General features: G+C 42.2%; 12 protein-coding genes across 29 annotated transcripts; 5 read left to right on the plus strand and 7 right to left on the minus strand.

Moving 5' to 3' along the window:
- The first annotated feature begins 534 nt into the window (after positions 1–534).
- On the plus strand, positions 535–39,630 carry npas2 (neuronal PAS domain protein 2). 10 transcript variants are annotated; one of them, XM_035627008.2, is made up of 23 exons: positions 15,699–15,913; positions 16,166–16,628; positions 23,042–23,240; positions 24,641–24,697; positions 25,236–25,390; positions 25,580–25,671; positions 25,951–26,040; positions 26,358–26,478; positions 27,669–27,782; positions 27,932–28,050; positions 29,223–29,305; positions 29,416–29,522; positions 29,716–29,863; positions 30,179–30,263; positions 30,351–30,477; positions 31,859–31,956; positions 32,072–32,158; positions 32,551–32,751; positions 33,332–33,514; positions 34,009–34,202; positions 34,432–34,524; positions 34,721–34,931; positions 35,592–39,630. In XM_035627008.2, the coding sequence occupies exons 3-23, from the start codon at positions 23,185–23,187 to the stop codon at positions 35,811–35,813; spliced, it is 2,643 nt and encodes an 880-aa protein (XP_035482901.2). In that variant the 5' UTR covers positions 15,699–15,913; positions 16,166–16,628; positions 23,042–23,184; the 3' UTR covers positions 35,814–39,630. The 10 variants fall into 10 exon arrangements, with proteins under 10 accessions (XP_035482897.2, XP_035482901.2, XP_035482900.2 ...); XM_035627007.2 differs by having other exon boundaries at positions 31,862–31,956; positions 33,293–33,514; XM_047329418.1 differs by having other exon boundaries at positions 15,700–15,913; positions 33,293–33,514.
- Positions 39,631–39,873: 243 nt separating this feature from the next.
- radx (RPA1 related single stranded DNA binding protein) lies at positions 39,874–46,206 on the minus strand. 4 transcript variants are annotated; one of them, XM_035627012.2, is made up of 15 exons: positions 45,148–46,194; positions 44,282–44,424; positions 43,949–44,141; positions 43,510–43,618; positions 43,203–43,303; positions 42,962–43,081; positions 42,775–42,870; positions 42,505–42,672; positions 41,927–42,084; positions 41,702–41,835; positions 41,510–41,557; positions 41,320–41,435; positions 40,995–41,231; positions 40,454–40,636; positions 39,874–40,306 (listed from the first exon to the last, which is right to left on the minus strand). In XM_035627012.2, the coding sequence occupies exons 1-15, from the start codon at positions 45,740–45,742 to the stop codon at positions 40,170–40,172; spliced, it is 2,538 nt and encodes an 845-aa protein (XP_035482905.2). In that variant the 5' UTR covers positions 45,743–46,194; the 3' UTR covers positions 39,874–40,169. The 4 variants fall into 4 exon arrangements, with proteins under 4 accessions (XP_035482905.2, XP_035482904.2, XP_035482907.1 ...); XM_035627011.2 differs by having other exon boundaries at positions 41,320–41,438; positions 45,148–46,191; XM_035627014.2 differs by lacking the exon at positions 39,874–40,306 and having other exon boundaries at positions 40,494–40,636; positions 41,979–42,084; positions 45,148–46,206.
- Positions 46,207–47,299: 1,093 nt separating this feature from the next.
- LOC118301471 (tubulin alpha chain) lies at positions 47,300–50,653 on the minus strand. Its single transcript, XM_035627017.2, has 4 exons — positions 50,503–50,653; positions 49,268–49,490; positions 48,455–48,603; positions 47,300–48,352 (listed from the first exon to the last, which is right to left on the minus strand). Exons 1-4 carry the CDS (start codon positions 50,503–50,505, stop codon positions 47,375–47,377), a joined length of 1,353 nt encoding a protein of 450 aa, XP_035482910.1. The 5' UTR covers positions 50,506–50,653; the 3' UTR covers positions 47,300–47,374.
- A 639-nt stretch (positions 50,654–51,292) lies between these two features.
- On the minus strand, positions 51,293–55,110 carry LOC118301470 (tubulin alpha chain). The gene is made up of 4 exons (XM_035627016.2): positions 54,948–55,110; positions 53,384–53,606; positions 52,801–52,949; positions 51,293–52,699 (listed from the first exon to the last, which is right to left on the minus strand). Exons 1-4 carry the CDS (start codon positions 54,948–54,950, stop codon positions 51,722–51,724), a joined length of 1,353 nt encoding a protein of 450 aa, XP_035482909.1. The 5' UTR covers positions 54,951–55,110; the 3' UTR covers positions 51,293–51,721.
- Positions 55,044–58,392, plus strand: LOC118301472 (transcription initiation factor TFIID subunit 3-like). 3 transcript variants are annotated; one of them, XM_035627021.2, is made up of 4 exons: positions 55,044–55,182; positions 56,233–56,417; positions 57,375–57,986; positions 58,095–58,392. In XM_035627021.2, the coding sequence occupies exons 2-4, from the start codon at positions 56,388–56,390 to the stop codon at positions 58,281–58,283; spliced, it is 831 nt and encodes a 276-aa protein (XP_035482914.2). In that variant the 5' UTR covers positions 55,044–55,182; positions 56,233–56,387; the 3' UTR covers positions 58,284–58,392. The 3 variants fall into 3 exon arrangements, with proteins under 3 accessions (XP_035482914.2, XP_035482913.2, XP_035482912.2); XM_035627020.2 differs by having other exon boundaries at positions 55,073–55,182; positions 56,153–56,417; XM_035627019.2 differs by lacking the exon at positions 55,044–55,182 and adding an exon at positions 55,482–55,619.
- Positions 58,393–58,895: 503 nt separating this feature from the next.
- itpkca (inositol-trisphosphate 3-kinase Ca) lies at positions 58,896–61,542 on the plus strand. Of its 3 annotated transcripts, none has more exons than XM_035627022.2 (6): positions 58,896–59,480; positions 59,595–59,808; positions 60,205–60,433; positions 60,536–60,637; positions 60,716–60,787; positions 60,946–61,542. In XM_035627022.2, exons 1-6 carry the CDS (start codon positions 59,387–59,389, stop codon positions 61,150–61,152), a joined length of 918 nt encoding a protein of 305 aa, XP_035482915.1. In that variant the 5' UTR covers positions 58,896–59,386; the 3' UTR covers positions 61,153–61,542. The 3 variants fall into 3 exon arrangements, with proteins under 3 accessions (XP_035482915.1, XP_035482916.1, XP_035482917.1); XM_035627023.2 differs by having other exon boundaries at positions 60,205–60,409; XM_035627024.2 differs by having other exon boundaries at positions 60,932–61,148.
- A 2,614-nt stretch (positions 61,543–64,156) lies between these two features.
- On the plus strand, positions 64,157–66,645 carry kcnk12l (potassium channel, subfamily K, member 12 like). Its single transcript, XM_035626921.2, has 2 exons — positions 64,157–64,536; positions 64,675–66,645. Exons 1-2 carry the CDS (start codon positions 64,191–64,193, stop codon positions 65,682–65,684), a joined length of 1,356 nt encoding a protein of 451 aa, XP_035482814.1. The 5' UTR covers positions 64,157–64,190; the 3' UTR covers positions 65,685–66,645.
- Positions 66,646–66,779: 134 nt separating this feature from the next.
- On the minus strand, positions 66,780–71,695 carry ppm1nb (protein phosphatase, Mg2+/Mn2+ dependent, 1Nb (putative)). Its single transcript, XM_035626922.2, has 6 exons — positions 70,931–71,695; positions 70,103–70,674; positions 68,722–68,839; positions 68,334–68,448; positions 68,151–68,214; positions 66,780–68,037 (listed from the first exon to the last, which is right to left on the minus strand). The coding sequence occupies exons 1-6, from the start codon at positions 71,334–71,336 to the stop codon at positions 68,020–68,022; spliced, it is 1,293 nt and encodes a 430-aa protein (XP_035482815.1). The 5' UTR covers positions 71,337–71,695; the 3' UTR covers positions 66,780–68,019.
- A 2,010-nt stretch (positions 71,696–73,705) lies between these two features.
- Positions 73,706–78,784, plus strand: rtn2b (reticulon 2b). Its single transcript, XM_035626717.2, has 7 exons — positions 73,706–73,820; positions 74,941–75,148; positions 75,373–75,511; positions 75,769–75,838; positions 76,078–76,124; positions 76,296–76,354; positions 76,475–78,784. The coding sequence occupies exons 1-7, from the start codon at positions 73,808–73,810 to the stop codon at positions 76,575–76,577; spliced, it is 639 nt and encodes a 212-aa protein (XP_035482610.1). The 5' UTR covers positions 73,706–73,807; the 3' UTR covers positions 76,578–78,784.
- A 244-nt stretch (positions 78,785–79,028) lies between these two features.
- nectin3b (nectin cell adhesion molecule 3b) lies at positions 79,029–102,539 on the minus strand. 2 transcript variants are annotated; one of them, XM_035626715.2, is made up of 8 exons: positions 102,368–102,539; positions 95,774–96,121; positions 94,846–95,145; positions 93,546–93,663; positions 93,226–93,377; positions 83,663–83,807; positions 81,596–81,698; positions 79,029–81,188 (listed from the first exon to the last, which is right to left on the minus strand). In XM_035626715.2, the coding sequence occupies exons 1-8, from the start codon at positions 102,432–102,434 to the stop codon at positions 81,021–81,023; spliced, it is 1,401 nt and encodes a 466-aa protein (XP_035482608.1). In that variant the 5' UTR covers positions 102,435–102,539; the 3' UTR covers positions 79,029–81,020. The 2 variants fall into 2 exon arrangements, with proteins under 2 accessions (XP_035482608.1, XP_035482607.1); XM_035626714.2 differs by lacking the exons at positions 79,029–81,188; positions 81,596–81,698; positions 83,663–83,807 and adding an exon at positions 89,871–91,231.
- A 3,736-nt stretch (positions 102,540–106,275) lies between these two features.
- On the minus strand, positions 106,276–107,237 carry LOC118301102 (odorant receptor 131-2-like). The gene has a single exon (XM_035626221.2). It carries the CDS (start codon positions 107,214–107,216, stop codon positions 106,302–106,304), a length of 915 nt encoding a protein of 304 aa, XP_035482114.2. The 5' UTR covers positions 107,217–107,237; the 3' UTR covers positions 106,276–106,301.
- Positions 107,238–109,492: 2,255 nt separating this feature from the next.
- On the minus strand, positions 109,493–114,710 carry ppme1 (protein phosphatase methylesterase 1). The gene is made up of 14 exons (XM_035626879.2): positions 114,418–114,710; positions 113,495–113,588; positions 113,148–113,240; positions 112,959–113,016; positions 112,445–112,496; positions 112,146–112,300; positions 111,900–111,990; positions 111,046–111,111; positions 110,848–110,968; positions 110,608–110,737; positions 110,412–110,456; positions 110,232–110,296; positions 110,054–110,121; positions 109,493–109,879 (listed from the first exon to the last, which is right to left on the minus strand). The coding sequence occupies exons 1-14, from the start codon at positions 114,501–114,503 to the stop codon at positions 109,876–109,878; spliced, it is 1,128 nt and encodes a 375-aa protein (XP_035482772.1). The 5' UTR covers positions 114,504–114,710; the 3' UTR covers positions 109,493–109,875.
- Positions 114,711–119,079: the final 4,369 nt, after the last annotated feature.

Genomic DNA, 119,079 nt, shown 5'->3' on the forward strand with positions numbered 1-119,079 from the left:
AGAGCAGTACACGTTGTAGTATTGCAAACACTGTCAGCCACTGAATTGCACCAAGCGACCTGAGGGTGGCGCTGAAGCGCGTGTCTACTCGTTGGATTGCGTGAAACCTGGGGAGAACCGATGCATTTGCCATGACATTTTCAGATTTGTCTCTGATCAGCCCAAATCCATATATGCCAACATGCGATGAGTGGCCACGTCTTGGCCTCTGCAAGTATGACTCAGAGACCAAAAGGCATTGGCATGACTCACACACACACACACACACACACACACAATCCCAGCACATCCGTACATGTTAGGAACTCTGGAACTTTGGAGGATCAGGAAAATTGTGCGTTAGAATGTTCTTCATTTCCCATTCAAATAAAGGGCATTTCAGACGTTTTATTGAAACACGCGCACACGCGCACACGCTGAACTTCATGTAGGCGCGTGTCTGGTCCAGTGGGCGGGGCTCGCTGGCCGTGGACGCGGTGGCGGGCAGTCCTCACCCGGGACACGGTTCGATCACCGCTCGGTGGAGAGGAGATGAACTGTGGGGTGTGAGGTGTGAGGTGTGCGGGCTGGATCAGGATCTGCCCCTCGACAGGCAGCAGACACCGGCGGCGATCAGTCGCAGACTCGAGTCGGCGGCGCAGCTTCATCTGTGGGAAACTTTTTGGAATATATAAGATATATATATATATTTCCCCCTCACCGGTTAAAGCCCCCACCCCTCCCTCTCCACGTGCATCCGGCTGGATCCGTGGTATTCCGCAGAACCAGGTGAGTGTCCACCTCCGTGTGATGCGAGCTGACGGCTCCGTCCACCGCGGTCGACTCGTTACTTTTAACGACCCGGTGGTTGCGAACCGAGCGTGACGTCAGCCCACATCATCTGTTTAAAACAGGTAGAAACTACATCAGCGTATGTGCGAAAGACTTTGCTCGGCTCAATTTGCTTCAGTGAAAAAAAAAGAAGATAAAATCATATGTCTTCTCTCAGTGGATGATATTCAGGCTGACCAGCTGGTGCATGGAGGCTTTTATTCTTCTATCTTCTTCCATAGCTATATATTATCAACATGACATGTAAATGACTGTAAACTGTGGATACATAACATTTATGCCAGTGACCACTGTGTGTCCTTAAGTGTGTATTAGGAGGATGACACGTTCACATTGTGTGTGAGGCTGTGTGGTGTAAGTAATTGATACTGGATTCTATTAATGAAGTGGTGTTGGGGGGAAAAGTTGGGGAGTGTTGACATGTTGGCTGTATGGAAACCATCTGTTGGTTTGGTGTGCACTGTATGTACAAGCACAAAGGTTACATCCGAGGCATTAAAACATACTGAATGAACTTGAAGAGAGTTAAATATGTAACAGTGGCCTAAATGTGGTGGTGTAATCCACAAGGTGCTCCTGTGTGTGTGTGTGTGTGTGTGTGTGTGTGTGTGTGTGTGTGTGCAGAAATAGGTTACTTGGACTTTTTCCAAATTCGTGAGCGATGGTGGGATTATGTGATTGGGCATGACACCAAATTCTCAGGAGTGTGTCAAAGACCAAGACTCATTCCATTGTGTCCCAGTGTCCGGCTGACCGGTGCCAAGTCGATGGCCACTGTGCCACTTAGCTCGGGGACCTGATGCCATCGGGAAAGAGAGCCAGTGCTTGTAGTGCAAGTCATGTCAGTGTCCAAGTGGAAAAGCCTGCGTGCTCGGTACGTAAAGTTCTACTCACGTTGAGGCACGGAGTCGTTATGCTGAGGTTGGCACGGCAGACGTGAATAGCGACGAGGAGCATGCTGACAGCTAAGTGGGATATGGAGGGCTGTCCCATGACTGGCTGAACTGCGGTGTTCGCGGCGCCATATGCTCCCTTTTACATCATGCTGCTAAACATTGGGGCCAGCCTCATGACTCATGCTGTCTCCTCTTCCACTTCAGCCTGTTTATACAGTAAATTTGAACAATCTGCAGTTTTTTTATAATCGTGGCTTTGATAAGTTGGTGTATTCCATGTTGGTATAAAGTCTGCCCCTGTGAAGGTCAGAGGTCAATCATGGTCCTCATTCTTTCTGCACTGTGGCTGCCCCCTATTGGCAGCTATCTGACCCACTGTCTATTTCTGCCACTTGTTACTGCCCTCGCAGTGAACTAAATACATGGAACTTCATGACCATCTTTTTTAAACAACCCACATTTACTCACAGTCATTTTCAAGACACATAACCAACCGGAGACACATAACCAGCCATTCCACCAAATCAGCTAGCACACAGTCCAGTCCAGGAGTCCAGAGTCTCCCGAGCAGTCACACTAACAGTGTCTTTTGTTGCCACGTCATAATTATTAAATTAGTTTTTCTCGGAGGAGCCGCCGCCTGCGTCAGCGATGCACGGTCTATCCAGTTGCTGTGGGTGTTTTGTGTTTACCTAGCGATTTAGAACAATTGTTTTCTGGGTTTATCATGTTGTTGGCGTTTAACAGTTTATAATGTGGTTGATGTAATACAGGGAACGTGTTGGGATGGGGTGTGTGCCCACAGAACATGGGGGAACCCAAAGCATTGTCATTCAGCAATCCTTACAGTTGATGCAGATATAAAGGGTTTTGTCACGGATAGGATTTGATTCATTAATAATCTTAATAATTCTTCTTATGTTTATGACGTAAGAATTAGGACTACGTAATTACTACTCTATGACTTCGCATGTCGCTGTTATGAAAATATCTCTGTTGCAGGTATGATTTTTTTTCTCTCTCCCTTCTTTCATTGTTCTTTGTGACATTTTCCTTGTGTCATTATTTTTCATTTTGCCCTCCTCCTCTGCTGTCTCAAAAGCAAACAGTGTCACTTCACAGCATTCTATTTCACCTTTAAGAGTAAACCAAGCTGCAGGCATTGTGGAGAGACACAACAGTGATCAGTGGTATTCTTCTGTTTTTGCTTAATCAGTGCTGTGTCTGGATTCTCTGTGCCTCCTCACTGGAACTATGCTGCGGTGAAGGTTAGTTAACTGATGACACACAGCCTCGTCTCTGATGTTACAGAGCATGTTGTGGGGAAAGTAGGTTAGTGGGCCATGTCCTGCAAGCTTAAACTGAACGCTAGTCTGAATATTGCTAGAGCTGCTTAGTGTGACCGGGCATGCACAAATGGTGTAGGTCTGTGCAACTGCGAAAGGTATCGTCTCCCTCCGCTGTCTCTTTAAGAAAAAGAGTGGCGCTCCACATAGAATGAATGTTGGATGTCCAACCCATGTTGATTCATCACAGACACACATGAAACAAAGTGAAATCTGACAACCGGTTGACTAATGTCACAGGTTGCAAATTACTGAGGCATACTCACCTTAAACATCAATGGTCTCATCCCTTTGTATGTGAGCAGTGCCATTGTTGGCACTGTTGGCACCTTTTACATACATTCACATCAATGTTTCTTTTAGAAATATATCTTTGCATTTGTTTCTCTGTGAATAATTAGTCATTTACACTATATTGAAACTGTCACGTAACGTGCCTTTGTACTTATTCCCTGTAGGGTTCTACTGTATATCATATAGTCTTTATGGCTGCTGTGGTTTTTCACACTTGGCTGTAACAATAGTTACACTTGGAAATAACAAACTTGATCTAGTGGAGTATTCCCCCACGGTGGTTTAAAAAATGAACACTTAATACAGAAAACTGCAGGCATTAAAATTGCGAAAGTTTTTATTTAAACCCAGTTTAGTTCCAGAGACATCAGTGGTACAAGAAATACTTGACACAGACATCACATTCCTAGTTAGACAAAGCAATGCTGAAAACATACCTGCGACCTGTCCAGGGTGTGCCCCGCTTCTCGCCCAATGTCAGCTGGGATTAGCTCCAGCTCCCCTGCAACCCTTATAGGATAAGCAGCGCTATTGATAATGAATATATGGATGGATGAATCAGGAACACTGAAAAGATTTTATAGGAAGTAATCAAAATAGGAAAAGCTGTGAGAGATGGCAAACAGACACCCTGACTAAATTAAACAGGCATTTAAAGTATTTGTGATAATCATCAGGACCAGACTGGAGTCCCATGCACCTTAACAGCCTGTCACTATCGTTTGTGATATTTTAAGTGTGGTGTATTTCCTCTGACCTGGAATACTTTGTGCTGCTCGGGCAAAAGTGACAGCCTATGAGAGTTGTGATGAACAGTTTTAAATACACAAAAAAGACACCGGGTGTTGAGGAAAACAGTAGAAAAACATTATTCCCGAACACAGATAATCACAAATGTCATCATAACACCTACATTGATTCTATCTCCTATCTATCTATAACTATCTCTGGAGAGAGACTGAAATCTAACGTATTATACATTTTGACCTATAAGTACAATCTGTACAATTTGACAAGAAAAGACAATGAAATAATGATGAAGGTGTAAACATTTATATGAGCAATTGTTGAGGACATATGTATGCGTGGGTGGGTCCTCTCTGGGTTCTCCGGCTTCCTCCCACTGTGTGAATGTGAGAGTGAATGGTTGCTTGTCTCTGTATGTTGGCCCTGTGATAGGCGAACCCCGCCTATCGCCCATTGCAGCTGGGATTGGTTCCCATGATGATGGAATAATGGATGGTTGATTCAATTAATAATTTTCAATGTATTCCAAAGCTTTTCATGTAAACTGGAGGTTATGCAGCCTTGCAGGAACAAGCAGGGGTAGGGGTGCATATTGCAACGGCAACATCTTTAATATTTTAGAAAAAAATTCAACCAATCAATTTCACTGCAACACATTATCAACTGCCAGCAAGACGATTCCTAGACAAGAGTTGAAAAGTAATAAGAGGAATGCGGTCCACTGGATATCCTTGTAGAGCTGCTTGACTAATCACTTATTAGTTAACTAATTCATTTGTGCTACAACATTTTGGCTGTGGGCTCAAAATGACTTTATTACTTATTTATAATTCATAAGAACGTCAGACCATGGAATCAGGATCGTTATATGGCTCTTGACAAGGACGTATTTATTTACTCATTAGTTGTTTTGCTTTTGTTTTTATTACTTGTCACTATGTGATGACCAGGCTCTGCACTACATCTGCTACTGTCCAGGGTTTAAATGGACTCACTGACATACTTAGATGAGCTTTCTGCTGCGCTTCATGTGTGAAATCATATCGTTTTTGAATGGCTTAATATTAATAATTTTAATAAATGTACATTTTTTACGTCTGAATTTTTGTTTGTGTTTATAGATGCTCTGTTATACAATCGTAGCCTTATTAAATAGTTACGTTAGTTAGCTGCATAACAGATTTCTGTTACTTATTGTGTTCTACTTTTTAAAAAAATATTCATGTCTGTGGAAATACTGTGGTTGACACAACCACAGTATTTGCACCATAATCAGAAATGTTGATCAGCTTTCAGCAGTCAAACCTGTGCTATTTCCAAAGCCAGTAACATCTTACTTCAATGCAATATGTCAATCTCTAAAGAGATAACATGGATCTTTGTTTTTGCAGCTCCACACTATACTATTCTGATGCCCGTGTTGGTGAAGCGTGGAACTATGTTGCACATGATTCCAGAGACTATGACTGGTATTCATGTCACTCTCTTCAACCTCGTAACTATGACAGACAAAATGTTCAGCTCCAGTTATATAACTGCCTCTACAGACGTCATTGTCCTTGCTGCTGATCTCTTGCTCCGAAGCACACAGTTATTGTCCTCTGTAGCTTCAGGCTCAGAACCACTGGGGCATGATTAAGACATTTAGCCGATGAAAAAAAAGTTCCTTTCTTCCTTCTCTAAGACTTAGGACAGTACGTGAATTTGCTTCCTCTCTTTTCATTCATGGCCTTATCTCAGATGAACATTTGAACATTATGAAAAACCTTTTTCAGGGACACGGCTGTGCCAAATGCACGTAGATTTTCAGTTTGGCAGTTCATTTTTGCACCGAAATTGTCATGTAATGAAATACTATTACCAGATTAAAATCTAGCGATGCTCCATATTAAAAGCAGAATGACAAATGATTTCCTTCAGCTAAACCGTAACAAAACCAAAGTAATTATCTTTGGTCCATCTGACCAGAAGCCATCTTACTTTGATTCAAAGCTCTGTCCTAACTAAATTAGCTCTGCTGTTAAAAATCATCTTAGTTAAGAATTATTTCCAAACCCAGGCCAGTTCTGCCTTTGTGCTTAATGGAAAAATTAATTCACACCTTCAGTGTAGGCTCTAAATGGTCCGGCCCCATCTTACATCACAGACTGTATTCACTGGCACTCCGCTCACGGCTCTCTTAGATCTGACAACAAATCTCTCTTGTGTGGAACTGTTATTAATCAGATGTGCTCCCTCCATTTCTGTTTTTAAATGTAGGTTAAAGACCATTTTACCCACTAGCCTTTTTTTGGCGCACTAATCTGTTGTTATGTCAGTAATTCTTTATGAGTCCCCTGTTGTTAAATGTTGCCGTTGGTATATTTCTCCTTGTGTTTTCTACTTTTACTTTATATTCTATCCTTTGATCAGCATATTGTTCAGCTGTTTAAATGTGCTTTGGAAACAATTAGAAATACTTACCCGAAAGTGTCTACTGATTTGTGGGCATGCTACACTTTCTGAGGACCCTGTCTATTTCATAAGGCTGATTCACAGGACTTCAGCTTATGTCTTTCCTTCATGACAAAAGGTCACTGTCAAGAACCGGGTGTGGCTTCACTTTTGTGTTTCAGATGAAGAAAAAAATAAAAAGGTTTCACAATACGTGTGGGCCTGGCCACTGTGTGTGACCTAGATGTGATTCAGATATTTAGCTCGGGGTGTTGGCTGCATGTGCATTACAACTCGGTTTGCTTTTCGTTGCGTAAAATACACAACGCGGCTGAAGTCAGGTTTGATGCTGAAATGAAAAGACCACTCCCTGAACAGATCCCTTAGTCCTTGTGATGTTGAATAAGACATCTGCAGTCTGTGATATCAAGAGGCAAAGACCTGGTCATTATAGTGACACAGAAATGGGTGAGTTCACAAACCAATGTGACACTTGAGGTTTTCCTTTTTTTTTTTTTTTCTAAAGCTGGGCCCAGAGATAGCATCAAGAGAAACCTGAATTAGTTTCATTTAGCAAAGTCACACCGATACTATACAATCTGGATTCTGTGGCATGTACAGTGTGGTGGATTACTGTGATTTACATTCATCTATTGCAGCATTTTGAATATTTTGCTACTGTAATCATGAATCCCACTCCTCCATTCACAGTGAGGTCAGGGGACAGGGTGATTTAAACGTTTGCTTAAGGACATGCGGGGTGAAAGAATCATGAATCATTGTCAATGTGAAGCATGATTTCTGCATTCACTACGCCAATATGCCTCGCTGTTAGTATGAGCTGTTAGATTGAGTAATGCAGGCGCATAACTCACAGATCACAGATTGTGGTGTTTTGAAGCAACCAAATTAGCTGCATTTGACTGTCCTTCAATCAGGCAAGTGAATATGGAAACCAGTCAATGTGATCACTTTTGTTCCAGCCTTAAATCGCAGATGGTAATAATCCACTTTCTAGTTCACATGACATCTATTTTTAGTCTATGAGAAGGCTAAAGGCTGTCAGTAATATCTGTTTATATGACAGATGATCTTCCAATCTGGACATCCAAAATATCTACTGTCCTGTACTTTTGGTTTCTGGATTAAAATTTAGACATGGCTATTGGGTCATATAGTGAGATTCTATATTCGGCTGAGCTTTCCATTACAAGCTGCTTTCCTCTATTAGGAGAAACCGGAATCTAACTGTGGAGATTTGTGTGCTCTCAGTGGGAAATGTTAGAAATGTGAATGGCAGTGTTTCATAACGGGGAAAATGAAGTAGCAAATGATAGGAATTGAGACATAGGGTCACTTTTTCCATGGACTTCTTGCAAAAAGCTCTTTTAGTTCAGAGGCAGTTCAAAAGAGAGTGGCTGCTTGTGTTTCTGAAGCTCACTGATGAATTCATAATGATGATTATTATTCTGGCTATTAACTTGAAATGTTTCTTGGAAGGCATCGTGAAACAATCGATACACTTTCATAGCCAGGAATTTAATCAAAGATGTTACCTACAATCTGAGCTTGAGACAGCAGTACAGAGAAAGCGCTTTCCACCCATGCCCTAGAATTGTGACCCACATATTTGCCCACACACTGCCTTAGGTAATTGCATCTTTCCCCGAGTAGCAGCAGACAACAAAAGGCCTGGAATGATTTGAAATGATTCATTTAGAAATGTTGGAAGAATATAATTATGAGGAAATTTGAGAGTAGATCTACCTGGTGAAAGGATGTTTATTTTGCGGCTCTGCTTTGTCATGGAAATGATGCGGCCACCCACCATGGGACTGTGATGTGTGCTGTATTTTTTATTACAAGGCACTTTGGGAGGGGTATCACCCAAAATCATTGACAAATGTTGTTGAATAAGCATAAAAAGTACACATGGAGCGAGTGAAAGAAAATCAACATAAACTGTAGAGTTACACTGATCAGTAATGAGCCAAAATGATAAGTTTAATTAAAAAATCTTAATGGTGGTTGTTGAAGTAGGGTTGTGTTGTCTATTTTGTTCGTGTTGTGTACATTTGCCACATGTTTGTCTGTCTGGTTGTGTTGAGTGTATTTACAGTGCATGTTTTGTGGAATTGATGAAGATGTATGGTGGCACTGAACTCTCAGGGCCACCGAAGTTATAAGTCCAATGTGTACCAAGTGTATAAAATTTGTCAATTTTCAGAAGTAGTAGAAGAAGAAGCTTTCCTAATTTCTTCAAAATACCAAATCATCCAGTGTGTTAAGGTGAAATGCATAACATATTTTAGAGTTATGTCAGTGGTATTTTTGCTTTTTAATTTACTAAAACAATTCATTGATTTTTTTTAAAGCGTAATATTTTGATTGAGTAATTGATTGCCCATCACTGGGGTTGCTCACACTCATGTTGATATGGAGAGCTTGGGGAAAGGGCGTTTGGTCTTTTCCGTAGTGCACAGCAGGTGAGGACGAGTTGGACTATTGTGACAGGATTGTCCTGCACAGGAAGAGCTCAGTCAGTGCAAAGGTTCAGCTGTGGCTCGAGGGGAATTAGAGTGAAGCGGCTGTTTGGTCGAGATGGACGGTGCTTGTGGGAAAGAAAGCACAGCTCAAGAGGGGCACAACGATTTGTTTCTTTACTGACCCAGTGCGTTTTTCCTTTGGCTATTTAATGGAAGAAAATGCTTCTTTTTTTTTTATATAGCACCTGCCAGACACAAGACAAATTCAAAGTGCTTTACAAATGCATAGACATACATTAAGAAAACATTAAATAGATGACTTATTTCCAGTTTCCCTACTCTTTTGTTGGATAAGGTTGCGTAAAGCTCTAGTCACTGGTGCGCCATCTATATTGAATTACACATTACAAAATGTCCTTGACTTAAATATTGCGTAACTTCAAGCCAGCCAACCAGTGTGAATGGATGGAATAATGGTTATGTGAAAAAAGAAAAAAGAAAGAGCCATTTCCTGTGATAAGGTGCAGTTGCTGCAGGTGGAAAATCTACTCCTGGAGTGACGTTCTTCTCTTTCTGAGAGAAGACAAATCTCAGGAGTTTGATGCACTCACCACGGTCAATATTTCCATTTATTGGGAATTATATTTATTAATTGGCAATTATCTGAAATAAGGCTTTAGTTATCATGCCTCATCCACAGGGGGCTGATAAGAGTCTACGCTGAGCTCTAAGGAGGGAGTTATTAACTCAAGGCTGCAGCAGTGACATTTTTTTTATCATATCTTTGAGCCCAGTATTAAATGTTGTGTCACTGCTGTTACAATGTATTAAGACTGATTTTAGGTCGTTATAATGAGGAAAACATACAGCCAGAAAGGTTGTCTGCCACTTCATTAATATTCATCAGACTAACAAGTGGGTTTGTGTATGAAAAATATCCTAGACCCGAAGAAAATGGAAACCAGTTGCTGGACATAGGTGCCTTGGTTAATGGCGGAACATATACACCACACGTTGTTACCATGGGAACACAGAGTGAACAGCAGTGCCACAGTACTTAATGACAGCCAGTGCCTTGTCACTGTGGCCCTCTGCACAGGCCCGGATTAACATCCTAGGGTGCCCTAGGGTAACTACTTTATGGTGCCCCCCCCCCTCCCCTGACTTTACATGTAAAAAAGTTACATTTACTATGACATGAACACCATAGATTTACAAGAACATGTAGCTAAAGTACAGGCTTACCATACCTACTACAGAAAAAGTTAAGACCCAAACAAGACATGAAAAATGCCATACTGATGCTCGAATCTCAATGCAACACGTCATTCAAAAAAAAATAAAATATATATATATATATATATATATATATATATATATATATATATATAGCACCTAAATTGCAATAAAATGTACTTACTTTTTCTTTTTTTGTACTTGTTTGCATCTCTTCCAGTAAATTATATATATATATATTAGAAAATATGACAAGCTAAATTCTAAGGGCCCCTCCTACCTAGAGCTTGAGCTGGGGCTCCTTCCTTTAAAACGGTTTGCTCATTCTGTCAGTCCAAGAATGAATAGATCTACACAGAACAGAGTGAGGTATAAACAAACAATATGTATTGACGATCAAGCATCTTCTCTACTGACATATTTAAGTATAGCAACTTTTATGATAAATGTTATCAGCTCCAGGCCCTTTCAAACTGGCTCCCCCAGATTTCCTAAAATACAAAAATCGATTCTATATATGGGTAATCTGGACTTGAGTGACATCATCAATACCAGTGTCACAGATGTACAGTAGTTCGAGGCAATATGGCCGAGTGATAATGAAAAAAGGAATCCAGTTTTTCACTGACGTAAAGGCAAGCTGTCCGGACAGAGGATGTAAAGAACCCCTAACCCTGAGCGTATGCTATGTAAAAGTGAGGCCTGCTTATGAGCACTAAATGTCATCTCATTATCCAATAGCATGACCTACATAAAAGAGGAGAGATAATCTCTATGTGGGCGGATGGTGAATAATGCAGTCAAATGTGGGAGATCTTTATGAATCTTGGATGTCTCTCACTTGTTGGTTCGCAGGAGTAGCAACAATTTAGTTCAGAATGATCCTGTGTCATCACGAAAGCGTTGTTACCCTCATCAGCATTGTTTTTGTACCAACACCGTGTATGTATTGTGTATTGGCATTCAATCTTTTCACAGGTTACATGACAAGCGCCATTAATATATCATTATACCTTCTGAACTATTAAATAATATAGCGGTTTAGCGTGGACAGGTAATGTATCCTGAGAGGGAGATGAGTACTCAGTTCACTTCCATGCAGTCCATCCAGTTGTTGTTGTGACATTTCACTCAAAGCCAGAAAAATGCGAACATCATAGGAAAGGTCTGGGGATCACAAACGTCAGCTGGGAACCCTGAACGAATGTGGACCGAGCAGGTGGACTGTCCAACCAACCAACAGAGCAACACTGCCATCCTTACCCTAAGCCACCCTGCTAGTGTGGGTGAACTCCACCAGTCTAATGATTGCAAACCACAGTTGGTGTGGTGTGGCTGCAGTAGACAATACACAGTATCCCATCCTTTTTAAAAACACAGTCTTTAGACTTGCTCCTCAGGCTCAAAGGAAATTATTTGTTGAGTATTAGGTACACAGTAGAGAGCCTTTGTGCTGTATTTGTTCAGTTAAGAGCTTCAGATCATCATTTAAGGACATTAATGTCCCCTGTGGCTGGCTAAGCGTTGTGCATTCATTATCGAGAGAAATAATTGATTGCCAAAAACAAAACTATCAAGAGACAATGCAAATGTGCTACAATGACTTGGCTGGAACTATTGGGAATGATTCCCTCAAACGTAGCACTGTGCCATTCTCGTCCCTTCAGTATACTGTGCTGTAAACTGATCAGAGACTAGACAGGTTGGTAAATAAGAGTGTGCCGTGAGCAGTTTATTGACATCAGGATTTCTGTGTTGAAGGTCAGTTACCTCTCATCTCCCTATGGAGTCACCATTTCTTCCTGTGGTCTAATTATAAAGCTGATTCGGGAATCTTGAACTCTTGCACCACGTGTTCATTAGTTTTTCGTCTTGATTAGTTTTTCGCACCCACCTGTATTAAATGTTCTATATTAATCGCTAACAGTCAGTAAACCACAGTACGTTAATGTCCGCTCTTGGTTTTCAAGATCTGCAATATAAATCTCTTGTGATCTTGTTCTCTCACTTCTTACTTCAGGCTTCTTCATTTACTGTGGTAAAATGATGGCACAGTATTGACAAGAACTGCTTGTGGAGGTTGAACTGATTTTACTGGATGGAGGATGGAGTCAAAAGAGAAAAATTGAGTGTCCTCTTGCTGTTTTTATTCTTATTGTAGCACTTTGCTATTGGAGGTATGGGTTGTTCCAAATGAATGACGCAAATTACGGCTCCGTCGGTTGAGCCCCATGGTTTGCTGTTGGTGGTGGAAAAAGTATTAACAGTAATTTCATACTCTTCCATACAGTTCCAGGTGACTGAATGGAATCGTTTTTGTTTCCAGTCTTGGTTTGCTCTGGCAGACAGCATATTTTGTGTAGTGTCTTTGTCTGAGTTGAGTCACTTTTATAATAACCAAACCATTTCCACATCACTTTTGTTGTAGGATCCTTTTTATACCAGCAATTTGCTCATTTGGGAGGACACACTAACAATAATTCATCATTCCTGATGTATAATAAATGCTTTTTTTCTTTTTTGGTTTTACCAGTCTGTGGTTACCGAGTACTTACTCATGGTTGACTGCGATTTGCCAGCAATCCACAGTCTGATTGGCTTCACTCTACTGTATGTGTTGCAACCTGGTCTGTTTTCAACAAAACCCATAAGGTACCATAGTTACTGAAAAAAAAGAAGAAGCAATTTTGGCTTTGTCATCCACCTGTCTCTGTTGTCTTGTGGAAATGACAGAAACTGGAACACCAGTGAGAAATACAGTGGGAACTTCACACTGAAAGGGCCAGCATTAGGAATTTAATTTGGTTATAGGAGGGGGGTATATGGCCCCCTGTGTTTAGTCTAGCCTCACTGTAGCATGCTGGAAATTTTCAATCAATACAGAGATGTGGAACATTGATTTTCTCTCTTACACGATTTACTGTTCCAAGATAATGAATAGTTTTACCTCCCTGCAGGAAGCATATTTTGGTTGCTTGGTCAGAAGTTTGAAGCAGAAACCCTGCTTGATTAGCCATCACTTTCATGCCACGCCTGCAATCACAACAATTAAATGTTATCACCCCAATACAAGAGGTAGAATGGCAAAGATTCAAGAATCCATTAAGCACAAAGGTGTGGCCATTTAGTTTATGAGCTGTGAGTCAGTGGAGGACCAGAGAGACTGACTGTGCCTCTCTGACACAAACTGGTACGGACTGGAATCCCATCATAAGCCCAGTCAGTCATCAAACCCTGGTCTTCTGCAACAGCTGCAGTCAGATTCACCCGTGGGAAAGTGTGACTCATTCACGAGGACGGTCACTGAGACAAGTGGTCTGCAAGTCTAACATCGCCTCAACGGTGTGTCTCAAACTCATGGGCATCTCGAGAGAAACCCTCAGTGATAAAATGTCAAAGGGAGGACTGGCAGAGCCAGAGGCAGCATAGGGATTTGCTTTGACTTTGAAATCACATGACCACAAACTGCAATCGGTCTGGGTTGCAACACATTTTCTTTTGTTAGTTTAAGCTATCGTAATGATAAAATCTGCCTGTTTTAAAATAGTACATGAAAAAAAATTTGAACACAAGATGACGAATTTTTTGCAGGTCATATTATACAATAGCCCCATTATTTGTTATTTTCAACTTTGTCAACTTTATTGATTGAAAATGAATTTCTAAAAATGTTCAAAGAGACAGCTGTTACTCGCAGGGAACTGCTCACAATCTCCACTATGAGAAGCTCCATATATCAAGTAAGATGCACTTTAGTGTTTTCTGAGGACATGGCCTGACCTGTCCAAGCAGTTGAGTCTCATTTGCTCTGATGTCTGAACTCTTCACTCACATGACAAACGGCCTTTATCACAAGACCATCTACTATTATAAAGGAAATTCCTCTATGAATCCTGAACATTCGGGATTGAAGGGAGAGGAAGTGGGGAGATGATATGAGAGTAGAAAGTAGGAGCTACAAAACAAGAGTTGTAACTCTCAGCACTAAAGCTTTGTCCAATTATCACAATCTGTAAGTGAAGTAGTATTAGACTTAGAAGTATTTTGTCAAATACAAGAAAAGTCAATACAGGGCAGAGTGAAAGACCCTTTATCACGATTAACAAACAGCTTAGTAGCTGGTGTCCTGATGGATCAGAGTCACACCATGCACATTTATTCATATCCTTGGTTTTGATCTGACTCTGGACCATTATTGCGTGTCACGCTCCACCAATGCTTTTTAGCCATGCTTAGTGGTGTGGTTTTACGGATGGCACTCTCATTGTGTTGGTTGGTCCACCACTTTTTCCCAGCTTCATCAAGTGGCATCATTGCATCAATCTTTTCATTTGACCAGGTTTATGAACCTACAAAGTGAATGACATGATGATAACAATAACGTGCCCTTCAGAGGAACTATAATAGTGAACTAATAAATATTATACCTGCTAAATATCAGTATTGTAGCATTGTGTTTGTGTGCAGACATAGACATGTGCATACAAATGGATGGAGTCCCCGGGACAGAAAGTGAAGCCAATGCAGAAGTGCCTGAAGACTGTATTCTCTGGATTGACCAGCAGAGGGCGATACTACTGGTTGCAAAAACAAGACAGTTTCTATAGAAGTCTACGAGAAAGTTACTCTACTCCCCACTTGATTTATAACCTCAGCGAACATTTCCTGAGGAGTTTATGGTCTCGATCTTTAGTTTCAAGTCTTCTTCAATACAGCACAATGTCAAAACGATAAATACAAGGCTTCAAAACGTCAGTTCGCAGAACCAATGGGTGACGTCATGGCGTGCTGCCACTTGAGCGAATGTTGGTATTTAGCTCCGAGCACCACCGTGATGCTATACATGTAAAAGAGAGAGAGTTAGGTGAAGTTCTTTTATCTTTATTAATTATTATCAATCCTTTGAAGTTCAAAATTACACAGATTTAACATGGTCTGTCATCTGTTTTGTTAAGAAGCACATGAGACTGTTCAGTCTTCAGACTGTGAAAAGAATTCACAACTCACTTAAGATCACATTTGCTGCTGTTCAGATTTTGTCCTTTTCTCAGCAACAACACAGGCTTACATTCAGGTTTGTCATAAAAAAAGGAGCTATATAACAATGAACATCTACCAAAGTTGAGTTAGCATATTCCAGTGTGGGCTATGGTTTCTGGCTTCAGTCACTAAAAGCTGTGTTTATCATATTCAGCAATTGTCTTCGCCGAAGTGCTGTGCAGACTCCGCGGAGACTGCGAAAAATCGAATTAACTGTGGAATGATTACTGATATTTTAAATGTTTTTTTAGAGGTCTCAACACAAAAGGACATCCCTGCACCTTTAACCACTCCTGTTGTCGTTTGACAGAGGCGAAACACTTGAGGCCGGGCCCATTAAGAGCCCTTGAAATTAGTCATGCACACTGCTGACCCACATTTGGGACTTCAGCTGACGAAAAAGGCAACAAGGAAGTTGCCAAAAAAATAAAACATGGGAAGTGCATGTTGAAGTACTTAAGGGCAAAAAAAAAAGTCCTCAGGTTCTTGCCCTGCTTGTGATTTGGAGTTATTTTTTTCTTTTTTGATATCTTCTCTGTCTTGCTGGCAGCCGGGAGGAGCCTACTTTTGACTGACAGCTCCTGTAACCTGTGGCCCATAAAAGGTACATTTTTCAGTCCCAACTTTTTTTGTTTTTTGATTTTTCATAGTAAAGGCTTGTTGCCAGGCCTCCATGGCCAAGTGTGTTTGACTTTCATATCATTCACAATTTCACACACACACACACACACACACACAGGCAACTCTCCATTGCAGTCCTGCAAATGACATTTGGTGTGTATTAGTAGTATTAGTTCTGTATTAGGCACGTGTTGAAGATTACAATCCGCCTCCTCCTCTCGCTTGTGTTGCACAGCTCGACCGCTTATGTGCCGCTGCCGTGTATCGAGCTACCAGCTGACCTACTTTCCTCCGTGCTCCGCCACTCGGTCCTGTTTACGAGCCGCTGCCAGCGGAGGATGTGGACTGGAGCGCCCGGAAAACAGACGGACGCAGCCCGCAGAGACCACGGACGGGTTTAGAGCGGGTCGGGGGTGGCGGGCTGGATCCGATCGTGTGCTCTCGACACATTAGGAACCCGCCGAAGCTCAACGGCGATTGATAACACCACGTTATGAACTTGGGTGACGTCGTTATGCAATTGAACTGCTTCGACGCTCGCGCGCGGCCAGTCGGACGCTGGCGGCTGCGCTCGGCTGCTGCTGCTGCTGCCGCTGCTGTGTTGTAGTTTCAAAAAAAAGAAGAAGAAATTAAATATGACTGGATCGATCAAAGTTCAACGCGGACGTTTATTTCTGCCGGAGATCCATTTTTTAAAGGTACGTGATATTTTGATTAGAGCTTTTAGTTTTTTTTTTTCCTCTCAGTTTCTGGCGGAGGAGCGCAGAAGGTTGTCGTGTCGCTCCCACCCGTGTGTGTGTGTGTGTGTGTGTGTAACGTCAAAGTTCACGAGTGGCCCTCTTTCCAGATCCGACAAGTGAACCGACCCCATGATCAGCCCCCCCCCCCCCCCACTCCCACTCGTCGATGCCTAGTTAATCATTTTCTACGACTGAAGACAGCGCTACCACGGGAGTCTCCATAAACCCAGCGGCCCTGAACGCCGCTCGCTCGCTCAACAAGCGCCTGGTCACAACGGCTCGTTCTCTCTCCTCTCCTCCCCCGTTGTACCGCTGCCGATGACATCCGATGCAAAAAGCCCACTGGAGGTGTGTTCGGCTCCTCGAGGATGCGAGGTAGCAGAAGAGAGAAAAAAAAAAGTTGAAATGTCACGGAAAGAAAGAAATCCTTAAATAATTTCTCTTTAGGGGCTTTAGGGCTCAGGGCTGATGTTACCCAACCTGGCAGCTCTAAGTCCGCCGGAGGTCACGTCTCTCTGGCCGACCGGCTGCCTTCTTGTTTCTTGAGGCGTTTTTAGAGAGGCTTCTTCCTCTGTTCGACCCTGGAAAAGAGAAGTGTGACAGAATAACTTATTGACCTTGTACGCGGTGGGACGTTGAAGGGTCATGGAGTGCACTCATCGCCCCCCCAGTGTTTTTCATTTGTAGGTGTGTGTAACCAATCGAAGAGCCTCCGTTTCCTTTTCACTGTCCACCCATTGTGTTTTATAAATTCAGACATAGAACTGTTATTAGAAAACACATGAATTTTTTTTTTACATTAGTCTAATGTTTCCACTGTGCACATGTGTGTGTATATAGTTTATATGGACTAATGTGCTGATAACACTAACAGAAACATTAAGGTCAGGTTAATATTCAACCATAATAAACATCTTATGGGGAAATTAACAAAATGAATCAATTATAATTCTGTACAAATATGATTTCAGATTTGACATGGGTTTGTTTCTGTGGACATTGCATGGTTCAGCATAGTGGCTTTTTTAGAGAAGTGTTAAAAAACAACAACATTTCCAGATTGACTGAGACTAAGCCTGTGCAGGCCTCGCTGTTGTTTACCGTACAACTTGAACCAGATGCAGGTGGTCGGGCAGTGTAAACTTTTAGACAGGCAGACAGTAGCAAACCCCAGACCCCGGGGTTGGATAAGCAAGTAGTCCGAACTCATCCATCGGCACCGGAGACGTAACAACTCCGTGAGCGCTCTGGCTGGAATAACATGATACTTATAAAAGGCCACTGTTGGGTCCTTTCAGAAAGCTTTCACGTCACCTTAGTACCTGAATGATTTTCATTTTTATCACGCAGGAGAGAGAGAGAGAGAGAGAGAGAGAGAGAGAGAGAGAGAGAGAGACACGGTGAAACAATAGCATGACCACCATAAACCCAGTGGAAATGTCCTCTCTTGGTTACATTAGTGGTCATCAACATTTAATTGGTGGATTTATTATGGTATTGCCAGGAAGAGATTTGGTTTTTTACCATCACTTGATGGTAAAAAACAGAAGAAGCAAAGTTTACACGTTATATCTTATTGGTTTATGAATATTCTCTCTTCAGTTTGTCATCGAGGGACATGAGAGTGATCCTTTCAACAACAGTTGAGTGTTACAGTTAAGATGAACAATGTATTGGGAGCATTCAGTCGGAGGGCGTGAATAGATTCTTATTTTTGATCATGTTTGGTCGACATCTTAAATTTGTTGTTTTACAAAATGTGCAAGTTTTTGCTCAGCATTGCTCTGCTAAATAGTGTCTCGCCCATTAATTGAAGCCATTATTTACAGTAGAAACAGTTTAAAGTTTGCATCCTTTGTTTGCAGTACACATATTCCTCATGGAGTCTGCCTGTGGTCGACAGTGGTTTTGTGCATTAGTATGGGTCATATATTCTGCGGTTTGTACATGGCCTACAGCTCACATTTAAAGATTTCTGCAGCCAGCATCTGAGAGGCTGATATTGGCTGGGTCTTGACTTTTTTTCAGAAATTATAAAACAGTGTTATGAGTCACCTATACCGAGCATGTCTAGCCTCCCAGAATGTGTCTGGGTCCCAGGCTAGAGCATTTCTGCTTTGTTGATTATGAAGACGCAGTTGGAGTTTATATACTGATATATATTTTGATTAGGTTTCTGGAAAATCCATTGAGAAACTGTGTATGGATGGGCATTTTTTTAAAACACTAAACACTGATGCAAAAATGCGGTATTGCCATAAAGCAGCCGTGCTTCTGGATGTAGATTAATGCCCATAATGGCTAAACATGTCCAGAGGTCGCAACTTTGATGTAAATGGTCCTGTAAAATATCTGACGGCTGATACATTTATATAGTCTCACACTAAAAATCCTTAAGGAAGATGAAAATTCTGTTTGGATGATTTAGATAAGCGGGGTCTGTTTAGATGCAAGGTGGTTGTGCAAGTCCTAACTCTATGTTCAATGAATAATGGGCATTTAAACTACACAGTTCTTTTCCAGTACGATCAACAAAACGGAATTTCATGGGTTTACAGTAGATTTAAGATAAACTGCACTCCTTTATGAATTACCCGGAAAACAGCAGCTATTTAAAAAGTCTGGACTTAATTTTTATGCAGCGTACGAAGGAGAATAATTTGTATATATGTGTGACTTTACGCTGTGTCATCAATATGCAATCTTATTCCGTTGACACATAGCCGCACCCCAGGTACTGAAGGTATTTTGTCGTAGACAGTCACGGGGAAGTATCTCCTGTCAGCATCTTTGATCTGCGCCCAGCCATTGGTAGTATAAAGTTACTGACACTATCAGCTGTTTGCATGAGTAGTATAATCCACCACTAAATAAGAGCTATAGTCACAGGTTCTGATAATCTATAAAGGATCTGTCAGATCACATGACAGTGTTGTAGTATCTTGGATAGTTCAAATTCTTTTATTCACTAGATAACTCACACAGCTACCTGAGAGAGTGTGGCTGCGGTATTGTGAGCAACGCTTAATGTTCAAGGGCCATCACCAGTGTGCGTTTTTGAAAAATAGGGGAAACAATCACAAGGGAAGAGGGAACAAGCGGTTGGCAGGTTTTTTTCTTCTTCAGTGTATATCTTCAGTAGAAAATGACACGTCACACTTTTTTTTTTAATGACATTAAATCCATCAGGGGTTTTCAATAACTGCATAATGGTGATTGAAAATGAGAATGGTAGTAACTTCTGAAAATTAGCTGGATGTTTATTAATGCAACATTGGATGGAAACATTAAATATGCATGTGCTGTTTGCCTCGCGAAAGCCAGTAAATACATTTACTGGACTTTGAATTAAACTTAGAAATTGGCTGCATTATCCCATAAGAAGCTGCTGGGTAGGGAAGGAAGGGTGTGAGGGGGAAGTTTTGGCAGCAGGTGTTTTTCCTCCATTAAACTTTCAAATGAAACCTGTATACTCTCAAGGAAAACGCTGTTTTATTATTTCCTACATTGAGTTTGCTCTTTGGAAGGTTATGTACAATAAGAACTGAACAGCCTCCTGTTCTTTTACAGCCTGTTTACACAGGGAGTTTGGCCGTGAACTTGAACTTGAGCATGCCGACTTCTGCCACGAGTTCAGGTTTCCGGCTAAAGGCTTTAAATACCTGGGGGCACAAGTGTAACTAGACTCTGGTGTTTTCTAGCTGTTAACCTCGCAAGGTGTGGTCTAACCTACATACATTAAAAGAATGCAGGCCGAGATGTGTGAGGTTTCAAATTACATCACTCTGTTCAGTGAAGACGTTTGAGTTAAAGCTGCATAGGTCAGTCCACGATGCGCCCAGAATTGTGTATTTTTTTCTGTGTAAATTATCCATTTTATTTATTTTTTACAGTAGTTTAAACTTAAAAACCAAAAGGACCTCACACATGGTCGTTGTCCCCTCACATCTTAACACTTAAATCTCACAAAATGAACCTGAAGTTTGGCAGGAGTCTGGACAGCCCTGTGGAAAAACTGCCGAAGTTTTGTTTCTGATTCAACAATTATTGGGTCCCACATCGATAGTCTTGTTGTTTGGTGCTGAACATGAACAGATTTTCAAGGGTGTCGATGTGTGAAACATTTAAATCGCAATGGCGCAGTCGTATGTGTGCAGCAATTTAGAATTTCAGTATTTGGTTGTTGAACATCCTTGAGCGTCCTGTGCACTAATTGCACAATTTCCCCGCTGCTGCTTTTTCTGCTTCCTTCCTCCTTTGTCAGTGACCATGTGCACATGGGAGGGAAGGAGGCGACAGTGGTTTGTTTACATTCATTAAGGCTGTAATGGAAAGGTGTGTCTTTCGGTCGAGTTGTTTGTGTAGCCGGCCATTTACTCCGGACAACCGGGCGACCGCCCCTCCCTTCTTTGAACTCCCCGAGGGTGGGGCGATAGCATGTGAATCATAGAGCGCGGCTGTGTGATTATGGGGCAGCATGTAAAGCTCAGTCTTAATGTTTAAGGTAGCACAAATTACATTGGTTTGCCAGCCACCAAGAATGTCAACGTGGTCAAATATGAACAACAACATTGCTTTGTCAACTAAGGGTAAAGATAAGGGAAAGACCGCGGTGTCTTCAGAATAATTAAGGTGTGGTTAAGGGTAGTAATCGTAAAATACTTGAAGACTGTTCATGGTTCATTTACACTTCAAGTCAGACTCGTTGTAAACCCATTAAAAGGGTATGCCCTCCTGCTGGGGAACTGGGTGCAGTGAGTAAACCAGTTTTTTCCTATTCAGTTGTAAAAATCTGTTGAGGACATAGTTTAAGCAAGGTGTTATGATGCCCCGGTGGCTAATGTAAGTACATGCGGTCGAATTACAAAGTAATAAAGCAAATGAAGTAACAAACAGCAATGATGGATTGTGCCTCCTGAACATGATCTTGGGCTCTTGTGGACCTGGAAGGGTCTTTACCGTGAAGCACTTGGAGGAAGTGTGGAAAGCGAATCAGAAACCATCAATGCTGCTGTCTGTCGGATGAATATTAAGAACAAGAATATTTAACATGGCATCTCGGTGAACAACGGAGCTAATTATAATGTGCTGGGATCAAAGCGGAAGTGACACACTTACCTACACATATTAAAAAAAAATCAAAATGAAACATCAGTAGTTACATGGGGGAAATACCACAGGGGTAAGACAATGCAGTTTAGTCTTAGTAAATAGGACAAAATCTTATTTATCTATTGTAGTGCTGTTGAAAATGAATCTCGCATTAAGTGGCTGTCGCTGGATTGATTCTTTCTCCTCTCTTGTGTTTCAACCTTGAGAAATATCTTGAGCTGCTCTTTTCCCATGTCTGCACACATTTACAGCAATGTGGCTGAAGTAACTTGATTTACGTGATAATTAGTGCTTAAACAGCGACACACATTTGTGTTTCTACGTATATGTTATAGGATTAATTCCATTTTATTTTTGCAGTACAACATCACAACATGAAACCCAAGATTAAGAAAATTCCATTATTATAATGTTTAAATTTTCTAGTCTCCAGTTCAGAATAAAGAACTTGTTTTTGTTTGTTAGATTGATACTAATAATCTTTAAGTAGTCGATTATTCAGGATTGCACCACATCACTCTTACATTTCCATTTTTTCCCCTAGTATTTTTCCTCATGATAACGAGTCTCATTTGACTTGAAAATGATGGAAAGTGCAATGACTGGTGGTTTCCCCCCGAGGCCTCTTGTGTACATCACTCAGTGTGCAGCATGTGGAGTAGAGACAAACACTGACAACTGCCTGCAATTCTCATTACGCATCAACTGTATTTATAACCGGAATTAAATTTATATTTAAATGTCAAATATATCCAGTCCACAAAGCCCTGAATTATTTGAATCAAGGTTAATGGAACGTGTGTGTGTGTGTGTGTGTGTGTGTGTGTCTACCGGACGTGATGGTGACTTTACTGCTGTCCTTTTTACCATCATTAAATACAATCCCATGTAGCTTCATTGCACCTGAACAAGGCTTCAGTCTGTGAGTTGTTAGTTTGGAGGAGGTGGCTGTTATTACGCAGGGTTTATTGAAAAGTCTTCTGAAAGCATTTTTTCTAGGTCAAGGGAGCGCTTCCAGTGCGACAACAGTTCATCTGTGATGAAGTACTCTACTCAGGTAGAAGCTGAAGGTGGCTCATGTGCTTTACATTGTAATATAGCTATTCAGCAAAAACACCTCATATCCTTAAAAAAAAGATGGATTTACTTTATTACAGAGCTGATCCCAGGGAGAAAATTCCTGCTTACAAAATGTGAACATGAGTTCATGCTGCACAGTTTTCATCCTCTCCGTCTGTCTGTTTGTTTTGTGCTCACAGGATTTGGCGTTTCTTTGGTGCACAGGAGGCAGCAGTGGGCAGCTGGTCCGTGGTAGAGTTTTCTAAAAGTGTGTTCAGACAAGGTGGGCGCGGATGGGACTTATAAGACTTCAGAAAGGACCTGGTTGGGAAAGGGTGTGAGTATGGACAACCTTTCTGACTTTGGTGTCCCCTGTTCGTCTGCCTGCACAGAATGGGAGTGAGTATCAAATCAAGTTACCTTCAGTTTGAAAAAAAAAAAAGAATAATATTTTGTGGATGCTTTACTCTACTCTACTTCATATCTACACATTCTGTACTGTTCTTCAACATTTAAATGACTCATTATAAAGATGTTGCACTAGTACACATAGAGAGTAGTAGTCGTTCATTCCCCGGACGCCTTTAACTAAGTAAATTGGCTTTGAGATACAAAATTTAAGCCAATCTGCTTTTGAGGGTTGTCAGCCATACTCATGGGGAAATGGTCTACAATAGGTTAATTATTAAAAGAGCATCATTAAAAAAAAGGATACAAATTTAATTTATTGCTCAAAGAGCCACTGGCTTCTTTTTGCTAACTTATAACACGGCGAAATTGTTAATGCAATACAATTTTGGTACTTACACCCTTAGAACACACTCTTCCTTCATGCCCTGCTGATCAATAGTTCAATTCACTCCACAAATCTATTATTTTATTCTGGGAAATACAGTAAATAAAGATGATAGTATTTATATGTCAGTGTGGTAAAGGACACATATAAAGTCATTTAGTAAATATGGTTCTGAATAACTGAAGAGCCGAGTCTCCTGCAGAGTATTTAACCCTCAGTTTCTCATTTACACAAAAGAAAAAGAACATTACACACAGACGTGATCAACACTTTGATGAATCACCTTTTTGCTATACTAATATTGGATTTATGAGGAGAAATAATTTCACTTGCTCAAAATTTGCACAAACCAAGCACACCTCTTATTTCTGACTTGAACTTTCACTGCTTGTCCTTTGTGTTACCTGTATGTTATATTATGAACTGTTCATGTATGACCGTTTCGCTGCTTGTTGTATGCTCTGACACACATATATAAATACACACATATATATATGTCTGTCCATACACCCTAAGAAAAATCGTCCCCCAAAAGAAAATCTACCTGAGGGTAAAATAGAGTAACTAGTGACTCAGTAAGAATTCTGCACAGGGCTTAAACTAAGCCTGAATTTTTTTGATTTATTACATCCATTAATAACTTTTAGCTCACTAGGCTAATGCCACATGTTACACACTCGTTCTCTCTTCCCACTGTGGGCAGCATGTCTGTACTTACGAGGCACGACGTGCATCTATTTAGAAAAAATTGGCACCTTCAGAAAGAGAACCATCTGGCAGCGTTCCCGGACATTACAATAAGATTAACTACTTCCCATAGTCAGGTTAAAGGTCTTATTTGAGTGAGGCTGTTTATGTACACCCTGCTTATCACTACTGCCATTAATGAACATGTTACAGTACATACAAGTATAGCGCACTGTTACATGTGTTTATGTAAATATGTGTTTAAAACAAAAACTGCTGAAAACAACATTCTAACTTGAACCCCTTCTGTTTCTAGCACCAACAGCTGTGTGGACGATTTAATGGATGAAGATGAGAAGGACAGGGCAAAAAGGTACTCAGGCCTGTGTGTGTGTGTGTGTGTGTGTGTGTGTGTGTGCTTGCATGTCTGTCAGTTTGGAGGTAATGAATATGTGTGTGTGTTCAATACAGAGCGTTGAAATTTTAGCTCATTAAGTTACAGCTTTCACATGAATTTCTGTCTCTGCTCCTTAAGCCATGGGGATGAAAGACATAGTTTTTTGATGGTATTTTTAAAATTCTTTTAAAATCAGTTTAAGTCCTCAGTTTCACATTACAGGATAATCTCGAATTAAGTCTCTGGACGGCTACCTTAGTGTAACTTAAGTTGAAAATTGACATAATTTAGGTAAAAAAGCACACAAACGTGATTAGATCTTGCCACGTCTTCCTTTTAGCCATGTAATATCGCACACAATTTTTTCTCAAATTCTGTTTCCCCCCCTAATTTTAATACTATTAATGAGTTTAAAACTACTTCTTGATAGAGCAGCTCAAGTTTCTCGATCAGATGAGCTTTTCGCCTGTTAGTCGGCTCATGTGTAATTGTTTTCGCGTGTTGACATCTTCAGGGCATCCCGAAACAAATCGGAAAAGAAAAGAAGAGACCAATTCAATGTGCTCATCAAGGAGCTATGCACAATGCTGCAAGGCCAAGGCCATCCACGCAAGATGGACAAGTCCACCATTTTGCAGAGGACCATTGACTTCTTGCAGAAACAGAAAGGTAGGAAAAATGTATTATATACAGCCCGAGTTCTTCTATTTGAATCGCTTCTACTTTAAGAAACAACCTTTATACGTTTCTCCCTCAATTCAGTTATTAACCAATACAGTACACTACGAGAAATGTTTAGTCTCTATCACGTCGTTGACTTAATCATTGTGTTTTCACTCCGCCTCCCATCCTCTTCAGACATCACTGCACAGAATGACACCTGTGACGTGAGGCAGGACTGGAAGCCGTCATTCCTCAGCAACGAGGAGTTCACACAGCTAATGCTGGAGGTAAAGCTCAGGAGGGCGTGTTCGTGGAATAGATGAATAAGCTCTGACTAATATTGATAATAAGAAAAAAAAGACCCAGCGAGATTAAATACGACGAGAGTTAAATCCTCGGCTCATTAATATTTTCACCTTCGCCACGTCAACATGATGTTGTAATGCAATTATTCACAGACATACATGATCTGTGACGGTATAAGAGTGCAATTGTTCACGTACACAATTCTGTTCAACAAACTTGAAGCCTCATTGTCAAGTCCTAATTTCCCCCCCCTCTTACAGGCCCTAGATGGTTTCCTAATAGCATTAACCACAGATGGAAACATCATATACGTATCTGACAGTGTGTCTTCACTTACTGGCCACTTACCGGTAAGTGTAATCTTTTGCTCATGCTGCATTTTTCTGATGTTGTCTTATTTACGTTTGTGATTAATTTGATTTAATCCGGGACATTTTTTTGCTGTGTTTGTCTCGATTCATTTGTGTCCTCAAAACACATTTTGGAGCGAGAGTTTGAACAACACATTTTGGCTCCTAAGTGTATCTGAAATAACTGACAGAGCATCCGAGCCTCCCAGTGCTCAGAGATTATGTCACATCTAATCATATCTCTATAGCAAGACTGTTGCACATCGCATACTCACCCCAAAAAAACTGAATGTCATCCGTCTCTCCTTTTGCACCAGTCAGATATGGTGGACCAAAATATCTTGAATTTCCTCCCGGAGCGGGAACATGGGGAGGTGTATAAGCTGCTATCATCCCACATGCTGATGACTGACCCCATTGCTGCTGACTTCCTTGACAGTGAGTATCCTACTTTGGCGGCCTCTCCGCTGCCTTTGTCCTTGTCTTAACACCACACTGCGTCTGGGTCAGCCGCGTTTGAGCACGGCACGAGTTGAGAGGCTAAAGCCTGTAGCTCGTCTCCCTTCATGTCAGGAGGTCAAACGGTCAGTGTGTGAGTGTGTTTTGTGTTTGGGGTGGAAACACTGCGCAAAACAGTTTTCACTTGTAGCTCAGAATATCTGTGTAACAGGGTTTTGGGCTGAAATATTGTCACAACAATGGACTTTTGATATCGGTCTTGTTGAGTATTTTCCTGTTTCACAACATCTCTGCGGTTCGCTTTGACGCTGCAAATACCTCTTCAAGCTCTTTATATATAGAGTCAGTTGCTGAATCGGGGTCCGAACTTTATTGGATTGCCTATTAGTGTGTGTCTATGATTAGCCTTTTAGCTAATAATAGGAGATAGCTTAGTATCATTGTTAAGACTTTAAATCACTGTTATGTTAGCACACTAATCCAAAGCAATGTAGTATATGGGGCTCAAGACTCTGACCTTAATCCCGTGTCACTATTGGGCTTTTCTGAGGAAGAGAGAGATGGCGAGTCGCGAGTGTCTCGGTCCGTCTTTAGAAGCCTAAATAGAAAACTGTCCCAGAGCCAAGTCCGGAGCACACACCATCTCCTCGGCACATCACTCTCTGGGCCTTCTTGCATGAAAATGATTCTCAGGCTCTTACTGTGCAAGTTACGCCCAATCATGTTACATCAAACGCGGACTCAGATTCATCTGCTTGATTTTTAGCATTTATATGGCTGATTTCATGTTTTTTAAACATCCTCACGTGGTGCCCAAACTACCTTGGCCTGTATGTCCAAAACGTTACGACTCTTGAGCATGTGGAGAAGGATCACCCGTCTGCAGCTGGGAGCAAATCATGAACACTATAATATTTGTGTTGTTGAGGTGAAAGTACTGCATTAGTCCCAAAAGAGAGTAAGGAAAGTACCAATAACAATATTCAAAAAGTATTTGAGCATTATAATAGAACCCCTTTCTCTCTCTTCAGAATATTCTACAGTAAACATTATAACATGTTATATCTGTCAAACCAAACACGAACGGGATTAAGAAACATCTCGTCAAGAATTGTGACAGTTTGTCTTAAAAATGCACAAATATCATATAATGATTTTCTGGTTTTCAGATGAGGCACATATTGAATTTTGCTGCCATCTAGCCAGAGGCAACATTGACCCAAAAGAGCCATCTGTGTACGAGTACGTCAAGTTTGTTGGAGATTTCAAGTTTCATAACAATGGTAAGAATTTTTAAAAGGATTCAAAATTCTGTAAAAACGTCTTTGCAGTTAGTAAACAGTGTGGATTGTGAATGCTCTTCATTTAGCATTTATTTAACAAACTGATTTTACAAACAAGACATAAATATTCTCCATCCTCTTTGACACAGTGCCTAGATCCTCTTCTAACGGACTTGAGTTGACGTTACCAAGGAGCCTACAGTCAGCGCTGGAGGAGCAAGTCTGCCTCATTGCTACTGTACGATTGGTCACTCCGCAGTTTCTCAAGGTGAGACTGGCTGGGGATCTTTAAACCTCGTACCTTTGTGTTCTCGACTTCGTCTTGCACATTTGTGGCGTCATTTTCCCTCACGGGAATAAAACAGTGAGACTGAAACCAATAATGTTCGAAAACAGCAATGAGCTGTGGTTTCTGGGGAGACGAGCAGTCTCTAGATGTTTCTGGTAGAGTGTGGCACGCCGTGTACCTCCCAAATGATTTTATCATTAGGATACACATGATCCTAGGAGTGAGTTCAAATCTGGACAATTGCCAGGTTATGGAAGTCAATCAGAGTCACATTCACACACTTGCAACCCTTCCTGCGATCACCTCAGATTAGGGTTTAATCTGTTATCTAATGGAGGGGATAATAATCATAATAATAGTGGTACTTGGATGGACTGGATGTAATAATCTTATGAATAATAACAGGAGAAGTAATAGCAGCAGCGGTCAATAAAAGTAGATACCTACAGAGAGAGAGAAGGAGACGTGCTCAGTGCATGATGGGAGTTTGCCTAGCAGTCTAGGCCTGTAGCAGCATAAGTAAGATGGTTCAGCTCTTTACAATGGTAAGGTAATGAAAGGTAAGGTAATGTGTTTTGATAAATTAAACATGTCTTTGCAGTTTAATTTTTCCACCTTAAAATATGCTGGAAAGCACGGAGCAAATTTATTGAACAGGCTTCAGCTCCCCCCCACCACTTGTTCCAAAATATAAAAGACACTGATTACACTCATTTGCCAGATGGAAACGATTGGAACAATAACGTCTGGCCGATATGACATGGAATATTTTCCTTCCCCCCTTAGATTCTAGGACACAAGACAAATCCTTTGCTCATACTGGTTTTTGATCTGCGCATTTGAGCTCGACACAGTTTCTCCCACAGACATCATGAGCTTTTGTTCACAATATACTTGTAATAATGATGGATATTCAAGCTTCGGGGAAAAAAATAATGCTAGAGCAGCAGAGTTTGTACTGTACAAACAGTATACTTGTATTTCTATGTATGTAACAAGGTGACAATTTGTGGCTGCTTCCTGTTAGAGCCGTGCATCAAATCTCCCAACCGCCTTGTCAAAAAGAAAATATAATACGACTGCTGATTCATTTCTTTGTTGTGACACTTTAATAGTGACTTTACTCCCTCTGTGTCTGTGGCTCTGTTTAGGATTTGTGTAATGTGGAGGACCCTTGTGATGAATTCACTTCCAGACACAGCCTTGAATGGAAGTTCCTGTTTTTAGATCACAGGTAAACAATTTGTGTGTTTCCTCCTCTCAATCTACCATGTGAATTTCTTTTTTTAGGACAAATTTATCTTTTCATGTGCCGACCCTCTTCTTTTTTTTCTTTTCTTACAGAGCTTCACCAATCATAGGCTATTTACCCTTCGAGGTTCTGGGAACTTCTGGCTATGATTACTATCACGTAGATGACTTGGAGCTCATAGCTCAGTGTCACAAGCAGCGTAAGTTACTGTCTTTGGTCTGTTGCCTCTTTTCTCACCAACCTTCACCAACACACGCAGGAACCCACCTCTGACAAAGAGGTTATAGTCAACAAACATGAATCCTCTGTATTAGTGAGCAGAAGAAGCTCTGACCCGCGATGCCTGAACATGGTGCTGATGTTTGCCTTTCTCTTTTTTTCTCTCTCCTCAGTAATGCAGTTTGGAAAAGGTAAATCCTGTTACTATCGCTTCCTGACCAAAGGTCAGCAGTGGATTTGGTTGCAGACCCACTACTACATCACGTACCACCAGTGGAACTCCAAACCTGAGTTCATCGTCTGCACTCACACTATTGTCAGGTAAAAACTGATTGGTGTGTGTGTGTACACACCTTACTCAAAAGATTTTATTAGAACTTTTTTCCCCACGTGTTACTGTTTATGCATCGATAAATTATTAGCTTTTGCCCTGGATTTCATAGAAAAATGATATTGGCAATTGAGATGATAATAATTAGGATAATTCATAGACTCTGTGTTATCAGTGCTTACCCACTGAATTAAAACATCAAAAAAATGATCTAGTATAAATGATGTGGCATTTAAAATCCTAGTGGAATATCAATATTTTGAGTGTAGCAGTTAAACATACCGTTTCCATCTGCTGTCGTTCAGCTATGCCGAGGTGCGAGCTGAGAGGAGGAGAGCGTTTGGCCTTGAAGAGCTTTCTCCACCCGAGATCGCGCCATCCTCTGTGAAGGTAAATTGTCAATAGCCCCTCATCCCGTACAAGGTCGGCACCAAGACGCGACTTTTTTTTGCCTGAAACGTGGCTCTTGTGTTCCAGGCTCAGGAGCTATACTTGGACATCTGCTCCACGCTGGACCCGGCGCGGGACAGGAACAGCGGTGCACGTTCGGTATCCTCCCACAGCTCCCGGAAGTCGTCCCACACGGCGCTGTCGGACTCTGCATGTAAGTCATCCTCTTCTCCCGAATGTGCTAACTCGCTCGACAGCAGGTCATCGTGTGCAGAAGACCTGCTCCTACTGTATGTAGCTGCAGGAACTCCTGAAGAGAATAATATGAGAAAAAGAAGAAAAGTTGAGCCTTTGAATTTGAATCTGACCGGATCTTGTGATCAGAGGTTCTGTAACCAAGCAGACCAGGAGTCAATAAAACACCCACCTGTATAAACAGTATGTGGGTGACGATGCATCTATGATGAAATGTTTCCGAGGCTTACTTAAGCGCGCCCTGTTTATCTGCCTGATGCACTAAAACATGTCACGCCCATCTGCATATTTATGAACAATACACAGCGGCAGATTCATCACAGTCGCCATCCATAAAAAGTAAACCTACAGTTTAACCTACACAGATCGTCAAAAAGACATATTCATGAAACTACACCCGTCAGAAAACGAATGAGAGAAAAAAAAAGAACCGTCCACTGAATGAATCACAGTTTGTGGGTTTCAGTCAGAGGCAGAATGAGGTGGCAACCAAGGGCTCGTGAATCAGCAGCGCCGTTACGCAACCAAGGAAGAAATGAGATTCATAAGTTGTTCTGGCTGGATGTCAGAAAACGTCCGGGGTCACTCTGTGTTAAGGACAAGGTATTTTTAAAGAGGAGAGACCGTGGAGTTAAATATTAAAAGGCATCATGCAGTACAGTGTTTGTTTCCTGAGAATTATACAATATATATCCCATTTCATCCAGTTATCATGCCTCAGCTGTGGCCGGAAGCCTTGTTTCCGGGTTGCACATCCGTCCATCCCACTCTCATGAACTGAGGCATCTCAGGAACTACTTCAGGGAATTTCTCTAAACTTGGCACAAACATTCACTCGGACTGGAGGATGAAATAAAAAGAGATTTTGGTTGTCAAAGGACACTGTGGTCTCACAAAACACCAAGTTCATACGCTAATTACGAATTTTTTTAATACAAATGATGAAGTAACAACATTTTATGGCGGTCAACTTCGCATTGTAATGTTCTGTCAAAAATGATTTTCTTGCCATCATTTAACACCATGGCTCATGAACAGAACGGGAGATTGTGACCATTATTTCCTGCAACGTGTCTGTTTGGCAGAGGCAAAAAACCACGAGGATGTGATTACAGTTCTTATTTGAAGGAAAAGTTTGACTTTTACTCAGAGAACTGGTTCTTTCACTGACCAGAAAACAACTGACAGATAAAGGAGCGTATAATACAATTTAAGCCACTGATGAAATTAGTAGAGCTTGAATAGTGTTTGGCTTTGCTGTGGTTATCAGCTCGACGATTGTGATCTGACTGAACACATCCTCAGTCTCAGTGTAAAGAGGTGACCTGTCTCTTCTGTAGCAGCTAACTCCTACACAGAGGCCTGCACACCGTCGTGGCAGTCTGCTTCCATCGGGACAGAGAAGACGTCTGCCAGACTCCAGCCCAGCAGTTCAAAGGTCAGTCTGTTAGATGAAAGAAATACGTGAGACAAGCAACCACACCGAGTTGGCACAGTATCATATCAGAGGTTGTGCTGAATTGTAAAACGTTTCTCATTTCCCCCCCTTGTAGAATTTGGCACAAAGACAAAATTCCTTTGACCTCGTCCCCCAAATGAGCCTCCCCCTTTCTCCTACCTGCAGCAAGCACTCCGCAATGGTCAGTGTTTAGAATTCCTCTCCTGCCCGTTGCCTTCCTCTGTTCCATTTGTCTACAATGTCTCACTGTTGCACAGGTTCATCTGCTGCTCACGTACAGTGCCTCCATTGAGAAACGCAGTTTGAAAAAAAGAAAGAAGACATAATTACTAAGATTATTATTATAGCTTTCCACATGCTTGTATATGAATAACTCATCCAAATCATTTCAAGAGCAGTTTCACTGGACAAAGAGTAAAGCTTGGTGTGCTTTCACCATTACAAGAATAAGCCATTATTATATATGACTCATGCCAAATGACTCATACAGTAACTTTGTCTGGGGAAAATAAATTGAAAAGCAACACTGTGGTACACTGTTGATTTTTTTGGGGGGGGATCTTGTCTTTCCAGCAACAGCAAACTCAGCAGCAGCAGCAGCAGCAGCAGTCGTCGTCGTCGTCCATGTATGAGCTGCAGCAGCCGCAGCTCGGCGTCATGAATCAGCTGAAGGAGCAGCTGGAGGAGAGGACGCGGATTCTGCAGGCGGACATTAAGACGCAGCAGCAGGAGCTGCATGACATTAAGGAGAAGCTTCACCTGGCAAACATCCAGGTAACACACACAGAAAGAGAAGAGAGAACACTCCACGCAGGCTGAAGTAAATATAGAATGGTATTGGACTGAGTTTCATTAAAAAAAAAAATAGGTAGGGCACAGACTGTAATTTAAACATAAAGATTAGGAGGCATGTGCGTATCAGCTGTTGGGGAAAGTCAACATCTCATCTAGGCTCACATTACATGTACCTAACCCTGTAGTGGTGAAATGGCGTCACCAAGAGGCACCAACCAGCTCAGCTCCATGTATTCTAACCACCACATGACCTACATAGGCTGCACACAGAGGAGATTCCTCCGTCATGTCGTAATGTTTGTTTAGCAAAGACCAGTTGTCTCTTTGTTTGACGCGATCTCCTCCCGGCCGTGAAGGCGACGTGAGAGGAGCTGCGATTGGAAACACAAACACAGATTACTCATGCACAACACATGAACTGTTGCGTCACCTCAGTTGATTATGAATAGGCCAGAGGCAGTATAGACATGCTACTGTGATTCAAATCACTGTGGATCTTCTGTTTACGTGTACGTGTTAGATGCTGTTACAGCAGCCTGTCCACAATGACTTTGGCCAGGCCCAGCAGCAGCCTCAGCAGCAGCAGACTCAGCAGCAGCAGGGCCCGGGCAGGCCGGCCCAGCAGAGCCAGTCGGGGGTGATCAGGGAGCTATCGGGCCACCCGAAACCACCGTCCTGTGGGGCCCACAGCTCGTCCCCTCACTCGCTCCTGAGAGAGAACAGCTCACCAACCTCGACACAGGTGAACATGCAAATCTGAAACAACACAACTGTCACAACAAACTCTCCCACTAGGCTGCACAGTATTGAACCAAATTAACCTCAGTCATCGGCAAGTCGCCACTCATGACCTTCTTCCGTGCTCACGGCACAACGGGGGAAAAGGTTAGCAGTCTGTTATTGAAAGATACAGATGTCACTACAACAGCTGGTAGCTTCATATTCAGTTCACTTGCCAAGCTCTCGTCACAGTTTCAGCTCGTTTGAGTGGAAGCCAAAAAGACACGAGAGCATGAAAAACCTAAGTTATGATGGAAACGTCTTAGAAAAACAAAAATAAAAGATACACAACTGTTCTTGCTTCTGCTTATAAAACGGTACTTTCACATAGGAAGAGCCTATCAGATGTTCATTTCGTTTTAACTGGTGGATCCTGTTGTTTTTATACGCTGCCAACAAGTGTACAGGATCTCATATGAGCCTGGTGTGTGGTTGTTTACCTCGGTTCCATCGCAGGTCCAGCAGAGGATTGCGCGGGCCGGCCAGGCGCGGTCAGCGGTGAGTCTGCCTGTGCAGACGAACACAAGTGTGTCGATGCCCTTCTACAGCAACCCCATGATGTTCTCTCAGACCAACAGCAGGCCTCTGCAGGACACCAACGCAAACCAAAGACACGCGGACGGCGAGTTCAACCAAGATGGACAACTACGGTGAGTGAACAGTCAAAACCACACATGGTCATGACTGTATGGTGTAGTTCTAACCTCTTATTTGCAAATTCCTTAAAGATTCCCCCCCCCCCCAACTCACTATGAGCAATTGGATTCTTCTTTCAAAGATTTTAATTTGAGCGATTTCTGTCTTTGAGCTTTTGTTTCCTTGTTGTCTGTCCCACTGTACAGACTGAGTTCCTCTAGTAACAGATTGTATTTCTTGCAGCATGCTGCTCAACCAACCAATGCAGACGCTGGTTCCCTCTAGCACTGTCACCACGCAGCCTTCCCAGTGCAACATGGGCCTCTCCCAAACCATGTGAGAACCTGCACAGACACACACACACACACACACACACACACACACACACACACACACACACACACACACACACACACACACACACACACACACACACACACACACACACACACACACACGCGCACACACACACCTGTATGTGTGGGGTAACGTCACATTTGTGCCTGAGCTCTATGTCGTTCACTCCGTACAGATACACCCTGGAGCAGCAGATCATCGCGCCCTCATTCTCCATGCAACAGGTCAACTGCAACGCCGTGCTCGTGCCCTCGCCGGTCTTCACGTCCCCCATCATGTTCCCCCACAACGGTTTCCTCCCACAGCAGTCCCAGTCTGCCTACCACACTCAGCCTCAGGCCTCCCAGCACTCCCTGCAGCTACAGCAGCCCCAGCAGTTCTTTCAGGTACGACGACCACAGCCACCCGCCGTGTTTGCGACGTGGCAATATCCGTCACCGTGTGTGAAATATGTCTGACTTTAAATTTCATATTCAGTGAGGGGGTTGTTGCAAAAAAAAAGAAATGATGCTCAGGCTTTACATTTGCTGATTTATGATAATTAAATGCATTACGCTGCATCTGAATCCTTAGTTACCACAGCAACAAGCCAGAGTGCTTCTGTGTTATATTCAGTCCTCAGGGTTTTAACAAACCTCTGATGTCATCTCAAATTCTTCAGGTCTCGTCAATCTTGTCTCTGTTCTTGAGCGTTTTTGAGGAGTGAGTAATTATTTTTTGCTTTCCTCTGCTTTGTAACAGAACTAGGGTTAAAGTTAAGTATTATACAGAGTTAATCTGTAATGCAATACTTTTGCAGCATCCCACGTTCTTATATCCATAACTTTTGGCAGGGTTTTTTTTTTTTAAGGAGTCATAAGATTTAAGGTTTCGTAGCATCTGTTGAGGTTGTTAATATTCAGAGATAGCTCTCCTGTATACACCACGTCAGGTGTCTCAGTCGACGATCAGCTCGGCAACAGTTCAAGAAATACGTTACATATGAAACTTAGTGAAGCGGTTTCTGCCAGAACACACGTTCAAATTCTCTTTCTTTGTGTCCACAGATGGCTCAAGGACTTGTACACGGTGGGTCTACTCCAGCATTCTTACACGCCACTAATGTCCCACAGCAAAGCACTGTGGGATACATCCATCAGCAGCAGCAGCCGCAAACACAGCAACTACCGCAAGCGCAACAGCAGCAGCAGCAGCAACAAAGGCAGTACCAACATTCCCAAAACCAGACTGGCAGTGTTTCAGACTTCAGAAATCTGCTCACTCGGTAGCGCTGTGGACTCTGTCGTAGCGCCGAGACCGCCCTCCTCGTTGTCGCCGTGTAGGCGGAAGCGCACTTTGGCGTTTGGAGTTAAACTTGACGTCACGTTCTGCAGCAGAAATGCTCGAAGGTGAAAAAAATAAATAAAAAGAGACGCTTGTCGTGACCTTAACCGTTTGATGTGAAGCTGCCTGTTCGGAAGAAGGAGCGAAGCGAAAAAAAAACCCGGCAGGAGTCTGAGGACAGTCTGAGGTGCTGGGCCCGTTGTCCGCCGGCCCACATCACACTCAGCCGCCGGAACAAGTGGATTATTGAAAGCCCGCGAGAAGACACTTTTTTTTTTCATCTAACACAGAAAGTTTTCTTCTAAGTGTCTGTTTGCACTTTTCTACCACCCCCCTCCCTCCTCTTACCCCTCCCCCTCAAAGCTGAATATTCCTTTTATCAATATTCGATTTTCCTCACATAACGGTGAGATTAGATTTCAAACCTACAGCTCGACGCCGCCTTCCTCAGTGACCCTGGTCAGATTTTTAGCTCCAATGATGAAATCTTCTCCCTAAAGGAATGCATGAACATCACCGTGCGTTTCCGGGGACAGACGTGAGATGTTTGGTCCCCGTTTTGTCCCAAAAGCAACAATTTACTATGTTCATAAAAGTCGCTTTGTGAGGGGCTTTAATATTGTGGCACATGCAGGAGAGGGGGGGCGGGGGGTGTACCCTCAAATAACTAGAAAGTTCTATCTAGATTTTTAAAGCCTCAATCTGGGACTGAAGAAGGGCTGTTACTGAAGTCCAGGTTCTTCAGGTGACGAACAAGCTGCCAGGGGGGCTGAAACAAACGTGTGCCTTTAACTGCGGCGCATTCCGTGGTGCGGTTCGATGGTTTTCGTCTGATTACGGCTTTAAAAATCCAGCTCAGGTCCATTTGGAATACAAAGTTCTATTTTCGTAGGTCATAATTTATAATTTTCTGCATCAGATTGAAACAAAAAGACATCTAGATTTGTAATGGATATATCACATATATATAGATGCTTTTTGTAGCCTTTACATCCTTAAGTCCACACTAATAAGATTCATTTAACTATCTACTGAAACCATAATTGAATGATTTCATGTTTATTTATTACAGATATAGTTGAGACACGTATGAGATAAGAAGCTGGTTCTATATTGATTTTATATATACGTTAATTTTAGACATGAAATGGTCAACGCTGGTATTAATGTCTGACACCAGGATCTGCACAGTGTTGCCCTGATTATTCCAGTCTGGTCACTTGTTGAGCGGCTGGGCTCAATCACAAGTGAAATAAAACACAGCTTCTTATTATGAATGTGATCTCATTGAAGAAAAAAAAAAAGCAGATCATTTTTTACCTTGAAAACAGAGAAACCTCCATTGTGCGATTTTAGTGAAACGTAACACAGCCGCAGTGGCGTTAACAAAAAACTACATTCGTCATTATTTCTAATGATCAAACATTGTTCATTCACACGTCGGAAAGTGATTTGCACTTCCACGGCCCCCGTCGGCACTTCCAAGATGCTGCAAATCTTGTTCTCTACTCATTGTACTGCTTTCAACTTTTTGTGAGACAATCTTTTAGAGTCCAACGTTATTATTCTTTGAGATGGTTTTGTGGTAGTTTTCTGTCCCGACTGCTAATCAGCTCTCGTAACCGCACTCCTAATCTCCAACAGTCAATTGGAAGGCAACGGTTAAGATATGAGTTGCCGATGGTGAAGCCAGACGGGCACCTGAACGATGTCCAGGAAGAAATCGCTCACCTCTCTTTCGGTGATGATAATCACACACTACTTGTAACCGTAAACTGTTCAGGAACTGTCTGTCTAAAAAATAATTTGATTTCGACCATCGTCTATTATAAAATTTGTAGTAAGTAGTCGTTTGAAATAGTTTAGCAGGTAAAACACAGTTTTCTCTCAAGCATTTCCTGATTTTCTCACTGTGGAACTTATGCTACATTTTATTCATAATCCGCCCCCAGTCAACACTAAGACCCCCTTCCCCCCCGTTCAAGACCGACGCCGTTCATATTGGACGACAAGACTTGCGTGTCAGAACTCTTTCAAGCGCGTATGTTCAGTGCCGCTTTACACTTTTACCATGTGCAATGTCAATTTGAAAACAAACAAACAGAAAGAATGTTAATTTATACAGTTTGAAATGGTTCACTACAGATGTACGGTGTATATAGAGGTGTATAATAAGCCATTGTACCATGTACATTATATGGGAGTATTTTTTTAAATGAAATCATCCTTACATTCCTCCAGCCGTTGATATAATCAGTATCTTTTTTTGTTTTCCTTTTAAAAAAGTAAGCACGTGTCCACTGAAGATTGTGATAACAGTTATTACACTTTGGTCTGCATGGGAACGCGCCACAGGGAGTTAGCTTCTCCCAAACCTGACGACAAGATGCAGAAACACTGGAAGAAAGAGTCACACGATCGTCCATGATAATGGGAACAAATTTTCTTTTTATCAAGACACTAAAATCCTTGTTGCTGTCGAGCAGAAGAAAACACTTGAGTTCACATGATGAAAAAAACTTTTGGGTCTTTAAAAAAATATTTCTGATGTCATTTGTCTTTCTCTTTCAGTTTAATGGGTTTCAGTTTTTGTTTTGTTTGTTTTTTTTGAGAAAAGTGCAATTGTAAAGCATCGTGAAAATATTATTTTTAATGTGCGAGGGAAGTCTCAGTCTCTCTTTTTCCATCTCCACACTTCCACTTTTACACTATAGAAACAATAGAGTAACCACACATAGGACACCAGTTCAGCCAGCGACTCAGGGGCGCCATAGACGACTATTATTCTGTTTTCTTTCATGAATTCATCATTTCAACTTCAAATAATAATAATCCCAAAGCATTTGTCCAAGATTCAAAATCGGCCAGTGGTAGTTAAATTCCTCCTTGAGGTTCTTTCCCCATCTAAATACATCTTTCAGAATTCAGATGTTCTCACGTCAAACCGGCCTTGCTCAGGTGGGAGAGGACATTTTTTTTTCATTTAACATTGAGTATCGGGCTCCAGCCTATATTATTTTGCTTTGGACAAATCACCAGAATGTTTGGATGTGCTTTTCTTTCATTGAAATGTACTTTTTTTTGTTGTGTATTGCTTTACAGAAGTTATTGTAAATAATCCATCTGCTCAGTCAGTAAATCTTTTCTTTTTGGTGGAGTTATACCCCTCCTCACATTGAGTGTCCATGTTTTTGAAGGAATGAGATTTTCTTCATCACATTGGACTTTTCTGGTTTGCAAAGCAGCGACTGACGGCACCACGTGTGAGACGTGAGGTCAGATCAGTGCTTCTCTGCGGAGGACTTGCCAGGACATGAACAAAACACACCTGGTACACAGCCATTTCTGTCGTTTCACAGCAGAAACAAACTTTGAATATATTGTATAATAGAATGTAAAAAAAAAACTATAGACTATATGGTTGTTTATTTTATATGTCCAATAGATTACATATGTATGTTACATGATTTTAAAATTAAAGTAATTTTGTAACAGATAATGAAGTGTCTTATTAGAGGAGCTGATGCTTTTTTTTCTTTGGCGTTCAAGTTGGTGTTGCACAGTCACTTGTACGACTTGTTTTCTTTCTGTATTTACCATCAAGATAAGCTTTAAAAATATATATTGTTAATATTGTTTTAAAAGAAATTAACAAATGCAGTTTACATTCTAAAAATATCTTGATATTAATTATGCTATATTGAATTATTTATAAATCAACCTGGATATTGTGAAATATTGAAAATAAATATTTTAAACATATGCATTGTTTTCTGAGCAAACTGTTTACATAGAAAATGATTCATGAGTGCTTCTCAACCGTTGTGTGCTTGATGCAAAAATCCATATTTTCACTTCGGAAAAGCAGGTTAATATCAATCTATGAAAGACTTTTAACATTCTTCACACACACACACACACAACTATATATATATATATATATATATAGTTTCATTAGAGCATTTGTGATATTATTCAGATCTTGATGAAAGGCTACCAAGAAAATTTGTATTAAACTCACATTTTATTTGTGGTCTAAGCAACATCAGTCAGTCACAGTGAATATACAGTTAAATGCTGATGGTAAAAAAATATTAATATTTTATGTACTAAATGTACCTTTCACTATATTCAAAATCTAAGAGCACAATTTAATTGTGCGACACTGACTGTACGTGTTAAACGAGTGCAGGTCAGATTTTCTTTGCTCTCTCTTTGCAAAATAACGTTCAACTGACATGATTAATGTACGTTATGAATAACATTTAGAAGAGAAATTAACACTTGCTCTTCTGTAGCCATTAGCTGAGAGAAACCTCCGTCACTCTGTAGACCTTGTTGAGCAGGACCTCCACCTCGTCTCCACCCAGATGACAAAGGTCCAGGATGCACACGACGTGCGTCTCCTCCAGCTCGCCGGCAGTCGCCAAGATCTCCTCTGCAAGACGAAAATAATTCACACTGTAGCATCGCATCAACTGTAATAAAAAAAATATGATTCTAAATACGACAGCATGTGTTTGTTGATCGAAGATTTGACAGGTCTGCGTCTGAGCGAGTTGGTTTAGCTCCTGCCCTACAGTACCTGGCTTGGGAAGAGCAGAGTCACCGTGGCTGGTTGTGACGCTGAGGGGGCAGAGGAAGCCCGACGAGAGGCAGGACAGCATCGTGTTGCCGTGGGGATCCTGAGGAAGACCCACAGCCCTGGGCTCATCGGCACTCACAATGGGGAAAAATGCAGCATCGACGGCTATCTGCTTGTTTATGCCTGTCAGGAAGGGGAGAAAACGGAGTATGAGTTTGGAGAAGTGATTTTTTTTAATGGTCCTAGATTCAACAACCTTAAAACAAGGATCATTCTTTTAGATTTTGCAGTTTTCAACCCTGTCTTACAGCACACTGAAAAGGGCATCCTACCTGACAACATGTGCCAGCTGATTGTGATTTTAAAAGCTGCTTTTCGAAAACATGTTAAACTACACATTTTGTTGGAAGTAGACTAAAAGACAGAACAAATGTTTAACTTATACCAAGAACGAAATGACAGGAAGACCAAAGAGCCTGTTTTGTTTTGGTGAACTGTCTCGTGCATCATAGATCAGGAGTAATACGAACAAATGCTTTACCTAATATTGTCACTTGGTAATACCCTGGACAAGCCACGGGAGGGATGGTGTCAGCGTTCTGCTCTGGCGTCCAGTGTGTTGGCTGGAGGTTGCTCCGCTGCAGGAGGACGATCTTCGCATCGAACGTGAACCTCTGAGAGATGCTGTCCTGGAACAAGCCACCGTGACGCAAATGTTCAGACACTTCTCGTCTTTGCCTCGGCCAGCTGCTGCTTTCCCAAGATAAAACATCAGAGTCTGGTAGAAAACGGGCACAAACAAGAAAGAAAGAGTCAAACGTGACAATGTCAGTTCATATGAATACACTGCAGCTTCGGTGATTCACCTTGATTTGGATTTTGTAATTGCAGACTATGTTCCACATCCTGATCCTCCTCCGATTCAGAGTTGCTGTTATTTTCTTCCTGCTCTCGTCTGGGCCCTGGTTTTTCGAGTCCAGCTCTTCTGTTCGAGCAAGGACAAATGAGCTCAGAACGGTTTCCTGATGAATACAACCAGCTGAATCTTCACTTCACCTTTTAGATGCTGCCCCATCACAATCCGAGGAGGCCTGCGTGACTTTTCTGGAAAACACATCAACACGTCAACATGTCATGTATTGAATAAATGCAGGCTTTAATCTCTGCTGAATGAGCTGTGCTCCGTCCAGAACAATAATGATTCATAATCAAGTTCACAAATCTGTGAGTCGTGGGCTAAAATCATACCTCGTTTGTACTCTTCTCTTTCTTCCGCTCCCTGAGATTTTCTCAGCAGAGAGAGATGTTGGACATAACGTCTGCTCAGCTGCTGAGTGATGGTGTGTGTCTGGTAAACACACATCAGTGGAAACATCAGGAACCTGCAGGAAACCAGTTGACTTATTTCAGGTTGGAGTCACAATTCATAAAAATTCATAAACAACTCTTTGAAATAATGTTTTTTTTTTTAACCCCTGTCTCTTGTGTTCCTTGTGACGCTGTGGTCTTTGGGGTTCTCATGTACCGCACTGCCGTGATCTGTCCTTGAATTGCCAGTTGTTTATGTTCCCTGTACTGCAGCGTCTTCAACTCCTTCTTCAAGTCGGCCGCAGCGACCAGGGAAACGTGTGCTGAAGATGGAGGTTAAAGGTTTGGAGATGAAATCCCTTTTTATTGTGGGATGCAGAATTTTAAATACAGGATGTGCTGTACTCTAAAGACCAAACTGTTATCCTTCAATTTGTCTTCCCATCGCTGGCTTGAAAGAAAAGCTTTCAAATCAAACACAATGTATAAAGATTTCACTTCCTGCAACTACACATCAGGACAGAGACAGTACAGTACAAATGAGTTTTGTGGAAGAACTGCAGCAGAATGCTGTCCCAGATTTGATTTGATTTTCTGCCTCATAGGAGAACAGAGTGCATCTCATTAAGGATCAGCACTGAAGCAGGTCTCATCCTTTCACGCCTTGGCAGCTGGAAAGCATTCTGAAATTAATATGTTCTGAAAAAGTTTACGTGTCATGAAAAAACCCTTCCCCCCCTCACCTGAGGCATCTGTCGCTGACTGTGTAAAGATCTTTGGGGGGCGAGGGAAGCAATAATGGCCGCCGACAGCAGTCTTCTGGAGGACGACGTTGTCCTTCAGAGTTTTGGTCCACTGGATGAAGCTCTTCACCCTGGGGTCACTCACATATGGTTTACTTTTGTGGTAGCCTGTTGTGGACACAGACAATATACAGTTGAACTCAGACTCTAGTGACTTATACTGTCACCACATATATGTAGATTATCATCAGTTAGTGCTGATGTGCTAACCTGTAATGAACGTCTCTGTCTCACAGCTGCTTGTGAGGTAAGGCGAGGAACCCTCCACTTGACAAACCCTCATCTGAGTGCAAACCAGGTAGGTCACTGCAGAGAAGATTGATGTTTTAATCGAACTTGGTGAAAATGCTGAAAAGTGTGACAGCAGACTGCGTATGTGCTGACACAGCAGACTTACTTGGGCATATGCAATTGAAGATTTCTGGTTGAGAAGAAGAAAAAATCTCCAGGATGAAAGGATGATGGGACGTCCCGTCCATGGCGTGGACCCAGCGATACGTCCAGTACTTCTCTGGACCTAAATGGTGAACGTGGTCAAGCACCGATAACTGAATTATGATCGAGACGGAAATTCAGCAGCCTTCCTTCAGCCTTCACAAATAATTTACTTTGATAGATAAAATATGAACGTTTCTCACCCTTGTTCCCTTTACTCTTGACCCTTTCAACACGACCAACAAATGTTACCAAACCGATCACGTCACATGCTGAGTTGTTGACTAACTTTTCCAACTCTGATCTGGAAGAAACATGCAACATGAACAACAATCATAATAATGTTAACCAGCGAGCTCACACTGTAGAGACAGAATGCCTTTTGTATTAGTATAAACCAAAACATTAAGAAAAACAGAATAGCAAAATCAGCATATCTAGCACACACGTCACAAACACGTAGCAGATAAAGACAGACAACAGTAAGTATGTAGCGATAGTAAACATTACCTGGGGGTGAACAGGTAGGCGACCTCAGGTAACCCCCACTGAGGCAGAACGCTCTTTGGTGACACCACCGTGATGACCGACGCTGGGTTGCGAGGGTTGAGGCAGATCTCTTGGAAAAAGTACACATGTATTGACCTGTGTATCAAGTCCTTTCAGAAATCAGTGGAGGGGATGATAAAACTACACAGGGATTAATTTTCAGCGCATTGAAAATGTAACTTTCAGTTTTCATATGGTTCAAATCCCCATTTTAAAATCCTGCAGAATGACGGATAATGCCAGAGCAGGTGGCAGGACTGAAAAAAGGTGAAGATGGTCGTTTGATTTAAGATTTGAATACATGAGGGTTGTTTTGACAAGTCACTACGACAACTCAATGACAGTGTTACGCCACACATTGCAGCAGCTTTCAATCCACGACTGTGACCAGTGTACATACCTATAGAGTTAAAGGTCTTCAGTCTGTGATGGTCCATTTGTGGGCGCGAGCGGTTGGAGTAACTCTGCTTCAGGGTGTAATTTTGAAGGTACAACACTGTGCCTACGTTCAGTCTCTGGTAAAACTCTGGACAAAGTTCGTTCCAAAGCACAAGGGACATTGTGCCACTCTGGTCAGCAACTTCAAAGTATGCCTTAAATACGATAAGAGCACAGGAAGGAAAAACAAGTGGACGGCACTTTGTCACGACATAACAGTAAGAAAAACAATAATAGTAAGACAGTGAAATCATGTTCGCATCTCGTTACAGAGACTCGGCACGTTCAAACTCACCTGGTAAGGATAATCGATCTTGAGCCCAAACTTGCCGTAATATCTTAATCTGGATTTGTGTATGATCTTCACGAGGAGAGGAAGAGGTTTCCATGTGCTTCGAAAGCACGACTCCAGACTGGAAAGAAGAGTAATCTTGGACACTGTTGAAAAGACGACATCGCAAACAGCACGTCGTCAAGACCTTCACTGCAATTTGGCAGCCAAAGGAAAGTGAAATGACTTTTTTTGTAAATGGAAAAGGCATTAACTGCAATGGACAAAGAGACAGTTTTAGTAGATATAATGTAGTTGGCATTCCTACCGTGTTTCGATTGTAAATTATGCAACAACTTAAAGATGTAAGACTTCGTCTTTTCCAGGTTTTCCAAGTACTGTGATTTCTTGAGATACAAATTAAAATGTGTTTTTTTTCTAGGCCTAGAGGCCTTAATTAGTTACGGTTTATTTTCTAAAAAAAATACAAGACTGTTTCAGCTGAGTCAACTGTAAGTAACATGTTTAATCTGCTCGGACCTGATAAGTGTGCTGAAACAACGAGTCACGTAATCAGTCGAAAAAGAATGTACATAAAACATCCTCCCGATTTTAGTTTCTGCCTTTATTTGCTTTATAAAACATCGTAGTGTTTTTCGCTAACTGGGATGTTATCTATTCCCGGAGATATATCTAATAAAAACTGATACGTTGTGTGTTATCATATTCTGATTACACCAAATGATCACATGGTCTCAGGTAAGCTACAGGGTCAAACATGTTGTGATATTGAGTGCTGGAAGGCAGAGTGACAGCTTCCTCCTCAGAGATGTAAAATGCCATTTAACCATCAGTGTGTGACAGAGGGCCAAGACAGGGGATCGTCTCACCGTCCAGCACCGTGTCGGATGAGGACGAGCCCGAGGTCCAGACGTCTCCCTCTGGGTCGTCGTTGTTCCACAGAGACAGGTAGTGTTTGCGGCTCACCTGAAGGGGCACGTCGCTGTGCAGCAGCACGCTCCCCTCCATGCCGTGCTTGATCAGCATGGGCAGGGAACTGACGTCGTTCACGCGGGGCAGGACGACAGACGTCTCCGCGCCACACCTGAGCTTTTCAATGCAGATGTAACCGTGTCCCAGCCTCCTCTCGTTGTACACGAACGAGCACTGCGTAACGCTGACGTCGGCCCCGGTCCTCAGGGTGTTGGCCAGCACCAGGTGATTTAAACAGGGGTGAACGAAGCACTTGGCCCGCCAGGCTCCATCGGTGACCGTCACATCGTAGGTGTAGTTGTGGAGCTCCTGCTGCTGCTCGTCGCTGTGCTCGGATAAGTACCGCTGAAGTGCAATGACAGCTACGGGAGCCTCGTCCTCGGCGCTCAGCTTCAGACTCTGTGTAGAAGACAACCGCTCCAGCGTCCTCTGGAGGAAGGACACCTGAGAAACACCAGCCACCACTGGAGAACGAGACGAGTCTTCCTCCATTGTGGGGAGTTACTGTGACCCGTCGCCAGTCAGACAGACGCCGTTTGGCTCCTGTCACCATCGGATGTCATGTTAGCTTGTTAGCTAAATATTGGTTGGCTAAATAAACGTTTTCTTGCTGCTGTTGGCGACGCGTTTAAACTTAAACAGGCAAACTTGTCGTATCTGAATAAATGCTAGAGCAGACTTATCTCACAACAAGTCTTCCGTCATTTTAAGAAGACGCAGTATCGAAAACGAAGTTAACAACGGGCGAACGTTTCAAACGACGCGGGTGCTGTTTGATTGCGTCATTATGGTCTCGAGTCTAGAACAAAAAATAACAACAGAGACAGAAATTAATTTAATATATTTAGTTGTTTTTTTATGTCTTACGTTACCATACCAAATACTTTGTCTGGCCGAAACACTAGCCTGGGAATTTATACAGTAAAAACATAATTTTAAATTCCGCGCTTAGCTGCCGAGATTTGGATTGGCCTGACGTCATCAACGCGACGGTTGCTCTGAAACGGAAGTGTGTTTGTAGTTCGTTTTTTTTAATTGTTTGAATTTAGTTACAATAATAAGCATTAACAGGATAACTTTTCTACATCAACTACGAATCTATATAGTCGCACAGTTGCAGATATAAAAAATATTATTGTTATAATTATTTTCAATTTATGTGAACAAGGCTATCAGTTATTATGTACCAATGTCAATTCAAACAACATTTATACTATTAATGGCTTAAAGTATAGACGAAAAAAAAGATGTTGACTCACCTGATAATAAAAAGGCAAAAGGAGGCAGCAAAGATCAGGATGTAGAAACTGCTCTGTTCCAGAATTTGACAACACATCACAAAACATTGAGGATTTGACACACAGGACACACACACGAATATTTGAACATGTTCTTTTTAAAATGTCTGGATTTGGATTGGTCAGACAAAACATTTTAAGACATTACTTGGGAAGTTGTGATGTTCACCATTTATAAACTACATTAATTCATTGTGAACGCATTTGACACCTTTATTTACGTTAGTGTGACTTGCTTTACATAAAATTATTAACTGAAAGTTTCTGAAGGAAACCCTGACCAGTCACTGCCACATCCTTCATACTTTTTGTCTACATGTCATCATCTGTTTCATCAGTTGCTACAACCATTGAATTAATTGACAGTTAATGTAATGTCTGATTCCAGCTCCAAGTATTACCTTTCTTGGTTGTATGTTTTTTGCAAATCAAGATAATTTTGTGACATTTGAATTTAGGAGAATTTTTTATTATGAAGTTTTATTCGCTCCCTTGGTCTAGTATTACCTGCAACACTGCTCAAATGTGTTATGACTTTTCCATTGAAAGAAAAAGTTTTCGCTTTTCCAAGCTCAATTGTGTTTGTAATTTCTACTAAAACTACTAGAAATCGTGCATTTAGAAGAACGGTTTCCCCAATAGAAGAATATTTAGCAGCCTAAAAAGTCTCTATGCAATAACCTTAAAAGATGCTTGTAAAGATAACAGTACACACATGTCGACTGACTCAAGTAAACACAGAACAAAAAAATTACTTCATGAACTTTATTTCAATTTTATAGCAACATCAAGGCTCATGCCAACTCACTGGAAAGACATTTGTTAACTAGTATTCTTCGCCTTCCTCATCATCATCCCCAACGCTGTCTGTTCCCACCTCTTCATAATCCTTCTCCAGGGCAGCCATGTCTTCTCTGGCCTCTGAGAACTCTCCCTCCTCCATTCCCTCTCCAACATACCAGTGGACGAAGGCCCTCTTGGCGTACATCAGGTCAAATTTGTGGTCCAGTCGAGCCCAGGCCTCTGCGATGGCAGTGGTGTTGCTCAGCATGCACACGGCCCTCTGCACTTTGGCCAAGTCTCCTCCAGGAACCACAGTGGGGGGCTGGTAGTTGATGCCAACCTTGAAGCCAGTGGGACACCAGTCCACAAACTGGATGGTGCGCTTTGTCTTGATGGCGGCGATGGCAGAGTTGACATCTTTGGGCACCACATCGCCACGGTACAGGAGACAGCAGGCCATGTATTTGCCGTGGCGAGGGTCACATTTCACCATCTGATTAGCTGGCTCGAAGCAGGCATTGGTGATGTCAGCCACAGAGAGCTGCTCATGGTAGGCCTTCTCTGCTGAGATAACCGGGGCATAGGTGGCCAGGGGGAAATGGATACGAGGGTAGGGTACCAGGTTGGTCTGGAACTCTGTCAGGTCAACGTTCAGGGCGCCATCGAAGCGCAGGGAGGCGGTGATGGAGGAGACGATCTGTCCAATCAGCCTGTTGAGGTTGGTGTAGGTTGGGCGCTCGATGTCCAGGTTCCTGCGGCAGATGTCGTAGATGGCCTCGTTGTCCACCATGAAGGCGCAGTCGGAGTGCTCCAGGGTGGTGTGGGTGGTCAGGATGGAGTTGTAGGGTTCAACCACTGCTGTGGACACTTGAGGAGCAGGGTAAACAGCAAACTCCAGTTTGGACTTTTTGCCGTAGTCGACAGAGAGACGCTCCATCAGCAGAGAGGTGAAGCCTGAGCCAGTTCCTCCTCCAAACGAGTGGAAGATGAGGAAACCTTGGAGCCCTGTGCACTGGTCAGCCTGCCGGAAAACAAGGAATTATAAAATGTTGTTGTCACATAGATCAATTTGCTTTCTCCGTTGAAAATGCTGCAGATCTCACACATTAGAATTTGAGCTCACCAGTTTACGAGTCCTGTCTAGAACCAGGTCGATTATCTCCTTGCCAATAGTGTAGTGACCACGAGCATAGTTGTTTGCTGCATCCTCCTTGCCAGTGATCAGCTGCTCGGGGTGGAAGAGCTGGCGATAAGTTCCTGTTCGCACTTCATCTGAGGAGCAAGGAGGAAACTAGTTTAGTGATGCTCCACCCCGGTCGAACCAATGAAGACATCATTTTCTTCCATTTCTTTTGGGACTATAGTTACAATTATCGCAGTATTAAAGTATCAAACCTCACAAATTTTCTCCAATAATCGACCCAAGTGAAAATTCAAGCACTATCATTTGCATCAGATGGTGAGATTTGTGGTCTGAGAATATCATCTTTCTTTGATAAAGGGTTTGATTAAAAAAAAATTGTTTTGAATGAGTACCAAAACACATTTACATTTTTTTCACTCGTTACATTTGAAAAGCGAAATTCTAGATTCACCATTATCAACAACCTGCATCTGCTGTTCAATACATCAAGTTATTTTCAATATATTTTGTTTGATTTAACTCAAGTTACTCAATATAAATTGGGACCATCAGTTGATTGACAAAGGAAATTACTGCAACCATTTTATAATCTTCACATAATTCCCATGATTCACCCATTAATGTTTTTATTTTATGTGGAAAACCAGTGTAATTTCATCATTTGTTGATAATTGTAGACCAAACAATCATTCACAATATATATTGCTACAATGTGCTACTGATAAACGGCATTCATAAAAGTTCAAATTAAAATAAAAAAATCACAAGTTCTTTGTTGAGTAAAGTTTGTACCTATGACTGTGGGCTCCAAATCCACAAAAACAGCTCTGGGGACATGTTTGCCAGCTCCAGTCTCACTGAAGAAGGTGTTGAAGGAGTCGTCTCCACCGCCGACCGTCTTGTCACTGGGCATCTGACCATCTGGCTGGATGCCGTGCTCCAGACAGTAGAGCTCCCAGCATGCATTGCCCATCTGGGTGCCGGCCTGGCCAACATGCATAGAAATACACTCACGCTGTAGAAGGAAAAAAGGGAACAAAGGTCAGTTGCCAGCTTCTACTTAAGCCCTGCTCAACAACTGCTGATATACACACACAGATCTGAACCATGAACAATCGCACTGACCCAGATCACAGTTACTCATTTTTATATATATATATATATATATATATATATATACTAAAGTAGTCTATTTCGTCATCTATCAACATGTTTTCTCTTATCATATAATGTGATTTATTCATGGTTCTGACGATGTTGCCTAGCATTAACAACTCTTCCTAGTACAGGTTCTCAGGGCGGCCAGTGAAGCCAGATAATGAAAATAAATCCTGGGTATGTTGATCTTTGATTGTTTGGTAGGAATTGTGGAACTTGGTGTTTAATACATGGAGTCGACGCAGATGCGACATGGTTTTAGTCGTACGAGAGACTACCACTGCCCAGTCACGTCTGTGTCAGAGCTAGCTAGCTCGACGCTCTGAGGGAAAGGGCCGTTGTGTAGGAATTGTGGGATTTGGTGTTTCATGTATGGACTCTACGCTGACGTGGGTTTTACTCGCAAAATAGACTTATTTATAGTTTTGTCCACATCGGTTTAAGGTGATGGGTAATCTCTTCATGGTTGAAGGCGCTCGGTGTACGTCGCTTTGGACAACAGCGTCTGCTCCATGAATGTAATGTAACGATGCCACACCCTGGTCGAACCGCTGAACACCGACCTTGTTCTCTAAAGGCGAAGTGAAACAAAAGAAACATCTTCCTCTTCTCTTTTTTGCCATATGCCTGATCGCAATACTCTTCCGTATGATAGCGACAACCGATCACACGCCATTTTAATAAAAAATGACTTTTTTTTAAACATTAAAATCACGTATAATCTATGAACAGTCAACACTTCACGTGTAATGGTGCCAGTTGTGACGACAAAACATATTTTTTCCAACAGCAACAACAGCCCGTCTTAATATTATATTTTAAAAACCTATAAACACGTTTTCAAATATATTCTTGACTTAAACACTCACCATTTTTCTGACTGGATAGTCTTTCTCCTACCGACGTGAAGTACCGGTTGCAGAGAGTGTATGGTGAGGGAGGAAAGAGGCTGGCGTCAATTATACTTTTCCAAGGGGGCGGAGCCAAAGCCACCGTTTGAATTTCTATTCGGCGGGACGGACCGTTAGCTGATGCTGCGTTAAGGTGGTGCTGGGAAAAATTCCGAGTCTTGTAAAACAGCTGCATCATGTGAGGGATAGCTGAAAAACCGAGCCTAGAAGTGAACAAGGCTATTCTGTCTGAAAACCACCCGTAAAAGAGTCCTTTGGAATTTTAGGGCTGTTATTATGTCACTTATGTGTAATTTCAAACAACATTTATACTTTTAATGGCTTAAAGTAAAGAAAAAAGATGTTGATTCAACTGATTATAAAAGGGCAAAAGATGAATGTGTAATAAGAAGGCAGCAAAGATCAGGATGTAGTAACTGCTCTGGTCCAAAGATGACACGCTGGCTCCATCACAAGTTTCAAAATCATCACCCAGCTCTCATGTCCTAGAGATTAAAGCCTTATAAATGAATCCCAAAAGATTATGGGAATTCAATTTTAAGGATTTTACTGCAAAAGTCAAAATCAGAAGCTGCAGTTTTGTACAGTAACAGGTACAAGCGAAGACCATTTCTAATATATAAAAAATATTGAATATGTATGCTGGTTTTTAAAATTTCTGGATTTGGATTGGTCAGACAAAACATTTTAAGACATTACTTGGGGAGTTGTGATGGTCCCCATTCATAAACTACATTAATACAGTGCAAACTTTTGACATCTTTTATTCACATTAGTGGGACTTGCTTTACATCAAATTCTAAACTGAAACATCAGATTCTAAAGTAAAACCCTGACCAGTCAATGCCACATACTTCATACTTTTAGTCTACATGTCACCATCTGATTCATCATTGCTACAACCATTGACTCAATTGCCAGAAAGTTAATATTCACATTCTTACGAGTTTAAACTATACATTCAAAACTACTAGAAATTGGGCATTTAGAAGAACTCTGTTTACCCAATAGAAGAATATTTAGCAGCCTAAAAATCTCTATGCAATATCCTTAAAAGATGCTTCTAAAAATAACTGCACACGTCTGCTGACTCAAGTAAACACAGAACAAAATAATTACTTTAGGAACGTTTTATCAAGAACAAGGCTCAGGCAAACTCACTGAAACCATAAGTTAACTAGTACTCCTCTCCTTCCTCCCCTTCATCTCCAACGCTGTCTGTTCCCACCTCTTCGTAATCCTTCTCCAGGGCAGCCATGTCTTCTCTGGCCTCTGAGAACTCTCCCTCCTCCATTCCCTCTCCAACATACCAGTGGACGAAGGCCCTCTTGGCGTACATCAGGTCAAATTTGTGGTCCAGACGAGCCCAGGCCTCTGCAATGGCGGTGGTGTTGCTCAGCATGCACACGGCCCTCTGCACTTTGGCCAAGTCTCCTCCAGGAACCACAGTGGGGGGCTGGTAGTTGATGCCAACCTTGAAGCCAGTGGGACACCAGTCCACAAACTGGATGGTGCGCTTTGTCTTGATGGTGGCGATGGCAGAGTTGACATCTTTGGGCACCACGTCGCCACGGTACAGGAGACAGCAGGCCATGTACTTGCCATGGCGAGGGTCACATTTTACCATCTGATTAGCTGGCTCGAAGCAGGCATTGGTGATTTCAGCCACAGTGAGCTGCTCATGGTAGGCCTTCTCTGCTGAGATAACCGGGGCATAGGTGGCCAGAGGGAAATGGATACGAGGGTAGGGTACCAGGTTGGTCTGGAACTCTGTCAGGTCAACGTTCAGGGCGCCATCGAAGCGCAGGGATGCGGTGATGGAGGAGACGATCTGTCCAATCAGCCTGTTGAGGTTGGTGTAGGTTGGGCGCTCGATGTCCAGGTTCCTGCGGCAGATGTCATAGATGGCCTCGTTGTCCACCATGAAGGCGCAGTCGGAGTGCTCCAGGGTGGTGTGGGTGGTCAGGATGGAGTTGTAGGGTTCAACCACTGCTGTGGACACTTGAGGAGCAGGGTAAACAGCAAACTCCAGTTTGGACTTCTTGCCGTAGTCGACAGAGAGACGCTCCATCAGCAGAGAGGTGAAGCCTGAGCCAGTTCCTCCTCCAAACGAGTGGAAGATGAGGAAACCTTGGAGCCCTGTGCACTGGTCAGCCTGCAGGAAAACAAGGATTATAAAATATTGTTGTCACATGGATCAAGTTGGTTTATCCATTGAAAATGCTGCACATCTCACACATTAGAATTTGAGCTCACCAGTTTACGAGTCCTGTCCAGAACCAGGTCGATTATCTCCTTGCCAATTGTGTAGTGACCACGAGCATAGTTGTTTGCTGCATCCTCCTTTCCAGTGATCAGCTGCTCGGGGTGGAAGAGCTGGCGATAAGTTCCTGTTCGCACTTCATCTGAGGAGCAAGAAGTTTTGCATGAGTACCAAAACACATTTTCACATTTACATTTTTTCCTTGTTACATTGGAAAAGGGAAATTCTAGATCCACCATTATCAACAACCTGCATCTGCTGTTCAATAAATCAAGTTATTTTAAATCTATTTTGTTTAGCTTTGGTTTCATTTAAGTTACTCAATATAAATTGGGACCATCAGTTGATTGACAAGGGAAATTGCCGCAACCATTTCATAATTTAAATCAAAAAAATATCTTGCACGGTTCACCCATTTATGTTTTTATTTTATGTGGAAAACCAGTGTAATTTCATCATTTGTGGATAATTGTAAACCAAACAATCATTCACAATATATAGCGTTTCTGAAAAACGTTCATAAAAGTTCAAATTTTTAAAAAAAAGATCTCTTCTTTGTTGAGTAAAGTTGTGTACCTATGACTGTGGGCTCCAAATCCACAAAAACAGCTCTGGGGACATGTTTGCCAGCCCCAGTCTCACTGAAGAAGGTGTTGAAGGAGTCGTCTCCACCGCCGACCGTCTTGTCACTGGGCATCTGACCATCTGGCTGGATGCCGTGCTCCAGACAGTAGAGCTCCCAGCATGCATTGCCCATCTGGGTGCCAGCCTGGCCGACATGCATAGAAATACACTCACGCTGTAGAAGGAAAAAAGGGAACAAAGATCAGTTGCCAGCTTCTACATAAGCCCTGCTCAACAATTTATCCATTTTGAAGCAGTGGGATCCACCTGCCGTCTTCTGAATTATATTTAGTTACGGAATTGGTCTTCCATTATTTTTTATGTGAAGCTGGTGTTGGAATATTATTCTCCAAATATTGCAGTATATTCTCTTGCCTGTCGATTGTTGGCGTTATCTTTCACGTGAGCAGGCTACACGAGTATCATGTCACTAGCACATAAAGCAGACCATAGCGATCAACGGCTCTGTGATTGGTCAAGGTCAGACTCGGCTAGCCTTACTTCAACTTTCTTTTCCTATATTAGAACACAGAATTCTACTTGTCAACAGCAATGAACTTAATTCGGATTGTTTTTGGTTTTTTTACTAAGGGAGGCAAAGGCCCTTCGCACCTCCTTTGATCATGATAGATCCATGATGCCTTTGGTGGTTGCTTTGATCCCACACAGTAACGTGAGGCATGACAGGAGTCGAGACACAAGATGGACTAACCTGAACAAAACTGCACTTTATTCAGTTTATAGAATCAGAGTCTCAAACTGAGTGTTTTATTGTCATTAGGGCTGCAACTAACAATTATTTTCATCATCGATTGATCTGTTGATTACTTTCTCGATTAATCGATAAGTTCTTTGGTCCATAAAATGTCATAAAATGGTGAAAAATGTGGATCGTGTCCACACACCAAAGATATTTAGTTAACTGTCATAGAGGAGCAAAGAAAACAGAAAATATTCATATTTAAGAAGGTGAAATCAGAGAATTTAGACTTTCCCCCCCCATAAAACTACCTGAACCGAATAATCGATTATTAAAACAGTTGGCGATCCATTTAGTAGTCGATTACTAATCGTTTAACTGTTCCAGCTCTAATTGTAATCAAATATAACTTTGTTTCCCCTCAAATTTCTGAGGAGGCGCTGGCTCACCTGAGGAGCTGCCACTGATTCAAATCAACAGGATATAATTGAAATAATGTTGATGCTGATTCTCATATAACATCATTACCCCCTTGACAGAGGTTATAAAACGTAGGAGGTGATAAAGCTGCTAGTTTTCAAGATAATGATCAGTAGCTGCAACAATTTGTTGATTAGTCGATCAACGGGAAATCTACTAATATCTAAAATATGTTTTGCAGTCATGGAAAAAGGCCAAATATTTGTTGTCTCAGCTTTGTAAACGTTTTAGATTTGATGCTTCTCTTAGCATATAGCCTCTGTTACCATTAGCAACAGCCCGTCTTAACCTTGTATTTTAAAAACCTGTAAACACGGTTTGTAGGTAAACACTCACCATTTTTCTGACAGGATTGTCTTTCTCGTACCGACGTGAAGTTGCAGAGAGCAGTAGTGATGATGTTGCCCCGTGACACCAAAAGAAACGATATTCAGTGAAGCAGGGACAGGGCAGGTGAGGTGCGGGATAAGAGATCACAGCCAGTTACCAGTCCGACTACTGGCCAATCAGATCACTGGAAAAACCAGCCGCATCATTCTACAGGAGCCTGGCTAGGACAAAAGAGTTTAGAGTAAGGTCACAACTAATAAAGCACAGCAGATATTGAGCCCATCCGTGACCGCCCACTTTTCTAACGGCTCCGTTATAAAAAGAAAATGGGAAACGGAAAATAGGCAAAGGTACAAGACTGTCGTACAAGACTGTGTACATAATTATTTTATGAGTGAAGGAAGTACTCATCCCATAAGCCATAACGAATGCCTTTCCAACGACTTCCAACCAATCAGAGACGTCAATGTTACACTTTAGGATTGTGGGTAGTGTAGTACTTCTCAATGCTATTGTGTGTGTGTGTGTGTGTGTGTGTGTGTGTGTGTGTGTGTGTGTGTGTGTGTGTGTGTGATCTTGTAAGTTATTATGAGAAGTGTAAAAAAAAAGTGCTGGAACATTATGAAACAGGACAACTTACAACTTAGATTATGGCAGATCCTATTTTCAATTCCAAAAGTAAAGTACAAAGCCTTTTCGTTGAATCTACTACAAATTTTTGTTTTCTGAAATATGCTGTCAACACAAACCCAACACTTAAAGTATTGCTTTAAATTGAGAGCCCTCTTGAGTATGTCTTTCAACACACTTTTTGGTACTTTCTAACCCAACAACATAGTCAATTTCAGTTATTTTGGAGTTCAAAGAATATAACATATAACAACATGCTGTTGGCTAAATATCAGTAAACTGTTTCTTGACCTCGGGGGATTATAAAGGGCTTTTTATTGACTGTTTTATAATATATATGTTTTTTTATTTTATTTTTATATATATTTATTTATATATTATATATAGAGAGAATTTGTTTTTTCATATTTTATGGACCAGATAATTTATGAAATTATGTCTAGTATCAAGATCTGTGAGGAGGTGAGGATACTTGCAAAACTTAAGAGAAAAAAATGTTTGGATGAATGATATTCTATAGTTTAATATTGAAGTGCAATATGAGCCATGTTGGAGGACAGGTCGTTTTTTGTTCTGTATAGGATTATCCAGTAGAAATCAGACGTGGCAAAGCCACTCTGACGTCACGCTGTTTTGGCTTTGATCTTTGGAACGAGCTCAGATCAGACTGACCTCCGACCGACAAGCAGCATCTCTCCTGTCAACGGCGACAACAACTTCTTCATCATCATCATCATTAACAACAACAACAACAACAACAACAACAACAGATCTTCCTCTCAACTTCTTCACCGATGCATTCAGTTTCGATCTAACATGCTGAGGACGAGGAACCCAAGAGGCGAGGTAAGATTTTCTAAGCTGGAGACAGAAATATATATATATCTTGTTGCACTTTATCATCAATATATTGTACTTCTTCGTCGTGTGTCTAACGTTTGAAAAACACAATTGCAATACATAATTATCTAATTAATATGAGACTAACTTTCAGACTCAAGTGATATTTAGTGTCTGCATATGTTACAACCATTTGCAGTACCTGAATCTCTGTGGAAATTCTGCAGCTGCTGTTGAGGATATTACATCTATGTTTAGAGGCTGTTTTTAAGAGAATAGCGATTCTCTGGTTGATGAACATTGATTATTGACATTTGCATGAAAAGTTTTTGAGTTATGACCTTTTACAAGTCAGATTAACTCTTATGATGTACAATATATATCATGTGACATTCCTCATTTTAACACAGGCGACAGACTGATGTCGTGATATTCCTGACACGGAGCCGATTACGACTCTATTCGCATAATATCCCGACTTTTCCCTCCTAAAATAACGACTTTATATCCGCGTGACATTACGACTTCATTATCGTTAAATCGCGATCTCATTGTCGTAACATTGCGGCCTTTTTCCATCGTAAAATTATGACTTTATTCCCATAAATGTATGACAAATTTTCCTGGTGATATCACCACTTTATAATTGTTTAATTCCAACTTTATTCTTATGGTATTATGACATTTCTTTCTCTCCTTAAATTATATTATATATTATATAATTATATTTTACGACTTCATTCTTGTTAAATCACGACCTCAATCTCATAACATTATGGCCCTTTTCTCATAACTGTATAAATAAACACAACATTACAACTTTATTAGCGAAATCTCAGATTTATTCCCCCCTTTAAGTGGCCCTAATACTTCACTAAAGGTGAAAGAGTTCCAGTTTTTCTGTCTGTATCCAAAGAAAGAATTGAACTGTGTTTTTACCTGTTATTTCTATATGTCTTTCAGTCATTTGGGCAGATGCAGCCTGAAGCTGCTGTCCAGCAACAGAACTACCCTCGGTACATGATGCCAAGCCTGCACCGAACCCTCCAGGTCTCCAAGAAGGTGAACCAGCAGCTGACGGCAGCAAACGCTGCTCTGAGGGGGCAGATTGCCAGACTGACCAGCAGCTGGGAGAAGGAGAAGAATATGTTGGTGGAAGACAGTGATGTTTTAGTAGCAAGAAGAGAGTTGGACAAAATGGCAAAGACAATGGTACAGTCAATGGCCAGACAGAGAGCACTGGACACAGAGAATGAACACATGGCCCTGGACATTGAGGCAAAGAACCTGGACATTGTTAAACTAAGTGCACATCTCCGGAGGCAGGAGGCTGAGAATCAGGAGCTCGAAGCTCAGATCCTCCAGAGCGACGATACGTCGCAGGACAGAGTCACTGCTCTGCAGCAGACACTCGGGAATCAGCAGGAAACCAACTCCGAGAGAGAAGCGGAGCTGCAGCAGAAGATCAGAGACGGCACGGAGAGGTGGCTCACAATGCAGCAGGACTCCGAGAGAAGAGTGAGCAGGATGGAGGAGGACATATGTCTCCTCATTCTGCAAAACAAGGAGCTCCAGGTACAATACATCCGGTCATCCTGATTTGAATTATGACATGAAGTTTGATTCTGATTTAGACTTTGAAAGGGAAAATACGGCAAACCATGACGTCTCTGTCTTTTTTAGGAACTCGTGGTCATGTCCAACAAAGACAAGGCAAAGAGGAAGAAGGTGGAGAAAAAGGCAAAGAAGGAGGAAGAGAAAAGACAAAAGAGGGAGAGGAAAGAGAAGAAGGAGCAGGAGAAGGAACATATGAAAAGAGAGAACGAGAAGAGGGAAGAAAAACAATTAAACCCCCCTTTCCTTTACCCCTAACTCCACACTCCCACACCCTTAACCCTTTCTTACCTTTCCCAACCCCCCCTTTACCCACCCTTCCCTAATGAAATAATGATAATAAATATGTTTTTATTCATTTAAGAAATAATTCTCTCTCCTATCCTCCTTTTTCTGTCATTGTGATTACAGCAACAGTATGAAATCACCTGCTACAAGGTTTCAGATATTTACCTGATTTTTCATATCCATCTTCACACAATGTAAAGTGTTTCTGCAGTTTGTAGGTTTTACTGCAGCTGCTGCCTTCATACACCAGAGAAATACCTCCCTCCAGTGGTAAAGCTTTAGTACTGCAGCAGTTTGACTTTTCGAAAAGATCCAATGAAAATTATCTCTGGAAATGAAAACTCAAAGGTTCACAGATTTGCAGCTTCACGTCAATTTCATCCATGATACCACAGCAACGAATCGGTGCTCCTCCAGCAATGCCTGCCAATAATAACTACATTTGCTCCGTATTTTCCTCCTCTTCGTCTTCTTCAGTGTCTTAAAACATGGGCATGTAAGATCCATAGACTGTAAATAAAAATGAAATAGAAAGGGAAGCCAATGCAAAAGTGCTTGAAACATGTATTCTCTGGAATGACAAGCAGAGAATGACTCCACTATTTGTTTCTATAGAAGTCTATGAAAAAATGACTCTTACTTCTCACTTGATTTATAACGTCAGTAAACATTTTCCAGAGGAGTTTATGGTCTAAGTCTCTAGTTTCAAGTCTTCTTCAATACAACATGATGTTTTTGTAATTTATGGTCCGTTAAGGGTCAAATAGACAATAAAGCACTGTTAATGTTTGATAAACCTGTTGCATAACACCAGAGCTCTCTGCATGTCTTTACTTGGGCTTAGTGAAGGGCCGTTTCCATGGAAATGTTGCTCAGCCATAAAACAAAAAGTTGACTGAGTCTAAACCCTGAGGTCCTTGCTGTCTGCCTGTTAAGAAACACACACACGCGCGCACACACACACACACACACACACACACACACACACACACAGGAGTATGACCTGGAGTGTGTGTGTGTTTGCTGAAGAATGACTTACTTTTTTTTTTCCGTCTTCGCACGCAGAGTTCTGGATGGAAAAAAAACACAAAAGCTGCGGGACTTCGTCTCTCGTTCCTATGACTCCCAAGAAACCTCAGCAGTGGCTGCAAGTGGTTGGACATGCAGGTTTGCTCATTTGGACTTTGTGTTGCTTTTCAGCAAGTCGAATTCGAGTTTTTAAAAAATCCTGGAACAAATGACATGTCTTGTGTGACTTATTTTCGTTGCATGACTTCACAGGGAGCTTTCATGTAGGGGATTATGGAACACTGCTGAAGAGGTTTTGTAAGAGGGAGCAACAATGCTACTTGAGGCTGATGACGGACACTTTGAGGCCCTTTGTTCCAGCCTACCACGGTGTTGTGCAGCGGGACAAGCAGGATTACAACATGATGGATAACCTGCTGACCCACTTCAACACACCTGCCATCATGGACTGCAAGATGGGCAGCCGGTAACTTAAACGGGATTGTCTTTGACGTTTTTTATGTGTGCAAGGTCGATAGAGGAGACTGCAGCAAAAACATAATCATTTACGAATGAAATAAGTAGAAAATGAAATAACACTTCATACAAATTGCCAAAACACCTATTTACGAAAGCTCAGTTTGGTTTCAAACAACATTATAAAACAAATAAATTTTAATAGCAGCTTAATTTACTTGCAAATGAAAAAGATTTAGTTATTTCTAAATACTTCACAAATTAGAATATTTCATGTCTTAATCACACTGTTTAATCCCATTTGAAAGCAATTTGTTCCTCTGCTCTTATTCCAGTTATAATAAGTCTTAAATACAGTTATTATGCTCCAGTAACAAAAAAGACAACGAGGTACTGTCCTTCACAGCACATACCTTGAGGAGGAGCTGCACACGGCCCGAGAGCGGCCCCAGCCTCGTAACGACATGTATGAGAAGATGGTGGCCGTGGACCCCGAGGCCCCAACCGCCCAGGAACGAGCCCAGCAGGCAGTGCTGAAAACCAGGTACATGCAGTGGAGGGAGACGCTGAGCTCCACAACAACTCTGGGGTTCCGTGTCGAAGGATTCAGGGTGAGCTCATCGAAGCTTGTAGAGGCATGTCACTGATTCATCTCTCTCTTTAAAAGAAAAAAAATAAAATATATATATATATAGTTACATAGCTCCAATGCTATAATCTGTACATATCCTCTGCAGAAGGCAAATGAAGACTGTCACACAAACTTCAAACGGACGAAAAGCCGAGAGCAAGTGATGGAAGCACTTGGTGGTTTTGTTGAGTCCAGAACGCACATTGTGGTGAGTGTGAGCTTCCCATTCTGTCATGACCTCCGACTGCTGCCGACTCTTTTGTAATCCTCACACCTTTCCCTCCAGTGGGGTTACCTGAGACAGTTGAAACAGTTGCGGCAGGTCCTGGAGGCATCCGACTTCTTCAGAACACACGAGGTTAGCTGTCTGATAGTTCTGTTGAAGTTTGAGAATGTAAATGCAAACACATGTCATGTCCCAAAAGAGCGTACTTGGAAATGTAGGACGTGTGTAGGCAGGTTTAGGCTGATAATACGGCACGTTTGTCATTTTTCTTAACAGCTGTCTCCCTGCAGGTTGTGGGCAGCTCCTTACTGTTTGTGCATGACTGGACAGGCAGAACAGGCGTCTGGATGATTGACTTTGGAAAGACAGTGGCCTTGCCTCCGCCCCTCACTTTGGACCACCGCACTCCCTGGGTAGAGGGCAATCGAGAAGATGGCTACCTGTGGGGTCTGGACAATCTCATTGGTATACTAGAAAACATCTTGCCACTGAGCTGAACGCCGAATGTGTGGATATTCCCTCTCCAACTTAGTTCACATTAACAAATGAATAACTGCACATGGATTGGCTTCTGAAATGGATGTTGTTGTCAGAATTGTGGGAATATGAAAATACAGTAATGAACCAAACCATAAGGTTGTAGAAAATGATAGATGTGGTTAATAACAATAACTCACCCGCACTGGACCGGAGCAAAAACAAACAAACAAACAAACAAACACAGTCTTGGTTTCCAGCCTCAGCCGGATGTGTCAAACTCTGCAATGTCAAAGCTGACTTCCTCATTATTTCAGGAAACGCGAAGCACAAGCAATTAAAAGATAGAGATATCTGTGACTGGAGATGCTCAGTTTAAATGTCACACTATTAAAATGGTGCTAAAAGTATAATGCGATGTGGACTGTTATTTTCTGCATTTACACATTACATTTCACACACAAAAACTCTTTCACAAAGAATAAAATATTACATTTCATTGTTTGTTTATTGGTTCACGCGGAAAGCAGTATACAGAAAAAATGGGCTAAATAATAAAAAAACATGTTGTTTACGGTTTCCTCACTTCAGGGTTCAGATCCAGGTGTAAATGAGCGATAAAAGACGCTGAGAATCAGACAGACACAGAAACCAATGAAAGGACCTTTTCTCTGCAGATCTTTCTGCAAAAACTAAACATTGATAGTCTAGTTTTTTATTTAGTGTCACCATGCAGGTGCAAGTTGAGAGGTCAGCTCAGACAACGCAGGCAGCACTATAGCGTAATTGCAATGGTCCCTGCACCCATATTGCAGAGACCATATTGTCAGTAAAGATACTAATATGGACAGCAAAGAATGTGACATTCAACTTCATAGAGCTGAGCAATGTAAGTGTATTGTAAGTTTTCATTTAGGATGTAAAGATTGTATTAATATGATGACACCAGTAAAGCAATTTACAGCGTGTCACTACATCTTCATGTATTGTATTGTATGCTGTTGTATAACCTGCATTTTTGTATGGAGTATACATACATGCAGTGTATATACATATATTAGTTTTTTTCTGTAATATAATGATAATGTAAAGTTGGGGCAGGACCATATAAGCACTATGCCGAGCACTGCCTGCTGCTTCTTGAACACATACTTGTTTTGTGCTGTGATGGATTCTGAATGATTTATTTGTTTGTGTTTTCATCAGATTTTTTTGTTGTTGTTGATTGTTCGAGATTAATAAAAATCAAATCAAATCAAATCTTGTTGTTATTATCTTCTCATACAAACCCTCCATTCTGGAATCTCATGTATAATACTGAAGTCATGAATCCGTATCCCCTCTGCACCACTCCCACAGCAAAATACTTATTGAATTTGAATATTGTTTTCCAACAATATTCATAGAAAATAATTTAATGTGCCATAGCATATCTATACATTAGAGATCAAAACAGAGATTGAAACACAATCTCAAAATTACTTTTTTACGTGCTTGGACAAACCACCAAATCAAATTAAATACTAATTGAAATAAATTAATAAATAAAAGCCAACAAGGACTTAAATATGAGTTTACCATTATACTGAAATCAGCATACTGGCAAACTGATTTCATACATTTTTTTTAGAGAGATTAATCTATCATGTTGATAAGCAGTACCCTGAATCTGAACAGAGGAGAATATGAAGCAAACTCTAAAGTGCAGCACCTGATCCAGGGTTGACTGGTGAGATGAAGGCAGACGCACTTTGTCTTTCACACCTGCCCACTACTGTCGTTCAGCAATCAGACGGCAGGCGGAGGGAGCCCCTGCCCTTTGCCTGCAGCGTCAGACAAGATTAAAGGGATCAACGGACAGAAACTGAAAGTCAGGCTCAAAAAATCCCCCCACGCAGTCTGCAGCAACAACAAAAAGCCCTGTCAGAGGGGCTGGAGGCTGCACTGTACATGACACTCTGATATGATGGCTATTGCCTTGCTCAAGGGCAGACCAGTGGTGGTAAAGAGGGGAGGGCAGGGTCTGGTCTTGTGCGGCTCCCCAAGTTTATCCAACTGAGGGACTTCTGGTCACATGCTGCTTCTTCAGTGTTGGTGCCACTCTTAAACATTGATTTCATGTCATCCTCTGTTGTAATTGGGACTTGAGATCCCTCGGCCCCTGCTTGGTCGAGTGATTACAGGACCAAGTATTTGAAGGAAACCTTCTGTCAATTGTGGCTCTTGCGGGAGAATTTAATTTGAGGTGGGATGAAGGCTTGGAAAAAAAAAGAAAGAAAAGGATAATGCTTTTGAAATGAAGAGATGACCGCACCAATCAGGGTTTGCTTGAAGACGGAGGGTGTGGACAAGGCAATGATGACATCAGCGTCTGACAGATAAAACATCAGACAGCCTCCAGTGTGCAAGGAAAAAAACCAAAAACCTCAAGAGGCTTCCTCTCGCTGGTCAATCGTTCAGCAGATCCATTCAACGAGCACAGCAGACCTGCATCGCTCAGGCAACGGACGCTGCTGTCCGTGAGACCAGGTACCAAGTTCTTCTTTTTAACCATAAGCCATGATTATTTGATCTATGTTTGTTTTACATATCAAAAATTGACTGACTAAGATGTTGTCATGAAGTAAGTGTTTTCTTATCACCAATGTTGTAATGATATGCTGATTTAGCCAAAGCTAGACATATTTTCAGTGAGATTTTTATGGTTGAAATCATTATGTAATAAAGAGATAAAATTAATAATATACAGTTATGTAAAATCAAGTAACAATCAAGTATTGACATTTTAGTAAACATTCTCGTACTATGTCTTTTTTGTTTTTGATAAATGCTATTAACTTCAGATGCTTAATTTTTCTTCAAAATAATCAAAACAGCCCTCAGTAACATCCAAATGTGTGGCTGTGTATGAAAACCAATGGTTTTATGAACATAGAGTCAGTGCATGTATGTTGTGTGGCAGATGGGTGTAACACATACTGTGAGCGTGTGACTCGGCAGCACTGGCAGAGGTCGGTGCATCTGGTTGCAGCGGTGCGTCTGTGCTGCTGGCGAGCTCATGGCTCAGAGGAGGGCTGCCGGCGGCTGCTGCTGCCCGAGGGCGCCCATGAATGAAGACAACGCCCGTTTCTGCCTGCTGGCCGGACTCATCCTGCTCTACTTGCTGTGTGGGGCGGCCATCTTCTCAGCCCTGGAGCATCCCTTTGAGCTGCGTGCCCGCCGCCTCTGGAAGCAGCAGCTGGACAACTTCACCCGGCGGTACAGGGTCAACCTGGGCGCCCTTCACACTCTGCTGCGGCAGTACGAGGAGGCAAACGGAGCTGGGATCCGAGTGGACACACTGAGGCCCCGCTGGGACTTTTCTGGAGCTTTCTACTTTGTGGGCACTGTGGTCTCCACTATTGGTAAGCCTTCACTTTTACAAAGTTTTTATTTCATTCTTTTCAGATGCTCCTAAAGAGATCCTTACATTTTGCTGTTGAGATAATAACTCTAGAAAAGTACTGACTTTGACCCCTTTATTTTGTATTTGTCTTCTCAAGGCTTTGGCATGACCACACCAGCGACCATACCTGGAAAAATATTCCTGATCTTCTATGGTCTCATTGGCTGTGCTGCCACCATCCTCTTCTTTAACCTCTTCCTGGAGAGGATCATCACGATGTTAGCCTACATCATGCGCTGGTGTCACGAGCGTCGGCTGAGGTGTGGTGGGGTCCGGGTGATGTCAAGCAGGGAGGAGACATCCGGTGAGGAGGACAGCCTGGAAGGATGGAAACCGTCGGTGTACTACGTCATGCTGATCCTGGGAGTGGCATCAGTTGTGATTGCATGCAGCGCTTCCACGCTGTACTGCTCCATGGAGAACTGGAGCTACGTGGACTCCCTCTACTTCTGCTTCGTGGCCTTCAGCACCATCGGCTTCGGGGACCAGGTGAGCAGTCAGAGACAGCACTACGAGTCCCAGGAGGCCTACCGGCTCGGGAACTGCCTTTTCATCTTAATGGGAGTATGTTGTATCTACTCTCTTTTCAATGTCATTTCTATTATCATCAAGCAAACTCTCAACTGGATTCTGGGTAAGCTGGTCTGTTCCGGAAAGAATCAGCCTTGCTCTTGCTCCACACCTGTGTGCTGGGGCCTCTGCTGCCCCTGCCTCCAAAGCAAAAATCACAAGCAGAGGCGCCTGCCAGCACACCTTAGGCAAAAACACATGAAACGCAACACTGTGCAGCCCATCTCGTCCAACTGCCCTGCAGGTAGACACTGCTATACGGACGGCTCGGTGGAGACGGTGTGCGACAGTGAGACGGACGCAGGTGCAGTGGCTGATGGGGTGTACGTGGGCCGTCGTCTGTCCGGAGAGATGATCTCCGTCAACGAGTTCAGGGTGTCCAATAAGGTGTCTCTGGCTTTGCTCCAGAAGCAGCTGAGTGAAACAGCTCATCAGGGCCCACGGCAGAGCTACAGCCATCAAAATGGATTCTCGGGTGGTGTGGGAGCCTTGGCCATTATGAATAATCGCCTACAAGAAACCAGTGTCGATAGGTAGCACCACACTGTACAACACACTAGGATGTAATTCTTGTGTTTATTGCTGTACAGTCACTTTATCGGGAAACAAATCCAAACTATTTCCTTACTGAGTGATTTTCGAGAAAGGCAACACTATCCTCTCAAAACCAAATCCTGAGAGTAGAATCGTTTTGCCTTTAATCAGCATCTGCTCAGAGTCTCTCTGAGCGACTTCAGTGGAAGTCTATGCAGATGACAGCAGACCTCGAGCATGGATTGTGAACAGCAAATAATTGTTCACATTTTGTGCTGCGAGGAGAAAGATAGCAAAAAGACGAATTTAATTAAAAGAATTCAACATCCCTGTGAAGAGGGGGTCTGATGTCCTGAAGTGATTGGGTCATACAAAAGCAATCAGATGAAAGAAGCAGTGAAGGACCACTTAAAGGGGACTGCTGATTTAAGAGTGCTGCACAGTGCGCTGTGCTCCTCCAAAAACCAGGCCGTCTGTGTGCTTGTACGCACAGACATAAACACAACATCTACAATCTCCTCTTAGATAGCAGACAGGTGCACATATGAAACATTTCATTTTTGACAAGTTTTTCAACGAACCCTCTTAGACCTACAGCGGGAGCACAGAGGAAAAGACATTTTAATATGTTGATTGCGCACAAGTCGCCCATCTTGTTTCATCAGTCCACGTCATTGAAATTCATTGCAATCACTACAGAGTGCTGAGATCCAGAGTTTTTTCGCTGAAGCACATCTAATCAGATGTGACCCGTGGAGGACGTCCTCATGTCAATACGAGCAGCTCTGATAGTGGCAAGATCACATACACACAGCGCAGAGCAAGATTCAGGCTCTCCTTGGCTACCTGGAGGAGACCCTTTACTATGCAAATCAAACTTTTAATCCAATCTGTGTCACTCTGTATCATTTGTTTGGCAGATTTCCATCAGTGTTTTGGATGATGAGGGTGTGGAGAGTAATTTCCTCCATGCAGATGTTACAGGGAACAAAATGATTCTTTTTTCTCAAGTGGCCGGGCTTGATGAATTGACTCTACTGTTGATGATGAAAATAGTTTTTTTTTCTGTTATTGTGGGTAAAAAAAATACTGCAAGTAGTCAGTCAAATATTCTTTATTTAGGTTTAAAACAATCATGACTCGTAACATGTAATGTCCATACATAGAATTACTCACTGAAACAATATAATAGAGCAGAATGATGCAGATGACTCATCTTGAAACAATCCCTTTCTGATGCTGTTTCTTTGATCCACTATAGACTGTAACTGATGAATAAGGCAGCACAGTATACTTATCCAAATCATGGAAAAAAAATACATTTGATTTAGAAATATGATTAATCTATAGAAGGAATTGCACAAAATGTGTACATGTAGAACTTATTTGTATAACATATTTTTTTTTCGATTGGTCGGTAAATATACATCTTAGGGTATTTGGATAATCGTATTAAATGTTTTCGTCACAATCAAGCCACAAATATGCCATACAGCTCTTTCGTTAATAATCTAACTTTTATCTTAACAAGTAACTTATTTTCCAAACAACACCCGGCCAAATGGATTTTATTCAACATGTTTAAACAGAAAAACTACAGAAGAAACAGCTCTTCAAGAAGATTTTAGATTATCTGTGAAATGTATTTTTTTGTTGTGTGTGTTGAGACTTAATTAGCAGAATAAATTAATTAAACATTGATTATTTAGCTGTGACTTCCAACCATAACAAATAAAAACAAAAGATAAATTTGTGCCCTCCCATCTTTCGTCCAGCTGTTTAGCTTTTCCTGTTGTAACATAATGATATTGCATGTTAGCTGCACGCTAGCTTTTGGCTGGCACTGAAAATATTTCACATTTTTCTTTATTGGACATGAAAGGTAAAACTGAAGCTCTTTGAATTACTATTTAATCATATCTATTCATAAAACATCATATTTAAAGTGCAAACCAACATGTGCTTCTTATGTTGTCCAATAAAAATGGACAAGTTCACAGATGGTTATTACTATTTAGCTTGACAGGCCGTCATTTGAAACGATCATCTGTACTGTCTGTTCACTGAATATGAGGCAGAGGTTTGTTGCTGGGTCAGTTTTCTCTGAGTTTAGTTTTACAAAATGTCCTTCTTGTATAAATATAAATGTATCAGGCTCTAGATCTATTTTTGCATTGTATTTGTTATGACAAGATGCTACTTGTTAGCATGATGTAAACAAACACCCCTGTTCATCTCCCTTTTTGTCAAATTGCACACACGAAGAAAACAGTTTTTAATACCGACAATAGTTACAGTCCCTCCGTGGATCCCCGGAGACAGAATCCAGTGGGGCTCCTCAGGAGCCTCCCAGGCCCTGGACACACAGGTAATGTAATGATAATAATGGTGAATTTACATTTTGCAGATTACAGGAAATAGCATGTCCTCTAATGGTTATAATTGGACATATGTATAGTTTGTACTCACATGTGGTGCTGTGGGCTGGTGTGTCTCTCTTCGCTGATAGTAGGCAGAAATAATGCAGTTCCTTCTGTAACACACGGAAGTAACGTGGTGTCATTTCCCAATGCACTGCCCGCACACACACACACACACACACACACACACACACACACACACACACACACACACACACACTGTGTCTCTTACTTGCTCTGTATGCCTCCACCTGGTGGTAATCCAGGGATTACAGTGGATGCCAGGACTGTGAGGACCGACAGCAGGTCAGGTTCCTCCCCCCTGGCACACAGCTCGTCATAAATTTCTGTCAGGCATCAACAAATTAAACAAATAAATAAACAGGGATTCAAACGAATTAAATAGGGTTTCTCAAGGTTTCATGTTGTTGAGATATGATAATCTCTGACCTCACAACCTTCTCTGTGTCGTTTGTTTCAACACATTATTTATTTTCTAAATTATGTATTTTTGGGCACTATTCTAAATGTGGACCATTTGATGCAAACCATCAACCTCCAGAAAACATTAAAACAACGCCTCATATGTTTAATGCCTAATGTCATATATATGCACACACCTGCGACTTTGGACTCCAGCAGGTCCTCCAGCTCGGCCTCCTGGTGTAATGCCTCTGCCGACAGCTGGGGGGCTCCAGGGAAGCACAGCAGGATGATGCTGATGTTGTCCAGGCTGCCCTTTGGAGCGAAGAGACGGCATCAACAGAGATGAGTGACGATGGCTGACCTCACAAATGTCAACCTATAAGAGCACCAATTCATCCTGGGTGAACTGTCTTCGACATGGATCATTCTTTCCTCAAGGTTTGTACATGCCAGTGTCACGCAGATGCAGCGGAGCAGGACATTTTAAATGAAGTGTGGGGAGAAGCGACAGTGACATTTTGAGGTCACTGTGCAAATCCAAGCTGAAGACCGGTTACATAACGGAGTGACATGATGGCCAAGCAGAGCGTGCATGTGGCCCGTGACTCTAATGAGAGTACAACAGTATTAATTGCCGTGAGGTTCTGTGGACCCTGGTTTTGAGTTTAAAAAACAAACAAAAGAATAAACCAAACTCAGAAGAGCAGACACAATGTAAGTGAGTGAAAATACTGGGGAGCAATCGCAGAGAGGTGGATCTAAACTTCCTTATCTGACAGGGCACATGGACACAAATTATCTTTTTCACGACTTATGGAAACTGCATGTGGGAAAATAAAACTGTTTGGGTTGCACTGTGCAGTCCACTCGTGTCTTTTCTTCACCAGCAGTGTCCTTTCAGCAGCTTCCTTAGTAATATGTCATGACGCAGCTCTTTCTGCGGCTTGCAGGGTTTTTTATAGAGTCCTCCGTGTCAAACCAGACTCATTCTACAGACGACATATTGTACAAAAGAGTGTAGGAGATTTCCCCCACGTGACTTTGAATGAATCCTTAAACCACACATAACCTACCAGCAAGTAAGCTTTAAACCTTTCAACTTGATGAAGTCATTTGAATATGCAAATAAATTATCAGAGATTTTTATGTAAAAAAAACAAATAACGAGAGGATCCAGTGCATTACCCTGCGGAACTGCATAGTGTTCAACCGCATCCACAAAATGTGTCTTATCCTTCAAAATGGCAGCCCACTTATTAAGTACTGGGGTAAACAGAAAGGTTTTTATAATTGTTGTATCAAAGACTTTTGTAAATCCACCTATCTGGGTCAAAACTCAGATTAGAGTTTTTTTTGAAAGCCTTAGTGTGTCTGCTGAGGAGTCACAATTTAAGGGATTATGTTATTACATATAATCCACAGGACATTAAAATATGATGTAACTCAGTTTTTTGAGTTGTGTTTATAATCAGGATTTGCTATTTAAACTACTGAAATGCATAATATGCTTGATCACTTCATATTCAAAAGGGACTAAGATGATATGGGAACTGGTGCGAAGAGGCAGGTTCTGACCTTGTAGAGACAGAGGTCAATGACTTGAGTGCAGACGTCCCTCAGATCCGTGCAGACACGCAGCCGGTCATGGATGAAAGCGCACAGATCCTCGTTGCTGATGGTGTCCCACACCCCATCGCAGGCGAGCACCAGGAACTCATCTGCCGGCGAGCGCTCAACCACACACACCTCTGGCTCTGGAGATACCATCTGCTGGCTGGGCGTCCGGTTCTCCGCCCCCTTGTAGCTGAAGTCCCCAAGAGCGCGGGAGACGGCCAGGGAGCCGTTGATCCGCTGGAGGGACACTGAGCCGCCTGCGCTCTCGATGCGCTCCTTCTCCAGAGGGCTGTAGGGCTTGTGGTCCTCGGTGGAGAAGCAAACCTGGCCAGAGCGACACAGCATGGCCCTCGAGTCGCCGCAGTTGGTGAAGTAGATGTAATACGGTGAGATGAGCGCACCCACCACAGTGGTGCCTCCTCTCTCCCAGCCTTCTCGACGTGCCGCTGAGAGTAAGTGCTTGTCTGTTTGCATGAAGCCCTCGATGAGGGCACCTCTCACCCTCTCTGGGTCATCCTCTGGTCCGATTCCCCCTGTGTGCACAAAGAGGTTAACGTTAAAATATTTGACTGACTCAAGCGGATCATGACAACGCATAACCTCAAAGAGTGAAACTGACACTTGCAGAAGACAGGAGAAAAATGATCCTCCACATACATCTTATCTCAACACCTTTAACAGCTGAGCACCATTACATTAAATCAACAATTTGTATTCCTTTATAAAAGATAGCAACATTACATCTCTTCATATAATTTCATTAATGCATTTCAGGTTCATGTCTTTCACCTGTGGCGAGGATGTGACCCAGAAGGTGCTGGGAGCAGTGCTGTGCCACCGAGCTGCCTGCATGGCCATCGAACACGGCGAAGAAGCTCCAGTCGGCCAGCTCTCCGCCCAGCTGTGGCACACAGTTGTGGAAGTCCTCCATGTTGGCCCTCCAGCCCTGCATGCTTCCCAGGGCGTAGGTGAGGCCCCAGCGGGCACAGCCCTCCTCTGCCAGCTTGTCCAAGACAGGCCGGTCCAGGTAGGGGCTGGGGATGACCTCCTCCCTCTCCCCCTCCCCTGGCTGCTCTCCCTCTGCGGCTCCTCCGCGGCTCCCCTTGAAGAAAGAGCTGACCCTCTTCTCCGTCTCTTTCACCAACTGTCGCACAAACGCAGGCATCTCCACGCTGCCCTTCCTGGCTGTCCTCATGGCTCTTGTGCGCAGCTGATGGGCGGGGATTCGTCTCTTGTCCCTGCCCTGGTGTTCGTGGCTGAGGCGGGCCCGATCCTGGGCCTGTGCAGTGTCTGCGTAGCCCTGCTGCTCCAGGGCTCAGAGCATGGCTGCCTGAGCTGATGGATGTTCCCTGTGCTTGCTGCTCACCCTCCTCTCCCTGTTCATCTCCTTCCCCGCCTCTCCACTTTTCCTCTCCGGAGACCTCAGTGATCAGCCTTCTCTCCTCCACTCATCCTTCCTCTCCTCCTTGTTTTTGTCTTCCCTCTGTGCTGCTGTGATTTTTACCTTCTCCCTCGCTTTTTCATAGCTCTTCCCTCTTTCACCAGCTCTCCCCTTGCCTTGTTATTCTCCCTGCCCCTGCTGCGATTGGCTGGCTATTTGTGTGCACCAATCCCTGCTAGGCTTGCATCCCCACTGTCATGTTTTGAGCTCACCCTCTCTCAGCGTCCTCCTATCTGCAGCACTGCCCCTCCCACATCTCTGGTAATCTCAACCTTTGATCAGATGGGATTATGAGCTGCCTCTGCTGTGGATTACAGGACTGTCAGCCATTTAGCAAGTGTATGCCTGACAATAGTTAATTATACAGCATGTTTCATTATATTTACAATAATCACAGTGACAGTGCATGTACCTTACCTCTGCAGGGATTCATGACTGAACACCCAACACTGACTGACGACATAAACCTGAAATCATAGCTGCATTTTTACTCTTCATTTTCTGTCACGTTGGTGGAAACATGAAAACCTTTGACTGAACATCTGAGGCTAGCACTAAAGTAGCAGTAAAGCAAAAGTTGTTACATGCTGGTTGTGTTTAATAGGTAGCAAATAAATGTGTGTAAATAAAAACGGCTAAGAAAACTATGTTGTTAATGACAAATGTGTATGTTTTCTATCTGTATATAGACAAGGAATGTGGAAAATTGTAGCTAATTCAGTAGCGATAAAGGGGCAAAGATTGCAGCATGTTCTATTTTGAATGAGCACAAAAACAGGATGTTTGTTTCTGCATGAACATTCGTGTCACTGTTTGGCATCGTTCCCCGAAAAAACTGCCTAAATCTGTGGATTCACCCGGGACCACATCTCTGATCCCTGTAACTCTCAACATACTTTGATTTCAGAGCAGGGAACTCTATGTCATCACATTTCTTCATGGCAAAGAGATGCACACAATACAAATACTGCAAATGTATCATATATATATATATATATATATATATATATATATATATATATATATATATATATATATATATATATATATATATAATATGTTATTTACATATATTTACTTTTAGTCCTTTATGTTTTCCTCCCTACTCATCTCTGGGAGATGGATAAAATGACATGTTATGTTACATTATGTTATGTTGCATTATCTCATCTTATTATCATTTCATCTTATCTTAGCTTGAAACCAAATTAGAGGATTTATCAGTACGTGTATAACTTTGTGGTGTGAGTAAGTGAGATTATTGTCCTGGCAAGAGGAAATTTGACAACAAATGTACATTCATCCCCACAAACCACATCCCATGAAACAGAAAACAGAGGCTGGATGTCCCATGAAGTGCTGCTAGGGCTGCAGGTACTGGGCTTTTGCCGAAGCGGGACCTGATGCACCTCATGGACCGGTACCTTTGTCCTGAGGACATTATGGAGCAGTGGCAGTTGAGTGATGTCCTGTGCTACTGAGGTTGACCTTACAATAAATCCCAGAGAGGTTGAGTGCAGCAGTGTGAGTTATGCGTGTATTAGGTTTTGTTCGGTTTGTGACAGTTACAGTCACAGTGCTGCATTTTGAGACTGAAAGGTTTGTGTGCATGGTTTGTTTCGGTTTGATTCAGGTTTTGGTCTTACGTGTCAAAAGACACACTTGCATGGAGCTGAAATGAAAGGCTACTCAATTCTCAGATAGCATTTGTCTAACTGAAATGACTATAATTTCACAATTATACTGTGTGTTTCTGGTTATGATTGAAGCTTTCTTATGAATGTATTAGGTTGTGATAATAGTGTACAGCTGGAGGAAGATAGTGGTCGATTACCATCGAGATGTTCTTAATCTGTTTGTGCTGCATGTATTCAGGCCTCTGGGTCCCGACCTGCACCCACAGAGCTGTCGACCGCAGGAGGCTCTGAAAGCTGAGGGACATGTATATGCTGATGTCTCAGGTTGCCATTTTGAGTCTCTGAGTGTGGGAGTGTGTGAGCATGTGTGTGTGTGTGTGTGTGTGTGTGTGTGTGTGTGTGTGTGTGTGTGTGTGTGTGTGTGTGTGTGTGTGAATCCAGACAGGGGGTATCCAATACAGGATAAAATTAGGCCAGCGGGGCCTTATATTGCTGACTGAGCCCGGGTGGCCAAAAAAAGCCTGGAGGGGAAGCCAACAGTGAGAAGAGAGGAAGGAAGAGAGGAGCGCAGGCAGGATCGCCGCTGAAATGGCCACCAAACGTAAGCAAATAAATGGTGACAGTTTTAAGTAAAGGGGATCAGAGCAGAGAGAGGCACTGGTCAGAGTCCACCTGCCAAGTGGAGGGGGGAGGGAAGTTATTTTGGCCCCTCTGCTGGGCAGGTGTGGATACAGACCGGACGGCAGGTCATATGTAATGAGTCCAGCATGTCTGTCATTTGGCATATGGAACAAATGGGACTCAGCTGAATGAGTTTACTGATAAACGTGAAGTTTCGAGTGTTTACCTATATCATTCTGCTGGTTCAATTGTCTCTGTGTGTGTGTGTGGGGGGGGGGGGGGGGGGTTGTAAATGCATGACTCTGTTGCTCGTACATTGTCGTTTGGAAGACAATCTGTTGTTGTTGTTGATGTTGGGTGTCATTATGTTTATGTGTCACATTCTTGAAGATTTGTTTTAACCATGATAATTACCATGACATTAACACCGGATTTTGGAGGCTCATCTGATGATTTGATGGTCTAATAAAATATTACTCACAGATGAATTGTTATGAGCAGCTATTTATTATTATTAGAAGCAATGTGTTCATGTTTTTCTAAAATATCTTTTTGAAATTATTGTGAAGATTATTTATTTTCACTGAGCTTTAGTCCTGGTATTTTCCTTTGTCGTCCTTTCTCCTTACTTACTCACTGTTTTACTTCACTGACTTTCCATTTTGCCTCTCATGTATCTAAGAGGTCTCTGGCACAGAGGGAGGGGTGTGTGTCACATTTCTGTCGGCGGCAGCAGTTTTGTTTGGAATAAAAAGAAGAGGATGATCCGGGTTGTTCGGCTGAAGAATGAATCCACTCACTGACAACTCTTTCACAGAACTTTGATACGACATCATGTGAAACTAAATCTGTGTCTTTTTATAGAGCCACATGTTTTTTTTGTACTGCCACCAAACAATAAAGTCAGGAGCTGACTTGTGATGCCATGGCACCGGCTCTCAACAATTCCAGATTGGTTTCTGAGTCTGGAGTAGATCACCTAAACAGTTTACCTTTTTTTTTTCCTCCCACAGATCCACTCAAACATCCCTCACCGCTCACTCATTCAAGCGTATCTGAACTTGCTCCTCATTTCTAAAAGTGTCCACCTCGTTTTGCAGTTGTGGATCTGGTGTACTGGCGGAGCATGAGGTGGACCGGCGTGGTGTTCACGGGGCTGGTGATCGGCCTGGCGAGCCAGTTCCAGCTCAGTGCCATCACCGTGCTCTCCCACGTCTGTCTGGGAGTGATGTGTGTCACCTTCCCCCTCCGCCTCTACTACAAGCTGCTGGAGCTGCTGCGCTGGAACCCAGGAGTGCACCCCTTCCAGTGAGTCGGTGGATTTGTGCCTCATTGTGTGTGTGTGTGTGTGTGTTAAGGCCCACACTGGATGCAAAAGTGCTGCTGCACTGCTCTCTGTTGGTTAAAGCCTTCAATCGTGTTGCACTTTTGGCCAAATGTGAAGCCCCAGTTGACCTGTATCACTGTGGTAAATGTGTAAAGCTTGTTTTTTTAAATTATAATTGTGTGGTTTTTTTCGTGTCTGTCGCCAGGTCGTATCTGGATAACGACAGCACCCTGACAGACAAGGACACGGTGATGCTGGTGGAGGAGGCGGTGCTGCTGATCGCATTCGCAGTCACGGAGATCAAACGCCTCCTTTTCATCGACAGCATGATCGACTCCATTAAGGTCTGGGGCTCGACAATAAAAGAATGGCTGGTGTGACGGGTGTGAGCACAGTTAAGTGTGCGCACAGTAACTGACTCATAAAACTTCTAAGCTGAAAGTCTATAAATTAACTGTACGGTCGGAAACCAAATCGTAAAAGCAGAAACACTGCTATCACAGTATTATCAACTCCTTCACAACACAGGGGGATGTACAGAACCATTGAATGTCATCACATCACATCTCATTCTCTCTCTCTCTCTCTCTCTCTCTCTCAGTTTGTTGTGCTCCTGTATCTGTTGACCTATATCGGTGTCCTAACCAACGGACTGACTCTGGTCATAACTGGTAAGTTGAGATGATTTTCATCCTCACTTCTCATATTAACTCGGGTTACTAATACTCACATCCCCTCCCACGTCACCCTGAACAGCCCTTTTTCCCCCCCACGTGATGAGACATCCTACATCCTATCATCCAAAGCCTTCTAGTGCTTCAACAGTGTCCTGACATGTCCTATCTCATTTATTAGTTCATTCCAGTAAAGTCTACCTAAGGTAAACCGGTCTTTTCTCCTTGTTTTACAGCTGTGATTGCAGTTTTCTCCCTTCCTCTCTTGTACAAAAAGCAGCAGGTGAGAGCAGCAGGACATGACTTTTCCATGACATCACAAAACTGCAAAAACATGCTCTCTTTCATGTGATTGAACATATAGGAATGTCATAAACACTGAAGCAACCAAAATGTCTTGAGACGCACCAGAGATGCTTTGAATTCACTGACCCGTCTGTCATTCTGCTGCCAGGTGCGGATGAGGAGGATGGTTCGAGCGATCAAAGCTTTTGTGAAGAGAATCAAAAACCTGTAGGTAACCTGTTTAATGTTCTCTTAATATCATACGAGCAAAATAGATATTTTGGGGAAGGGTCTTTATACATTGTGTTGTGTAATAGCATGGCCCCCACCCTCCCTTTTTTGTTGCAGGTTCCTCAGTCTGTATAATTCAGTGAGACCCTCTTCTGCCCCGGCACCTGCCCCCAAACCTGCGGCTGCACCTGCCGTGAAACAGAAAGCCAAGTCAAAGTAACTCGTTCTTTTTGTGGCACGTTGAAGGCACCCAGGATTTGGGATTTGGAAAATGTTGGAATGGTACAACCTTTGTGGGGCCGCGAGAAGGGGCAGCTCATTTCCATTTCTGCACCGCAGTGTTTTTTTTTCCATGGGAGCAAGATCTAATCGATCCTGACAGCTGAAACAAAGCTACCATTCACTCAAGGACAGGAAGGGGAAGAGTATGAGCAGAGGAATTTTATTTACAGAGATATTTTGTTGGCAGCGTTTAGGATAACCAGTTCACGCAGTCGTCCGCTGCATGCAGGGACAGCACACGATATCACAGGTTTTTGTTCTTTTTACGTAACTAGTGAGCAATGTGCTCCTGTTGAGCTGCAAAATTATTCATCACAAAGCAATGAAGCATTATTGCTGCATTCAATATTTCGCATTATTAATTTTTAACTGATAAGAAAACGAATTACATGACCACTGTCCCGCCATTAATTAAGACGGATAGCTTTGCGCTCGCTATGTTGCCGCAGAAGCAAATTGCATTTAATCAGGTCGTAACAGTGACGTCCTGCTGCTCTTGAATTTGTACCTTTAATCACTAAAAAGTGCAAAATGTGAGTGTGACCTCAACTGTCCTGCAGCGACTCCAACTGAATTAGGATTCGTTAATGACACACAAATATGCTGCTTTCTGGTACAAAATAGCAGCAACTTTTTTTTCTTCATCTTTTCACTTTTCAGGTGACAATTTCTAAACATTGATTATATTGATTATAAGTGCTTTTCTGAAGTTGCTCTTAAACTTAACTTGGAGTAACGGGACATAAAATGCATCTAGTTTATTGTCACATTGTACTGAAGCTGTTTCTCACCTTTAACCTTTAGTATTCATTTTGTATCGTACTATATGAAACTGCATAACTATTACTGTCTTAATGATCACGTTTCAGTTGCACAATTGTGTGAACAAGTTTGTGGCGTAACCTGCCATCAGAGGAGATTTCAATCGCAGAAACTACAACCTATAGATTTGATGCTATTTTTATAAATATTTATCTTCATCACCGGACAAACGACCAAATTAAGTGGCGCCGAAAAAGCTGCTGACATCTTGAGAGTAAAAAAGTGCTTGAGTGGCAGTTTGCTAAATAAATAGATGTTCACTTTGGGAAGCCATTAGTTTTTATACTCAGGCATCTTTCAATGTAGTTTTAATCGTTTCAAGAATTACCTGGTGACGCCCAACATCCTCAAAACAATAATAATGCAGATCACTCAGTGCCATCAAGAACATTACATTTAACTCAAGGATGTAGAATTTCTTTTTGATACTTTTGTCAGTCAACGAATCCACACTTTAATACTTCTAATGCTCGCACAACTCGACATCCACATTTTCCAGATCAGCCAAACAATTTCAGAACGTGCTCATTAGCTATAATTGTCTTTGCTGTAACTCAGGACAAATTCGGTCGCGACCTGACATGGGAAGTCGCATTTGTTTCTGTAATCCGCTGTTTGTTGAGTGGACATTTTTTATCTGCACCAGATTTCTCTCCGCGCTCGAGTTGATGAATGATCACAACTACAAACTATGACGTCGCCTGAAAGACCAGCAGGGGTTTCGGGCGTGTAACAGCTTAGACCCAGACTAAAAAGTTGCTAAAATTGTCACGAGTATAATTTGATAATGGGAAAATGTTTCAATTTATGCACAATTTTTCCTTTACTCTGACGACTGAATGATTTTAGCAGCCAAACCTGAGCCAGTCAACTGTAAGCAGCTGCGTCAGTGCAGCTGTTTTGCCAGCGAGCTTCTGTTAGCATGTCAGATGGATGTTGGCGATCATGTGATGCTCTCTAGTGGTCAGTGTTTTAGAACTCAAAATCAAGCTGCACTCACACCACCATGTCTTAATGAGCGTAAGTTATTCGCTGTAATAAAGCCCTGGCAATATGAATGGGTCGGTACACCCAAATTGTGACAAAAACAAAACAAAACAGAAAACAGTGAGGCCTGTAGACAATTCAGAGACACAGTTTCTCATGGGCGTCGCTGTTGCATTGTTTTCAATTTGACTTTTGAAAGCTGTGAGCGGTTATGGTTATCACTGCTTGTTTCGGTTTATGTATGTCTATAGGTATTATTATTTTTTATTGTTTTGTTTCCTACTGTATTCTTATTTTGCTCCCCAATAAAATAAAAAGAGTTATTTAGAAAAATGAGATGTTTGTTTTGCACTCTAATTCCCAGAGTAAATCTTAGTCACTGTTGTCTGTGTTAACTTTATTAACAATCACAATCACAGTCACATCCTGTTATTCTGAAACTGAAGCAGCTGAATGAAGTCCAGACATTGTTCATTTTACTATCCACGTCTTTGGCTTTTCTACTGTGACAAGTCAAAATGTGAAAAAGGTCTGTTACTCTGAAAATGTGAGCTGACACTCAGAACACACACAGTATGAGGAAAATTCACGAGTATTTATTGTCTTTATAATCAAATTGTGTATAACTTTTAATATCCAGTTTTGTTTAAGTCGGCACTACAAAGCAATGTTTCCCAGTAGGGTTTCTGATGGACTGATTTCTTTCCCCTGTCTCATAATCCCTGCATTCCAGTGTGACAAACATAAACAAGTTAATATCATATATTATTTTCCATTTCTAAACTGTTATCCACATCACCTAATCTGACTACTGTTTAATTAAAACACGATAATGAAATTAAAAATTTCCTCCACCCGAAACATCCCACTGACACAGAGCAGACACGAGTAATGTGCTTCTTACTGTATCCTGTGTATTCAATGATGATGATGATGATGATGATGATGATGATGCAACAGGGGCTGCAGTGACACATTTGACCACTAAGTGTCACTCATGCAAAGTGTCAGACACAAAGTGGGAGAAAACCAGCGCACTGACTGATCTATAGAAATGTATATGGTTTCAAACACTGTTGTCAATGCAACGTGAGTCTCGGCTGCTGAAATGCAAACACTGCTTCATCTGCACACACATTTTGCTGGGAACCCCCTCAACCTACCCCATATGTTACTTCCTGTTGAGAGAATCACAGTGGATGCAATGTGACTGTGACCTTGAGATTCATTTTTCTCCAAAGCACTCGATACGTCAACTCAAACTCTCCCTCGGATCTTCCTCTCTAGTTTTTCCACAGCTTCCACATTGTTTACTGTTCAGAAGGTTGTTGGACACGCTCATGTAGCGATTTCTGATTTCCCGCGGCAGCTTAGAAGTTTTTCTGCCTTTGAATAGTCTCATGTTGTTCTTTGCAAGTGATTTTCCCGACGTTTCAGTGTGAGAGAAGATAATGGCTATTCCTCTCAAGGCCACTTACAGAGTATAAAATTGCAATTTTTAAAACATAAGAAAATGCTCATGACTATGTACTCACACACATTACAGCATATTTACAGGGAAAACCCCTCGAAATGTAAATATGGCACTTAAAACTGTTAGTTCTCCAGATTCTTCACTGAAACTCAATGTATTTTAAAGGAGCCACATTTCCCTCAGATAAAACACAACAGCGTCCCCCTGATTAGTAGATTATGACTCTGCATAATAATAATACTGAAACAGAGGCTACATTTAAACATTTACAAATATACCGTTTCTGCTGCCAAAACGCGAGTCATCATATCACAACAGCAAATCACAGACCTGGGACAGAAATACTTTAATTAATCCCACCGTGGTCCGTGTTGCGGTAAGTACATTTGGTCTCAGTGGACCTCAGAAGTTTGGATCTGGCCTGGTTTGGTCTAGTGATATGCCTGAGAATACAGAGTCCTCAGAGTTGCACTTCAACAGAAAGATGTGGATGACTATTCGACCCTCAGCTTCTTCGTATCTACATCTAAAATCGAGGACAAACGGATCGGGGGGTCAGATGGTGAGAGTTTTGCTCTGGTGATCATGCGACTTCTAAAGCCTCATCTTTGTACCGTAAGTTATATCAAACACTGAAAACTGAAGAAATACAGAGCAAAAATTAGGAAGGAAATGAAATAAAGGTTGTTTTTTGTTTTTTTACATTTTGGGAAATGCAGTTAATTTGCTTCATTGCCCAGAGTTAAACAAGAAGATTGATACCAAAGAAGTGTTGGAAGGGAGATTTATTTATTTTTTGTGCTAGCTGTTTACCCCCGTCTCCAGTCTTTGTGCTAAGCTAACCGGCTGCTGGCTATTGCTTCGTTTTTCACAGACAGACATCAGATTCATATTCTTGTCTAGCTCTCAGCAAGAAAATGAATGTATGTGTTTAAAATGTTCAACTAGTCATGTAAGACAAAAAAAAAAGAGTCATCATCTGGAGTAAAAGGTATTAGACGCCACCCTGTATGAATCAGGTGAACCCGGTACCTTCCATGTCTCTCAGGCAGAGTGAATGTCCGTCAGCTGCTCGGTGGACTGTGCTCAGGGTGTCTGTCACACATAGTGTTCACGGTGGTCGATGTACACGCGGTCCGTCCCACTCTGATGACACACCCACTCCAGACGGGACAGCTGCTGCGTGGGGCTCTGCGGTCCCGGCCTTGTTGTGGGTGGGGGCTGCCGCCCGTCAGTCGGCTCGTACCTGCGCGCTGCCCTGCGACTCTGCATGTTTGCATAGATAGATGAAGAAATCCTCAACATCGGGCTGTGGCTCTCAATCTCAAAACCCCAAATAATTTGGATGTCAAGATTTCTCAGAGCCTCGGAAAGTCGTGTTACGTGTGAAGAGGAAAGGACTTGGGGGGAAAAAAATTACAGGCTTATGAAATCTAAGGTTGAGCTGACAATAAATTAAAAATTAAACAGTCTTACATATTAAATGAGTACAGCCATTAGGCCTCTTACTTAAAAAAACAGATGACGTCAGTTGTTATTACTTCCTGTTGGGACTCAGTGCTCATCATAAGCTCACCAAAAGTAAACGTTTGGCTTGTAGATGCAAGTACGCGATGAGACAAGGATGTGTGTGTGTGTGTGTGTGTGTGCGTGCGTGTGTCGGGGGGTATTACCTGACAGAGCCAAGCCACTTGTGATGCGTGGACCCCCAGAGGTACGGCCGTGGCTCTCTCCGAGTAGGGAGGGGGTGGCTTGTGTGTCGGAGGAAGGTCAATTCTTCAGAGAAAGAGAGGGAGAGAAAAAATAAATTCTAGCTTTCACAAACACCTGTGAGAACAAATGATAGTGGAATAAAAATATGAATTCAGTCATATTTACATTTATATTTGCCGGGTATGAAACCAATTCCTCAAGAAAAATTTAACGGGCAGATGCTTTAAGGGAACGCCCTTTGCTAAAGGCTGCTTTCTCACTGTAGGCCTGAGAACATAACCCTGATGATGTCACTGTGATGTCACCCAGGTCATCTTGAGTTGACCTTAGAGATTACAAATCTTAGAACATCAGCCTCTGCTGCATTGATTTTGAACATTATTTTTTAACCTGTCCCTTGCAAATCAATCAACTTTTATGGAAAGACAATACAAAGTCAATCGCACATCCCTTTGTGGTGGTATCTGGTGATACTAATGGCTTCATGCCTAATTTAGCAGGATTTGGGACATTTGACAGACATACGTATAAGGGTGATGGACTTTCATACATAATAGTGCATCTTAAGATCTTTGACAGCTGCTCCTCTAAACCCATTCACTCATTTATTGAAATCCTTGCCTGCGACTAAACCGGAACCCAGAGACTGACCTTGGCCATTTGTAAAACGATGTCATGACAGCCATTGATTTTCCTAACGCTGTATATCACTTGATGCTCTGCTTCTCTTTCACTTCACATGAGGAGTGGTAGGAGATTACAGTCTGACTCTCAGTGACCTGCTGTCCTACACACTAACACCTGGGCTTGATGAAGGAGAGGGGACGAGGCCTGCGTCCGCCCGCCCGCGAGCCGTCCCCCTGTAATCCCACTGGGACTTGCAGCCGCGGTCACACTTAAGATGCTAAGTTTGTCACGTCATTGACCGCAGACCAACACAAGGAGAGATACGCCGCCCTGTCGTGTCAGCACTGTGATGCAGGGCCCACGGCTCTGCACAAAAGCGGAACACTTTTCCCACAGTTTTCTGCCAGTGTTCAGACTAACAGCAGTAATTGAAGGTGGGCTATTTTCACCAGCACTGTTACATAATCACTCGGTCTGTAATTCAGTCTGAAGCATGCACAGCAAATCTCCCTGAAGAGGGCACTATCACTAAAATTAGGATCCGAATCTTTCTAAAGAAGGTGAATATGTTTTGAGGAAAGAAACAAATGTCATTTTTCACAAGTTGAGGTCTTTTACTCAGGCCAGTGAGAAAGCATTTGAGGCATTGGAAAGGGGGGACCATATCGCTGAGAAAAAGGAACAGTGGCTCTGGAGTGAGCATGCACAATGACACACTAAGGATGGATGAGGGCATCAACCTGCAACCTTGCATATATGCACCACAGGTTCATAATAATGATTTGTATGTGGTGGGTAGTAGGTCGATCAGCAATATTGGACACATAGGATGCACATTTGTGTTGCTATGCATGCGTTTAATGATAAACTGAAGGAGACTTGATCAGAATAAACCCTCTAGGTTTTATTCCTTGTGCACTAGAAGAAAGGATTTCTGTTCAGTCCAATAATTGACCATCTGTCACAGTTATTCAGAACAGACACAACAGAGACAGACAAAACAAAGAGTAACACACACACACACGCGCACGCACACTCGCTATGTCAGTCACAGGTCTCTGGCAGTGTGACCCAGCGTCTTCCTTGAATAATTTAACCTCAAAGTTCTTCTCCTTCGCTCTGACATCAACATGGGTGCTGGTGCACTCTATAGGAACAGATGCAACGTAGTAGCAAGAGGGCTGGCTGCCAAGAGAGCAATCACCCGCCAGCGCCTCAACCTCGTCCTGCCGCCTCCCTGCCCCGGGGGCGCGGACCTCTGCGGCTCTGCCCCACAGGAGGAGGCGGCAGCAGCTCCTTGAACCCCCACCGGTGGGCTTCAGTCAAACTTCGGCCGTGTGGCCGTGTCACTAATAACCAGCCAGGCATGTTGTGCAGCATGAATTATTTGTCAGACTTACACTTTGTCCGTGAAGGCCGGTGGCGGGGCCCTGCGAGCAGTAAGGATCACGATGATGAAGATGGCGATGAGGAAGAGGGCGAGGACTGCGCCCATCACAGCACCAGCCACGACGATGGAGTTCGACCTCTCCGCTTGAGACTGGTCTGAGACAGAGTGAGGAGTGAGAGAGAGAGAGACTGTCGTTATACCACGAACACAAAACAGGTCTGCTGTAAAGGAAATGAAGCTCATATTGTTTAGATTTTGTGTCAACATAAGATATATGGCACATTTGCATAATAAAAGACGCAGTATCATCTGTGTACAAATAGGTACAGTACACGCGTCACCATCTGGACTGGCAAAGAAGTCTGGGCATCCAACAGGATCCATCTGCAGTCAGTGAGATTACAGGACGGTGACACTACAAGTACAGTGATGCCTTCTATGAGACACACTTGATAGGTTCCATTGGTTGGTTTTAATGCTAATACCACCCCAATGATAGACACTGAATAAAACAGTGACAACAAGAAGCAGGTCTTTACCATGGTCTTGACTGCTACAATCAAAATCAAGGTTCAAGACATTTTCATATATTATTCTAACAGGCTCGACCCAATTAAAACATGACTGATTAAAGTAGATTCAACAAACAACAGAAAGAGATTGTATTTTATGTTTTTGTCTGTATTAAATTATGTAAAAAATTTAACTAAAACAGGTAAGAGGCAGAGGGAGGCTGCAGTTCTGCTAAGCCAGTTGGAGGTTCTGCACATAGAAACATTGTTTAATCGCATATTTCCATCCATCCACCCAACCTCTCCTATCCAATCGTGTTGTTTGTGTTCTGTGTTTGTGTGGACTTGTAGATACAGTTGTTATGTCTGTTGAATTAGCTTTGTTAGACCATATGCTTGCATATGCTCCCTGTAGTCCACTGAGGGGGATTAGGATTAATCAGTGATTAAGATGCATTAAACTCACAGAACAGCAAGCTTTGGCCAATCAGCAGTAATGTGCAACTGTGATTGTGGGACACTAAAAGAAATAGAGGACAAAAGGTGGAGAAACAAAGTGTGCATTGGTCAATTTCAGTTGGTTTGTGTAGCAAGTTGAGGTGGGGGGAGAAAAAAGAAAATCAATTACGTGCCGAGATGTGAATCCTAAACAACAGTTCAATTATGATGCAGATTGCACAATCTCGGGCTTCGCAGCTCGCCCCTGAAAGACACTTCTTCCTCTTCTTTTCCCCCCTCCCCCCTCTCCTCCCACACGCCGTCCTCGGACAGTTAATAACCGTTCGATTACCTTTGACGGCCACTGAACTATGACAAGAGCCCCTTGAGTTGATCAAAAGGCCTTTATGAATGCAGCTCATTAAACCGCCTGGTGACGGGCAATTTCTCAAATAGTCGGGATGTGACACAAAATGAAAGGTGCTTTTGTGAGCCAATATGCAGGGAACACCTTCAGGAGTTCACGAGGTCTAATCATACACGAGTATAAACTCACATGTTCATTGAATGAAGTCCTGTGAACACACAACACTAAGGTGCAGCTTGGGTGAATACATTGTTAATCACACACACTATGAGTCATTTAGCTAAAAATAAGATAATTTGGGACAATGACGTGCAGAAATATATTTATTAATGTTCCGTTTGACATTTTTGTCTCGTTTGAACAGTTCATTTTGTTCAAATACCATCCCCGTTCTGGAGGGGCTCGGATTAGTGGCGGATCAGCTGTGATCACACTGGGACCTGGCTCCAGTGCGAGGCCCCCTCCGTCTCTTCTATTTCAGCACTTCGTCACACGCACATCGTCCCCGACCGTGAAGCCAGGAAAAAGTGCGCGACGATGCTCATCGAGGTCAGTGTGGCCGACATGCTCATCATGAATTTAACACTGCGCACCTTGGTCGCCCGGAGAGAAGTGAGGGAGTAGGCGATGGTTAATCCTGACCGCCCCCCATCCTAAAACCTCAACAGCAGGGTCAGGGGTCATACTATTGCCCAGACAACAGACCCCCACAGGGAGCAGATGCTGGTGTAGGAGCAGAAGGGGGGAAGACGATTAGAGCTGTATAGGTGGTGTGTCATTTTTCTCTCCGACATCTATTTCAGTATTTTCAGCTCAGCGATGGCAACAATGACGATCCCGCTTCTGCTGGGGAGTTGATATCAAAGCCTCTCGTACACAAGACGTCAGCGCCACATCCCTCTACGCTGCTTTGAGGCGTTTGCTCACTTCTTTGTTTTGCGTGAAAAGTATCCTTGGAAACTGTTGTGTTGCGGGGGAAAAAGAAGCAAATCCACTGATCTTCTTCTTCAAGTGTCTCAAACAAATTCAAGCATTTCTCTGCTGACATCATTTGCTGCCACTGAGCTGCTCCACTGTGTATTCTCAGACTGAGCATGCCCCGTTTCAAGGTCGGAGTGACAACGACCGCTGTGACCATGATAAGATCTATAGAAGACGGCGAGGTCGGCTGAAATAAAGACCTTCAAGGAGAAGTGCATCTGCAGTGAGGACCTGGGGTCCACGCTGAACAGTGTCAAGGTCACATTGGCATGATATGCCCTAACAGTCAGAGGAGCTTTCTGCAGTGCAGCAGAACATAATGGGCCATTTTCAACTCCAGTGGCCAATTTTCCCTTTCCGCTCTCGCCTTTTCCAGCAGCACAGTTAACCTCTTTGCTCCACGCACGCCGTCCCCGGCATCCCTCTTCCAGCCACTCTCCGTGGCCAGGTAGAGCTTGTGGGAAGACAGCCTCCATCAGCAGCTCCAGATGAGCTTGTTGCCATGGGGACAGTCAATGGGCTGGAGAGTGGGGACTTTGGGCCAGACATAAACACTCAGCATTTGATTTTACCAGCTGGTAGACAGTGGGAAAAGACACCGGGGGGTTGAATTCACAAAGGAGAGGAGCTGTAGGGGAGAGCGAGGGTCTCTCTGTTCTGAAACAAAGCAAACAGGACGGAGAGCAGAGGTGGTGCTGGATCTCCCCGTCTCCGTATTCCAGTGTTTTATTTAATCAAATGGCAAAAGAAACACGTCAACCTCCTAAATCATTCTTGGATATTAAAGCGCATTGAAAGATAAGGTGAAGTGAAGAAAAAAGGATTTCGAATGACATCATTTACGCCATCCCACATGTGCGCACTGGATTTGGGGGGGGGTGGTTATGCAGCATTATGCGTTAGGGAGCTAGAGATGATGTCATTTAGAGAAGCACAAAGAGGCTGAGAACGAGTAGTCAGAGTAATGGCAAGCTCAAAAACCTCCAGAGAGAAAGCCTCACAGGTGCTAAGGTGCTTTTTATTGAACTAAAGTTTCTCAAAAAAAAAGGAAAAACAAAATACAAAATAATGCTCCACTGTTGTCACCGACATAAATATTTTTTTTTCCTTCCAGAAATGAACATTTCCTTCTGTATATCCAAAAAAAAACATGACCACAAGGTGCATTTGATTGACAACGTGAGACTGAATTTCTTCAGTCCTTTTCAACAACAGTGATTCTACAAAAACCCAAAAGCTCTGACACACACACACACACATGAAGTAGAGATTTAACAAATTTACATCGAAATTCGTTTAAGCATTGTCTTTGTGTACTCGTGTGTTTTAGGTTTGTAAATATACTACCGTCGTAGCGACCAGGGCAGAGGAGTGAATATGGCACCACGGAGTCCTCCTAACAAATAGTACCTGGTGAAAATCCAAACAAAAAGTTCACAAACAAATCTCACAGCGCAATAAATCAGATCGCCACATTCATAAGTAAAGAATAATTACAAAAAAAATATAAAACAAAACACTGAAATTTCTTCGTCTAGGTATCTAAGGCACTAGTTGTTTTTCTTAACCCAAAGTGAAGGACATTTCCACGAGGTAAAGACATCGATGACTGATGCGTGTACAAAATGTCACAGTACAAAAGAACCTCATTAATCCAGGTGCGCGGCCGCAATCTGACGAGTCAAGCAAAAAATTGTATATTGATTAGTGGAATTTCCGGCTTAGTGCATAGAAGCAAACAAAACAAAGGGGTAAGGCTGCTGTGCTTCCTGTTATGATCTGCTTTTATGTGCAGGTCACCAGGGATACAAGGAATCATACTGTAGGTGACAGCAGCACGTCCACCCCGGAACATACCATTTAATTCAACTATTTAACTGAGGTTTTGTCGTTCACAAATTGCCAACTGCACACTTCATTTTCAGACTCTCCCAATAATAGAAGCTCACCCAAAATTACAATAAACATGTTCTCATATACATGTGACGATAATCAAACGCAACAGTTCGTTTTGGATTTATAAAGCCAGGTTTTGAGGCATCTGTCTCTGAGGTTTCAACCCACATCCCCAATACGATAAAGACATATTTTGTTTGTGGTTCTTAGTCTCGGAAATTACATTAAATAAAAATGAACAGCAACATTTCTTGACAAAAATATTGTCCTCCACACTGTTAACATTTTAAATGGGAACTACATTCGACCAAAGAAATAGCACATTCAAAGTTGACAGTATGTTGTGTGCATCAAGTGTTGTGTTTTACGCAAGAGATACTGTGGCAGAAATCTCAAAACCGTGGCACATTAAACCAAAACGTCTTGAATAGGAGTGGTGGTGCGTGAGGAGTTATGTTAATGTGCCTGAAATAAACTGAGACTTATGGTAGTTTTTGTAACGGGAGGCTTCCGAGTATATTAGTCCTACTGCACTGCACGGCATCCGAAACAACACTTGAAACAACAGTAATTGCAGCACAGGTGTCGTATTTTCAGCTCGCAAGTTACAGTGGGACATAATTAAAATCTCACCGAGAGAATCGCAGCCTCTCGACTCCGCAACATTCATACCTCGACAAATAATTAGTGCAGGTTCATGACGATGTAACTAATTCCCATTTTGACGACTCTTACAATAATATTAAAGTGGCCTAGAAGCATCTTTTCGTTCCTATTTCAGGCTACAAGATCCTGTATACAACAGTGACACGTTAGTCATTTATATAAGCTACGCAATATTTAGTTGCTACCTAGTCAGTAATACTTATGTGAGACACGGTCATCAGCCTATTATATTTATAGATACAAGTTAAAACAAATATTTGGCATCTGGCAGCAAATATTATAAAGGTAACCGTACTACTGCAGTTGGCATGTATTCACAAACACTAGTGTACATGAAAGGAACTTGCGGGATCTCCTCCATGCAGCCTGGTGAACAGTTTCAGATAGAATCTGTTTACTGAACCACATACAAACACTGAAAGTCATCTTTAAATCCTTAATAGCTTTATCCAAGTTTTTCAGTCAAGGTCCGAAAAAAAGTTGTATTACTTGATAGTGACTCAAAGGATAATTATAAGTGAAGATTTAATCATCAGTGCACCAAAAAATATTGTCTGTCCCTTCTGATGAGTAAGCACTGTGCTGTGGATAAAACGCTGAGTGGGACATTCTGATAACCACAGGTGACGGGGACGGCACATCCAGCGCGCAAGACCCAATTTGTTTGATTTGAACTGATAGAGTAATACAACAAAATGCTTTATTTAAAAATAACTAATAGATTGGAGTGTGCAGTTGCACACATGGATAAACCAGAATAAGCCTATTAATGCCGCAGATTGTAACTGCTTCTCGTTTCGACAGATTACTCTGAGTAGTGAAATTAGACCAGGGGTAGCTCTTTGTAATGGAGTGTCCCGGCTGCCCTCCTGAATGATTTCTTTGTGCGCCAAAATACTTTGTGACTGGGAGGTCAGAGTATGGTGGCTGCCACACTGCAGCCCGCTTTGAAAATGCCCCCCGTCTTGAATTTCCTCAGAGTGAAAAATTCCCCAAACACATGGGTAACCATCACAAAGTAATATTATTCCAATTTACTTCAACTTGCACTGAACAGACAGAATGGTGTGGCAAATTTGCATATCAAAGCTCGTACGCGTGACAATCCCAGTCTGTTGCTACAGTGGGCTGTGCTTCTCGAGTGCAGGCGTCCCTGCTTAGCCTCCCTCCATCCCTGGGCCTCCTGGGGATATAAGACGAGCTGAGGACATACGGCAGAACGCTTTTAAGTTCACCTCACTGGGAGCATCAGTTTTAAAGGACATCACTAGGACAAGTCTCACAAATGTTCCCATTATCATAATTTAAATAAAGGGCAGATATTTCAGTAGAAAAGAAAGTTATGCAAAAGGCGGTGCAATCATTTGTATGACCATGTGTGTGGAGAGGTCACTAATCTCGGAGCCATCTTGATTTCTGATGGAGACTACTATGTTCTATTTTCGAATCAAGCCCATAATACCTCTGCTGTGTCATACTGAGTTTTCGGAAGAGCACCTGTGAGCACCTCGACAGATTTGTTTCCAATCGAGGTTCTGTGTCATTCTTATCAACTGAGCATAATCAATAGCAACACATATACAAATACAAATAAGCACGTGTCACAGAGCCCCAAAAGGGCTGATTTTGTAAAAACTAATTTTTTTTTTTTTTACTAAGACAACCACGTGATCTCGAAGTCCCAAGGCTTTCACTCAACTTAAAGACATTAGTAATACTAAATAAATTGGCAGTCCATGTAGTAAGGCAGGAACAACACATACATCATCATCTTTTGTTAAGACTCACACAAACTTGTGACACGCCCACTTCTGTAGGCATGTAGATGTTGACTGTCAAAGTGGCCGTGCAGTCCAGTCTGTCCCCAAGAACAAGAGAAACTTCGTATCAAGTGTCAACCAGGACGCTCGCAGAACAAGGGAATTACAGAACTGAGATTAGCAGAAGTGTGCATGTGCTTACAGAACAGAAATAATGTGGTTCTTCCTATAATTTAATAAATGAAACTCTCCTATTTATGTTGCGTTTCTGCTCCTGCAGAAGCGGGGAGCTCGTCAAACGTACCACTCCCTACGCGACATGACCGAGCCGTCCGTGTGAGAGACGTAGTCGCCGTCGGGCCCGCTGTCGTAGCAGTCGTCCGACGCGTAGGGGGAACCGTTGCCCTGTGGTTTCGGTGAATGAGGGTAGCGGGCCTGCCGTGGACTAGAATACTGTGTGTGTTCACGGCGGTGATTCTGCTGATGGCCGTGGTGACCGCTCTCCCTCATTGCCCTAGTGTAGCCGTTAGGGGGGTACTCCTCTCCGTTATAGTTGCTATGGTGACGGCGGTCGCGCTCGTGCTTGAGCTGGCGGTCGCCCCACTCCTCCCGGTCGTGGTCTTGATGGCAGGCGCTGCTGCTGCCGGCTTTGGTCGGGTGGAGCTCGTGGTGCGCGGGGGCTTTCTGGAGGTCATTGGGACCCAGGTACTGCTTGGTGTAGTAATTCCCGTGGAAGGTCTGCTGTTTCCGTAAGTAATACACGCCGACCAGAGACAGCAGCAGGAGCAGGAACAAGGCCCCGCCCACAGCCCCACCCACTATGGAACCAAGATTACTCTCAGGTAGGGCTTCGCGTGTCGGGGAGCTGAGGACGACATGGCCCTTATCATCCACTAAGGTGGAGGAGGCAGAGCCGGTTAGGACAGGAGCAGTAATGGTGGAAGGCATGGTGGGAGGATCTAATGGAGGAAAGGAGGGGTGAGGGGGGAGTAGATGTTGGAAGGGAGAGATGGACAGACAAAGAGAAGCAGAGATTGTCAATGCCAACTACATCAGCATCTTACTAAGAAGGGATAGGTGGACAAAAAAACATCAACTAATCTACCACACATACTAAACTATGCAGTGGGTATGCGCTGCCAACGCTTTAGAACTTAGGTGCTGACTTGAATTATTTAACAATGAGGAAAAGATGCAAGTAAAAAGCATAACAATCTAGAAATTGGTGAAATGGGTTGACACATGGGTTTAGGTATTAGATGATGGACGGATGAGAAAGTTCACTCCAAAACAGTAGTTTCTAATATCGTCCAAAGATGATTACAGCTCTGGAATGGCTCTAACAAGTATTCACTACAAGCTCAAATCTCAAAATGTATATGCATTCTTTCACAGGCCATGTTGCCGTCAGTTCAACAAATCAACTTTTTACATGTTAGAAATCAACAACAAAACCTTAGTTGACCACAGTTTCAGGTTTTTAAAGCATCATTCTGTGAATTTTCTGACATGAATTCACTTTAAGACAAATAAATCTCTGGAGATTTTTGGGTGAAGCAAGAGCAAAACAAGGCCACTTAAGAAACCAAAGACTGAACAGAGTACATTGCACACAGAGTGAGAACATTGAAGACCTTGAGTGAATGAGTGAGAGCCGTTGGGTGCGACGACAACAGGAGCCTAACAACCAAAAAAATCTACTTTAAATGCCTCGAATGAAATATAATATTGACTTACCGAGGTGAATAAACAATGGGACACCAAAAGAATAACAAAAATAATTATTTTGGTGCAATCCATGCTTATTAAGACCCTATTTTGCAGGTAAACCATTTCATTACAACAAAACTCTTGATGTGAACTGTATTAGGGACGAAGCCCATGGAATAGAGAAGCCAAAAGCCGTAATCAGGAAGAGCATAAGTAATGGAAAGAATCTGACTCCGAAAGCCTTAATGGAGCTGCTAAATTGCTTTGCCACTTCAACCTTAGTGCCAGTCCAGATGTGAGGCAACGATTCACATCTGAGAAACATGAAACCAAACGTTTGTGGTCTTCAAGTACATCAATCTTTCAACTTCATGCGTAGGCAGTCAACTGACATATGTGAGTCCGCCCACAGCAACACACACACACACACACACACACACGCACACACGCACACACGCACACGCAAGGGCACACCAACACACACACAAGGGCACACCAACACGATGAAGCTTATGCACACCCGTACAGGTCCTCTCAAAGGAAAATGAAATATGGATGATAAATAATAAATAGGAGTTGAAAAGAACTAGTTAATGTTTTATGAATCTGGGACATCATCTCCGTCAGGCTGCAGGGTTTTGCCTCTTACCACATGACACATGCAGAAATAAAAGAAACAGAGAGGAAGCGAGAAAGATGTAAAAAAAGAAAAGAAAAAAGAAAAAGAAAAAACAAAATCACATCATAATCAGAACATCATTCAGGGAAAGGGCTTCCACAGACAAGACAGGGTTTATGAAACCAGAAGAACATGCTCATCGTACACAGCAGAGTGACGTGACACACTCAGATGCTGAGCCAGGAGGACGGTGCACTGTGGTCTGGAGAGGTCTTAAATATTTGCAGCTGTTTGGCGAAGGAACTTCCCCTTTGAACATCTGGAGGGCGAATGGTAATCAGGGCCAATCAGCATTTAATTAAGACTAAACCTGATATTATCAGTGCCCATGCGTGAGAAAGAGTATCGGTGTGTACAGAATGGGGGCGAGTGATAACAGTGTCACATTTCAGCTTGAAGGACGATGTCACGGGCAGTGATACCCTCTGTGACCTGCATGCACGCACAGTGCTTCCTAAGGGAAGGGGAGGCAATAGGAGTCGGCTGTGTTCTGGTGTGTGTGTGTGTGTGTGTGTGTGTGTGTGTGTGTGTGTGTGTGTGTGTGTGTGTGTGTGTTCCGCTCACCTTGTATGAGAATGCGCACATCCCGACTGCGGAGGTTGATGTCATTGGCAACCTCACACCTGTATACCCCAGAGTCATTCCGCTGGAGGGGACGCAGGAAGAGCAAAGTGCTATTCATTATTTCCACCCCTTCTGGCATTTCACTGTCCAGTCTGTGACACACAAGAGACACAAACACTTAGACACACAAATATCTTAGTAGGCAATAATTTAAATGTGACATTTTACTTTTTTTTAACTTGACACAATGACTGGAAGTAAACATTACACTTCCAGTTGCAAATCTTCTATTAGCAGGTCATACACACAGATACACACACCTGATCCATCTGAAGTGATGCGGCGGCGGGTTTGCGTTGGCTTTGCACGTCATTTGAACGTTTTCCCGACCCATGTACCAGTCTCCATCGTAGCCCACAACTGAGATATCAGGAGCAACTACGGAAAGACCAAAAAAAAGAAAAAACGAAGAAATCACAAATCTTAGAAACCTGTTCCTGGACAGACTGACCAGCACTTGTTCTCTGTATTTACCCGGTAAAGCAACCATATATACCGAGGTGAATGTTCACACTTTATTATTTCTGCTGTGACACAGAATTGGTAGTTTGGGCAGAGACTATAAACAAGATGAAAACAGTCTTCACTTGCTTGCTCTGATGGTTTGCACAATTTTAATCCAGGTCAACAATAGTGTTTTCCAGTTATCTTCAGTGCCAAGTTATCATGGGGCTTTCACAGATGTCTATATTAAGACCTCCCCTCTGTTAGTTGCCATTTGTTCAGCTACTCACACTACAGAATACAGGGGTATTGTTCCATGGATAAATGTTTGCTATATTTCATGCTCGAGACTGTTTGTCACTGTGCCGACACCGAATGAGCATGAAACCCTTTGTAGCTGCCATCTGTCTCAAAACGGTGAGTCAGACCAAAGTTAAGTTTGTCTGGCAAACAAAAAGTATTTTCATGCGGGTAAGTCTCCCCCCTTTCACCAGGCTATTTGTAGCTCATACAAAGAAAAACATTTCATGGCCCACAAAGTATAGATATGTTCTCTACATCTACTCACAGTCAACCTTCAAATTTTGACAGTTTAGGGGCACACGTCACAGAAAAGCCGTTAGACGTTGAAAAAAGAAAAATCATGGAAAACACCAAGCACGGTCTTTTTATTGAACCACAATTAACACCTGTAAGGAGCCCAGGTGGCTAGTCCTTCTCGTCTAGACACATTTCATCTCTGTCAATTCAGCGGTCTCTAAAGTGAATTGTTGTTGACGTGCTTCAAATAAATCAAACAGCAACACTGACAAGGGCAAGGATTATCAATTTCCAGCAGTTGGAAATCAAAATCTTCACTTTTGAGACTGTATTTTTTTTGCTAAATACAATATGTAATTGTTTAAGAAAAGAAAGGACAATGCTGATGTATTTGTCCTCATCAACTGACAGCTGGGCTTGGACCTCAATCTACTCTGCACATCATTCAGTCTGATGAATGTGCCTATGAATCCACTTACACGTATGACTAGTCAAGTGTCAAACATAAAATAAAAGCTTACAGCAGGACAGAATCAATATGAATCAACATATCTAACAAAAGCCTCAGACACTCACACTGCACATTGAGCTGGTAGGGGATCCTGAAGTCCCGCTGCAGAGCTGGGTGGCGAACCACACAGGTGAGCGCGTGGCCTTGGACGTGGCGCGTGGGCTGCCAGAGGTAGCGCACTTGTGTGCTGGTGGTGCCGTTGACCTCGTCCAATAGCTGCACCTCTGATTGGCCAAAGAGGTTGGACTCCCAGGACACCTCGGCAGGGGGCCGAGCCCGCTCAGCGATGCAGGTGGCCACCACAGTTTCATTGCCACCATCGATCAGGGCGGTTGAACCTGCAGACACGTAGACCTTCGGCTCCACTGTGAGCCAGAGAGTGCGAAAACACAAGGAGGGAGAAAGACATTAGAATTTCAAAAACCTTCTGAGGTCATCTCTAAAAAACAAACAGAACCAATACCAGCTTTCTTTTCACTGCATCTCAAATTCAGTTTTCTTCACTGTCATTCCACTACAACCTAGTCCAAGCCATCATTAGCAGCTCTAGCCATCCCTGTGATCTGTTCTGTGAACAAACCGGGTACACACACACACACACACACGCACAGTGTTTTTGAGCCAAGAGTGACAAATGGTGGAAAACACAGGATTGGAACCTGCTTTTGCCCAACAGGTCCTTCAAAATAAGGCCTAAAATTAGACTCAAACTAAATCAATATTTTGATTTTGTAAAACTATTTCTTCTCGTTCTACTTTTTCCGGTTTTGTATCCTATTGATAATTTAAACAGTCATCTGTGATTTTGCATATATTTACATATATATGACAGTTGCATACATATGATATCTGAAAAAATATTGTTAAAAATACACTGATATCGATCTCAATGTGTTGTCCAGCTCTAACAATTTTGCAATTTAAAGGAAGCACCGCCTGACACACAAACAAATTATAGTGTCAGTATCTCAACAGTCCAAACGCCAAACTTACCGAGCACACTGACAGTAGTGGAGGCTTGAGTGTTTCCCAGGGGAAATGTAGCGACCTTACAGGTATAGATCCCAACGTCGGCAAAGCCCACGTTGTCCAGTACGATGGTGGCATCGTGAGAGGAGGGTGAGCGAAAATACAGGCGGTGGACGAACTCCGGGGGGATGGAAATGCCGTACCGGGGGTTGTAGACGGCCACTGTGACGGAGCCCGAGGGAAGGCGACGCTCCCAGGAACTCTGAGTAAGCGTGAGGTTTGCTCCCACCTCCACGCTACACTCCAATGTCACATTCTTCCCCAGCACGGCGCTCACTCTCTGAGGAACCACCACCTGACTGCACCACACACCTGCAGAGAGACATGCAAACACAAGACGGTAGACACGTCTAACCAGGCTCATTTGTGAAGGATTTGATAATTCAACACCAATAGATCAAAACAATTGGAAACTAGAAGCACTAACACTGCATCTTTGATTATCAAAACATCTTCCAAATAAACTATGCTCACTCCTTGTGAAGTACAGTAGAACCACTCTATCCGGATTAGTGCTATAAGAATCTAATCTTAAATGAGAATCTTGCAAGACTTTTATTAAACACCGAGCCATGTAAAAGCCACGACTTTCATCCTTGAAAATAGAAAAGCTTCGGGAACCAAAACCTTTGAAATGACACGAGTAAATAAATTCCAACTTGTATAGATAATACAGCTGAAAGTTGATCGATTTGAAGATTGAAGATTTATCTATAAAACACGAGCTTTGAAGATCAATCGATCATTACAGTTGCTTCATCAAGCAAAATTGACAAACGCTGGATGAAGCTCAGGGTGCAAAATCAAGAATACCATTAGAGTATCAGTAAGTGACGAGTATTTCTGCTATTACCTATGATATCAGTCCTTAAATATTTTTTTAACAAAGCTGACTTGTGTTTGACTGACTGCTCTTTTGTTGAATTTGTTTCTTCTACTATCGATTACCTCCTCCTGACCTGAAATCAGGAATCAAAAGCAGGCCGTCTGTCTGCCCTTTGTCCAAATATAACTAACCCATGGTGCACTCCTGTCACCTGCACTTGTCAGACATGTGGCACGTCTTGAAAGCAGCGGCTCAGCATCGTGTTGAGGAAAGTCGAAGGGATATGAAGAGAACAGACTGCGACTCGCAGACAGAGAGAAAAAAAAAAGAAAAGGGGAAGAGATATGCTAAAACATGAAGATGACATCATTGCTGAGGGAAGAAAGAAAAAAAGAAGGCTGAGTGAGGGGAGGCGAGAGCAAAGTCACGAATGGAAGACAAGTCAGAGGAAATATCACCAGGACTCCAGCAAATATACACAGGAATTACGTTACTGATTCAGAAAAGAAAATATAGCACCGCTAGACCGCCAGAGCCTTAAAACAGATCACTAATTGCAACAAGCTGCCAGCAGGAAAACATCATCATAAATCAGAACCTGCTGCGCTGCTTGGCAACTGACTTCAAATATTCCATTGTTGTTTTACCAAAAACAGCTCTGTCTCTGTCCAATCACCCACTAAAAAGGCCATGTCCTCAAATATTAATACTGTCGATGGAAATCCCCTTCCCAAAAAGTACGAGGAACAAATGTCTCATATTATTTCATTCATTTATTCAACTGTATTGTTACTGCAGTGAAGTTTGGATTTGTGAGAACTCTGTACTTGTTTTAGTTCAGTTCGCTTCCTAAAATGTTTGGTTCAAAGGTTAATGACAAGGTTAGTTATTAGAGCTTCATGATAATGACAAACAAATAGCACGACAGCTAAACCAATTACAGTGTGACTTATTTGACAAATTCGGTAATAAATATTGCGGTTCAATTACATTTGAAATAATTACTTAACTTTTGACAACAAATGATCATATACTTTTTTTTTGTGTTAGCCCACATTGGGCTGTAGATAAATATCTAAAATGCAAGCCAGATATCTGAAAGTGAATATCACATTTTGAGAGCATATTTCCTATGGAAGAGTCGGCATCGGGATTGTGTTGCTCATGCAGAGAAAAAAGGAAGCCGATATCAGAGCGAACAGCGGGGATGTGTAGCTGTGGATACACCAGTCTTGAATTCATGTGCAATTTAACACACACACCACACCCACACACACACCACACCCACCCACACACAAAAGGCGTAGGTTTACATTTTTCCAGTCCGTCTATGAACAACAATTAGATACCCATTCGTCTGTAGAAACATATTTTTCTGAATGTGTTCAGGTGTAAGCAGCTTTTCCAGAGTTTCCACGCTCTTCTACTAAAAAGCCCTCCGCTAGAAGAAGTAGATAAGGCCAGAGTCAATATTGGTCTGGCTTTTCTAAGATTGAGAGTCCTACAAGCTGCTGTAGTGTTCAAACTCGACTTAGAACTGGCTTTTATTCTCCTTGATGAATAAGTAATGTGATGGGTACATAATGTTACAAAGGCTGTTTGCATTAGCGGCCGGCGAGAGAAGGCATGACAACATATTAGAACTTTGAAATCTCTAGTTGGCTTTCTGGCAAAAAAAGCATTTTTTTGTCGTAGATGCTGGTACTCTAGTGTGATATTTAGTGGCAGTGAATATGGCATGTATAACCATTGAAGTGTTACGCAGAGCACGGACCGGATTTTGTCTCCCCTATAGTTTTTTCAGGCTGTGTGATCCTGCGACACCACTTCTTTCAGCGCTTGGATATAAAATGTCATCCTATTAAACATTTGTGTTAGATTTTGTCACAATTAGCTGATGAATTCTTGAGTTACAGCCAATAACTTGTTTTATGAAGTCATGTTGACCTTGCCCTTTCACCACTGAACTCCTATCAATTTCAAGAAATCCCCTCAAGGATTTAAGAGACTACGATGGACAGACGTAGAACCCGTGGACATAATGCCTCCATTAATGGCTGTTGCCGGCTTGGAGGTATTAATAGCCGACACATCAGATCGGGACTAAAGTTTTGGAAACCAACAATATCAATCCTAGACCAGCAATGGTTCAAAATAGCCATCAGTTGAAGAGCATTGCCAAAACAATACAGCAGCTTTTCTTCTTGATTACTTTCATATCCCAATTTTTGCACTGCGCACAACTTCCTCCAAGGAGGAGCAAAAGCTGTTCAGCATGTGAAGGGATAGCCCCGAGCTAATGTAAATAAACCACACAAGTGGGAGCATAGACAAACGATACAAACTTTGTGAATATAAACACAATGCATACTATTTGTGTCTAGTATAAACTGTGCAGAATGCCACACTTCAATCCAGATGGTGACCACTGTACAGTACACTGCGAGTGATTCTACGCCTTTCTGTATTTGTCATGTACAGTGATGAGGTTGGGTGTCAAGACTAACAGCACAGTATGGAGGAAAGATACAGCACTTTCCCCATGTACTGTATACAATATGCAATGGATGAGGTTTAGCATCTGTATTAAATTTTAACTGGTGACATGACGACACCCTTACATAAGCATGCCCTCGTTTCTCCGACTCAGAATAAGAATTCGGAATATGGGCAAGTCTGACGTTATAAGGCGCCTTTCTTGACACAGCAATAACAAAGTTCTCTCTGTTTGTCTGCAGCTTTGGCGTCAAAGAAGCGAAACTGCTTTAAGTTGTTGCTATCTTTATATAATCCAAGAGGCATTTTCAAATGCAACACACTCGTGTCTCCATGACTTCCAACATTACATTACATTGACTAAGGTAATGATTTACCTTATGGGGATTTTCTTCTGCCCATAATGTGACTCTAAGGAGATTTAAGTCCCCACAACATGCGTAATACCTAGCCCACGCACATACATAAACGCACGCACACGCACGCACACAAATATATTCTGTCATCAAGGACACACTGCCCCTTGGGGGATACTCTGCCGCTCGCTCTCACTTTAGTCAATACTACCTTCACATGCACCACCTATGTGGCCGCAAGTGTATTAATATGTGTGTCTTGCCAGAGGGCGGCATGTCTCTTCTTAAAAGTGGAAATCAGAGCAGAACTGGGGATGGTGTTCTGGTGGAAGTGGCAGAGGCAGTTGTCAAGAGCCAGACAGAGAAGGATTGAAAATATTAATTTGACAGATAGAGCTTGTTTGACCTTCAAAACAACTTTTTGCACTGAAATTATTCACATACACGTTCTTTAACCGGCTTCTTGGTTCTAAGGAGCTGTCCATCAGTGGTGAATCAGTTCCAAGGCACATTCATTTGGTTAACATTTTTTTAAATGAATAAACTTTTTTAATGAATTATAGTTTTGATGCAAAAATAACACTGAGCAAACTTGCCACTATGTGCATTATAAATGAGGTACAAACTTAAAGGAGCACTGTGGAGTTTCCTTTCCACTGCTTGGGAGTAATGTATGTTAAAATGAAGCAATGGTGCAAAATACTACGCTAGAGAAATTTCGCTATTCGACAAACTTAACTGGGGATGGCTGCAACAGTGTAGACGTCATTTGGTGCGTTTGCACCAAATGCAAAGCGACTGTCTGGGGGTGTTAAGCAGTTGCGAGCGCGTAGTGAAGGGTGAGTTCACGCTCGTCTCAGCCCAGGTCGTGAGTATGCCTTTCAGCTGCTCGCGGATACTGTTCTGTGCGCTTGCAAAGTAGAAACACTCCCTTGCGAGTATTAAATAAAATGCCCTACATCCATATATCAGAATCCTGTCACGTGAAACACAGCCACACTTTGGATCGTTTAGCTTTAGCCATCTTGTCGTCTTGTTGACTCATGTTGGAGTAACTAGTTACGTGCTGCCAGAGCCATGCAGAGAGTGTGTTGCCACCAGAGTTGAAGGGACAGTAGGCGATTCTAAAGCAATTCACGTTTTGTAAGCAAATATTCCCTCACGGTGTGCTAGCTGTCGCTTCTGTGTGATCGTGGCCCTGGTTCTGTAAATTGGAACCAAAACAATTGGTTCGGGTCATATCCAACAACGCTGCGAGTGCAGTTTGTAAACATCACGTGTCGATACCTTAAGAAACCTGCTAGCGGGTGGGGCTGCAACTCAGGGATGTTGGCCTAGTGGTAAGCGAGTTGGTCTCAAATACCGGTGGACGCGGGTTTGCGGTGCGGCCAGAGCAGTAAAATCACAACAACAATGAAGCTTTCTCCAAAATCGCTCACTGGCCCTTTAAGTGAAATATTTACTAAGAACATGCAGTGATGTTTATGTTGCCTGTAAGCAGCGCAACTATTTCATTGCATAGCTCTGGCATCGGGATATGTGTTGTGATACTGGCCACGTACTGCAGGAATCGGTACCTGACCCTAATCTCTGTCTGCTCTGTTAGATCGTTTTGGCGTTTTTCTGCCCCCTACTGGCCAGAAATGTAATTAATTCAGCTTTAATGACAAATACAATGTGTTTGGGAGAAAAAACGTGACGTCTTAAGAAAACTCTGTTTTGTTTCCCTTTAAGACTTGACATTATTAGCTGTAAACGGTGTTTGCTTCCACTCTGCGTTCATCAAACTCCTCATTGAAAAGTACAGCAGACTCAGGTCCAATGGACACCTGTCTCTACACCTTCACTGAGCGGTGCGAGGGCGCTAACCAGTGTGTTAAGGAACGAACTTTGGTTCTCCCCAAAGTCTCTAAAGTGAGGAGAAAAAGTGAAACCTGATTTCGATTTAATACAGTTACACAGAACAGACCTGCAACGCATTGCAACTTCATAAAATGTTGTAAAAGTCGAGTTGTGAGAAGGTATATATGACACCAGTCTACAGGCACTGAACTGAATCCCACAGAAAGACGTTCAGTCAGTCAGCACGGTCTGATTCACTCATATCTCTGCCAAGGTGGGATGCCAAACTACTGACATCACGGGCAGCACAAAATGTAAATGTGGAGTGATTTTCATTTTTAAAAAAAAAAATGTATTTGAGTTTGTCAATAACTGATATGTGGAGAGGAGTTTTGTTTGTGCAACACATCCCATCACATATTTGCCGATGTTTTTCTCTCCCACTAAGTTGGAGAGAGTTGGGAGCCGAGCTGGCTTCCTGGATAATTCCCGGGACAGTGAAGCTGGAGTGTTTCAGATCAGATCCATCGATGGATGGATGGATGGATGGATGGATGGGCTCAGCCTGAGCTGGGTGGCCGAGCCTCATCCGTCCCGCCCGGTTACCAGTCTCCTCTGGATGGCGACTCGCGCGTAAGTTCCCTCGACACTTCTCGCATGTCGACGAACCGCGGTTACATCGGCAGAGCAGAGCTTCCCACCGAGTCTGCAGCGAGCAGGACAAATGACACCACACAAGTGAACATCGCTGCCTGGCGGTTTCTATGGCAGCCTCGGGTCGCACCATCCTCCGCGGCGGCGCAGTGCTAGCTGTACCTCAGCGAGACGTTGGAGTGAACTTGTTCCTAACTTTCTTTGAGTCTTACCAGCTAAACTTGACATAGGTTGCAACTTCAATAAAGACCCCCCCCCCCCCCCCCGGCGGCGGTTCGGCGGTCCCCGGGATTCCTGCTCGACGCGCGACCCCCGTCGGCTCCAAACTTCTGTGCGGCGCGGGCGAGAACAAATGAAAACTAGTACACGGAACCAGGCACTCACCGGTGACACTGCACAGAAGGTGCAACAACAGCTGTCCGAGGCGACTCCGGCGAGAAGACGGCAACATCTTGTGGGGGGAGAGAAAAGAAAAGCGGCGCCGCTTCCTGCCACAGGACCAGGGCGCAGGCTGCGTGCCAATATGACGGTATGTGCGGAGGAACCTCCTCAGCAACAACTCCGGACTGCATGTGGACCGTACCATGTGCACGGCGGGGGCGGGGGGGGCGGAGCTCACCTGACGGTGGGAGCGAACGCTCCTCTGTGGAGGGTTGTACAGAGCCCCCCCCCCCCCCCCCCCCCCCGAAGGAAGGGCCCATTAGTATTCGCATTACGTCATCTCTGTTGATAACCCTACACGTATTGATTCCTCTAATGACTCTCGCTGGAAACACATGCATGTGTGTATGTGTGTATGAGTGTGTGTGTGTGTGTGTGTGTGTGTGTGTGTGTTTTACCACTGCCAAAGAAAAGGAAAAAATATCCAGTGCCTCTAGTTTTTCTTTTATGTCAGTCAGTCAGCAGGATCTTCTGACATCACTGACCATAATTCAGTACAATAATTGGGTGTTAGAGTTAGACTAGTCAATCAAGGAGAATGATCCATTTGGATGCAAATGAGCCAATCACGCGCGAACGTTTCAGAGACGACGTTTATGGTCGTCTCTGAATTATGAAGGGCAGAAACAAATTCTTCCTTGGTTCAACTATAGGTGGTCCCCTCCACAGACGATCATGTGTGCAAAACAAAGAGTACCCCCCCCCCCCTAGAATTGATTACATGAAACACTTGACTGACCCTTTAGACAAGAATCCTTATTTAATTAAAACAAATAAATAAATGATGCCAGAATACTTGCATCCATATTTACATGATATGCACCCTCATCAACTTAGGCACTTCTCTGAAATGTGTTATTATCAGTGTTTCCCATTTACTTTTGCCGGTTCCATGGTCATGTTACACTGCATAAAAGCATACGAGAATGTTCTCCTGGGACACTTGATTTGAGTGAAGAGACAATGATAACGGCATAACCACTACCAATGTGTATCCTACTAAGTCAAGACGAAATGTCTGCAGTAATAAAAATGGTCTTGGCCCTTCATCCAGATGGGGGTCCCTTGGAAAAAAAATAATCAAATTTAGTCTTGTGGGTATGATAATGTGTCTATAGTATTCAGGCATTTATTGTGATAGTATTCTAATCTACAACGGTATCACAAAATTGAGTCCTGCATGTTCTAATGTTTCTAAATGGATTTACGCTTGAACTGATGATGGCTGTCAAACACACACGTTCTCAAGTGACACTTGAATCTGCATGTTGAGAATTGTAATGTTTTCTCTCGGACGTTTGTTGTGGCTGTGCGGGTCTGTCATATGCAGACACACTGTGTGTAGCCTGAGTTGTCGCCCATTGTACAATTAGTCAACAAGTTAATCACTGCCAAGTAAATGTGTGTGGGATGGGGTGGGGGGGGTTGCGGGGCAGTCGCAGCACCACTCCCTGCTGTCAGAAAGCTAACCAGGTCAGTGCCTTAATTTGAGTCTCAGTGCTCTCCCTTGCAGAGCCACAAGGGATACAATTATTCTCCCAGCGTCCCATTCGTCTGCGACGCGACAGTGAAGAAGTTTATGTGCCTGGGAGTGTGCACACGAGCATAACGGCATGTGTTTTATTTTAATAATCTGTCTTGGAGTGGAAGGAGTGCAAATCAAATATTCCCATTGTTCTGAGATTCAGTCAGAACATTTTGCCTCGAGTGTAATGCATCGACTTGAAAGCTGTCGTGTTGCTGTGACAAAAAATTTGAGATGAGGGAGAGAGAAAAGCAGATTTAAAGATATGATTCAATTTGGGGGCTCCATAATCACAGCCGTAATACCATTTACACACGATAAAGTTTCTTCCTGACTTTTCCACAACCCCGACTGCAGACTGACTGTACACTGGAGCCGCAGACTTTTCTATTATTCCACTTTTTTTCCACTCTCTCTCTCTGTCATCAGCAGCTTATTTTTGTAACTCGATTTCCATTTCTTTCTAATCTCTTACAAATATTTTTATAGAACTTTCCAAACCGGCAAAAAGTGTCACATTTTCTGCAACCCATGGTGTTTGAAGCTAATGAATTTTGATGGACTAACAGACTAATTAAAATGGGTTCAGTGTCGTTACTCTCAAGTGGTTATTTCTCGAGCCCAAAAAGGATACAATGCACTTTTTCTTTTTTTAGATGTTGCTTGAAAAGTCTTTAGGCATTTGCCTCAAACCACATCTTTGTGAAAAACATTGGGGAGAGTGACACATAACCATTGTGTCCAAAACTCAGAGTGATGCGGTGCTCACAAAACTAGCTCTTATCAAACCAGAAACCACAAGATCAATTTTCTTGGTTGAGGATCTGAAGGATCTTGTGATCATGATGAACAAACCTTTCCCTCCTGCTCTCGCCCTGAACTAAAGCTGCTCTCTGTCACCAGGTACTTTCTCTCTCTGGAATGTTTTTCAACCGTTCAAGTGCTCTTTCACGAAGGCCAGAGAGGCATTGAGAGGGCTTCAGGATCGTGGTGGAGTAAAGATCGGTTAAATTAGTCCACCTCCCGCTCAGACGCTTCTTTTATTCTGAGGGTCAACGCCTCCCTCCCTGTTTACCCACATAAATTGTTCGTCCCCTGTGCTCCGTCTCTATACTTTCCCCCCACACAAGTGTCCGTCTGGACTGTGAGAAAGAGGAAGGGACAGGAATTTCATCAATAATATCATTAGTTCCTCGACATCCCTGTTTTCCATTACCTCAAATGAGTTTCCCCTTTGTGGGATACCGAAATGAAATGGCTGCAGATGGACCCACAGCACCGTAGAACTATTTACAAAGCAAAGGTGACATCTGCTGGCAGAAAGGATGAACTCCCTTCACGCCATTCAGACTTCACCTGTTGCATTTTACACGTTGTCTTAATATATCGTATCATCCCTGTCACATCAGTGTGACCTCTGGCTAGAACTTCATGATTTGAAGTCCATCAGTACACACCTCATCACACTAAAATAGTTAATGGGAGCTAAATTCAGCCACACATACAAGAGACAACTCTTCAAAAAACAGTGACTCGTCCAATCATATTTCATGTCATAGTTAGATAGATAGATAGATAGATGTTTTGTAATTACAAAAAAATCTGTTGCTGTTAAAACATCAAAACAGCAGAAAGACAATGATAAGTTAATTGTAGGATATTGTGTTCTCTTTAATGACAACTGACAATGACATGCTATTCCTTGATCTTTGTAAAATAACTTCAATAAATATTGAATGCACTACTTTTGATATGGAATGCATTTTGTTGTTTACTTTTCCCTATAGACCCATTAACATTTTACTACCGAAGCCAAAAGATGGCAGAAATATATATGAGTTTAGCATGTCACAATATGACCTCCCAGAGTCACACTGTGGCTTACCCCAGATGCATTATATATATTTAAATAAAAGGATGAGACACAGCAAAAAGCTGAAATCATGAATTTAAACAATGATTTCTTTTGAGCAAAATGATGTGGATAAAACACTGACAAAGCTCAATTAAAGTTGTCAGATGAGCTGACTGTTTGTTGTGAGATGCTTCAATGATTTTCCCTTTAATGACACAATTTTGATAAAAGTTACGAGAGCCAACACCAAGACATATTCTCTTAAAACAATCAAGGCTTACGTAAATTGTGCACTTCTTCAATCTGTATGGGATCTGGCTGATTACATGACCATCATCATCATCTTCATATGAAAGATGCAGACAATAATAATAATAATAAAAATAATAATAATAATGAGTCAATAAATTTCTGACTGTTAATCATACACCTCATCATGTACAAAAAAAATGACAAAACAAATATAGTGGCATTCCTGCTCAAAAAGATAAGCACAATTACTGTATTTGAAAAGAAGTCTTAGTGAATGGCCTAACGGTGGTTTTGAGGCCAAAGGTGAAATAGTGGATGAAGATGTGTCTCAGGGTCTGATCTCTGAGACCATATATGAGCGGGCTCAAGCCCTTAGGGAGAATTAAAAGAGTCAAAAAGAGGAAATACTCAATATGAATGGCCACAGTACGTTTCATGTTCCACCTGCCACCGGGGTTTATCATAGTGAACAGAGTAGAGGAGAGACACAGGCACAGCTGGATCAGATGCAGCAGTACTGTCCTGTGGGCTTTAGTGACATTTTGACTATTAGAGGAGGCTGACTTCACAGTAATCATGATAGCAATGTATGTGTAAATGATGACGGTGCTCACCATTACAAAACACATAATGGTGAAGGTCGTGAATATGGTGGAATAAATCTGTAGATGCAAGACACTGTTCCTGCTGCAGACTGTCGGTACAGTGGAGCCTTTGTTGTCGAGACTGACAAACACGACAATCTGGGTGAACGAGTCCATGGAGGCCACTGTCCATATCACGGCGATGGCCATGCCGGTCCTCCTGGTGGTGGCAATGTCAGCGTGCCTCAGTGGGAAACAAATGGCCACATACCTCTCCAAAGACATCAGGGCGAGGTTGAGCGGTGACATTTTAGTGGTGACTACCCCGAGCATTCTGATGACGACACACACATAACTGATCATTCTGACCATGGTCACAGCAAAGACGTACAACAGGATAGTGACAAAAAGTTGCAGAGACTCGGTGAGGAGCAAGTGACCGAACAGGATGTAGCGAGAGGACTCGAGCAAGAGAGGCTTCCTCAGCAGGGCGAACAGCATGACTGCGTTTATGTACAGGAAGAGAAGACCCGGCAGCAAGGACAGCATCACTCTGACAGGTTTCTGATACAGCATCTCCTGGGTCACCTCGGTTGTGTCATTCATGACCGCAGCTTCACGCGGTGTCTGTAAAGGCACATCGGAAAGATCCTTGATCAGCATTACGAACAGCCCTGTAATGTGAAGCCTGTGTATATTCAAATAACATTTTTTTAGGAGTTAAAAATACAAAAGGAATGTAACATACAACAATTAGGAAGCATCACAATGAATATAAGAAACTTCCGAAATCCATAGGACCTGTGAAGTTCAAGACATAATGAGCAGATTTGTTGTGTGCCTGAGACACATCACTTACATCCTGCCAGCTTGGTCTGATTTCATTTGAAGATGCAGTTTTGGGGGACAAATCTGCAGAGTGAATCAGGTCCTTTCTTTTTATAAGTTACCTGTGTCTTGACATCATCATCTGCGACAGTTCAACAGCCAGTCACAGCCCTGCTTCTTTGAAGGAGGAGTAAGAGTTACAGAAATTCTGTGCCAAAGCAAAAAAGAAAAGTTTACTTTCCACCCAATTTAGCATAAAGATAAATCACAACTGTTCTGTTGTTGTTTCACATTGTTGAGCTTCCGTGCACAGTTTAAATATCCATCAGCCTGGTGCACATTCAGCTGGAAACGTCAATTGCAACAACTATAAAACTGTGATGGAAATTTGAATATAATAATATGTTAAACAATGACAAACAGTGGAACAAACGACGAACAAAGACCTTGAGCACTTACTTTCACGGAGTTGTTCAGTAATTTGCGTGGCCCACTGGTCCTTACCTACTGTATATTGGATAGATGACAAATGGTTCAAATGTTTGTGCCTGGGTTATAGTTTCATATCAAACAGTTTTGATACACTTCACTGAACAACATGAAGTTTTCTCTACTTGAATGGAATTTTTTGAAAGCTTGCTTTAAGCCTATGTGTTTTTGAAAATCGCAATCTATGTCCAAAGAGGAGGGTTATGCAATTTTTTTTAACATTATTTACATGTTCTGTATCAGCATGTTATGTTATTATTACACCCGAAAATAGAGCTAAGGCTCAGAGGTGTTTTCCTATAAGATATGCTTCCATACGTTTACAGTTAATACAGGACAATGTAGAGTTTTTTATGTATGTGTGCAAATGCTTATTGTCTGGTTGTTTGATTGTTTAGTTTTAAAAGCGATACCTTTGTGAAGCACTTTGTGACTTTGTGTGAAGGATGTTGTATAAAATAAACATTGCTCACTTACTTTTTTACTAAATGAAGCCTCACCAGTTAGGTTTCATCCTCTGGGAATCCTGAACGTCTGTAACAAATTTCATGCAATCCACGCGTTTTACAAGTAAAATGGCAACTGCAACTGAGACCACTTTTATTTTTACAGATGAACCCAAAGCTCTGTTCCCCTCTGCTCTGACCAGCACCTTGTACCATTTCAATCCTCTTGTCTGTGAAGTGTTTCAGCACCACAGCACAGTGGACAGCTCCCAAATGTTCACTGTGATTGACAGTGATTGACAAGAAGAAAAAAAAAATGACAGATTAGTTTTTTATTTTTGAAAATGGCTTTGCAAGGTTGAATGACTGGTCAGTATTCTTGTGTTTGTCTTGTCTGATAAACACAAAAAAATAAATCAGTATAAGCGCTAGTGTTTATATTCAAGTTAGAAGGTAAATTACAAAGACAGAGTTACTGTGGAGAATTTGTTTCGTTTGAAATCTGTGGTGAGCTGTTGCATCTTCTTGTCCTCTAAATTCTGCACTTTTCATTTTCAGTTTTATCCCATATGTTTTTCAGTTTAGTTGAAAATGTTGAGAAAAAGTGCATGATGCAATCCAAAGTGTCTGTCCCTGTTGAGATCCGACATCAGCATTGTTTACAGACTCAAACCGCAGAATGATCTCAGCGGCCTGAGGTCTTTGGAGGACAGTCATTAGGCTTGATCAATAATTCAAATGTTTTCATTGCACGTCTTATGCATGTCTCTGAGTGTGTTGATCTCCGCGGGGAAATTAAAACATGCATTTAATTCCCCAGCTCAGGAACAAGAAGGAGAAAAACATGTCACCTTTGTCACAAACTTTACAAAACTTTTTTCCCCATCTGTGTCTAAGATGGACTTCTTCTCTTTCTTCAAATAAAAGAAAAAGGAACCATTAAGTCATTTCTTTGTGTAACTGGGAGAGTCAGGGAGTGTTTTTACCAGAAGCAAGTGTGAGGACATAATTGAAAATTAGAAATAACATAATTTTTGATTTCACTACTCATTTGTTCCCATTTCAAAACACAAATACTAACTATACAAGCATGGGTGACGCATGTTTGCTGCATCCATCTTTAATCATTGTTTGAATTCAAACATTACAAACACATCGACCATGATGCGATCACTCCAAATAAAAGATGACAACGAGGAGAGCATTACATTTCAGAAATTAAAAAAATATAAATTGTAAAGGAGGAATAAAATCAAATCCCAGTGTTTGAAAAAAACTCAACAAAATAAGGCAAAGCTGACAGACAAAGCATCTACACAACAAATGCAACATGATAGTTATAATATTTATAATAATATAATAATAATAATAATAATGTTCGTCATTTCCTTAACTTTCTGTTAAATGGCGCTGATGCCTCTTGAAACATTTCTTCTATGGCTGCTGGCTAGATTTAGACTGAAAACTGGACATTAGCTGTTGAAAAACAGAGAAAGTGAAGACAATGGATTAAATTCACTCCACTTTTCATAAAATACACAAAAGCTATACGAAATGATAAAATGATTGTTATAAAATCATATAAAATAAATCACCACTTGAAAATGTAACACATCTCGCCGGGTGTCGCATATACTTTACTTTACTTACCAAAGATATCCGTCCTTAAACTCCGTGAATTTGTGCCGGACCATAAATGTTGCTAGAGCATCTGCTACCTAACAACAGATGAAAAAAAATCATGATCAAACACAAAGAACAATTAACAGGTAACAAACAAAAACCATAGAGATTAAGCAGACTGGATGTTCAGGTAAACGTCACTTACTTTTTCAGGTGCGTCCTCGTGGACAGCGTGACCACACTGAGGGAGGACTTGCATCTGAAATTTCCCTGTGGACGGACAAACAGAGACGTGAATACAATCGAAGTCTGCTCATATGTTCTACAGTAACGACAGTTACAAATAAAATGAAAAAAATGGAAGCTCTCCGTTTGTCCTCCTCACCTTGCATCTGTCCAATAGTGAGGTCTTTGTCGAGCCGGTCCACTCCTGCACAGTGTAACATGTCAGGGGTGAAATTGTTCAGTCAATGGCAAAAACGGCTTGGAATAAAACTTGAATTATATGTATTCCATCTGAACAAGTGGGACTTCCAGTCCAGATTTGTTTCATGTGTGCAGTATAAAATGAGAGATCTAACCTGCCAGCAGAAGCAGTTTTGGTACAGGGCAGGTGAGAAAGAGGGCAGACAGGCCTCGGAACCAGCCGTCCCAGTACTTTTCTGTCTTCGACAGTTCCACTCGCCAGGTGAAGATGCTTTCCTTTTTCATCTGCACGAGCAAGATAAACCCTTCAGGTACGTTTCAACCCTTCCTTTTCACTGCACACAATGTACAGAATATGTGACATGAAAAAGATGAGGATAAAGAGAAACAAGAACCTCCTGATCGTCTTCCTTCATTCTTTTCTTGTTGGATTCTTCTTCTTCATCCTCCTCCTCTTCTATGATACCTTCACCGATGCTATTTGAGACTGCTGGACTGCTGGTGGTCTCCTCGCATCTGTGGACGTCAGAACAGCGGTGAGAAAAGCTCGCAAAAACATGCTTAATGTGCAGCAGATGAGAGCGCAGTCATACTTCTTCACTTGGCCTCCCATTGACACCCGCGCTGACTCGATGTTCCGGATCTGGCCACTCTTCACACTGACAGCAAAGGAAAAGAGCAGTTTTGAGCACACATATATAACAATAATTTCAAAAAAGCTGCTTCTGGTTTTAGTAGATGTTCTTGTTGTGACACCGTTTTGCAGACATTAACCAAATAGCAGGAGAGAATAGTCGGGAATAATCTATCTCCCATTATGGCTCATATCTTAGATATCAAATGCTGGATGTCACAAAATATCCTCAGGCTCAATGAGTCCAAATCTGATATCCTTTTATTTGCCCCCCCCCCCCCTAACCGACTTGTGACTTGGCAAAGAATCTTGGAGAACTGTCATTTAATATCAAACAATCTGCCTGCAACTTAGGTGTGATATATGATGCTGAACTTTGTTTTGACAACAAATCACCAAGGTACAGAAATACAATCATGCTTACTCCAACTTAGGAACATTGGCAATGAAAAACATTTCTTATCTCAAGCTGACCTCGAAAAAGTTATCAGTACCTTCATCACGTCACGTTTGGACTCTAGCAATTCACTATATTCAGGACTCTGCCAAAAGGCCATCTCTCGTCTGCCAGAATTTTGACAGGTAGAGGAGAGGAGAAAAATTCCTCAACATGGTGTTTATCCTGTTTATATATATTCATTTTTCATTTAGATTTTATCTTCAATGTGGTTTTTACGAATGTTTTGTTGTTTTTATCTTGACTGTATTCACATTTTTGAAATTTCGTACAGCACTTTGTAACCGTGTTTTGAAAAGTGCTATACAAATTAAGTTAGTATTATCATTATCATATTTGAGTCATAATGTGTTTACCTCCACTCAATGGCATTCTCCAGAGACTTAAATGTCTTTGGCCGACTTCTGAGGAAATTCTGCATACTGTTCAAAGCATCCATCGCTGTACCTGAAAGCAACAAACAAATGCAGTTGTCATTAATATACCCAGTAATACTGGAATCCTTATTATTTTGATTTTATTTCATTAGAAATATAACTACTAAAATAGTAGTAAAATAAAGTGAAAACTATACTCTTGTTTGAGGAAGTATGAGCACTTACCTTCTACAACGTCAATAACACAAAGGCCGAGCAGGGATGGTATATGATTGGCAACGGCTGTGTGAACTGCAATGGCCCCACCCATGCTGTGTCCAATAATCATGATCGGAGGAGGGTTCTCTCCATAGAGCATTTCCACCACTTTGCCAATGTCCCTTTTGAAAGAAAAAACGAGGACTACCCTTTAACATCGCAAAAATATCTATCGTTTGTGTCAGTGTTTCTGAAAATACAATTGGAAAATCAAGACTAATACCGCACACACTGTGTCTGTAGTAACTGCACACACAGCAACTTACTTGGCCATCGTGTCTGCAGAGAGATCTTCAGGACTTTTCACTTTGGTGTCGCCTGCAGGTGAAGAGAGAAGCAAATTACACCTGAGATTTTAAAATTGAAAAAAAGGAACAAAGACAAAAACAAATACAAAACGTCATTAATCTGCTATGGTACAAAAAGGTTCAATGCTTAATGATTTGTGGTATTGGTGGGGCAATTCTAAGTATATCTACACTCTACATCACTGCAGTATTAGAGGATATATTACATTTTGCAAAAATATGCCAGATGTACTGTCAACATATTTTTAAATGATTAGCCACCATGGATTGTCCCTTTTGAGTACACTGCAATATACAGTTATTTGTCTAGTAATCACAGCATATATGTGCATATATTTTTGCAAAGCATTACTCAAAGATGAGCCAACCAACCGTCGACTTAACCAAACTGACAAATCTCCACCAAGATCTCTATTTCCAAAACTGGGAATAAAATGTGTGACTAATGTGTCGACAAGCAAAATATATTTACCATGAGCTCGAAGGTCCATAGCCACCACCCTGCAGTTGATCCTGCTGCATATGACAGCCTACACAAGAAAAGGACATGAAAACATTTACATCAAATGTGGCAAGGAAAACAATAAAGCAGCTTTAAAGATATTTTTTGTTTTAATCAAAGTGAATACGTTGGTATAACAGTAATAGTAGTTGTGCTCACGGTGAACACTGCCCAGGAAAGCGCAGAGTGGCCTCCACCATGGAGAAGGAGCAGCACAGGGCCGTGGGCACCACTGCAGTAAATTCTGAAAATGTTCCAGGTAGTCAAGGAAATACTGTACATACCAGAGCTGTGCAGGAGTTACAGAATAAGTAGTTGCTGCTCAATGGAGAAGCAACATGATCTGTAAAAACTGTATCATCTACAAATGTCCTGTGCTACGGTTGATGACACACTGGTAGAAAGATGAAGCTAAATATGCATTGATGTAGTCGGATTTAACGGCTGTGTGTGACTGCCACACCCAGGATTTCCCATATAGAAACACAGGCAGCGATCAAGGATATATCTTTGCCATTCTCATTTTCCACCTCAACATCTTCCATGGTCTCAAAGTACTGACTCCAGGACAGGGGGGAGAAGTCTTTCTTTCGTCCAGGTCTGTAAAAGACAAGCGAAATATAAATCACTCCGATATTGCAGCATGATTATTATAACCCACGTGTTGTTCCTAATGGCTCTCTCACATGGTCAAATCCTTCAACAGTGGAGACAGTAAACGGCTGGTACAGAATAAAGATTATGATGAGACAAAGATATTCAAAAGGTGAATAAAATGTGAAAGATCAGTACAGTATTATTCAACAAGACCAAATCACACGCCACGGCTTCACTCTTCACAGTTTCTTTCAGCATCACTCCTTCTCAGATCATTACAAATATTAAGTTGGATATTTAACTAACAGGAAACAGGATATTGATTACTTTTACATGTTGGCGATATATGATCTGTATCCAATATCCAATATGGGGATGTCTTTACCAAAACAACTGTGACAACATGGCGATGTAAACAGACAATATCAAGCCCCGACCTTCACTGCGCATAGGTTCTCTACATGTACAATTCAGGTGCCCTCAACCCCTGCACCGGGATCTTTTCACAATAAATGATAACCTGACTATATGGAGATTCATATCTTCACACACTGCTTAAGGTACATAACCATGAATGGTCGCCGTCCACCCTGACACAGCTAACGCATACTGCCAGGTTGAACTGACACCTGACAGTTATAACATGTCTACAGGTAAACAAACACTGGTCATATCACAGGACAGCAGCAGTAGCTAACTCAACCGGGCTAGCTCCGCCAGCTCAGCTGCCTTTAAACAAACGGTTGATGGTTGTTGAGTTCAGTCTCTTGCTCTGGGCACGTAGAGCAGTTTGACGTGTGAGTAGCTGCATGATACCAAGATGCTAACTCACCCCATTTTCATCTTGGAGCCAGACTGAAAGCCACCTGCCATAGGAGGTCTGGAAGCTAACAGGTTCAAGTGCAACTGTTTCTCCATGTTGTCGAACGAGACGTCGTTCTCTGTTGAATGTGTCCTTCCCTCTCTTTCTTAGGATATGACTTCCCTTCGACACCAGAAGCGAGGCTAGCCAGATACTGGATACATATCAGCTGACGCTAACTTCCTTCGGCTGTTAAGCTAAGGGCTAGCTCCCTAGCGGTCCTCTCTTCTTCTTCTGTTGCTGCTGCTGCTGTGAGGGCTGTCTTCTTCTTCTTCTTCTAATTTTTATTTTGTATCAAAGTAGGGTTGGTCGTCGTATTGCATTACTGCCATCTACTGGCCACAAATGCAACGTTTACTGTTGTAAATCCTCTCTTGTAGTTTTGTGAATGTATTGCTAATTTAAATTCATAGTTAAAAAAAAAAGTTGTAATCATAGAGTCCCAAGAAAAGAGGCCACATTTAGAGACAGTTCAGGCAAAAATCAATTTTCATTTTTTTGTAAACTAAATTGATTCCTTTGTTTGATTGTTACTTCAGTCGTGTCTCGTGTGACTTGATATGTCTTCAAATTTGGGCAAAGAAAAATGGTAAATGCAAAACATAGCCACTCTTGATATGAAGCTTCAAGTATCTTTTTTTTTAAAATTCACAAGCAGTATATATATTTTTAATGCTGTACTGATAGTAGGATACGTTCTGATTTTCTAAGGGGAGCGAGAATGACTTAAGATGTGAAAACCTCACACCAGAACATATATGATTTTATTTTTAGCTGCAGTAAATTTTCAGCGGATGCTATGATTATACTTTGTATATGTATATGTATATGTAATCATCACATTCATATAAATTAGTTACAATGACTACAGGACAAAAAAAGCACATTGTTATATCCTCAATACTTCTAATGTTTTACATTCTTCTTATATATATATATTATATTTCTATTTATCAAAATGCCATATCTGTATATTTTTCTATTCTTGGTTGGAGCAACTGTAACGAAACCCAATTTCCCCTGTGGATCGATTAAGTATTTCTAATTTTGATTCTGATTTTCAATATTCATGAACACAAGGTGGCAGCAGTGCACATTTGGCCGTGTACTTGAGGCAGTTGATTTAAAGGGACACTCCACCAACTCTCTACGTGAAGTTTAGTGATGTCATTGTCGTTAGTCGCACTTGGCCTGTGAAAACAGTTACTACAATTATGTAATAGTGATATCATCAGGGTTATGTCAACTTCTGTTTGAGACCCCAGTAACAGCAAGCTTTGCATTACTAACTAGGAGTATGGGTGTTTACCTGTCAGAGAGGGTCTAATTATAGACAGGGTCGATTTGCATCATGGGAAATGCAAATCTCGGGTCTGACCTCTGGTACATTGTGTTCAACATTCTTTAAAAACAGTTTTTTTATATGACTCTTATAATTCTCCGAACTTTATTGAATTGCATTCTAAAACACTCGTCAGTAAGTGGACAAAATGGATTTCAATGCGGAGCAGATAAGTGTGTTTGCTGCTGGTGGCCTGAATAATCCAATAATATTTAATTCACAATTCATAATAATGGTGAGGAAAATCGCCAGGCTTATGGTGTGGTGATGGTCAATGGGAAGCTCTGCTTTTACGAACACGTAGATGCAGTTTCAGTTCAGTGTGAGTCGCTGTTATTCAATAGGAGACATTTGAGAAACTTGTAAATTAAGTTACATAAAGAGTGTGTTATGATGACAGCTGATTGTCTCCAGTTGCAGGCTTAATCAAATTGTGGGGGGCACAAGAGGGGACAGGAAGAGGTGACAGTGAATAAACATAGCTGCTCACATGCACGTTTCCCTCACAATCGTGACAAAGATGTGTTCATCACCCGGCTCGCAAACTATTGAACTATGTATGAACTATGGATGGATTGTGAGACAATGGCCCCCTGGTCACAGACATGTAAAATTGCCACTTACCCCACACTGAAAGAGACACAACATGGTTTGTAGTTGATTTTTGTCTCTCTGTGGTTGTTTGGTCTCTTTGTAGTAATTTTACCTACTGTATCCCTTTGGTCATTTTGTGTCTCACTGTAGTCCATTTACCTATTTGGGGACGTTCTGCAAGTGAAGCCCCGAGTCCCGGCAGATCGGGATATCTTCTTCCATGTTATCCTGTAGTGATGGTGTTGTTGGTTGGCTGCCGACATTTTACGTAATTTTACGAAATATTACGTAACGGACATATGTTGTTTGCTAATGCCTGACACAATATCATTCAAGACCAAGCAAAAGCGAAACCCTCCCCTCCTAGCTGAAAAAGTTGCCGCCAAAATACACCTTAAAAAAATATGTACGAAAAAGTCATAATTATTGAGAGAATGCACCACAAATCCACCCATTTGTTCAAGCTTTTTCTATCCAACCATCCGCACGAATGGATTTTCAGGTTGTGGTCAATAGAATGACACTACAGTGTAATCATATGTAGAACATGTAAAACCTTTCACGGACCGGTGTTTTGGGGCAGTTAGTTAGTTAGTGGATCATCTGGAATATTTTAGGGGATGACAGGTGATGTATTTTTTGGGGAAATGTGGGTGACATTTTCATTTTCATTCATTCATTCATTCATCGTCTACCGCTTTATCCATTTAAGGGTCGCGGGGGGTCGCTGGAGCCAATCCCAGCTAACATTGGGCGAGAGGCGGGGTACACCCTGGACAGGTCGCCAGCCTATCGCAGGGCCACAGACAGACACGGACAATCATTCACTCTCACATTCACACCTACGGTCAATTTAGAGTCTCCAATGAACCTAACCCCATTCTGCATGTCTTTGGTGTGTGGGAAGAAGCCGGAGAACCCGGAGAGAACCCACGCATACACGGGGAGAACATGCAAACTCCACACAGAAAGGCCCTGGTTGAACCGGGATTCGAACCCAGAACCTTCTTGCTGTGAGGCGAAGGTGCTAACCACTACACCACCGTGCAGCCCCCATTTTCATTTTTTTATGTATTATTTATATTTATGTTAATTTGTGTCCTCATTTTAATAATCTCTTATGTTAAACTTACTTTCATGGTAATATTGACCTACTTACTTTCAGGCTAATCATTGTGATAATAACACTTCTATGATGATGTAACTCCAGCTCCCATATATATTTGGGGTATATATTCTCTGTCTTTACTGTTCTCAACTATAGGTTGCTTGTTTCTTGATGTATAATGTTAGAGGCACATTTTTGCCGTCAGCCAACTGTAGGCCTAGCTTCTGAACATTCTGTTCCTACGGACTGGATGTGTAGAAGACTCAGTCACCTATTGGTTTCCATGGGGTCATCTGAATATTCTTTATATTTAGTGGAAGATGTCAATGAAATGTGGAGGAAATGTGTCACTAAATGTATTGGGCGTCACAGAGACTGCGTGGATCATTTCTCTTTTTCCTCCAGTGAAAGCTGAAATAAAACTAAGCCACGATTGAAAATAATGCCAGCCAAAGACGAGTATGAACAATTAGCCAACAAATCAGCCAAATAATTTCTCATGGGCTAACGCCAAACTGTGCTCTACTAACCTTTACATGACGCAATGGTTGACTGCATTTATAAAATAAGAGCATGTATTTATAGCGTAATGGAGATAATTTTTTTCACAGCACTGACTCCAGTTCGTGGTATTCAAAGTGCAGGGGATCACAGCGATGACGGAGGACTGTGGGGGGAGGTCACTGCAGACTGGTTGAAGCCAGACCAGCAAACTGTTTAGTGGTCAGGTGGTGTGTTCAAAGGTCACTCACACTGTGTTCTCAGGGAGCTGTTTTTAGTGTTGGCCAAAGAAAGCAGGTGGTGAAAGCAGCGCCCCTTTTCTTCTCTATCATTCTTGAGGGAGCTATAGGTTAAAGTTTGAACCATTTTCCTACTTTGCCTTGCAAATTAAATTCAAATAAATAACATAAAATAAGAACCTCTAATCTCTTTCCGCCACCAGTAACATCTATACACTGGAGACACAGTGTCATAAAATGTTGTCTTCTATATCACCAAAATATTTAAATGCAAATTGAATTCTTACTTAATAAATTCAGTGAGCTGGAAATACGAAATACTGTAAATAGTGAAAATGTGTCAAACCTTTTTTATGCGTTTTGCCTAAACGGAGCCTATAACTCGGCTCGTTTACAAAAACAACCACAAGGATCTTGAAAAACCCCAAAAGAGCAAAAAGTACAGTATATGGGGGAAACACTGGTGGTGCATGGTACAATGTAAAGGCATAACGTTACACTCTTGGGACTACAATAACATCCTGACACGTGTAACAGCAGGTGAAACATTTGATACCTAGAGGAGGGTTTTGCACAGTCAACCTTATGACTGCTTGTCAGCTTGCCGGAGGCCATGACCTGGAGCTGCTATGGAAAGTCACATGTACTCAGAACTCCAACACTTGTGTCTCGCCGCTCCAGCACTTTCCATTCAGCATCCAGTCCTCTCTTTGGGTGCTGCTCGTAGACCCCAACAGATGCTAATGGCGGAATGATTGCATACATATGCTATGTGCATCCACCCACCCTCGTTCCATTGTGTGGATTGGCTGAGAAGTATGGCGGGGTCCTTATAGCCTGGAACATTG

This window comes from Scophthalmus maximus, chromosome 2, assembly GCF_022379125.1.
Source record: "Scophthalmus maximus strain ysfricsl-2021 chromosome 2, ASM2237912v1, whole genome shotgun sequence".
Lineage (NCBI taxonomy): Eukaryota > Metazoa > Chordata > Actinopteri > Pleuronectiformes > Scophthalmidae > Scophthalmus > Scophthalmus maximus.

Coding starts and splice junctions, on each gene's coding strand:
- npas2 (XM_035627004.2), top strand. CDS start 23,185: ATGGACAACCTTTCTGACTTTGGTGTCCCCTGTTCGTCTGCCTGCACA. Junction 25,672..25,950: donor TCACACAGCTAATGCTGGAG/GTAAAGCTCAGG, acceptor CCCCTCTTACAG/GCCCTAGATGGTTTCCTAAT. Junction 28,051..29,222: donor TCACTCCGCAGTTTCTCAAG/GTGAGACTGGCT, acceptor GGCTCTGTTTAG/GATTTGTGTAATGTGGAGGA.
- radx (XM_035627011.2), bottom strand. CDS start 45,742: ATGGAGGAAGACTCGTCTCGTTCTCCAGTGGTGGCTGGTGTTTCTCAG. Junction 43,304..43,509: donor GCCTACCTGTTCACCCCCAG/GTAATGTTTACT, acceptor TGTTTCTTCCAG/ATCAGAGTTGGAAAAGTTAG. Junction 41,232..41,319: donor ATTACAAAATCCAAATCAAG/GTGAATCACCGA, acceptor GTTTTCTACCAG/ACTCTGATGTTTTATCTTGG.
- LOC118301471 (XM_035627017.2), bottom strand. Junction 48,604..49,267: donor TTTGGAGCCCACAGTCATAG/GTACAAACTTTA, acceptor CTTGCTCCTCAG/ATGAAGTGCGAACAGGAACT. Junction 48,353..48,454: donor TAGACAGGACTCGTAAACTG/GTGAGCTCAAAT, acceptor GTTTTCCGGCAG/GCTGACCAGTGCACAGGGCT.
- LOC118301470 (XM_035627016.2), bottom strand. Junction 52,950..53,383: donor TTTGGAGCCCACAGTCATAG/GTACACAACTTT, acceptor CTTGCTCCTCAG/ATGAAGTGCGAACAGGAACT. Junction 52,700..52,800: donor TGGACAGGACTCGTAAACTG/GTGAGCTCAAAT, acceptor GTTTTCCTGCAG/GCTGACCAGTGCACAGGGCT.
- LOC118301472 (XM_035627019.2), top strand. CDS start 55,592: ATGGCAGATCCTATTTTCAATTCCAAAA. Junction 55,620..56,232: donor TCCTATTTTCAATTCCAAAA/GTAAAGTACAAA, acceptor GAACGAGCTCAG/ATCAGACTGACCTCCGACCG. Junction 56,418..57,374: donor CGAGGAACCCAAGAGGCGAG/GTAAGATTTTCT, acceptor TATGTCTTTCAG/TCATTTGGGCAGATGCAGCC.
- itpkca (XM_035627022.2), top strand. CDS start 59,387: ATGGAAAAAAAACACAAAAGCTGCGGGACTTCGTCTCTCGTTCCTATG. Junction 59,481..59,594: donor GCAAGTGGTTGGACATGCAG/GTTTGCTCATTT, acceptor ATGACTTCACAG/GGAGCTTTCATGTAGGGGAT. Junction 60,788..60,945: donor ACTTCTTCAGAACACACGAG/GTTAGCTGTCTG, acceptor GTCTCCCTGCAG/GTTGTGGGCAGCTCCTTACT.
- kcnk12l (XM_035626921.2), top strand. CDS start 64,191: ATGGCTCAGAGGAGGGCTGCCGGCGGCTGCTGCTGCCCGAGGGCGCCC. Junction 64,537..64,674: donor CACTGTGGTCTCCACTATTG/GTAAGCCTTCAC, acceptor TGTCTTCTCAAG/GCTTTGGCATGACCACACCA.
- ppm1nb (XM_035626922.2), bottom strand. CDS start 71,336: ATGAGGACAGCCAGGAAGGGCAGCGTGGAGATGCCTGCGTTTGTGCGA. Junction 70,675..70,930: donor GGGTCACATCCTCGCCACAG/GTGAAAGACATG, acceptor TTGTGCACACAG/GGGGAATCGGACCAGAGGAT. Junction 68,840..70,102: donor TTGACCTCTGTCTCTACAAG/GTCAGAACCTGC, acceptor TTCGCTCCAAAG/GGCAGCCTGGACAACATCAG.
- rtn2b (XM_035626717.2), top strand. Junction 75,512..75,768: donor GCATGATCGACTCCATTAAG/GTCTGGGGCTCG, acceptor TCTCTCTCTCAG/TTTGTTGTGCTCCTGTATCT. Junction 75,839..76,077: donor ACTGACTCTGGTCATAACTG/GTAAGTTGAGAT, acceptor CTTGTTTTACAG/CTGTGATTGCAGTTTTCTCC.
- nectin3b (XM_035626714.2), bottom strand. CDS start 102,434: ATGTTGCCGTCTTCTCGCCGGAGTCGCCTCGGACAGCTGTTGTTGCAC. Junction 93,378..93,545: donor CATCACTTCAGATGGATCAG/GTGTGTGTATCT, acceptor TGTGTGTCACAG/ACTGGACAGTGAAATGCCAG. Junction 91,232..93,225: donor TGTGCGCATTCTCATACAAG/GTGAGCGGAACA, acceptor TTCCTCCATTAG/ATCCTCCCACCATGCCTTCC.
- LOC118301102 (XM_035626221.2), bottom strand. CDS start 107,216: ATGCTGTATCAGAAACCTGTCAGAGTGATGCTGTCCTTGCTGCCGGGT.
- ppme1 (XM_035626879.2), bottom strand. CDS start 114,503: ATGGAGAAACAGTTGCACTTGAACCTGTTAGCTTCCAGACCTCCTATG. Junction 110,297..110,411: donor CACTATTGGACAGATGCAAG/GTGAGGAGGACA, acceptor GTCCGTCCACAG/GGAAATTTCAGATGCAAGTC. Junction 110,122..110,231: donor ACGAGGACGCACCTGAAAAA/GTAAGTGACGTT, acceptor ATCTGTTGTTAG/GTAGCAGATGCTCTAGCAAC.